The sequence below is a fragment of the Oncorhynchus mykiss genome, chromosome 4, assembly GCF_057628025.1.
Source record: "Oncorhynchus mykiss isolate SJ-2025 chromosome 4, ASM5762802v1, whole genome shotgun sequence".
Classification (NCBI taxonomy): Eukaryota; Metazoa; Chordata; class Actinopteri; order Salmoniformes; family Salmonidae; genus Oncorhynchus; species Oncorhynchus mykiss.
In genome coordinates this window covers 50,708,038-50,829,933 of record NC_143025.1, presented here as the reverse complement: position 1 = coordinate 50,829,933, position 121,896 = coordinate 50,708,038, and the positions used below count along the sequence as shown (strand labels likewise).

Sequence of the window (121,896 nt, the reverse complement as noted above, 5' to 3'; positions counted from 1 at the left end):
TAACGTAGCATTTAGCATTAGCATTCAGCTGGCAACATTTACACAAAAAAACAGAAAAGCATTCAAAAAAATCATTTACCTTTGAAGAACTTCAGATGTTTTCATTGAGGAGACTCTCAGATAGCAAATGTTCAGTTTTTCCTGAAAGATTATTTGTTTAGGACAAATCGCTCCGTTTTCTGCGTCACGTTTAGCTATGAAAAAACCCCTGTATCCAGGATTGTGTAAATCTATCAGCAAGCTCATTAGCATAACACAACGTTAACTATTTATGAAAATCGCAAATGAAATGAAATAAATATGCCATCTCTCAAGCTTAGCCTTTTGTAAACAACACTGTCATCTCAGATTTTCAAAATATGCTTCTCAACCATAGGAAAACAATCATTTGTGTAAAAGTAGCTAGCTAGAGTTAGCATTTCGCGTTAGCATTTAGCGTTAGCATTAGCGTTAGCATCCAGCACGCAACATTAACAAAAACATAAAAGCCTTCAAATAAAATCATTTACCTTTGAAGAACTTCTGATGTTTTCAATGAGGATACTCTCAGTTAGATAGCAGATGCTCAGTTTTTCCAAAAAGATTCCTTGTGTATTAGAAATAGCTCCGTTTTATACATCACATTTGGCTACCAAAAAAAATCCATAAATTCAGTCCTCAAAACGCAAACTTTTTTCCAAATTAACTCCATAATATCGACTGAAAACATGGCAAACGTTGTTTAGAATCAATCCTCAAGGTGTTTTTCACATATCTCTTCATTGATACATCGTTCTTGGAAACATGCTTTCTCTCCTGAATCCCAGGAGAAAATGACCGCACCTGAAGATTACGCACAAATTTAGACAAAGGACACCGGGCGGACCTCTGGAAAATGTAGTCTCTTATGGCCAATCTTCCAATGATATGCCTACAAATACGTCACAATGCTGCTAAGACCTTGGGCGAACGACAGAAAGTGTAGGCTCATTCCTTGCGCAATCACAGCCATATAAGGAGAGAATGGAAAACAGAGCTTCAGAAATTCTGCTAATTCCTGGGTGATGCATCATCTTGGTTTCGCCTGTAGAATGAGTTCTGGGGCACTTACAGACAAAATCTTTGCAGATTCTGAAACTTCAGAGTGTTTTCTTTCCAAAACTGTCAAGAATATGCATAGTCGAGCATCTTTTCGTGACAAAATATCGCGCTTAAAACGGGAACGTTTTTTATCCAAAAATGAAATAGCGCCCCTAGAGCTCTAACTGGTTTTAAGGGCTGTTTAGGTAACACTTCTTTGTAACCTGATAAAAATAAATAAAAGCAAGAACATCATCAGAAAAAGCTTGATGTTGGAATTTCCCCCCTAGTGAACCTTCTAACGTTGCTTGAATGAGTCAGATGTGTTGGTAGATTTTCTGTCAGACAGGAGAAAGGGATGAAATAGAGTGAAGCTCTCCAGACCGGACACTGTCTCCAATTAGAGAGAGAAAAGAGAGGGAGGCAGGGTGTGGTAGAAAGAGAGGGGGGGGTAGAGAGAGGAAGGGTAGAGAGAGAGAAAGCAAGATAGAGAGAGTTGGAGAGGTACTGGATGCTTTTCATATGTGGGTAAGCAAGAGTACTTGGTCCTTGGTGTCTGTGATTCATTGGAACGTTCATAGACTATCAAATGGAGCCATTCCACACTAAGCCAGCTTCCACTAGTCAGGCCAAGATCATTACAATATCCTTAATGTGAGTATGAGTTGATTGCGTGTGTGTGTATTAAGTGGGGGCATGGTGAGGACAGACGGACGGGTTGACGTTTTGGACAGATGCCTGTTCTCTCTTGCCAAAGTGAACTGGGACTGCAGGAGTTGGAACAGAGGGGGAATTTAGGAATCATTGAATAGGAACAGACAAAGGAGTAATAACACTCATCTAGAAGGGTTGTTTTTTAGTGAGAAAAAAACTATTTATTATTCTATGAAGGCCACAGCCAAAAGTGTGTATCTCTTCTGGCTTGACAAATGAGATCCATTAAAAGAAAAGTCCCCAAAATTAAGAGAGCGGAGGGAAAGAAACCATTTTTACTCAAACAATAAGACATTTGAATTTGAAAGGATGGTTCAAGTAGTAACCTTTTGAGGGCATGGCAGATTTACGCCCCCTTTGGAGAAATTGGGTACCCCTAGTAAACTGAAAAATTTTTTTATTAAAAATTGCTAATATATGCATATAATAATTATTATTGGATAGAAAACACTCTAAAGCTTCTAAAACCGTTGGAATTATGTCTGTAAGTATAGCAGAACTCACAGGGCATGCATTCTTCCAAACTAGTTTTTGTGGCCATGAAAGTTGGAGCAACTTTGACGTCATGCCCCCACCCTTCCCGACCACTTATGGATCTGGGGACACTTTCCATCTCTTCCACTAGATGTCCTCTTTCTTTGGAGCGTTCAATCGTTCAAATCGCGCGAGAATTGGCCCTATAGGAGTGGTTGGAGTAAGTGTCGCGATAAAAAAACCTGTGCGTCAGGGCGCGAATTGGTCACAGCCATTCCTTTGTTCCAGCACTCCTGGGAAGAGCAAACGATGCCCGGTTGAATTGAAGTTTGTTTTGCACGTCTAAAACATCATAAAGCTTGCTTCTGCACTTAGTTTGACGTGTTTAGTCGACATATAATGTGTAATTTTGAAGTTTTGATGCGCAACTTATCCGGACCGGAGGACGTTTTGGGTGCATTTCAGCTGATGTTATTAGCAGTAGCTAATACAAAGACGCAAGACTTGAAACCAAACGATGTATTGGGTAAGTATGAACCCTTCCAGAACATTCTGAACGAAGACCATCGAAGGTAAGGGAATATTCATGCTTAAATCTGTGTTTCTGTTGACTCCAACATTACGTGGAAATGTAGCTTGGAACTGAGCGCTGCCTCAGCATATGAAATAGTGTGCGATTTCTGTAACGTTAAAAATAAATCTAACACAGCGGTTGCATAAAGAAGCAGTGTATCTTTCTAACTATATGTAGAACATGTATATTTAGCCAAAGTTTATGATGTCTATTTACGTTATCTTGCCGAGCTACCTAGGTTTCCTGCGGGCATTTTTGAGTAATTTCTGAACATGAGTACACTGTAAATGGACATTTATGGATATATATGGCATATTATTGAAAAAAAAAAAATGTACTGTGTAACATGTCCTATCACTGTCATCTGATGAAGATTTTCAAAAGGTTAGTGAGCGATTTATTTTTTAATCCTGCTTTTATAATTTTATATTTTCTGGGACAAAATGGCTGCCGCTTGTCTTTTGTTTCGGTGGTGGTCTAATATAAATGTGTGGTGTGTTTTCGCCGTAAAACATTTTAAAAATCTGACATGCTGGGTAGATGAACAAGGTGTTTATCTTTCATTTGAGCTATTGGACTTAATAATGTGTGGAGGTTAAATATTTTTAAGAATATTTTTGCGTTCCATGCGCCACCATTTGAGCTGAACGGGGGGGAGGGTGTTCCTCCAGAGGAACTCCTGGCATCAACATCCTGCTCAAGGATGTTGCCAACATTACACTTTTTTTCTGAGCCCCTCTGTTTCAATTAAATACATTTCTATTTAAAGTGTAATTTCAATAATTCTGCAGATCTCCTGTCAGCCTTTGAGTGAAGAGATTTAGGTGACATTCGAGCGGTCAGGTTCTCTATATTTGGCAAGTGTGACAAATAAAAAATGGACTCTTTTTTTCCCTCAGCCTAGATAACAGCCCATTTCCAACTGTGATGTTTTTATCAATCATATATTCTCTCATAATGATTGCTGTTAAAGGGCGACTGAATCTAAAAAGTACCTTCTCTATTTGAAAACGGCCTATGTGACATCGATATGATTCAGAAACATTTATTCTACTGTCAAATTTGACTACAATAGTGTAAATATTATATTTTTGGTCAAAGTCATTCTTGTCTAAAACTGAGTTTTGGAAGTGAGTTCATCTGAATTTACATGAGAGGTTGGGATTGCAATTATGTCAACATACATGTCCCCCTTTTTCCATTAACACATGGTATTAATTTCACATGACGTGGAATACAGATATGTATCTGTTGGTCACAGATACATTAAAAAAGTTAGGGGCATGGATCAGAAAACCAGTCAGTATCTGGTGTGACCACCATTTGCCTCATGCAGCATGACACATCTCCTTCAAATAGAGTTGAACAGGCTGTTTATTATGGCCTGTGGAATGTTGTCCCACTCCTCTTCAATGGTTGTGTGAAGTTGCTGGATATTGACAGGAACTGGAACATGCTGTCGTATACATCGATCCAGAGCATCCCAAACATGCTCAATGAGTTGCATGTCTGGTGAGTATGCAGGACATGGAAGAACTGTTTCTGACAGTTTGTTCAGAAATTCTTTGGTTGTGGAAACCCACAGTTTCATCAGCTGTCCGGGTGGCTGGTCCCAGACGATCCCGCAGGTGAAGAAGCCGGATGTGGAGGTCCTGGGCTGGCGTGGTTACACGTGGTCTGCAGTTGTGAGGCCGGTTAGACGTACTGACAACTTCTCTAAAATGATGTTGTAGGCAGCTTAGGGTAGAGAAATTAACATTCAATTATCTGACAACAGCTCTGGTGGACATTCCTGCAGTCAGCATGCCAATTGCACCCTCCCTCAAAACTTGATACATCTGTGGCATTGTGTTGTGTGACAAAACTGCACATTTTATAGTGGCCTTTTATTGTCCCTAGCACAAGGTTCACCTGTGTAATGATCATGCTGTTTAATTAGTTTCTTGACTATGCCACACCTGTCAGGTGGATGGATTATATTGGCAAAGGATAAATGCTCACTAACAGGGATGTAAACAAATATGTGCACAACATTTGTTGTGTGATGGAACATTACTGGGATCTTTTATTTCAGCTAATGAAACATAGGACCAACACTTCACATGCTGTGTTTACATTTTTGTTCAGTGTATTATTTGATAATGCTAGCTAGACAGGCTAGCCATGATACTGTGAATCTTCTCCCTAATGTGTGATGTAATGTCAGAGGAATATTTGCTTTGCTAATGTTTGCAAGATAGCTACCTTGCTAACAACAGCTTCTTCAACTGCATGGTGGAGGGATCTCGATTGGCTATCATGCCAATCATGGCAACTGTAGCCTATTCATTGGCATTTCAGGTTAGATAGAATGTAGCCAGCTTGCTTTCAATAATGTTTCAACTCAAACTGGCTAGCTAAGATCACTGCTAGCTAACTATCATTCGATAGCTTTAGATAAACCAAAACAACATGCCAACAGCAAAATAAGGCTGAGCCAGTCCCGTTTGAGAGTAATGGAGGACACTTGAATCAGGTTGCTCAAGGTACTATCACTTGTCTCTCCTGGAATTCACCTATCATAACTACCATTAATAATTTGTTTCAAAGTGTATACCTTCACCAATTTGGCCACTTGGGTGGGACACCTGGGTGACTTCATGTTATGTAGCACACTCATTTTGGAAGTTATCATTCTGAAACTTTGCACAAGTACTGTTGCCCTCTTATATTTTTCACTGAAATTGTCCCCATCATCCTATATGAATGTTTGTTTTATCTTGTTCATTTTAATGATGATATAAAAATAGAAAACGTATGTTTTTTTTCATTGTTTTATCTAAACCAGATCTATTGTGTTATATTCTCCAACATTCAATTCACATTTACACAAACTTCAGAGTGTTTTCTTTCAAATGGTACCAAGAATATGCATATCCTTGGTTCTGTGCCTGAACTACAGGCCGTTAGATTTGGGTATGTCTTCAGGCGAAATTGCACAAAGTAGGGGGGAGCTCTCATAACATGGCTAACACTTTGAAGGTGGAAAATATTTTTTATTGTGAAACAACCAAGAAATAAGACAAAAAAAACGGAATACTTGAGCGTGCATAACTATTCACTCCCCCAAAGTCAATACTTTGTAAAGACGCAATTACAGCAATTACCCCAACTCTCTCTATAAGCTTGCCCATTCTTCAAAGCAAAACTGCTCCTTCAAGTTGGATGGGTTCCACTGGTGTACAGCAATATTTAAGTCATACCACAGATTGTCAATTGGATTGAGGTCTGGGCTTTGACTAGGCCATTCCAAGACATGTAAATGTTTCCCCTTAAACCACTCGAGTGTTGCTTTAGCAGTATGCTTAGGGTCATTGTCCTGCTGGAAGGTGAACCTCCGTCCCAGTCTCAAATCTCTGGAAGACTGAAACAGGTTTCCCTCAAGAATTTCCCTGTATTTAGCGCCATCCATCATTCCTTCAAATCTGACCAGTTTCCCAGTCCTTGCCGATGAAAAACATCCCCACAGCAAGATGCTGCCACCAACATGCTTCACTGTGTGGATGGTGCTCTCGGTGTAATGAGAGGTGTTGGTTTTGCACCAGACATAGCGTTTTCCTTGCTGGCCAAAAAGCTCAATTTTAGTCTCATCTGACCAGAGTACCTTCTTTTATATGTTTTGGGAGTCTCCCACATGCCTTTTGGCGTACACCAAACATGTTTGCTTATTTTGTTCTTTAAGCAATGGCTTTTTTCTGGTCACTCTTCCGTAAAGCCCAGCTCTGTGGAGTGTACGGCTTAAAGTGGTCCTATGAACAGACACTCCAATTTCCGCTGTGGAGCTTTGCGGCTCCTTCAGGGTTATCTTTGGTCTCTTTGTTGCCTCTCTGATTAATGCCCTCCTTGCCTGGTTCGTGAGTTTTGGTGGGCGGCCCTCTCTTGGCAGGTTTGTTGTGGTGCCATATTCCTTCCATTTTTTAATAACGGATTTAATGGTGCTCCGTGGGATATTCAAGTTTCAGATTTTTTTAATAACAAAACCCTGATCTGTACTTCTACACAACTTTGTCCCTGACCTGTTTGGAGAGCTTGATCTTCATGGTGCCGCTTGCTTGGTGGTGTTGCAGACTCTGGAGCCTTTCAGAACAGGTGTGACACTTAAATAAAGTCTACCTGTGTGTAATCTAACAAATTATTTAACTAATTACCTTCTGAAGGTAATTGGTTGCACCAGATCTTATTTAGGGCCTTTCGTAGCAAAGGGGGTGAATACATATTCATGCGGCAATTTTCCGGTTGTATTATAATTATTATTTTTTTACTTTTATTTTTTTTTCACTTTACCAATTTGGACCATTTTGTGTATGGCCATTACATGAAATATATATTATTATTTTTAATTACAGGTTGTAATTGCAAAAAAATAGGAAAAACACCAAAGGGTATGAATACTCTTGCAAGGCGCTCTACTATTGGAGAGCCCCTCTTTGTCTACACCCATTCAGCTTCGTTCAAACCCAGAAGGGCGGCTCTGGCAGCTCCTGACTGACGGGCGGCTCTGGCTGCTCAGGACAGACGGGCGACTCTGGCAGCTCAGGATAGACGGGCAACTCTGGCAGCTCAGGATAGACGGGCAACTCTGGCAGCTCAGGACAGACGGGAGACCCTGGCAGCTCAGGACAGACGGGAGACTCTGGCAGCTCAGGACAGACGGGAGACTTTTGCAGCTCTGGACAGACGGGGGAATCTGGCAGCTCAGGACAAACGGGAGACTCTGGCAGCTCAGGACAGACGGGAGACTCTGGCAGCTCACGGCAGACGGGAGCACCTGTAGGGAGGATACGGAGAGATAGCCTGGTGTGGGGGTCTGCCACCGGAGGGCTGGTGCGTGGAGGTGACACCGGATAGACCGGACAGTGAAGGCGCACTGGAGGTCTCGAGCACCGAGCCCGCCCAACCCTACCTGACTGAATGCTCCCCGTAGCCAGGCCAGTGCGGCGAGGTGGAATAGCCCGCACTGGGCTGTGCTGGCGAACCGGGGACACCTTGCGTAGGGCTGGTGCCATGTACCACGGCTCGAGGAGACGCACTGGAGACCAGATGTGCTGAGCCAGCTTCATGGCAGATCAAATATGCTCTGAAAGCAAACATGTTGACATGAGTACCCTGATATGGGGGAATTTGTGCCATTCTGAAAAAATTGTTAGATGTTCTGATGCCCACTCCAGCCCGGCCGAGGCGCTGCTATGTACCGCACCAGGCTATGCCTGCGCACCGGGGACACCGTGCGCCTCACGGCATAACACGATGCCTGCCCGGTCCCTCTCTCTCCACGGTAAGCGCGGGGAGTTGGCACAGGTCTCCTACCTGACTTCACCACACTCCCCGTGTGCCCCCTCCCAATACATTTTTGGGGCTGCCTCTCGTGCTTCCAACCGCGCTGCCGTGCTGCCTCCTCATACCACCGCCTCTCGGCTTTCGCTGCCTCCAGCTATGCCTTGGGGCGGCGATACTCTCCCAGCTGTACCCAGGGTCCCTTGCCATCCAGGATCTCCTCCCATGTCCAGGAGTCTGGAGATCGCTGCTGCTGCCCGTTACCACGCTGCTTGGTCCTTTGGTGGTGGGTGATTCTGTAACGATTGTCCTCTTCTTCTGACGAGGAGTAAGAGAGGTCGAACCAATGTGCAGCGTGATAGGTGTCCATTTTAATATATAAAACTGAACACTACAAAAATACAAAATAACAACGTGAATGAAAAAACAAATATCGAAACAGTCCCGTGTGGTACAAACACAGACACAGGAAAGTCACCCACAACTCAAAAGTGAAACCAGGCTACCTAAGTATGGTTTTCAATCAGGGACAACAAATGACAGCTGACTCTGATTGAGAACCATACCAGGCCAAACACAGAAATCCCAAATCATAGAAAAAGGAACATAGACAACCCACCCAACTCACGCCCTGACCATACTAAAACAAAGACATAACAAAAGAACTAAGGTCAGAACGTGACAAGAGAACAGCTCACTGAACATTACTCACCCTAGCGGAGCTGGTTAGGTTATGTTATCCAGAGCATTGGTGGCTGCAACTGTGCTGTAAGATTGTCTGTTACACATAATGTAATACATGTAACGTTAGCTAGTGAGCCAGACAGCTAGCTTGGTAAACAACGAACCATAATCACAACTCATTACTTTACTACGCTGTTTGTATCTGCAGGTAGCTAACCAACCAGGTTCAATGTTCTCTAGCTAGTTCAGTTTGAAGATGTTATCCGGAAGCTATCATACTGGAATTCCACTGATTTCCAAACTCAGTCCTCCAGAAAGTGGAGAACAACACTTATGCAGTTTTAATACACAATACATTTTAGGCAGGATTACATAGACATACTGACCAGCTCAAATAGACAGAGGCGGGCTATATGGCAGACCAATCCAAACTCATCTCTCGGCATGTCCAGCCCACTCATTATCTCAGCCAATCATGGCTAGCAGGAAGGTTGCTGCTTTTTCTTTGGTTAAACCAACTAGGCTTGTAATTTAACAATTTATTTGTATTTACAGATGGCATACAAGTTTGTTATTAAAGCACATGAAAGTTGACGTTTGAGAAGGCATTTCTGCCCAAAAAAATGCACTTTGATCATCCTCAAAAAAGTTTACGTTCAAATGGCTCCCCTGTGAATTAGTGACTTGCGACATATGCCTATTTTCCTGAAAGGGGTCACAAATGCATGCTGAAAGTCAGTAGTTAAATTGTTCTTTAAAAATGATCTTTGTATTTGTTCAAACACAATCCTCTCCATCAGTTTACTAAAAACAGGCAGCAAGCTGATTGGGCGGCTGTTAGAGCAAGCAAAGGGTGCTTCACTGTTTTTTGGAAGCAGAATTACATTAGCTCCCTCCCACACCTGTGGTGGAAACAAACACTCCTTTAGGCTTTGGTTAAAGATATAGCAAATAGGGTTGACAATACAGTCTGCTACCATTCTCAATTGTTTCCCATCAAGGTTGTCTTTACCTGGTGGCTGATCATTACTGATGGATAACAATATTTTTTCCACCTCTCCCACATTAACTTGACCAAATTCAAAACAGCAATCCTTCTCTTTCATTATCAGATCTTTATACAAAAATATGATGCTTCACTGTTCAACGTTGTCATTTCAATTATGAGTTTTTCCACTTTATTTGTGAAATGATTGCCAATATTGAAAGGGTATATTATCAATGATCCCTCAACTTTAATGAACGATGGAGATTAATTGGGTTTTCTAACCATTATATAATTTAAGGTACTCAAGTCTTCTTCCATTGTGTTTTATGTCATTTAGCTTTGTTTGGTAATATCATTTATTTTACTTCTTAAGTTTAGTCACAGCATTTCTCAATGTACAGTATGTCAACCAATCAGCTGAGCAGGCTGACTTTTTTCCACCTCCTTTGCATAATTTCTTTGAACCATACAATTTTTTCAGGCAGCTCTAGCAGTTCTTACAGTTAGTTTCTTAACACTTGGCATAAATAATGTTACAAAAATGTTTACATCTTCAACAAAATAATTCTGAGAACATTTTGCATGATCTTTTTTAAATTACTTGAATCAAATCAAATTTGATTTGTTACATGCGCCAAATACAACACGTGTAGATCGTATCGTGAAATGTTTACTTACAAGCCCTTAACCAACAATGCAGTTTTAAGAATATAGAGTTAAATTAAGTTTTAAAAAAAAGTAACACAATAAATAACAGTAATTGTTTTATTTACTTAACAAGTCAGTTAAGACCCTGGCAATGCTGAGCCAATTGTGCGCCGCCCTATGTGACTCCCAATCACAGCTGGATGTGATACAGCCTGGATTCGAACCAGGGACCACAGTAACACCTCTTGCACTGAGATGCAGTGCCTTAGACTGCTGCACTACTTGGAAGCCCAAATCAATCAATCAATCAATCAAAAGTATTTATAAAGCCCTTCCTACATCAGCTGATGTCACAAAGTGCTGTAAAGAAACCCAGCCTAAAACCCCAAACAGCAAGCAATGCAGGTGTAGAAGCATGGTGGCTAGGAAAAACTCCCTAGAAAGGCCAGAACCCAGGAATAAACCTAGAGAGGAACCAGGCTATGAGGGATGGCCAGTCCTCTTCTGGCTGTGCCGGGTGGAGATTATAACAGAACAAGGCAAAGATGTTCAAATGTTCATAGATGACCAGCAGGGTCAAATAATAATAATCACAGTGGTTGTCGAGGGTGCAACAGATCAGCACCTCAGGAGGAAATGTCAGTTGGCTTTTCATAGCCGATCATTCAGAGTATCTATACCGCTCCTGCTGTCTCTCGGGAGTTGAAAACAGCAGGTCTGGGACAGGTAGCATGTCCGGTGAACAGGTTCCATAGCCGCAGGCAGAACAGTTGAAACTGAAGCAGCAGCACAGCCAGGTGGACTGGGGATAGCAAGGAGTCATCACGCCAGGTAGTCCTGAGGCATGGTCCTAGGGCTCAGGTCCTCCGAGAGAGAGAAAGAAAAAAAGAAAGAAAGAAAGAGAGAAAGAGAGAGAATTAGAGGGAGCATACTTAAATTCACACAGGACACCAGATAAGACAGGAGAAACACTCCAGATATAACAGACTGACCCTAGCCCCCGATACATAAACTACTATGTCATAAATACTGGAGGCTGAGACATGAGGGGTCGGGAGACACTGTGGCCCCATCCTACGATACCCCCTGACAGGGCCAAACAGGCAGGATATAACCCCACCCACTTTGCCAGAGCACAGCCCCCACACCACTAGAGGGATATCTTCAACCACCAACTTACCATCCTGAGACAAGGCCGAGTATAGCCCACAAAGATCTCTGCCACGGCACAACCCAAGGGTGGCCGCCAACCCGGACAGGAAGATCACGTAAGTGACTCAACCCACTCAAGTGACGCACCCTTCCTAGGGACGGCATGGAAGAGCACCAGTAAGCCAGTGCCTCAGCCCCTGTAATAGGGTTAGAGGTAGAGAATCCCAGTGGAGAGAGGCGAACCAGCCAGGCAGAAACAGCAAGGGTGGTTCGTTGCTCCAGTGCCTTTGCGTTCACCTTCACACTCCTGGGCCAGACTACACTCAATCATAGGACCTACTGAAGAAATTAGTCTTCAATAAAGACTTAAAGGTTGAGACTGAGTCTGCGTCTCTCACATGGGTAGGCAGACCATTCCATAAAAATGGAGAAAACCTCCAGCCTGTTTGCTTAGAAATTCTAGGGACAGTAAGGAGGCCTGCGTCTTGTGAACATAGCGTACGTGTAGGTATGTACGCAGGACCAAATCGGAAAGATAGGTAGGAACAAGCCCATGCAATGCTTTGTAGGTTAGCGGTAAATTAATCTATATACTTTAAGCCAACCTTGGCTTCCTTGTTATTGCCACAATGTTACAGTCGACAGTTGGATATGTGGTCGTGCTCCGTAGTGTATCCCTCATGTGCGAAAGTGCATAATCAGCTTGTCATTATCTGGTGACTGCACATGTTTACCGTTCCAATGCGGCCCCAGACACCCTTGTTGACTCTTCCTCTCCCCACATGTTTTAGATATAAGAAAACAAACAACATCTAAATGTGATAACTCCCTCCTTAGATTTTCAAAATTTAGCAAGCTCCAAGAAAATTAAGGCTTTTGTAAAATTAAAAGATGACCCAAGACATCTCCTGTGTTATGTATCCAGCTATGGAGGACTTCCGAAGCAAAGCGCTGATTTTGTATGCATAGCACTAAATTAGCAGCATTGGTGTCACAATGGATTATTTAAAAAAATCTATATATCAATTGTGGGTCTGATTGAGCAATTGTAAATGTGTTCCTCAATAAGGCTTAGGAATTTGCATTAGCTGTGACTTAAAAAATATCTATCTTTAAGGAATAATAAACCTGTGGGTAACGAGAGAACTTTATTCATTATACAGAATGTCTTGGAGACCCAGGCAATGAAACCATTAAATGTCCCACCATTCCCACCATTCCCAGCACAGCGCCATGGCATCCCCCTGAAATTCCAATCTGGCCCTGTCCCTCCCTTGGTCTCACTTTCCCCTCAGTCAATCAGGCCTGCATCTAAGCCTCCCCACAATGACAACCACCACTGCTGCCTCCAACTCTGCTTCTGTTAGCGTTTCAGCCTCTCCTTTCTCCCCATTCTCTTCTTAATTATTGTTATGTTTAGTTAGCATTTTTGGCAGGCCAGTGGGGTTCTCGGTGACATTCGGGCAATGTCTGAAGCACTTGTCAAAACAGCGGTCAGGCAAGCCATGTGGGCCGGTTGGGGGCAAGCCAGGGAGAGTGCTGGTGGGCAAGGGAAAGCTGGCGTCCCAGGTAAGATCCTGACAGTTTCTGGTCCCCAGCCTTGGTCACCGCAACTAGGAACGACACACATAATTAGCAGAGCCTGGCCAGGCTAACGGCGCAATCTAAGGAGCCGAGACCCCCCTCTGAGTGGGCCAGATCTTTTTCCATATTTCTGCAGTAGTTGCGAAAGCCAGGCTACTGTCATCAGCCGACCACAAGTGTTAATTTTCAAAGCTTCCTCTGGCCTTTGATGCCAAGAAGATTTACAACTAATGTCACTCAAGAGCCAGAAGAATTTCAGAGAACTAACTGCTTTGGCATCCTTGCTGTGCGATGGAGGATCCTGGGACGAGCCCTTGAGATTGCCCCAGAGAAAGCTGAGACCATTGTGAAGGCCCTCACAGCCCTCAACAACTACCTATGCACAACAGACACAACAGTCATCAACATTGCACACCCACCCCACATTTGTTGACTACTCCGCACCCACTGTGGACCTGCGTCGTGGAACAGGTGGTACAAGAGGACACCGGCTTCTTAAAATACAATAAACATGTCAGTAGACAGTGCAACTAGAGTTGCTATAGACATGTGCAACAACCCCAAGGACTACTTCCTCACACCAGCTGGTCGGGTGTCTTTCCAGTAAATGTTGGAGTCTGGTTTAGAAAACATGTGCACTGTCATGACTCTCCTGACAGTGGATCAAAAGCCCCATCAGCTAGACAAATGTTTGAAGACCTCCTCTCTCCCACAGAAGAGGGGTAGGTGGGCTGTGCCGGTCTTGACACCTTAACACTGGGTTGTAAATTTAAGCAGGAGGGAACTTTCCCTCTCTGCCTTTCAGTATACACCAAAGGAATGCTTTGTCTACAGAGAGTGTGGCCCGCCTAAAAACTCTAACGTCAAAAGATTGAGCATTGGAACATTAATTTTAGACGTCCAAATGTTAAGAGGTCTAAAGGGGGGTCTAAAGAATAATCCTGTCACATTGTTTATTATTTTGTGATGTCAGTAGGGATGGTATATCAAGGTAACAGTAACTGTTAGCAATGTGATTTTAGCCTTCTCAATTATATTTTTTTAAATCTAAACTTGTGCCCAGTCAGTAGCCACGCCCCAGTGAGCTCATAGTTCATGCCAGCATGATGGAAGGCCCCCTTCGGCCAGAGTGCGCAAAAGGACTCGCTTTTAAGCACTCTGATATTTCAGATGCACCAGTGATTAACTCACTAAATAATTACACAAGTGGTCCTATAACTTTGACTCAAGACATGAGGTTGGAAGGAAGAAACCCCATCTTAGACTATCACTGGTGCATCTGAAGTATCTAGATTAACTCCAAGACCAGAGAAGTTCTACAACTAAGGAGGACATTGTGACCTCTGGTGGACAACCAGAGCCTTACATCGAGCCACTACCAATAGACCTATCGATTGGTTTCAACAGAGAGGCGACAGAGAAACACATCTACGCGTAAATATATTTTTCATTTCTAATCCGAATGAGCAGTGGTTAGGGTGCTAAGTATTCGTATTTCCGTGAGCGTAGTTTCCAAATGTATGTATGATAAGTTGACTCTCTTTGTCTCTCCCACTCTTTATCTTTCCCCACCCCCCTTTCCAGCTGTCAAATCAAGTCAGTCAACTAGTGACTTTTATTTCATGTAAGTGTGTATGGTATTCTGTGTTATTATTTAGTTAGTTAATAAATAAATGTTTAACCTCTCTAGGGTATGTGGGACACTAGCGTCCCATCTGGCCAACATCCTGTGAGATTGCAGGGCGCCAAATTTAAATACAGAAATGTTCATTATAAAAATTCAGAAAAAAATAATATTTTAAATAGGTTTAAAGATGAACTTCTGGTTAATCCAACCAGGGTGTCAGATTTCTAAAATGATTTCTGCGAAAGCATACCTAGCCCAGAACATACCTAGCCCAGAACATAGCCCAGGTGACAAATTATTACAAACAGTAACCAGCCAAGCAGAAGCGTTACAAAACTCAGAAATAGAGATAAAATTAATCCCTTACCTTTGAAGATCTTCGTATGGTGGCACTCAGAAGACATTCATTTACTCAATAAATGTTCCTTTTGTTCGATAAAGTGCCTTTATTTCCAAAAACCTCAGTTTTGTTAGCGCGTTTTCTTCAGTAATCCACAGGCTCAAACACAGTCAAAACAATCAGACAAAAAATCCAAATTGCATCCGGAAAGTTCATAGAAACATGTCAAACGATGTTAATATTCAACCCTCAGGTTGTTTTTAGCCTAAATGATCTATAATATTTCAACCGGACTATAAAGTTGTCAATATAAAAGGTAAACAAGAAATGCACTTTCTTGGGATTGCGCATGAAAAAGCTCTGCGACACAGTAGGGTCCCCTCATTCAGACTGGTCTTACCCCCTCATTTATAAGAATACAAGCCTGAAACCATTTCTAAAGACAGTTGACATCTAGTGGAAGGCATAGGAACTGCAAATTGAGTCCTAAGTCAATGGATACTGCATTGGCATTGAATAGAAAACTACAAAACCCCCCCAAAAAACTTCCTGAATGGATTTTTCTCAGGTTTTTGCCTGCCAAATCAGTTTTGTTATACTCACAGACAATATTTTAAGAGTGTTTTCTATCCAAATCTACCAGTTATATGCACATCATATCTTCTGGGCCCAAGTAGCAGGCCGTTTAATTTGGGAATGCTTTTCATCTAAAATTCCAAATGCTGCCCCCTACCCTAGAGAGGTTAACTTCTTATGGCTGTGATCCCGTTAACGGGATCAACATCCGGGGAAATTTCAGAGCGACAAACTAAAAATACAACGTCGTAATATTAAACATTCTTGAAACTTTAAGTGTCTTACATCCTTCAAAAGATTAGAATCTTGGTAATCAAACTGCATTTTCCGATTTACAATAGCTATTACAGAGAACAAATACCATGCTTTTGTTTGAGAAGAGCGATCAACAACAACAAACTTTTTCTGCCATGACAGTTTTGATACGTTCACATCTGAAGGTAAAATTATGACTTATGATCTTGCTCTTATTTCTCCTCCTGAGGGTCCCAGTGATCAAATGAAGTGCCGTTGTCTTTGATAAAATCCATTTTTATAGCCTAACACGAAACATTTTGTAAACCGCTTGTGTCGTGAATTCTCTATCAACTTTTGATGAAGCATTCGACATAATTACACACACTAAACAATCGTTTTCTAGTCATGGTTGGTTTCATTGCAATCCTCTTGATGTTTGTAACACAGCCATACTTGATTGTTCTTTGTGCGGGGCATAATGACCGAAAATAACTGATTTGAAGACAATGAGCAAGACCTCATTGCTCACCAATAATATTAGCGACATTTCGTTGATTGACTGCCCAATGACCACTGATCTTCTTGAAATCTAGCTTGGTAGATAGCCAATGAGCTGAGGTAAACGCCCGTATGTGATGGTTATTGGTTGGACCACCATCCCTTGTTCGTAAACGCACACGTAATGAACTTCATTCGCCATTGACCATCAGACTTGTTGCAGTCAGGCGCGTTACGCACAGCAGTATTTTGGAAGTGTTTTTTCAGCGATTTCATTGAAGACATCATGGCGAATAAATCAGGAAAAGCGAAGTCCAAGTCTAAGTATACAGATTTGCACCAGATTATAGAAGAAATTGATCGAGAAAGTGAGACAGATTTGCTGTTTGAAGAATCTTTGAGTGAGCGTATATGTATGTGTATGACCCATACCCTGTGTGTGTGTGTGTTGTTTGTTTGGGTGTGTGTGTGTGTGTGTGTGTGTGTGTGTATGTATGTGTATAAATATATTCCATGTCAGATATATATATTTTCCATTTTTTATAAAATGGAATGGAGTAGAACAGCAAACACACACATGGCCACTGCGCCTTCTGCTCCACCCCATTTCCATATGAAATAGCCATTGGGTGCTGTTATGGGGAGGGCAGGCCCACAACAATGGCCGGAGTTGAATGTCCCTCTGCTCTATGCAATACATATCTGTTTATTTTACGTGATGATAAAAGGCTCATACATAACAAATATATTTTTCAAGGTTTTCTTTCACAGTGATAGCGACTCCGACTGGGAGCCCCCGGTGCCAAGGTGCCCATCCCCCACTGAAGCGGGTTCATCCAGCCGGACCCCTGCTGTCTCCTGCTCCACACCTACCCCCGCCCGGCCATCTAGAGGTGTGAAGACACAAACAAAGAAGCAGAGGAAGGGAAGTGTGGAACCTGCTGGCAGAGAGGTAGAGGGGCAATGGCACTCTGTACTGGAGGAGGATGAGGAGCCACGTCCTGCAATATTCAGACCAAAAAGGCCACCAGGACCTCAGCTGGACATGACCTCGAAATACAGCCCCATGCAACTTTTTCAACTGTTTTTCACCCCGTCAGTTGTTGATTCCCTGGTGTGTAATACAAACAAGTATGGGGTTAGGAAGCAAGCAGGAAAGAAAGAGGCATGGAAGCCCATTTCCATGTCAGACCTTTTCTGTTACCTTTCACTGGTCATTTACATGGGGCTGGTGAAGTTAAAAACCCTAAAGGATTACTGGAAAACATCCCCACTCTATCAACTGCCTTTACCCCATACTGTCATGTCCTCTACAAGGTTTCTAAATATCTCACGGGCGCTTCACATCAGTGACCCAGAAGTTGATGAGGAGAATGACAGGAGAGGCACCACAAGGTTTGACAGGTTCTGCAAAGTCAAACCTCTCTACCCCAGCATGGCGGAGGCCTGCAAGACTCATTTTCAGCCCGCCCAGAACTTGTCCATAGATGAGCGGATGGTAGCCTCAAAGGCCAGAATTGGCCTAAAACAATACGTGCGTAACAAACCAACAAAATGGGGTTACACGCTGATTGTTTTGGCTGATTCTGTGTGTGCATACACATGCAATTTTTTGGGTTATGAGGGGGAAAGCAGTTTTCCAACAGGTAAGGGACTCAGTTATTGGATTTTCAACTGCTGGGGAAGGGCTACAAACTTTTTGTGGACAACTTTTACACAAGCCCTACCCTGTTTGCAGGCCTGAGGAAGATGTGGGAGGTGTGGGCTTGTGGCACCATTCGGACCAACAGAGTGGGCTTTCCGAAGACAAAGGTGAACAACATGCCTAAGCGGGCTGAGCGGGGTACCAAGCGATGGATCCATAAAGATGGCCTGCTGTTTGTGAAGTGGATGGATACCAGAGAGGTGGTGGATGTGCTCCACAAGTCCTTCAGTGGTGATCACGTTGTCAGGCGTGTGAAGGACGCTACTGGGACATGGACCACCAAAAATGTCCCCATTCCTGCAGCTATCAAGGACTACAACAAGGGCATGGGAGGTGTAGACCTATCAGACGCACTGATAGGGTACTACAATATTCTCCATAAGACAAAGAAATAGTACAAGACATTGTTTTAACATTTCATTGACATTGCTGTGGTGAATTCCTTCATCCTGCAGAAGGAAATGGCAAAGAGCTGTGGACAGCCACTCATCTCACAGCTAGCCTTCAGTGAGCTGCTCATCCGGGAGCTTGCTGGCTATAGCAGGAAGTCCACTGCATCACATTCTGCCCCCTCTACCTCTGCCCCTCTCTACCCCCTCTACTCCTGCCTCCAGTGGTGTTCATATGCCAAAATTCATAACTGCAGGCATGAATGTGCCACAGGGCCAAAAGGGCACAGCATGGAGGCGTCGTTGTGTTCTGTGTCGCATGAAGTCCCCCATCACCTGCACCACTTGTTCAGTTTGCCTCTGCTTTACAGCAGAAAGAGACTGCTATGGGACATGGCACCAGCAGTTAAATATTGTGTAGAGGACTGAGGGTCTTCCAAAGGGTCTACACCTGTTTTATTTATTTTTTTAAATTTAAATATTTTTTTCAACATTTTATAATTGTTTTTGTGTGTTAGAATTGCTTTTTGATATGTTGTATATAGTTATTTGCACTGTTGTATATAGTTACATATCATTTCACCAATTCGGCTAAATGTCATGTAGCTCACCCATTCCTGAAGTTATCAGTTTGAAACTTTGCATAACTACAGTTGCCCTCTTGTGTTATCCATCAAAATGATCTCCAGCATCCTATCTGACTGTATGGATATTCTAGTACATGTGAAAGATGATGCTACAACAATAAAAAAAATTGAAAACGTATGCTTTTTCTTTCTCTTTTCTTCTTGTACAAGATCTATTGTGTTATATTCTGCTACATTCAATTAACATTTCCACAAACTCAAATGACACCAAGAATATGCATATCATTGCCTCTGGGCCTGAGCTACAGGCAGTTAGATTAGGGTATGTCTTCAGGTGGAAATTGAGAAGATGGGATGCAGCCTTAAGAGGTGGGTGGACAAACAAAAACCCACAAATTCTGACAAACTCCAAGCATTGATTATGCAAGAATGGGCTGCCATCAGTCAGGATGTGGCCCAGAAGTTAATTGACAGCATGCCAGGGCAGATTGCAGAGGTCTTGAAAATGAAGGGTCAACACTACAAATATTGACTCTTTGGATCAACTTCATGTAATTGTCAATAAAAGCCTTTATCACTTATTAAATGTTTGTAATTAGACTTCAGTATTCCATAGTAACATCTGACAAAAACTATCTAAAGACACTGAAGCAGCAAACTTTGTGGAAATTAATATTTGTGTCATTCTCAAAACATTTGGCCAAGACTGTAGATGTCTTGAAGGTCTGTCCTTAGTGTCGGACAGTCATTCTGTTGTTACATGTAACAGAGCCATGCTAAACCCTGTAGTCTGTACTAGCCTTCAAAAAATATATGACAAACAAAAACAAACAAAAACATTTATGGTAGTCTTTATTGTGATTTGTAAATTGATAGGAACCAACGTTTCTCTCATTGTCAGAATACTTCCACTGTAGGCCTCTCTCAGACTAAAGACATTGGAAACACAATTTTTTTGTGGGGGATGCCACGTAAAAAAATATGTGACAAACAAAATCAACACAAGGATGAAAGTGCCTTTATTGTTATTTGTGCATTGTAAATAAGAAAAACAGAAAAATCCAAACAGCAAAACCAAAAAAAACAACATTTTCAAAAAGTGGTTAGCTTACAAGTTATTTTTTAGCAGGTATCCTACAATGACACGGTCATCACCCAGATGAAGATAACATATGTGTGCGCTGTCATTAATCTGGTCACTGTTATTTATTTCATCAACTAACTATGTTTAGTTGTTGCTCGATTAAATGAATCATGTAACAATTAACTCATTAGGAATTTGGGGCACCACGGGAAAAGTTGTTTTAACGAGTTACTATCTCCCAACCTAAACTCTAAAGATATGCAGATATCTCTAACATCAACAGTCAATTATTCATTATTACCTCATCAGTCTCATTCTGAATGTCGCATAATCTGTGGATCTGCAAGAACCCTAGCCCTTTTGAATATTCAGTTCTACAGAAATTGATTTAATAAAAAGTTAAGGATTGACAACAAATTCTCAATGGGATTAAGGTCTGGGGAGTTTCCTGGCCATGGACCCAAAATATCAATGTTTTGTTCCCTGAGGCACTTAGTTATGCCTTATGGTAAGGTGCTCCATCATGCTGGAAAAGGCATTGTTTGTCACCAAACTGTTCCTGGATGGTTGGGAGAAGTTGCTCTCGGAGGATGTGTTGGTACCATTCTTTATTCATGGCTGTGTTCTTAGGCAAAATTGTGAGTGAGCCCACTCCCTTGGCTGAGAAGCAACCCCACACATGAATGGTCTCAGGATGCTTTACTGTTGGCATGACACAGGACTGATGGTAGCGCTCACCTTGTCTTCACCGGACAAGCTTTTTTCCGGATGCCCCAAACAATCGGAAACGGGATTCATCAGAGAAAATGATTTTACCCCAGTCCTCAGCCATCCAAATCCTGTAACTTTTGAAGAATATCAGTCTGTCCCTGATGTTTTTCCTGGAGAAAAGTGGCTTCTTTGCTGCCCTTCACTCACACCTGCCTGGTGCCATTCCTGAGCAAGCTCTGTACTGTTGGTGCCCCGATTCCGCAGCTGAATCAACTTTAGGAGACTGTCCTGGGGCTTGCTGGATTTTCTTGGGTGCCCTGAAGCCTTCTTCACAACCATTGAACCGATCTCCTTGAAGTTCTTGATTATCCGATAAATGGTTGATTTAGGTGCAATCTTACTGGCAGCAATATCCTTGCCTGTGAATCCCTTTTTGTACAAAGCAATGATGACGGCACGTGTTTCCTTGCAGGTAACCATAATTGACAGAGAGAGAACAATAATTCCAAGCACCACCCTCCTTTTGAAGCTTCCAGTCGGTTTTTCGAACTCAATCAGCATGACAGAGTCATCTCTAGCCTTGTCCTCATCAACACTCACACCTGTGTTAACGAGAGAATCACTGATTTGATGTCAGCTGGTCCTTTTGTGGCAGGGCTGAAATGCAGTGGAAATGTTTTTTGGGGATTCAGTTCATTTGCATGGCAAAGAGGGACTTTGCTAAGAATTTCAATTAATCTGATCACTCTTCATAACTTTCTGGAGTATATGCAAATTGCCATCATACAAACTGAGGCAGCAGACTTTGGGAAATTAATATTTGTGTCATTCAAAACTTTTGGCCACGACTGTACATGTACAGCCTTGTATGATGTCTAAGTGGCCTTTAAACCTTTGAATGGGACCTTCCTGCTGTCGAACATGGGTGAGAATGTCTGACCAGCTGTAAACAAAAGCTTAATCTACGTGGCCATGAACAACCTCAGTTATGTGTAGTGGCCTTTGAACCATTTCAACGAAGACATTCCTGCTATGGTAAATGGGTGAGAATGGGTGTCTAGTTGTAGACAATTAGAACGCAGCTCATCTACATAGTCCATGCACAAAGGACGACAACTGACTGCTTCAGAGTACAGTAATATTTTCTACCACGAGTACAAAATGTACTTATTTAAATGAAAAAATCAAGCAATATAAAGCACAGGGTGCAAATAAGAACACCTTTGTGTCAACCAAAAGGTGTATTAAGAATATTGTGCAAAGGGGAAATAAGAGAAGGGGAAATAAGACAAAATCCACAAAGGCAAACCAATAAATTACCCACCACATTAACATAAATGAATGATAAAATAAGCCAATGCCCCCTCCCCAAAAAACATGCAAAATACCCCCGGTAAATTACCCACAAACATAACTTGTCAATAAGAGAAAAAACAAGCAATACAGAAAAACATGTTAAACACCAGCATCTGTACAAATGCCTTTAGTGCACAACTTACATTTGTGGGGAAACGTAGTTTTTGAGCGGGGGACGGGGGCTCTGTCAGGAGGAAGATGCGCCAGCCATGGTTCTATAGAGCCCCACAGTATAGATGTCATAATACCCATAAAACCTAGCGGTCAAAGAAGGAAATGGTTCCAATGGTTTTTCCAGCAATCAATTTCAGAAACACTTCAAATAAGGGCTGTGTTTCGTGTAGGCTTGCCCTGTCTTGGTGTTTTGATAACCATGTAAATCTCTCTCGGACAAGGTGACTTTTATCAATACATTCGCCTCTATTTACTCTAAATAAATAATGCTAATTATTATCAATGTAGACATCATGCAAGACTACAAATCTCTGCCAGCTCCTGCACGTTATCTTTAGCTGACACCTTTGCTAACACGTATTGTGTCAATCTAAAACTTGCACAAGAAAGTTCACAGAATTGTCCATTTAAATACATTTAGCCAATTTATTCATTACTACATTTAGCTAATATTAGTTAATCCAGATATTCTTATCTTTGCCTCGATTCGGGACGCTCATCCAGATCATCATGGCATTTGTGGTTCTTCATGACAGCCACATTAGCAGCTAATTAGCATTTCACTTTTGGGGGGTAAATACAGGTGAATATGTCGATAAAAGTCACCTTGTCCTAGAGAGATTTACATGGTTATCAAAACATCACGCCAGGGTAAACCTACATGAAACACAGCCCTTATTTTAAGAGTTTCTAAAATCCCCTATCGAAAAAATGAAAGGTAGAAAAACTATTGGAATCATTTCCCTGTTTGACCACTTGGTTTTATTGGTATTATGTTTCCTACTGTGGTGCTCTATTGTGTCGAAGAGGGCACTTGCAGGACTCTGTCGCCGTTGCTTTATTTCCTCCTTCTGCTGCATAATTTCTGCTTCCCAAGGACTCTCCGCTGTCTTCCTCTTCCGGCAACTGGAGCTGGATCAGGCAGAATGGACTGAGTTCATCATGCTCACTCAAAATAAATTATTTTATAAACATCTCAATCGAAATATCACACACACACACCATCGTGTCTGTTTTCAGAAGTTTGAGCTATCCATTATGATCTTTGTTTGCACCCCTTTGCATCCCAGTATCTCTACTTGCACATGCATCTTCTGCACATCTATCACTCCAGTGTTGAATTGCTATCTGGTAATCAATTCGCCACTACGGCCTATTTATTGCCTTACCTCCCTAAACGTACCCCATTTGCAAACATTGTAAATAGACTTTTCGATTGTGTTATTGACTCTACGTTTGTTTATTCCATGTGTAATTCTGTGTTGTTGTTTGTGTCTCACTGCTTTGCTTTATCTTGACCAGGCCGCATTTGTAAATGAGAACTTGTTCTTATCTGGCCTACCTGGTTAAATTAAGGTGAAATAAAACATTCAAAAAAACACAAATTTTGATCACACAGACATAGGACATTTCTTACTCACAATTTCTCCCACCCAGAAAAGAGCTGATTTCACATTTTCTAGGTCTGCTAATTATTAGCTCACATACACAAACACAAGTGTACATACCGTATATGGCATATTGGTTTCTGTCGGACAATGTTTTACATAAACATGAAGCCAACCCAGCTGTTGGACAATCGGCACGACACACACCGGCAGCAGAAGCCACACTACTGGTCTCAATGTATGGCACTCTTTTATGTCAGTTCTTGGAAATATTCAGGGAATGAAACAAATAAAATAATTGTACACATTATCATCAATAAGCTCTAAATTCAATTCTGAGAACATTAAGAAAACTTTCCCAGAAAACCACAAAAAATCTAGTAATGTTCAGAGAACGCAGTAAGAATGTTATTTAAAAACATACACATTCTGTTCTCAGCATAAGTGTGTTGGCCTCACCCACTCACCTGATCTTAACCTCTGCGCACGGAACCCTGGAGCGGGATGAAATTCCACACATGGTGATCGCTACATAAATAGTAATATTAAACAATCATGTAAATACAAGTGTCTCACATGTATCGAAAGCTAATCCAACTGCGTTGTCAGATTTAAAAAAGGATTTGCTGCGAAAGAATACGATGCGATTATCTGAGGATAGAGCCCCATAAAAAACAACTATTTCAACCAGCGCAGGCGTAACAAAATCACAAACTGCATTAAAATAAATAGTTTACATTTGACGATCATTGTTTTTGGTAAATGCGCAGATTCAGCTGTATATATATCAATCAGTATGGCGACTAAATCAGGGAAAGCTAAATCTAAGTCTAGATATACAGATGTACGCACAATTTTAGAATAAATTGATCGGGAAAGTGAGATTGTTGTAGGACGATTCATTTAGCGATTCCCAAGTGGAGGAATATTTTTTGAACGGAGAGGACATCGTTTTGGACTGGTAAATTCTTCTCATGCTAATGCCCTTGTTTGAAATTAATAATATAAAATATTATTTGTGATTTTTTTTAATTTTAGAAGCAATATATAAAAATGTAATGTAATGAAATGTGAGATGCGTGTGTCTGCCGCCCCACCCCAACCCACATGAAATAGCCTATTTGATGGCCAAAGCGAAATGGAGACAGTAGATACAGCTGGTCTGTTGTAATATAATAAAGACAGTAGATCTAGCTGGTCTGTCATAATATAATAGAGACAGTAGATCTAGCTGAAATGTCATAATATAAAAGAGACAGTAGATCTAGCAGGTCTATAATAATATATTCAACCTTATGTTCCCTGTACTCTCTCTCTATATATGTTCATTATACCTGTTGATACAGGGCTCATATGTGAAAATATTCTAACTGAACATTTTCTTTCACAGTGACACTGACTCCGAATGAGAGCCCCCAGTGCCAAGGTGTCCATCCCCCACTGAAGCTGGTTCATCCAGCTCCTGCCGCAATTGGTGTTCATCTGCCCAAATGTATTTCTGCAGGCATGGATGTGCCTCAAGGCCAAAAGGGCACAGCATGGAGGCGTCGCTGTGTTCTTTGCAAAATTAAGTCTCCCATCACCTGCGCTACATGCTTGGTGACCCTCTGGCATCAGCTTGGTGACCCTCACCTGGCATCAGCAGCACAACATTGTGTAGAGCTTTGGCAAAGTGGGTGGGGTTATATCCTTCCTGTTTGGCCCTGTCCGGGTGTCTCATCGGATGGGGCCACAATGTCTCCTGACTCCTCCTGTCTCAGCCTCCAGTATTTATGCTGCAGTAGTTTATGTGTTGGGGGGCTAGGGTCAGTTTGTTATATCTGGAGTACTTCTTCTGTCTTATCCGGTGTCCTGTGTGAATTTAAGTATGCTCTCTCTAATTCTCTCTTTCTCTCTCTCGAGGACCTGAGCCCTAGGACCATGCGTCAGGTCTACCTGGCATGATGACTCCTTGCTGTCCCCAGTCCTCCTGGCCTTGCTGCTGTTCCAGTTTCAACTGTTCTGCCTGCGGCAATGGAACCCTAAACTGTTCATATTTACTCTTGAGGTGCTGTCCTGTTGCATCCTCTTCAACTACTGTGATTATTATTATTTGACCCTGCTGGTCATCTATGAACATTTGAAAATCTCGGCCATGTTCTTTTATAATCTCCACCCGGCACAGCCAGAAGAGGACTGGCCACTGCTCATAGCCTGGTTCCTCTCTAGGTTTCTTTCTAGGTTTTGGCCTTTCTAGGGAGTTTTTTCTAGCCACCGTGCTTCTTCACCTGCATTGCTTGCTGTTTGGGGTTTTAGGCTGGGTTTCTGTACAGCACTTTGAGATATTAGCTGATGTACGAAGGGCCATATAAATACAGTTGATTTGATAGAGGACTGAGGGTCTTCCAAATATTGAAAGTGTGTAAATAGATACCCATGTTTATTTTGTAAATGTATATATATTTTTCTTCATATTTTTTTCTCCATTTTTTTTGGGGGGGGGGGGGGGGGGGGGGGTGTTAGAAATTCCATTTTGGCATTTTGTATATAGTTATTTGTTTCAAGATGTATACCTTCACCAATTTGGCCACTTGGGTACATTTGGGCTACTTGTGTGGGACACCTGGGTGACTTCATGATACATGTCATGTAGCACACTCATTTTGGAAGTTATCATTCTGAAACTTTGCACAAGTACTGTTGCCCTCATATTTTTCACTGAAATTGTCCCCATCATCCTATCTGAATGTTTGTTTTATCTTGTTCATTTTAAAGACGATGATACAACAATAAAAATAAAAAACGTATGTTTTCTTTCATTGTATTATCTAAACCAGATCTGTTGTGTTATATTCTCCGACATTCAATTCACATTTACACAAACTTCAGAGTGTTTTCTTTCAAATGGTACCAAGAATATGCATATCCTTGCTTCTGGGCCAGAGCTACAGGCAGTTAGATTTGGGTATGTATTCAGGCGGAAATTGAAAAAAAAGTAGGGGGGCAGCTCTAAGAGGTTGAGTGCTTGTTTTCTTTGAAATTGGGTCTGTTTGAATAGACTAAAATGAACAGTTTTGCATGGGTAGAAAAAACATGGCATGCTCCATCCTGGTGGCGCAGTAGATTAATTCCAACGATAGAGATCAGAATATCGATCACAGGTTTGAATCTCATTGATGTCGTGTCACAGCAAAACAAAATGGTGTTTGCTTGATTAATGCCTAATGAAATTAATTTCCATGTGTCCTATCTGTGCTAGGAGGGGGAAAAAAGTTAACCCAAAATAAGCTTGCGGTGTTATTGAAAGGGTTTTTGAAACATGCACTGAACGTTTTAAGAATTTTAAAAAAACTCCAAATTACCTTTACTTTCCATTCTCAGAGCGTTTATAAAACCTACCAGAAAAACTTTAAAGGAACCAGAGGAAAATGTTCTCAGAACCTCCCTGCAACCTAAAATGTACGTTCCCAGAACAGGCAACATTTTAATTTTAAAAAATTATCAATTTTACCGGTAGGGAAATGTATGGCTTTGTTCCCACAACCAATATGAAACCAAAAGTGTTTGTTCGATTCATGGCGTAAAAACAGGGGCATTTATGGTAGCTGTGCCAGGTGGGGCTCCCCGGACTGTAGTCGTAGGCCTGGAAGTCGGTCTCCCCCAGGAGAGCCCCATTACTCACCAGCTCTCCACACCATACTCACTCCATCGCCTACTTCTCCACCTCCATTAAACCCAACACATACCAGACCAGACTGGCTTCCCTGATTCTGGCAAAAACTGCTAAGTTGCTGCACTCTGCCGTCACCATTACTGGGTGATTCCACATTAGTGGGAGCGAAAAATATTTGGTATCTCAGATTGTTCTGGCAATTCTTACATAGGAACTTCACTGGGAGGAAGGATGTTTAACATGCTTTTTACATTTGTATCACAAAAATAATGGAAAATCGTGATGAAATTTGCAATTTTAGACCCTTTGTATGCCTCCTGTAAGACCCTATGACCTGTGAACCGTACATGATTCAGACAACATCTTGCTGTCATTCTGCTCCTTATAGTGTTCTCTCAAATATGGATTTTGTTTAGATTCTGAAATACACATTTTCACGTAATTTTAAAAAAAATAAAAAATATTAATATATTTTCTACCCTTTTTGATTTAGCTTATTTTTAAACAGCTCTGGGACCAGGCTATGCCTATATTATACTCACCAGCTCCAGGGCTGAGTCTGGAATCAATAATTCAAGGGAAAGGAGTGTCATGACTGTCCTGTGAGGATCAGAATGGGTCAGATCAGCTTGGCAAAAGCTAACAGTAACCAGGCCCTCTCTCTCGCCCACAGAGAGAGCTGCTGGATAGTTGACAATTCACACCCTGTCATAAATTACAGGAAAAGGAAACTTTCTCTCCCCCTCGAGTATTTAACCCAAGGAAAGTTCTTTGTTTCACAGAAGTCTACCCGTTGAAACTCATGCACGGTCAAACGTGAATAGTAGAACAATAATTCCCCACATAAGAATGTGGGGAATGGTCAGTGGGGAGCTATAGAACATTAATGTCATCTTGTTTTTCATTTTGTGTAGTCATTAACTTCTTGCGACGAGCAAACCCGTATCCGGGAGCGTAATCATTGCCTCAAACGCATTAGCAAAACGCAACAGACATAAATACCCCTAGAAACTTTTCCTATTCATGAAAATTGCATATGAAATGAAATAAATATATTCAAACACAAGCTTAGCCTTTTATTAACAACACTGTCATCTCAGATTTTCAAAATATGCGTTACAGCCAACGCTAGACAAGCATTTGTGTAAGTTTATCATGGCATAATTCTATGCTAGGCTCTGCTGGCAGCAGGCAACATTTTCACAAAAATAAGAAAAGCAACCAAATTAAATCATTTACCTTTGAAGAACTTCGGATGCTTTCACTCAGGAGACTCTCAGTTAGATAGCAAATGTTCCTTTTTTCCAAAAATATTATTTTTGTAGGCGAAAAAGCTCCCGTTTCTTCACCATGCTTGGCTGAGAAATCGACCGAAAAATGATACAACTATAACGGCAAACTTTTTTCAAAATTAGCTACATAATATCAACAGAAACACGGCAAACGTTGTTCAGGATCCATCCTCAAGGTGTTTTTAACAAATATATTCGATAATATATCTGTCGAGGCAGTTTCTCATAAGAAGCGATTGGAAAAATGGCTACCTCAGTATTTTACTCAAGGTTTTCTGCAGGAGACACCATGTGACCACATACCATATATGGTCCCTTACAGCCATTCTTCAAGGGAAATGCCTAAAAAGACGTCACAATGCTGTAGACACCTTGGGGAAAACATGGAAAATGTAAGCTTATTCGTAGCTCATTCACAGCCATATGAGGACTCATTGGCATGAGGCGGGTTCAAAAAATGCGGCACTTCCTGGTTGTTTTTTTATCTGGGTTTCGCCTGTAACATCAGTTCTGTTGCACTCACAGACAATATCTTTGCAGTTTTGGAAATGTCAGAGTGTCTTCTTTCCAAAGCTGTCAATTATATGCATAGTCGAGCATCTTTTCGTGACAAAATATCTTGTTTAAAACGGGAACGTTTTTCATCCAAAAATTAAAATAGCGCCCCCTAAATCCAACTGGTTACAAACTGTATGGATGAAATACTGTAACTTGGAAATTATATCCAATTTATCTGTCAAGTTTCCATCCAATACGTGCATATAATATGAAAAATGATTAAATTATTTTTGTTAAGATATGAATGTGATTTTAGGAGCTATAAGATAATATATATCCTATAAACTGTGCATAATTAAGAAGCCACACCCAAGTGAGATCAGAGAGCGTGTCATACTGACGGAACCATCCCCTTTAGCCAGAGGGAATAAAATTATTGCCACAGAGATTAATATTAGATCAGGAAACGTGAGGCGGTAGCAACATGTTTGAAGTGGTTAAAACTTTTAACCTCAACACGAGGTGAAAAAAAAGAATCCAAGATGGTGGCGCAGTCGGACGTGTATATCTGTCTTTGTCTTATCCTGTGTCTTATCCCTTGTAAATAGCTGGTCTTTTTTCATATACAGTGCCTTGCGAAAGTATTCGGCCCCCTTGAACTTTGCGACCTTTTGCCACATTTCAGGCTTCAAACATAAAGATATAAAACTGTATTTTTTGTGAAGAATCAACAACAAGTGGGACACAATCATGAAGTGGAACGACATTTATTGGATATTTCAAACTTTTTTAACAAATCAAAAACTGAAAAATTGGGCGTGCAAAATTATTCAGCCCCCTTAAGTTAATACTTTGTAGCGCCACCTTTTGCTGCGATTACAGCTGTAAGTCGCTTGGGGTATGTCTCTATCAGTTTTGCACATCGAGAGACTGACATTTTTTCCCATTCCTCCTTGCAAAACAGCTCGAGCTCAGTGAGGTTGGATGGAGAGCATTTGTGTACAGCAGTTTTCAGTTCTTTCCACAGATTCTCGATTGGATTCAGGTCTGGACTTTGACTTGGCCATTCTAACACCTGGATATGTTAATTTTTGAACCATTCCATTGTAGATTTTGCTTTATGTTTTGGATCATTGTCTTGTTGGAAGACAAATCTCCGTCCCAGTCTCAGGTCTTTTGCAGACTCCATCAGGTTTTCTTCCAGAATGGTCCTGTATTTGGCTCCATCCATCTTCCCATCAATTTTAACCATCTTCCCTGTCCCTGCTGAAGAAAAGCAGGCCCAAACCATGATGCTGCCACCACCATGTTTGACAGTGGGGATGGTGTGTTCAGGGTGATCGGCTGTGTTGCTTTTACGCCAAACATAACGTTTTGCATTGTTGCCAAAAAGTTCAATTTTGGTTTCATCTGACCAGAGCACCTTCTTCCACATGTTTGGTGTGTCTCCCAGGTGGCTTGTGGCAAACTTTAAACAACACTTTTTATGGATATTTTTAAGAAATGGCTTTCTTCTTGCCACTCTTCCATAAAGGCCAGATTTGTGCAATATACGACTGATTGTTGTCCTATGGACAGAGTCTTCCACCTCAGCTGTAGATCTCTGCAGTTCATCCAGAGTGATCATGGGCCTCTTGGCTGCATCTCTGATCAGTCTTCTCCTTGTATGAGCTGAAAGTTTAGAGGGACGGCCAGGTCTTGGTAGATTTGCAGTGGTCTGATACTCCTTCCATTTCAATATTATCGCTTGCACAGTGCTCCTTGGGATGTTTAAAGCTTGGGAAATCTTTTTGTATCCAAATCCGGCTTTAAACTTCTTCACAACAGTATCTCGGACCTGCCTGGTGTGTTCCTTGTTCTTCATGATGCTCTCTGCGCTTTTAACGGACCTCTGAGACTATCACAGTGCAGGTGTATTTATATGGAGACTTGATTACACACAAGTGGATTGTATTTATCATCATTAGTCATTTAGGTCAACATTGGATCATTCAGAGATCCTCACTGAACTTCTGGAGAGAGTTTGCTGCACTGAAAGTAAAGGGGCTTAATTTTGCACGCCCAATTTTTCAATTTTTGATTTGTTCAAAAAGTTTGAAATATTCAATAAATGTCGTTCCACTTCATGATTGTGTCCCACTTGTTGTTGATTCTTCACAAAAAAATACAGTTTTATATCTTTATGTTTGAAGCCTGAAATGTGGCAAAAGGTCGCAAAGTTCAAGGGGGCCGAATACTTTCGCAAGGCACTGTACATGGTTCGGTGCTACTCTAAACCCCCTTCATATGGTAGCGATTAGCTTAATCCATATGCAATAATTACTACTGTCAAAAATCTAGAATTGGGTAAAAACTCAGCACCCAGCACCTGCTTTACTAAGGGATTTTAATTTCTCAGGATCCTCACGACATTGTATGGAAGCCATGTGCTCTCCAAATTTGAATGGGCAAGGCACTGTACCTTATTCTCACTTCTATCTACAAACTAAATATACTTTCCTGCAACCCGCCTCACCCAATGTGGTACGGATCTGCTATTTTTATTCCTTATAGCTGAAACTTCCATCAAGAGCTAGCCTGGTAACTAGCTACTATTCTTTGTTAGCCACGGCTAGCGGTCCTCGCCTTATTTCCCACGGCATCAGCCAGCCTTAGCTCGGACAACACCTGCTTGTCTTACACACGGTGATATCAACCCAGAGCATATCGGACTGCTTCTCTCTACCATATGACCAGATTACTGCCGCTCTGGATCATTACACTGGATCATTACTCCTAGCTAGCTGCCAGAGTGGCTACTGTTAGCTAACACCTCTGTCCCAAAGCAAGCACCAGCTAGCCTTGAGATAGCCTCAAGCTAGGCCCATACACCAACTAATTCTAGGACTACAATACCTTCTTTGCCAAATAGCCTGGACCCTTTATTGTCGACACACAGCCCCGCCGATCCATCACGACTGGACTGCCGACGTGATCGCCTGATGTGGTCTCAACAGGCTATTGTGATACGATATAACCACAGAACCATCTACTAGCCCTGGCCCAGTAGCTTTTTCGGAATGCTGTGTCCCCTGCTCGCCCAGCGTAGTAGTGAATACTGTACAGCACCCTGACTCACCTATTGCTACTCTTTTGATCCTATGATCACTACGCTACACAGCTGATGCCCCCTGGACTATTTCAATATACGGTACCTCATTTTGTTTACATGTCGGACACAGCCTCGAACTCAGGTCCTGTAAGTATCTAACTGAACCGCTCTGCCCATTCATCGCCATTTACCCGTTGATGTCTTAGCTCTCCTGATCAAGACCCGTGTTTGTTTTTATGCCTCTCTCTAATGTCAATACGCCTTGTCTACTGCTGTCTTGGCTAGTTTTATTTGTTTTATTTCACTGTAGGGCCCACAGTCCCGCTAAAAAAAAGAAGCTCTTTATTCCAACCTCACACACATGCGGAGACCTCACATATGTTAATTGATGCCTCCAGACACGAAACCTCTCTCATCGACATGCAACGCATATTTGAAATCGGACACTTTGGTGGGATTAACAACAAGATTACCTTTAAAATTATATAAAACACCTATGTTTTAGGAATTGTAATTATGAAATTTCTGTGGTTTGAATTTGGCGCCCTCTATTTTCACTAGTAGTTGTCCTATCGATCCCGGTATTGGAACTGCAGCCATAATTAACAAGTCCAATGCAGCAAATGAAAGATAAACATCTTGTTAATCTACCCATCATATCCGATTTCAAAAATGCTTTACAGCGAAAGCACAACATATGATTATGTTAGGTCATTGTCAAGTCGAAAAAACAGCAATTTTTCCAGCCAAATATAGGAGTCACAAAAAGCAGAAATATAGATACAATTAATCACTAACCTTTAATGATCTTCATCAGATGACACTCATAGAACATCATGTTACACAATACATGTATGTTATGTTCGATAATGTGCATATTTATATCCAAAAATCTCAGTTTACATTGGCGCCTAACGCGCAGTAATGTTTTGATTCCAAAACATCTGGTGATTTTGCAAAAATACTCATAATAAACATTGATAAAAGATACAAGTGTTATTCATAGAATTAAAGATAGACCTTCTCCTTTATGCAACCGCTGTGTCAGTTTCAAAAAACCTTTACGGAAAAAGCATAATCTGAGAACGGCGTTCAGAACCCAAAACAGCCAGAAAACTTTGTTTCTATTGAACATGCCAAACTAATAAAGGCTATTTAATTAATTATATGAAGAGTGCCTTGGTCCCCTTTTCTTTTTGACAGCCAGAGGAATATCCGCCATTTTGGAGTCAACAGAAGTTAAAAACAACACCACAAATATTCCCTTACCTTTGATGATCTTCATCAGAAGGCACTCCCTGGAATCCCAGTTCGACAATAAATAACCGATTTGTTCCATAAAGTTCCAAAAGTTCATCATTTATGTCCAAATAGACACTTGTTGTTAGCGTGTTCACTTCCCGGTTGGATTTTTCTCAGGTTTTCGCCTGCCATATGAGTTCTGTTATACTCACAGACATCATTCAAACAGTTTTAGAAACTTCAGAGTGTTTTCTATCCCACACTAATAATAATATGCATATATTAGCATCTGGGACAGAGTAGGAGGCAGTTCACTCTGGGCACGCTATTCCTCCAAAAGTGAAAATGTGGCCCCCTATCCCAAAAAGGTTAACATCAGAAGCCTCCACCCTAAGTTAGTTTTTTTCACTGCCTTAGCACACTCCGCCAACCCTGATGTCTGAATCCTTGCTTAGGAAGGCCAGGTTTTCCATTCCCAACTATAAACATTTCTGCCGAAGGGGGTGGAGTTGCAATCTGCTGCAGAGACAGCCTGCAGAGTTCTGTCATGCTACCCAGGTCTGTGCTAAAACAGTTTGAGCTTCTACTTTTAAAAATCCACCATTCCAGAAACAAGTCTCTCACTGTTGCCGGTTGTTACAGATGCCCTTCAGCCCCCATCTGCACCCTGGACACCATATGTGAATGAATTGCCCTCCATTTATCTTCAGAGTTTGTACTGTTAGGTGACCTAAACTGGGATATGCTTAACACCCCGGCCGTCCAACAATCTAAACTAGAGACCCTCTATCTCACACAAATTATCATAGAACCAGGTACAATCCCAAATCTGTAAACTCGTGCACCCTCGTAGATATCATCCTGACCAACCTGCCCTCTAAACAAACCTATGCTTTCTTCAACCAGGATCTCAGCGATCACAGCCTCATTGCCTGCGTCCGCAATGGGTCCGCAGTCAAACAACCACCTCTCATCACTGTCAAACGCACCCTAAAACACTTCAGCGAGCAGGCCTTTCTAATCGACCTGGCCCGGGTATCCTGGAAAGATATTGACCTCATTCCATCAGTAGAGGATGCCTGGTTATTCTTTAAAAGTGCTTTCCTCACCATCTTAAATAAGCATGCCCCGTTCAAAAAATGTAGAAACAGCAACATATATTGCCCTTGGTTCACTCCAGACCTGACTGTCTTTGATCAGCACAAAAACATCCTCTTGCATACTGCATTAGCTTCAAATGGCATCCCCGATATGCAACTTTCAGGGAAGTGAGGAACAAATATACACAGGCAGTTAGGAAAGAAAAGGCTAGCTTTTTCAAACAGAAATTTGCCTCCTATAGCACAAACAAGTTCTTGGACACTGTTAAGTCCATGGAGAATAAGAGTACCTCCTCCCAGCTACCACTGCACTGAGGCTAGGAAACACTGTCACCACCGATAAATCTACGATAATCGAGAATTTCAATAAGCATTTTTCTACGGCTGGCCATGCTTTCCACCTGGCTACCCCTACCCCATTCAACAGATTTGCAACCCCCACAGCAACTTGCCTAAGCCTCCACAGCTTCTCCTTCACCCAAATCCGGATAGCTGATGTTCTGAACCGCTGCAAATCAGCTAGGCTAGACAATCTGGACCCTCTCTTTCTAATATTATCCACCGCAACTGTTGCAACCCTTATTACTAGCCTGTTCAACATCTCTTTTGTCTCGTCTGAGATTCCCAAAGATTGAAAAGCTGCCGAAGTCATCCCCCTCTTCAAAGGGGGAGACACTCTAGACCCAAACTGTTGCAGACTCATGTCTATCCTACCCTGCCTTTCTAAGGTCTTCGAAAGCCATTTTAACAAACAAATCACCAACCATTTTGAATCCCACTGTACCTTCTCCCTATGCAATCTGGTTTCCGAGCTGATCACGGGTGCACCTCAGCCACACTCAAGGTCCTAAACAATATCATAACCGCCATCGACAAAATACAAAACTATTCATCGACCTGGCCAAAGCTTTCGACTCTGTCAATCACCACATTCTTATCGGCAGACATAACAGCCTTGGATTCTCAAATGACTGCCTCACCTAGTTCACCAACTACTTCTCCGATAGAGTTTAGTATGTCAAATCATAGGGCCTGTTGTCCGGACCTCTGGCAGTCTCTATGGGGGTGCCACAAGATTAAATTCCCGGGCCGACTCTCTTCTCTGTATACATCAATGATGTCGCTCTTGCGGCTGGTGATTCTCTGATCCACCTCTATGCAGACGACACCATTCTGTATACTTCTGGCCCTTCTTTGGAGACTGTGTTAAATATTAACTAACCTCCAGACGAGCTTCAATGCCAAACAACTCTCGTTCCGTGGCCTCCAACTGCTCCCAAATGCAAGTAAAACTAAATACATGCTCTTCAACCGATTGCTACCCACACCTGCCCTACCTCCTAGCATCACTACTCTGGACAGTTCTGACTTAGAATATGTGGACAATTACAGATACTTAGGTGTCTGGTTAGATTGTAAACTCTCCTTCCAGACTCATATTAAGCATCTCTAATTCCAAATAAAATCTAGAATTGGCTTTCTATTTCGCAACAAAGCATCCTTCACTCATGCTGCCAACTAGTGGGGTGAGCGGGCAGGCACATGCACAGCCTGAGGAAGTCCAGCCAGAGACCCCACTAGTAGGTATTAGCCCAGGCTGTGTATGTGGAGGAGTTCGACTTGGAATAAGTAATGGAAATCATTAGGCACTGGGGGTGAGAGGACTCACTTGTGTGTGTTCACTGACCATTAGCTCCTCCTGATTATTACCACTGCCGCTTCAGAGTGTGTGGTGACCTGAGCTGCATATATAAAACATACACACAGACACAGACAGAAACAGAGACGGACAGACACACGCTCAAAAACACAGACACACATGCTGTATACACACACAGGCACATATGCCTGCGCGCACGCACACACACACACAAATGAATAGAATACTAAATACAAATCATAGATTTCATCCATTGCAGTAAAACATTGCAAGGCATTGTTAGAACACAGCAGGATAAACATAACCTATCTTAAAGGATAGTAAAAGTTTATATTTTGCAATACTGTGCCAAACACATTCACAACTGCTCATAAATCCCTTAAAAGTATATATGATTTTCCCTTCTCACCCCATTACACACTAACGACACATCTCCACAAAAATAAACTTGATCGACCGTGGACAGAAATAAAAGCAAAAAACCCTTCTCGATGCAGAGTTGTATTACAGTTACAGGAAGAGGTGGATGTTCAAGTTCCCCTGTTCAGTGTGTCAAGTGTTGCTCATAATTACAGGCTACACTAACGAGATCACCGCTGTCCACAGGTCTCCTTATAACCCTGCACTGGGGACCAGGCAGCATTACTTCCAGGTGGCTTCAGTGCCTTCAGAAAGTATTCAGACCCCTTGACTTTTTTCACATTTTGTTGTTACAAAGTGGGATTAAACTTAATGTCAAAGTAGAAGAAAAATGTACTTGTATATCTTGATTAGATAAGTATTCACCCCCTGAGAAAATGCATGTTAGAAACATGTTTGGCAGTGATTAGATTAGTCTTTTTGGTCAAGTCTCTAAGAGATTTGCACCCAGATTTGCACCTGGATTGTACAATGTTATTCTTTTAAAAAAATCTTCAAGCTCTGTCAAGTTTGTTGTTGATCATTGCTATAAAGTCAAAACTGTGACTTTCCACTCGGAACATTCAAAGTCATCTTGGTTATGCAACCCTAGTATAGATATGGCCTTTTGTTTTAGAGTATTGTCCTGCTGAATACCGCTCCCCCAGTGTCTGTTGGAAAGAATAATCGTTAGGATTTTGTTCTTAGCAGTATTCTGTTTCTTTTTATCATAAAAATACTCCCTAGTCCTTGCCAATGAGAAGCACACCCATAACATGATGCAGCCACCATCATTGAAAATATGAAGAATATCTGTAATGTGTTGTGTTGGATTTTCCCCAAACATAGTGCTTTGTATTCAGGGTAAAACATTAATTTCTTAGCAAATTTTTTTGCAGTAGTACTTACGTGCCTTATTGATGTTTTATTTTGTACAGGCATCCTTCTTTTCACTCTTCAATTTAGGTTAGTATTGTGGAGTAACTACAATGTTCTTGGCCCATCCTCAGTTCTAATATCACAACTATTTAAACCTCCTAAGGATCCAACCCTTTTTTCAATTTTTGCCTAAAATGACATACCCAAATCTAACTGCCTGCAGCTCAAGACCTGAAGCAAGGATATGCATATTATTGATACCATTTGAAAGGCACCACTTTTAAATTTGTGGAAATGTGAAATGAATGTAGGAAAATATAACACCTTAGATCTGGTAAAAGATAATACAAATTAAAAAACATGATTTGTTTTGTTTAGTTTTTTCATCTTTGAAATGCAAGAAAAATGCCATAGTGTATTATTCCAGCCCAGGCACAATTTATATTGTGGCCACTAGATGGAAGCAGTGTATGTGCAAAGTTTTAGACTGATCCAATGAACCATTGTAGATCTATTCAAAAGGTTGTATCAAGACTGCCCTAAAGTTCATAATTGTGCACTCTCCTCAAACAATAGCATGGCGTTCTTTCACTGTAATATCAACTGTAAATTGGACAGTACAGTTAGATTAGCAAGAATTTAAGCTTTCTGCCCATATAAGATGTGTCTATGTCCTAGGATTTTTTTTTACATTACCCTACATTAGTTCAACCGTCCTGTAACTGTTTTAAAATCACCATTGGCCTCATGGTGAAATCCCTGAGAAGTTTTCATCATTTCTGGCAACTTAGTTAAGAAGGATGCCTGTTTCTTTGCAGTCACTGGGTGTATTGATACACCACTCAAAGCCTAATTAATAACTTCACAATGCTCAAAGGGATATTTATGTGTCTGTTTATTTTTATTTCTTACCCATCTACCAATCGGTGCCCTTTTTTGCAAGGCATTGAAAAACCTCCCTGGTCTTTGTGGGTGAATCTGTGCTTGACATCACTACTCGATATAGGGATCTTGCAGATAATTGTATGTGAGGGGTACAGACAAATTTAAGTGTGCTCAAACATGTTGATTTAAAGGAACATTTACATGGGGGCTCTCCCCTTTTATGTCTCCCTTTTTCTCTTTATAATCAGAACCACATTTGCGATGTATATGTACAAGGAAAACTAAAGAGGGAGATTTACATGAAGAACATGAACTGAATAGTCCATTCAGTAGTCATTCAAAAATGATGTTAACCACTTTTATTGAACACAGAATGAGTCCATGCATCTTATTATGTGATTTGTTAAGCATATTTTTACTCCTGAACTTATTTAGACTTGCCATAACAAAGGGTTGAATACTTATTGGCTTGAGACATTTCAGCTTTTCATTTTTTCTTAATTTCAAATATGTTTAACAAACAAAATTCCACTTTGACATTATGTGGTATTGTTTGTAGATTAGTGACCCCAAATCTCAATTTAATCCATTTCAGATTCAGGGTGTAACACGACAAAATTTAGAAAAAGTTAAGACGTGTGAATACTTCTGAAGGCACTGAAAATGAATAACCAAAGCCATCGATCACGTGATAGCATTCATTCCTATGTGAAGAGTCAATAGCACATTGAAGACAAATTTAGGTTGGTTAAGATGGTTAAGATCTCATGGAAACATAACGTCATCTGAGCTACTCCAGGAAGTGAACTTGCAGGGTAGTTCAGTGCTGCCTTCACTCATTGCGTAAGTCAAGTTGTGAAGGTTGAACGGGGTATTGCAGGCTGCCATTGGCAACTGAATGATCCTTATAACTTCATCTGGATGCGATTTTCAAATAAATTGGTTCTAGGACATACATCTGGTGTATTCGAAGCAATTATTAGTACTAATATTGTCTTTGATTAAAAAAAGTATGCAAAGATTGACCACAGAGACTGCAATTTTTTCATTCACTATAATGGGGATCCTAATTTCTGCTAACAATGCCTGCAGTACTGCGGTCGGCCTTGAACTTCAGTGGCTTCAATGAGAGGGGGCAGTCGTTCTCCCCTCCTCCTCACGTGAGAGGGACAACAATTCTTGGGTTGTGTGCAGGGGTCTATGACTAGAAACCGTTGGTGCTCCCGAATGCTACTTCCACCCTCACTGCTCTACGGTGTGTTAATCAAACAGCGAATGTATTCTGTGATACAAGGCTGTGAAAGGAGATGCGTAGTGTCTGTTGAGAGAAAAGTGTTGACCTGGATTCGATGTTGTCAGGTAGTATTCAACTTTATATTTTGTTTGTTGTGCCGATGTCGACTAGCAAAACTTTATGGATACTTTTTACTATGGTCATTTTAATTATTATTATGATTGACTCAAGGTTTGAAAGCATGAGGCTTGAGGCTGAGGATGTCCTAAAATATACACCGTACTCCCAAGCACTGTTGATGATAACACTATTGTTCTATCTGTGTCTTCTTCCTTGTGTTTTCCTTGTAAGGTCAAAATGTGATAGCATACCACCTGTCCAAAGAAACACTCACATCAAAATAATTGTGTTTTTCTCATTTGGACAAAAAAAACAGGTAAGCATAACATCTTAATATGGAGATTGGAGTATTTCACCTTATTATTGTTATAACAAGTCAGAATTACTGGTGGTGAAGGAGGACCTAGGGGAAAAAGTCCATGCTGGAATGTCTGGCAGTGTGTGAAGCTGTCTGGCTGCCTGTTTGGCTGTGTGTTTAATGGATATTTACACATAAGAGCCCTGAAAAGGATGCCATACTTTAGCTGGAGAAAGCAACTTTCCTTAGCCCTGCAGCACGTACGTTCTGTCTTGCACTCGCACTCGCGTACACACACACACACAATGTCATATGGGACTGATAAAGCCCAAAGTGCTCCTTTATCATTTTCAGGTATTTTTTTTACACTGTTTATAGTTCTGTATGTCAAAATCTCAGCGAAAGTGTGCTCAAACATGTTGATTTAAAGGAACATTTACATGGGTGCTCTCCCGTTTTCTGTCTCCCTGTTTCTCTTTATAACCAGAACCACATTTGGGATGTATATGTACAGGGAAGACCAAAGAGGGAGATTTACATTAAGAACATGAACTGAATAGTCCATTGAGCTGGAAATGAGTCCCAAATGGCACCCTATTCCATTCAAAGTGCACTACTTTTGACCAGAGAAAAGGGTTCCATTTGGGATGCATTTTGGTCTCAAACCAGACTAATAACAGTAAGATATTGACAGGTCAGAAAGAGCAATGTTATTATACATATAGTGGGCTAAAGTCAAATAAACCATGGTGTGCCATAATCATTACATTATAATATGAATCATTACAATGTCAAAGTTATTTGGGACTCAATTGTCTATATTGCAATTGCTGATGCAGCGGTAAGTGTTGCTTTACATGAGGTTTTATCACGGTGTACATACTCAGAGTGCTGTACTGCTATGCATTTCTGCTGTTTCATGCGAATTTAATGTAGCTACTGCCCTGCCTCCAGTCCACTTACTGATATCTGAACAAGAGAGCCTCATCGAAATTGCAAAAAGTGGTTCTGTGAAAATGTAATATAATCAAAAGCCACTGCCAGATTTATGGATAGGGTTGTGCTCAAAGTTTCTTGCCCTTGGCATTTCTTGCTGTTAAGACACTGATGCCCTTTGCAACCACGTACCTATGTGTGAGTGGATTCGCACCCCTCACTAGCATGAAAACTAAATACAGGCACAGACTGTGTGTGGAAAATGATTTAAGACTGAGACTCTCTCCAATACAACCCAACATTGCAGAGTTCTGTGTATCCTTCAAGCATGCCCTTGATGAACAATAAAGGTTGTATATGTAAGATGGCTAAATAAAGAGCAAAATTATTGATTACTATTATTATATTGTTATTTGTGCCATGATCCTATAAGAGCTCTTTGTCACTTCCCACGAGCTGGGTTGTGACAAAAACTCACACTCATTCTTATGTTTAATAAATGTATCATATAGTGTGTGTGTGGCAGGCTTACAATGATGGCAAAAAAACAACATTTGAGAGTGTGCTGACCCTGGTGCTAGAGGGAGTACGCAGCTGGAGGTTGAATGTTTGAAGGTGTATGGAACTATAAAAAGTTTGGGAACCACTGCTCTACGTCATTAATTTGAGAGATACCAGAGTGACTCCACTGTTGGTATTCTCTGACAGTTTAAATCTGTTAACCATTTTATTAAAAAGAGGTCAAAGTTAAAACTGACATCTTTACCTGAATTTTCAAACTCTGCAACTCATTTACAAGAAACAATGAAAAACAAATAGGAACCAATAATGGAGGGAAGGTGTGTTTATTGCAGAGGGTAGTGACAGTAGGACTGGAGAAGTGTGTGTGTGTGTGTGTGTGTGTGTGTGTGTGTGTGCAGGGGACCGCAGAGGGAGAGGTTCCAGATGTGGAGTGGGCAACCTGCCTGTTGGGACCCACAGGAACCTTCCCCTGACAGCGGAGATTAATCAAAGCCCAAGGAATCTCTCCCCACGCAACACGAGAGAGGGGTAGAGGGGGGAGGAGGGGAAGAGCGATAGAGGGTGAGAGAGAAAGGGGAGAGAGTAAGAGGGGGTTAGGGTGAGAGAAATAGAGAGTGTATAGGATAGAGAAACACTCAAATCACTCTTTAAAAAGGGCCTTGTAATTAGCTTTCTTACCTAATAAAGCCTATAGTTGACAAAACAAGACATTTACATTCAATATTGTTCAGATACTCAAATAGCCTAAAGCGTTGCATTAGCATACAAATTAGCAACTAACAACACACAGGTGGATTGTATTTATCATCATTAGTCATTTAGGTAAACATTGGATCATTCAGAGATCCTCACTGAACTTCTGGAGAGAGTTTGCTGCACTGAAAGTAAAGGGGCTGAATAATTTTGCACTCCCAATTTTTCAGTTTTTGATTTGTTAAAAAAGTTTGAAATATCCAATAAATGTCGTTCCACTTCATGATTGTGTCCCACTTGTTGTTGATTCTTCACAAAAAATACAGTTTTATATCTTTATGTTTGAAGCCTGAAATGTGGCAAAAGGTCGCAAAGTTCAAGGGGGCCGAATACTTTCGCAAGGCACTGTATATTTAAAAAAATATATGTACAACCTGCATGACATGAGCCGTCCTCGATCTCTCTCTCAGCTTGGACAGAAAGTTGAGCGTAAAATCAATCTGCCAAATAATAGTCAGTCCACCCTCAAAACACTAGCTTACCCTGAATTGTTTAATTATGCATTATAGTATATTATTTACTGTATAGCTACAGTATATACAGTATTTAGCTGCTTTTTAACTGCTATTCACAGTGGGGCAAAAAAGTATTTAGTCAACCACCAATTGTGCAAGTTCTCCCACTTAAAAAGATGAGAGAGGCCTGTAATTTTCATCATCGGTACACTTCAATTATGAAAGACAAAATGAAAAAAGAAAATCCAGAAAATCATATTGTAGGATTTTTAATGAATTTATTTGCAAATTATGGTGGAAAATAAGTATTTGGTCAATAACAAAAGTTTATCTCAATACTTTGTTATTTACCCTTTGTTGGCAATGACAGAGGTCAAATGTTTTCTGTAAGTCTTCACAAGGTTTTCACACACTGTTGCTGGTATTTTGGCCCATTCCTCCATGCAGATCTCCTCTAGAGCAGTGATGTTTTGGGGCTGTTGCTGGGCAACACGGACTTTCAACTCCCTCCAAAGATTTTCTATGGGGTTGAGATCTGGAGACTGGCTAGGCCACTCCAGGACCTTGAAATGCTTTTTACGAAGCCACTCCTTCGTTGCCCCGGCGGTGTGTTTGGGATCATTGTCATGCTGAAAGACCAAGCCACGTTTCATCTTCAATGCCCTTGCTGATGGAAGGACGTTTTTACTCAAAATCTCACGATACATGGCCCCATTCATTCATTCCTTTACACGGAACAGTCGTCCTGGTCCCTTTGCAGAAAAACAGCCCCAAAGCATGATGTTTCCACCCCCATGCTCCACAGTAGGTATGGTGTTCTTTGGATGCAACTCATCATTCTTTGTCCTCCAAACACGACGAGTTGAGTTTTTACCAAAAAGTTATATTTTGGAATCATCTGACCATATGACATTCTCCTAATCTTCTTCTGGATCGTCCAAATGCTCTCTAGCAAACTTCATGTACTGGACATGTACTGGTTTAAGCAGAGGGCACTGCAGGATTTGAGTCCCTGGCGGCGTAGTGTTACTGATGGTAGGCTTTGTTACTTTGGTCCCAGCTCTCTGCAGGTCATTCACTAGGTGTGGTTCTGGGATTTTTGCTCACCGTTCTTGTGATCATTTTGACCCCACGGGGTGAGATCTTTTGTGGAGCCCCAGATCGAGGGAGATTATCAGTGGTCTTGTATGTCTTCCATTTTCTAATAATTGCTCCCACAGTTGATTTCTTCAAACCAGCCTGGTGGGGCAAATAAAACCACTAGGGGGCAAAATATTGGCCACCAGTTGGAAATCCCTGCTTTAATGCATTCAACATTGGAGTTGTAAGCACAGAACAAAAGCAAAAGACTGCTATAAAATGTAAACTCGGCAAAAAAAGAAACGTCCTCTCACTGTCAACTGCGTTTATTTTCATTAAACTTAACATGTGTAAATATTTGTATGAACATAACAAGATTCAACAACTGAGACATAAACCCAACAAGTTCCACAGACATGTGACTAACAGAAATGGAAAAATGTGTCCCTGAACAAAGGGGGGAGGGGGGGGGGTCAAAATCAAAGTAACAGTCAGTATCTGGTGTGGCCACAAGCTGCATTAAGTACTGCAGTGCATCTCCTCCTCATGGACTGCACCAGATTTGCCAGTTCTTGTTGTGAGATTCTTCCCCACTCTTCCACCAAGGCTCCTGCAAGTTCCATGACATTTCTGGGGGGAATGGCCCTAGACGTCACCCTCCAATCCAACAGGTCCCAGACTTGCTCAATGAGATTGAGATCCGGGCTCTTTGCTGGCCATGGCAAAACACTGACATTCCTGTCTTGCAGGAAATCATGCACAGAACGAGCAGTAAGGCTTGTGGCATTGTCATGCTGGAGGTTCATGTCAGGATGAGCCTTCAGGAAGGGTACCACATGAGGGAAGAGGATGTCTTCCCTGTAACACACAGCGTTGAGATTGCCTGCAATGACAGCAAGCTCAGTCCGATGATGATGTGACACATCGCCCCAGACCATGACGAACCCTCCACCTCCAAACGATCCCGCTCCAGAGTACAGGCCTTGGTGTGACACTCATTCCTTCGACAATAAACGCGAATCTGACCATCTCCCCTGGTGAGACAGAACCGCGACTTGTCAGTGAAGAACACTTTTTGCCAGTCAGGTCTGGTAGCGACGGTGGGTTTGTGCCCATAGGCGACATTGTTGCCGGTGATGTCTGGTGAGGACCTGCCTTACAACAAGCCTACAAGCCCTCAGTCCAGCCTCTCTCAGCCTATTGTAGACAGTCTGAGCACTGATGGAGGGATTGTGCATTCCTGGTGTAACTCGGGCAGTTGTTGGCATCCTGTATCTGTCCCGCAGGTGTGATGTTCGGATGTACCGATCCTGTTCAGGTGTTGTTACAGGTGGTCTGCCACTGTGAGGACGATCAGCTGTCTGTCCTGCCTCCCTGTAGCGCTGTCTTAGGCATCTCACAGTATGGACATGGCAATTAATTGCCCTGGCCACATCTGCAGTCCTCATTCCTCCTTGCAGCATGCCTAAGGCACGTTCACGCAGATGAGCAGGGACAAAAATATGAAAAACATGGAACATGGATTGAATTACGCAACCTTTGGAACCAGTGGGAGATGCTTACTTGAAGGTAACAGCACTCAATGTTGCCCTTATTGGCCGGTTTTCACATCTCCCTATGTCCTCAGACAATGATGGACGTTGAATACTGACTTATATCACGGGTGAACTGCCTGACATGGAGTGCCTTCATTTTGAAATGGTAAAAACAGACATATATATGAAAATAATCTCAAATAAAAGGTGACATTCTGTACTGTTGCCTCATATGAAAAATGTCTTCTCAAATCCAAAATGCTGGAGTATAGAACCCCCCAAAATAAGAAAAGCTTCACCGTCCTAATACATATGGAGGGGAGTGTACATATAGGGAGCTTTGTACATACATATAAGATACAGTATGTTGGACTAATGATGACTGCTAATGATCCTGCATTTTCAGAAAAATATGACTGATGCGTTTATTTTGTACTTTGTGTTTTGTTCTTCCAGAACATGGACTACTTAAATCAGACTCAGAACCTGGCACTTCCTCACCTCTCTCAACCCTGAGCACTCCTAGCACTCCGAGCAACTTAAGGATGTTACCTGTATCCCCACTCCCCAGTAGACCCCAGGGGAAACAGAGGAGACCTTGGATAACCTGAAGACACAGATGGTGCAAGAGTAGCAGCAGCGTAAAATAGGGGTTGGGGGGCACACAATGTAAATAGTCCGGGTAACAATTTGGTTACCTGATCAGGAGTCTTATGGCTTGGGGGTAGTAGAGAGAACAGTCTATGACTCGGGTGGCTGGGGTCTTTGACAATTTTTAGGGCCTTCCTCTGACACCGCCTGGTGTAGAGGTCCTGGATGGCCGGCAGCTTTGCCCCAGTGATGTATTGGGCCGTACGCACTACCCTCTGAAGTGCCTTGCGGTCAGAGGCTGAGCAATTGCCGTACCAGGTAGTGATGCAACCGGTCAGGATGCTCTCGATGTTGCAGCTATAGAACCTTTTGAGGATCTCAGGACCCATGCCAAATTTTTTTAGTTTCCTGAGGGGGAATAGGCTTTGTCGTGCCCTCTTCACAACTGTCTTGGTGTGTTTGGACCAATCTAGTTTGTTGTTGATGTGAACACCAAGGAACTGGAAGCTCTCAACCTGCTCCCTGTCGATGAGAATGGGGACGTGCTCAGTGTTCCTTTTCCTGTAGTCCACAATCATCTCCTTAGTCTTGGTTACGTTGAGGGATAGGTTGTTATTCTGGCACCACCCGGCCATGTCTCTGACCTCCTCCCTGTAGGCTGTCTCATTGTTGTCGTTGATCAGGCCTACCACTGTTGTGTCGTCAGCAAACTTAAGGATGGTGTTGGAGTCGTGCCTGGCCATGCAGTCGTGGTGAGTACAGGAGGGGACTGAGAACGCACCCCTGGGGATCTCCAGTGTTGAGGATCAGCGTGGCAGATGTGTTGCTACCTACCCTCACCACCTGGGGGCGGCCTGTCAGGAAGTCCCGGATCCAGTTGCAGAGGGAGGTGTTTATAGTCCCAGGTTCCTTAGCTTGGTGATGAGCTTTTGTACTATGGTGTTGAACGCTGAGCTGTAGTCAATGAACAGCATTCTCACATAGGTGTTCCTTTTGTCCAGGTAGGAAAGGGCAGTGTGGAGTGCAATAGAGATTGCATCATCTGTGGATCTGTTTGGGCAGTATGCAAATTGGAGTGTGTCTAGGGTTTCTGGGAAAATGGTGTTGATGTGAGCCATTACCAGCCTTTCAAAACAATTCATGGCTACGGACGTGAGAGCTACGGGTCTGTAGTCATTTAGGCAGGTTGCCTTTGTGTTCTTGGGCACAGGGACTATGGTGGTCTGCTTGAAGCATGTTGGTTTTACAGACTCAATCAAGGACATGTTGAAAATGTCAGTGAAGACACCTGCCAGTTGGTCAGCACATGCACGGAGCACACGTCCTGATAATCCATCTGGCCCCGCACCCTTGTGTATGTTTAAAGGTCTTACTGACGTCGGCTACGGAGAGCGTGATCACACGGTCGTCCGGAACAGCTGATGCTCTCATGCATGCCTCAGTGTTGGTTTCCTCGAAGTGAGCATAGAAGTGATTTAGCTCATCTGGCAGGCTCGTGTCACTGGGCAGCTCGCGGCTGTGCTCCCCTTTGTTGAAGAAATCTTTGTCTAATCCGAGGTGAGTGATCACTGTCCTGATATCCAGATGCTCTTTTATTCCATAAGATACAGTTGCAGAAATATTATGTACAAAATCATTTGCAAATATCGCGAAAAGAAACACATAATAGCAAGATTGGTTAGGAGACCGTAAAACGACGGCCATCTCCTCCACCGCCATTTGGTCAACCAGGTAGGCTAGTTGAGAACAAGTTCACATTTACAACTTCGACCTGGCCAAGATATAGCAAAGCAGTTCGATACATACAACAACACAGAGTTACACATGGAATAAACAAACATACAGTCAACAATAAAGTAGAAAAAGTCTATATACAGTGTGTGCAAATTAGGTAAAATAAGGGAGGTAAGGCAATAAACAGGCCATGGTGGTGAAGTAATTACAATATACCAATTAAACACTGGAGTGATAGATGTGAAAGCAAGAAGCAAGATAAATAAATTAATACAGTATGGGGATGAGGTAGTTGGATGGGCTATTTACAGGTGCAGTGATCTGTGAGCAGCTCTGACAGCTGGTGCTTATAGCTAGTGAGGGAGATACAGTATGAGTCTCCAGCTTCAGTGATTTTTGAAGTTCGTTCCAGTCATTGGCAGCAGAGAACTGGAAGGGAATGAGGCCAAAGGAGGAATTGGCTTTGGGGGTGACCAGTGAGATATGCCTGCTGGAGCGTGTGCTACGAGTGGGTGCTGCTATGGTGACTAGTGAGCTGAGATAAGGCTGGGCTTTACCTAGCAAAGAGTTGTAGATAACCTGGAGCCAGTGGGTTTGGCAATGAGTACGAAGTGAGGGCCAGCCAACGAGAGTGTACAGGTCGCAGTGGTTGGTAGTGTGTGGGGCTTCGGTGATAAAACGTATGACACTGTGATAGACTGCATCCAATATGTTGAGTAGAGTGTTGGAGGCTATTTTGTAAATAACATCGCCGATGTCGAGGATCGGTAGGATGGTCAGTTTTACGAGTTTATGTTTGGCAGCGTGAGTGAAGGATGCTTTGTTGCGAATACTACAGCGGCGCAACCTGAATGGCAGCAGCATACCACCCTGCATTCCACTGCTGGCTTGCTTCTGAAACTAAGCAGGGTTGTTCTTGGTCAGTTCCTAGATGGGAGACCAAATGCTGCTGGAAGTGGTGTTGGAGGGCCAGTAGGAGGCACTCTTTCCTCTGGTCTAAAGAAATATCCCAATGCCCCTGGGCAGTGATTGGGGACACTGCCCTGTGTAGGGAGCAGTCTTTCGGATGGGACGTTAAACGGGTGTCCTGACTCTCTGAGGTCATTAAAGATCCCATTGCACTTACCGTAAGAGTAGGGGTGTTAACCCCGGTCTCCTGGCTAAATTCCCAATCTGTCCCTCAAACCATCACGGTCACCAAATAATCCCCAGTATACAATTTGCTCATTAATCCCCCTCCTCTCCCCTGTAACTATTCCCCAGCTCGTTGTTGCAAATGAGAATGTGTTCTCAGTCAACTTACCTGGTAAAATGAAGGATAAATAAATGGAAGCCCTCCAACCCCTATATCAGATGTCAAGGAAGGGTGGCCATTTATGTTCTCACAGAGGGGCCTGTACACCCACTTCGATTTCATAACCAACTTCCCCAAGTCAACAAAACCAACCGAGGGGTTGAAGAAGTCTTGTCTGCCTTTCCAGAAAACGAGGACAATAACCATGTGCATCATGTTTGTCATTCTGATAGTAAAACCAAACACACACACACACAACACGTATAGCATTCAGTTGTAATATATTTTATTGTATTATTTTCCAGCCTTCTGCCACAGCTGCCGATATCCAGAGATCTGTTGCCTTACCCAGCACCCCTCTGTTGGTGTGCTTTTATCAGTTGTTACAGTCCTTACATGGGAATATAAAGGAAGGCAGGTAGTGATGGGGCCACATACCAATTTTGTGAATGGGATGGCTGCACTCTTCGCAAGCTACTACAACTTCAATCTGTGGTATCTGGAGGAGGCCTAACTCATTTACATCTAGTTTACACAAGCAGCCCAATTCAAAATATATTTCCACTAATTGGTGGAAGTCAGATCAGATCCGCTCTTCTGTGAATTATTGGCCAAAAGATCAGAATTAGTCTGCCTGTGTAAACGCCTTATAGAGCTGTAGGCAGCACGCTGGGCCTCCTATTCACTCAATTGCAGAATTTGGGTTTTAGTACTGTGTAGTCAGAAGTATGCTGGATTTGTGCAGCAGTGTACCCTGGGTGGAGTGTGTTGATATATCATGTAGGATTTTGATTTAATTGGTTTTAGGAATTATGGTTGTAGCTCCACCTTGCTCTCTGATAGGCCAGACATACATGAATTGCACCTACCCAGGCCTCTTACACCTACTCAACCTCTACCTAGAGGTTGTTTCTGACACCGCCTCTGACGAAGGCACATGCACACAGCACACATAGTTTCTAGTATCAATGCCATAGAAAGGAGAATATTGCTTACAGCTATTCAATTTTTCTCACTCTCTCCCTCTGTCTCTCTCTCCCTCTTTCTCTGTTTTATTGCTTTTAGAGGCCTGATGAGCATCAAATCTCAGATGGGCTCCAAGGCAGCTTCTGGGTAGGTGGTGGGCAGAAAGTTTGAAAAAGTTGTGGAGAAAAAATATGCCACTAATACTCCACATGTCCTAACCCTTTTGAAGAAGACGATAGAATGTGAACCGATGGGAATGTAACACGGAACAGTTTAAGGAGCTGTCAGGAACAGTTTTCTGCACCTCAAATGTTTTACCACTACAGTTCCTGTTCCTGGTTTGATGATAGATGAGTTGCCGAGTTGTAATGTTTCAACCCCTTGATAGGTTGCATAGGCAGGGTTGTTCAAAAAATAATTTACTGGTAATCCTGTAAATTCACAACTTGTTTTGTTGATCTGCACATTTTTATTTATGTTGAGCCAGACCAGTGTTTTCTCAATCTTTCTTTGTATCACGGACGGGAAGCTAGTCTTTGCCCATCCAGGGACCGCTTATATTTAGCTAACCATTTCAGCGTCATCCCAGGGACAAATAGTGCATAGAGTAGAGATGAGTAGTGTGGTTATTAAGCTAATATTAGTGTACCCTTACAGGGGATGTCAATGAATGATATGTCAACATGTAGCCTGGGTCTCAATACTGCAGTGTTGAGAAGATTTCTCTGACTACAATTTGTTTACAGAATGTTTTGAAGTGTGTCAAAAATCTGCATTAGTACTTCAATGCACATACACTCACACACATTCTCAGGAATTACAGATCAAGTTAATACACCTTTGTTGCACGTTTATAATGGGTATTCTATTTCTTTTTCAGTTTAGCACTGTCTCAATCTGTTTTGAATGGACTTGTATGCCCTACTGGCATCATTGTTTACAGTCTGCTAAAGGTTTACTTCAGAGATCCATATGAAAAAAATATTTTTTTACATTATGGTAAATAAATGTGTTTGGTTAAGTTTGGCTTTAGGTTTATTTTCACAGAACAGAAGATTCAGTGGAGAAATACATATAGAAATCTAAATACTGCATGTGAATAAAAAACAGCAAAATAGTTTAGCATCTTCAATTCTCTTTTTGATTGCAGACCTTTTCTTTCTTTCCATTCATGTTAACTGTCTCAATGTAACACATGTAGCTTACTGTAGTTACTGTAATAATTCCATTGTAAAATTACAATATTCTATTGTCAACAGAGTAGCTGGAAAATATAACTAGTTGTTTTTACTGTAGTATTAATCCAGTGAAATGACAGTAATCTGTAACTATGGCATAAGGGGACGACAAGCAGATAAGAGGCAATCTGCAACTGAGTTGCAGTGAGTGTAGTAAATATAATACATTTCAAGTGTTAACTGTATTAATTATCCTGTGAATTTACAGTACTGAGTTGCAGTAAAAATACAGTAACTTTTCACTGTAATCAGAAAAAAGCAACAGTGTTATTTTAGAGCAGTTATGCAGATAACACAGTAAATTGTTGTATTATGAGTATGGTAAGAGTACTGTAGAAAATGTACAGTACATTTACTGCAACCAGTTCTCAGTAATTTCCTGTAAAATTACAGAAATTATTTTAGTGTTATCCCAGGTTTGGTCCAGGTCTTGTCTATGTCTATATCCTTTCATGGAGGAGGTCTCCTCCTCTCTTCCAACTTTGATATATTGTTCGCTGCCCAGAGGATGAATTTGAGTCTTGCCAGTAGCGATTTTAGCATGTAAATCTTGGTGGGGAAAACAATTGTATTTTTATTTTAGATTCACGCCAGCAAAGCCACTACACAACACAGCACAACACACCACTGAACAATACATAAATTGCACTATAACGGTGACAAACGGTGCACACAAAGTGTTAGGGCCTACAAAAGTCCCAACACCTTACCACTGCTGCTGCACCTGGCAGTAAAGACAGTTCACACAGCCTCATTTACTACTTAAAAAAAACTACTGATATGGCTGACTTGCAAATGTGGTTTCTACTGACAATTGAGATGCACAAGCTATGGCATAAGGGGACGACAAGCAGATAAGAGGCAATCTGTAATTTAAATTAAGCCATTAATGAGAGAGCTAGGATGCACGTAGTCAATATAATTTATATGTTCAGCACTTTTAAAAAATACAGCAACAGAATTCAGAACATGGGCCGTTCTTACAGTATTCTCCATGTCACACCCTGATCTGTTTCACCTTTCCTTGTGCTTGTCTCCACCTCCCTCCAGGTGTCGCCCATCGTCCTATTATCCCCTGTGTATTTATCCCTGGGTTCTCTGTCTGTTTGTTGCCAGTTTGTCTTGTTCGTTCAAGCTTAGCAGCGTTTTTCCTATCGTTTCCGAACCTCTCTTTGCTAGTCCTCCCGGGTTTTGACCTTTGCTTGTCCTGACCCTGTACCCGCCCGCCTGACCTCTCTGCCTGACCCTGAGCCTGCCTGCCGTCCTGTACCTTTGCCTTACCCTGGATTTTCAACCCCTGCCTGGCTTGACCTGTCTTTGCCTGCCCCTGTTGTTACAATTAGCAGTGTTACTTCGACAGTCTGCATCTGGGTCGTACCTTGATTGCTGATACCCTGTACACCAAGTATAAAAAAGGAGGCATATAAGCAGACAACAAAATCACTTGCAATATTCAATGATTACATTGCTCTAAAACAGGCTATAGGCTACATGTGCACCACCAAGTTAGAACAGTAGGCTAAATTATGAGGGGAAGGGACCAAATTATTAGGGTGAGGCACATGGGCTACTAACAGCTTTCGACACAGCATACACTTAGTTTTACTTTCTTAGCACATATACATAGCTCCATGGCATATTACATAATTTATGCAGCAGCATACAAGACATTTTTGTACTCGCCTTGGCTTGTGATGTGCTAACTTAATTAAACATGAAGGTGGCGCGGCTTCCATCGTGGGAAAATTTTGTCATCAAACGTTGTCATCAAAGTCTGGCATTCTCTGGATTTATGACAACTGGAAACTCGGAAAAAACAAGGTTGAATCATGATCTTCAGCTCAGAGCTCTAGATCTTCAGGTCAGAGCTCTAGAAAGAGGCCCGAGTTCCCGACTTGCAATTCTGAGTTGGATGACCGTTGAAAGCACATGTTCCTAGTCGGAGTTCATTTTTTTTCCCAGAGTTCCCAGTTGAGTTTTCCAAGTTCCCACTGAAGTCTGAGATTTCCCAGTTCTGAGTTTTCAGTTGGTTTTTAGTGCGGCATAAATCAGGCTCTTACAGACTCTCTACTCTTGGAATAAAGACCCCACATCCACTCCACTGAATAGCAGGCTAGTGATTGCTTTGCAATGCTTGCAGTCAGCCACTGATTCCTTCCAAACCACTCATTGTTGAAATTGCGATTTCAACTTGTTGTGTAATGTTTATGTCCAATGGCCGATGAGCACCGATACATTTTATCTATAATTTCTCTTCATTATTTCTCTTCATATGACAAGGAAAGGATGAAAGGATTTGCCAGTACATGGTCGACTTGAATCATGAAGATAACTGCTAGCTTGCGAGCTAAGATTTTGAAAGTATGATGTTGACATGATCAGTCCAATCAAAGGTACTGTAGCTATAATGTGATTTGATGTCAAAACAGGCTCTGCCCCACCTGCCCTGAATGACGGGTCACCACTGAGTCTTGTTGAGGTGCCCCGTAGAAAGAAACTAGTATCAATGCCATAGTGGGAGAGGGAATGAGTCGAGCATGCAGTCATTCTAGCACTCAGTCCTATTTACAGTACAATTGCCCATAACAATGTATGATTTTCTAAAATATCTGCATGATTATAAATCAGTGAGTATCCCCTACTCAATCAGTGTCTAAAAACAATTATGACATCTAATGAAGGCCTATGGGTTCGAAGCTATCCTTGCTTGTGGAACAGCTTGTCAGGACCAATCGAAATTGGTTTTCGGCTTTTCAAGGAAGAAGAATACAGACTTTGTTATAATCTCGGGGGGCTTGGCGCAATTTAAAACAGACTATATTGCTTTCCTCGTCAAGAACATCATTGGAGAGGGTTCAGTTAGGTTAATGGAATTTTGCTAACTCTGCCTTTAATAAATTCAAAGGCCTTAATTCACACTTCAGCGCACTCTTTAGAAGCAGATCCACATTATCTGATGGGACGTCACATCCTGATGTTTATCAATTAATTGGTCTCTGCTCCTCGGTGCCATTGTGGGCCTGTGTTTTTTTATTTATTATGAATGATGTTTGGCTCCAGGGCTCCGTACTGTAGATAGCAAGGTGGTCATTACTTACAGGCATTCATCTGGCTGCCTCCTGTGACATCACTGTGCTTACTACACGTCTCTGCCCATCTGAAGGGATGATGTTGTCATGTCACACTCCGCGGTGAAGTTTCCCCTATAGGTAAAGATCTAGGATCAGCTCTCCCTCCTCCAATCCTAATCATACTGGGGAAAATGCTAAACTGATCCAAGAGCAGCGTCTAGGGGAAACTTCACCCTACTCCAATTTGTCAGTCAGCAAATTACAAAGAAAGTAAAAAACATTATATATATATATAATATGTTTTACTTTCTTTGTACTATATATATATAACAAAAGTTTGGGTCCATGATTCATGAGCTGAAATAAAACATCCTGGAAATGTTCAATATGCACAAAAAGCGTACTTCTCTCAAACGTTTTTTCACAAATTTGTTTATATCCCTTTTAGTGAGCATTTCACCTTTACCAAGATAATCAATCCACATGACAGGTGTGGCACATCAAGAAGCAGATTAAGCATGATCATTACACAGGTACACCTTGTGCTGGGTACAATAAAAGACCATTCTAAAATGTGCAGTTTTGTCACACAACCCAATGCCACAGATGTGTCAAGTTTTCAATGAGTGTGCAGTTGCCATGTTGACTGCAGGAATGTCCACCAGAGCTGTTGCCATGGAATTTATTGTTAATTTCTATACCATAAGCCATTTTAGAAAATGTGTCAGTACATCCAACCGGCCTCACAACTGCAGACCACATGTAGTCATGGCAGCCCAGGACCTCCATATCCGGCTTCTTCACCTGTAGGATCGTCTGAGACCAGCCACCCGGATAAAACTGTGGGTTTGCACGAACAAAGAATTTTGGCACAAACTGTGAGAAACCATCTCAGGGAAGCTCATCTGCATGCTCGTCGTACTCACCAGGGTCTTGACCTGACTGCAGTTCGGCGTCGTAACCGACTTCAGTGGGCAAATGCTCACCTTCGATGGCCGCTGGCACGCTGGAGAAGTGCGCTCTTCACAGATGAATCCCGGTTTCAACTGTACCAGGCAGAAATGTGGGCAAGCGGTTTGCTGATGTCAACGTTGTGAACACAAACCATGGTGGTGGTGGGGTAATGGTATGGGCAGTCATAAGCTGCAGACAACGAACACAATTGCATTTTACTGATGGCAATTGGAATGCATAGAGATACCGTGATGAGATCCTGAGGCCCATTGTCGTGCCATTCATCCGCTGCCATCACCTCATGTTTCAGCATGATAATGCATAGCCCCATGTTACAAAGATACTGTATGTACAAAATTCCTGGCAGCTGAAAATGTTCCAATTCTTCCATGGCCTGAATACTTATCAGACATGTCACCCATTGAGTATGTTTGAGATGCTCTGGATTGATGTGTACGACAGCGTGTTCCAGTTCTTGGCAATATCCAGCAACTTCACACATCCATTGAAGAGGAATGGGACAACATTCCACAGGCCATAATCAACAGCCTGATCAACTCTATGCAAAGGATACAGTATGTGTCATGCTGCATGAGGCAAATGGTGGTCACACCAGACACTGACTGGTTTTCTGATCCACGCTCCTACTTTTTTTTTAAAGGTATTAGATTAATTTCTGTATTCCCAGTCATATGATTTCCATAGGTTAGTGCCTAATGAATTCATTTCAAATGACTGATTTCCTTATATGAACTGTAACTCAGTAAAATCTTTGAATTGTTGCATTTTGCGTTAAAATGTTTGTTCAGTGTAGTGTATAGAACATTCCATTTCAAGTAAAATCTCATTTATAAAAAAATCTCAAATGGATTAAAAGCTATTAGGTCATCGTCACAGCCATGTATATTCCTCCTCAAGCTGATACCACAACAGCTCTCAAGGAACTACACTGGACTTTGTGCAAACTGGAAACTGCATATCCTGAGGGCGCATTTATTGTGGCTGGGGACTTTAATAAAGCAAATCTGAAGAAAATGCTAGGTAAGTTTTATCAAATCAAATCAAATTGTATTGGTCACATACACATATTTAGCATATCAAGAGATTGCTTGCAGTACTCGCGCTTCAAAAAAACTCTCAACCATTGTTACTTCCCCTTCGCGGGATGGCTACAAGGCCCTCCCCCGCCCTCCCTTCAGCAAAGCAGAAACTCAAACAGGATGTACCCGTGCTAAAGTCTATTCAAAGCTAATCTGACCAATCACAATCAATGCTTCAAGATTATTTTGTTCATGCGGACTGGGATATGTTCTTGGTTGCCTCTGAGAATAACATTGACGTATCCACGGACACGGTGACTGAGTTCATCACGAAGTGTTTCCGTGATGTTGATCCCACTGTGACTATTAAAACCTATACAAACCAAGAACGGTGGATAGATGGCAGCATTCGCACAAAACTGAAAGTGCGAACCACCGCATTTAACAAAAGCAAGGTGACTGGGAATATTGTGACTGGGAATCAGTTATGCCCTCCGTAAGGCAATCAAACAGGCAAAACGTCAGTATAAAGACAAAGTGGAGTCGCAATCCAATGGCTTTGTCTATAGACTCTGATACAAATGTTGCGCAGCAAAAGGTCAAAAACATTGCAATAGTCAATTCCACTCTAACTGCAATTAGTCGATCTGTCTTCACCATGGACACAAATGACACATCAGACCATTATGAACAACCACTCCAATTTGTGAGGAATATGACCACAAAACACAACTTTAAAAGCCCGTACCTGGAAACAGTCCTGGGGGACTTAACCTGACAATTACACTCATCTCTCAAACTTTTTGATCTCAAAAGGGCTTTGAACCCAGCTAAATGTTGGTTAAAAACAGAACGATGAGACACTAAACATTGAGGGTTCACTCAGACTATCTTGCCTCACATTGAGACTCATGAAACTACACTTCCCAGACGTATTGCTTGTTTACCCTGTGTATGTCACCAGCCTCAAATCTGAATCCCTGCTTCTCGGAGCAGATTTGATGGATCATTTGATCCCACTAATGGATTGGAAAATCAACCAAGTATGGTCACAGGTAAGCATGCCGTCTCCAATGACCACACTGTCTTCTCCTAACGCTGACTGTGACAGTCATCCACAAGACCTTTCTACACCTCTTGGTGCAGAATCTGACTCAAGCAGATATTATGATATCTTGTCATATTCAATCAGTAAACCTGATTGACTACTCTTTTAATCATTTCGTGCCTGCAGTCTCTGTGATTGAGAAACTTCCCTCCTCCTTGGAGTCATGCGATACTGTAGCTGAGATTAACTTCTCTTGTCCTTTGGACACTTCCGCAAGCACTATCGCCGTCTCAGGAATAAAAGCATCAACAGGCGGAGTGGACTCGGCGTCAGTCCCACCACTGACCCATTGACTCCCACTGATGAAACACTGTGCGATATCACAGCAACGCTGAATAGCATAGCGCCACAGTCAAATAATATTACTAGAAAATATTCATATTCATGAAATCACAAGTGCAATATTGCAAAACACAGCTTCGCCTTTTGTTAATCCACCTGTCATCTCAGATTTTGAAATTATGCTTTACAGCGAAAGCAATACACGAGTTTGTGTAAGTTTATCGATCGCTCAACAAAACAATAAGTACACTTAGCATCACGAAAATCAGAAAAGCAATCAAATCATTCGTTTACCTTTGATGATCTTCGGATGTTTTCACTCACGAGACTCCCAGTTAGACAACAAATGTTCCTTTTGTTCCATAAAGATATTTTTTATATCCAAATACCGCCGTTAGTTTGGTGCGTTATGCCCAGGAATCCACCGGAAAGAGCGGTCATGACAAAGCAGACAAAAATTCCAAATTACATCCATAATGTCCACAGAAACATGTCAGACGTTTTTTATAATCAATCCTCAGGGTGTTTTTCAAATATATATTCGATAATATATCAACTGGGACAGTTGGCTTTTCACTAGGAGCCGCCTTTCTCTTTTGCGCACAACTCACTCTGAGAGCCCCCACCTATCCACTTACGCAATGTGGTCGTTCACGCTCATTCTTCAAAATAAAAGCCTGAAACTATGTCTGAAGACTGTTGACACCTTGAGGAAGCAATAGGAAAAGGAATCCAGTTGATATCCCTTTAAATGGAGCAAAGGGAGGCTATGGAACATGGAGTTTTCAAAATAAAATTTTGCTTGCAATATCAGCTCTGTTATACTCACAGACAATATTTTGACAGTTTTGGAAACTTTAGAGTGTTTTCTATCCAATACTAATAATACTATGCATATATTAGCAACTGAGAGGAGCTGGCCGTTTACAATGGCACCTTTTCATCCAAGCTACTCAATACTGCCCCTGCAGCCATATGAAGTTAATAAGCCTTTTGGTACCTCTTACCGTGCGGTATCAGAGAGAACACCCTATGACTAGGGTGGTTGGAGTCTTTGACCATTTTTTGGACTTTCCTCTGACACCGCCTGGTATAGAGGTCCTGGGTGGCAGGAAGCTTGGCCCCATTCAAATGCAAGATGAGGTTTGTGCTTAAGTTTAGCCAACATCTGTCATGTCAAAATGTTTTTTTTTCACCAATGATAGAGGCATGGGGCAGCCCAGGCTACTGCAATTGAAAGTAGTTTCACATAACACAGATACCACATGTCAAAATGCTCCACGAGAGTCCAAACATTTTCCACTGTGACCGTAAATGGTCCATACAATTCTGAGCAGGCACTCCATCAGACAGCACTGTCAATCTAGCACGCTCGTAAAGTATGGTGCACGAGATAAAGTTCAGGCATGTAATTACAAAGTCCAAGGTTACAAATTGTAACTTAAAGAATAGTCAATAACAACATGGTACCTGTTTGCATGTCACCTGTAAGGACTGGATGACATGGACAACAAGCATAAGACACAAAAGGTACGTTTTGTGGTTGAGACATATTCACTACCCTATAAGTATGATATATTTTTTCTGTTAAATAACAACGTTCCAAGTAAGTTCTATACGGGCCGCCCCCAGGTGGTAAGGATAGGTAACAACACATCCACCATGCTGATCCTCAACACAAGGGACCCTCAGGGTTGCGTGCTAAGTCGCCTCCTGTACTCCCTGTTCTCTCATGATTGCAACACCATCATTAAGTTTGCCGATGACATAACAGTGGTAGGCCTAATCACTGACAGTGACGAGACAGCCTATAGGGAGGAGGTCAGAGACCTGGCCATGTGGTGCCAGGACAACAACCTCTCCCTCAACGTGATCAAGACAAAGGAGATGATTGTGGACTATAGGAAAAAGAAGACTTAGCATGCCCCCATTCTCATCGACAGGGCTGTAGTGGAGCAGGTTGAGAGCATCAAGTTCCTTGGTGTCCACATCACCAACAAACTAACAAACTAACAAGCACACCAAGACAGTTGTGAATAGGGCACAACAAAATTATTCCCCCCCAGGAGACTGAAAATATTTGACATGGGTCCTCAGATCCTCAAAAGGTTCTACAGCTGCATGATCAAGAGCATCACTGCCTGGAATGGCAACTGCTCGGCCTCCTACCGCAAGGCACTACTTAGGGTAGTGTGTACAACCCAGTATATCACTGGGGCAAAGCTTCCTGTCATCCAGGACCTCTACACCAGGCAAGCGGTACGCAGCACCAAGTCTAGGTCCAAGAGGCTTCTAAACAGCTTCAACCCCCAAGCCATAAGACTCCTGAACATCTAATCAAATGGCTACCCAGACTATTTGCATTGCCCCCCTTTTACACCGCTGCTACTCTCTGTTGTTGTCATCAATGCATAGTCTCTTTAATAACTCTACTTACATGTACATATTACCTCAACTTACCGGTGGCCCGGTACCCCCCTCTGTACAGTCTCACTATTGTTATTTTACTACTGCTCTTTGCATGTTACTTTTATTTCACATCCTTACTCTTATTTTTTTAGTTGCATTGTTGGTTAGGGGCTCGTAAGTAAGCATTTCACTGTACACCTGTTGTATTTGGCACATGTGACTAATACAATTTGATATGATATATAAGTATATAGATGATGCTGTTAATAACAGTCGAAATAGCCTGGAATACTTATTACATAACTTGCTCATAAGTTCCAAATAATTATTTCTACATAACAACCAGGGAAATATATCACATTTACTATAATTTTGGCACACTATGTAGTTATTTGGCAACTATATACTAACTATGAAAGGGTTATCATATTTTTACCATCTTAGTTCCCTGTCATTTCTGGTTATTTCCCTGTCATTACCATGTTATTTCAGCATTGCAAACTAAACTACCACCCCCCATTCTCCACCCTTGATCAAAGAATCTGAAATTTTATATTTCTTGGTATTATTGTTCATATTTATCCGAGGACCTCACCTTTCAAGGTGGCATAGTATGGCTACATAGTGCCCAAAGCTACAGATAGTATGTGTTGTATTAGGGCATTTTGTTTCCTTGTTATACATTTATAAATCTACTGTATTTCCGTGCAATATCATGTCAACGCATGCACCATTTAATATAATTCATTACATTTCACTTTGTTTACCATAAACAGGGTCATTTGGAGAGTTAATCCATGAAACCATGGACAACATATGTTCTCATGTGTGCAGTGGTGTGTGTGTATCAGTGTGCTTGTATACATTTTTATTTTGTGTAAGAAGTTAAATACTTTTGTGTCAACATAGGAATATTTCACACATGGCTGCATGTGTATAATAATACAACAAACAGCCGATAGTGATTCCAGGAAATCAGTGGCTCACTGAACAGTTTGATAATCGTCAGAGTACCTGGAAAATGTTTATTTCTTATTTGTTACTTTATTATAGACTTATAATAATATATGCCATTTATTATAAACGTGTAATAATATATGCCATTTAGCAAACTCCTTTTATCCAAAACGACTTAGTCATGCATGCATTCTGCAGGGCTGCTAAAATCCTAACCAGATGGCTTTTCCTTCTCTCTGTTCCTCATGCATGACAAAAAAAAAGCCATTTGGCTGCAGAAAAGCACAAGATTATTGTAATTACATAGAAGAGCTCTTCCCTCCAAACTACATGCATTACATTTGTGACCCTCAAAATGAGAGCGCTCCCATCTAGTAGCAACTGATACTAACAGTCTAACCCTCTTAGTTCAATGAGATCATGCCTGCATATTAGCATGAAGTTTGCTTTTCATTTCACTTGATGGCACAATTTGTCCTGGAAAATAGGTGAAGGCACTGACAGATGTTTCTAATCGATTAAATTGACCTTTAATGGCTTAATCCTGAAATGCAGCTGGCGTGCCAAGACCTGTCTGTCTGTGTTGTGATGACGGTGAAACAGTAGTGATGAGGTCACTGTGTAGTATTAGCCTTGATTGAAAAATAAAGCTAAAAAAAGTGCATCATTAGCATAACTTAATTTTGGAGTCATGTGAACGTATACATGGCTTAAACTCTCTGCTTCTGACCCTCACCTACCCAAGTTTCAGTCTACCCAGGGGACCTAGGGGATTGTCCTTTTAGCCCAGCAATCTGACATCTTTGAGACCTCAAAAGCCAGGGCCACAAAGTTTAAAAAGTCAAGGTCCTGGGAAGTGGAGACGTGTGTCAAAGTCCTGGCAGCGACCATATCCATGGGTTCCACATGGAACGGGGTCCCCCAGCAGACAGAGGGAGGGGTCAGGGATGAGGCGTCTGGGATTAGTTTGGCAAAACTTATTTTGTTGTCTGTGTTTACACGCCTAACAGGCTGGGAGCCTGGTGACCTCTTACCCCGCCACGGGGGCCACCGAGACAGACCGTACAAATCTAACTTTTGAATTGAACTGATGGGGAAGTGTTTTTAAAACGCCTATTGACTGGGTAGATGGCTTATTCAACTACTGTAGGTACATGTGTAATGTTAAACCTGTCGTTGTTTCAGTGCTGGCAAGTCTATTGAAAACAGTAACAAAGGATCATGTAACATTCACAAATAATCGAGTTGTAAGTCTATATTGCTAAACTTTGCAGATACATGTTTAAACCACTCTTAAAAGGGTTCAGATTCAAATCTACTGTATATTGGAGGAGTATTTTTCACTCATTTGACTGGTAAGATGAAGAATACTTTAGGAGATTCACATGCATGCTTACTCATTTCCAAACTCCAAAATGCTTGCCTCATTTGTACCTCTAAGGTTGATTAAAATAACATTATTTCCAAACTATTCCATCTTGACTCCCATACTTTTCTCCTCAGATAAATACCTTGCCAATGGAAAGAGAGAGGAATGATAGAGAGAATGAGATAATGTAACCAAATACAGGCATAATGATAAGAGCATTGCTTAGTGAATTAGGAGTAAAGGAACAGGTTTACTGCTATAGCTATAGCCACTGATTAGTCACAGAGGATGGATATTCTTATCTACTCACCTATCAACCTCTCTTCCTTCCTCTTTTTTTCTCTCCCCCTCTTTCTCCCTCCCTTTTAAGCAGTAGACAGCTTGACTTTTTATTGCTTCCCATCTCTGTTTTTATTGATTCTGTCCCTTTTCTCTCCCATCTCTCCATACTTTCACAAGCAATCTCTCTCTCTCTCTACAGGGCTTGGGTTACAGGGTAACTGGAGCTGTGTTACTGTGCGGTGCTCTTGAACCCACCAGAGGACTCCAGCTACTTGTCATGGTTTCCATCAGGTCTGTGCAGAGCTGGCAAGAGGTGTGTGTGAGAAAGAGAGAGGGAGTGTATGTGTGCTAGTGTGCTAAGGGGACTGGGGGTGTAGGCCCACTCCGGATGGAAGTGATTCCCTTACTCTAAGACTTTATAATGCACTCTCCTCCCCTTACTGTGTTTCTCAGCCTCCTTAATATTGTTCCATCAAAGTTGTCCTCTCGATTGTTACTTGCTATTTGCTAATCATACTGAGTTATGTTTCATACAGATAGGCACCTACTATATATTATTGATTTCACATTTATTTTGTATATTTATCTTTTAATATATGAGATGTAATGGTCTCTGTAATATACGTCAGCATTACATGAAATTGTGCTGAAGGTCTGTGTTCAGGTATACCATTGTATGCAATTAATGCTAATGCTATTGTAAAATGAATCTCATTCCAGACTGCCCTCAAGCTTTTACTGTTTATATAATTCAATGGATGTTGATGCTTGTAAGTCACCTCCAATAAAAGTTGAGTCTGTAAAAAAACAATAACCAAATTAGCACTCCATCCATTCCATAAGGAGCAGGGAACTGTATGGTCTAAGGTGTGGGGCATTCTTCATGTGAGAAAGGAGCTACTTTCTCAGCCATTGTTTACTGAAGGATTTACCAGAGAGAAGGGGACGGAGGGGGTTTATCTGCTAATTTGCAGGCTGTGGCCTCTGGGGAGTACACCTGGCCCAAGATCCAAGCTTTAGCCCCATACGTATGCCTCTACTACTCCCTTTCTGTACCTTCACACTAATCAAAATTGACTGGGATACCAGGAGCACAACACCAAGCCACCATAAAACAACATCCACCCCTCCCGCCACCATCCTCCACTCTGAGTCACAAGACGTTGCTGAGGGCAGTGGCCAAGCGATTATCAATCAAGAATCCTCCACTTTGTTGAAAGCATTCCACATGGATGCTAGCCCATGTTGAATCCAATGCTTCCCACAGATGTGTCAAGTTGGCTGGAGGACCGTTTTAGAGACACACAGGAACTGTTGAGTGTGAAAAACTCAGCAGTGTGGCAGGTTTTGACACAAATCTGTGCGCCTGGCACCTACTACCATACCCCGTTCAACGGGCACTTAAATATTTTGTCTTGCCCATTCAACCTCTGAATGGCACACACACAATCCATGTCTCAATTGTCTCAAGGCTTAAAAATAATTATTTAACCTCTCTCCTCCCCTTCATCTAAACAGATTGAAGTAGATTTAACAGGTGATATCAATAAGGGATCATAGCTTTCACCTGGATTCACCTGGTCAGTCTATGTCATGGAAAGAGTAGGTGTTCTTAATGTTTTGTATACTCAGTGTATGGACACAGGAGGAGTGACCTTCCATTGTGTTGAGCAAACCTGCCCCTCCGGAGGACAGAAGGGGAAAATCCTCCAAGCGCCGATATATCATTGAGCAGCTTTGATGCCTGTTCCTTTATGTTACAGTGGCAATCTGTGAAGTCAGGAGATCAAAACAACAATAACTGGTGATCTTACAGTTCTCTATAGACCAGTGAAAAGTTGAGAATTCAGTGTCAGCTAAGTTCCCTGATGCATTGTCCATGAACATACTCCCATATTTCACATATGACAGTTGAGTTATGATCAAGTGATGTCATAACTGAGATAGGCTCAGATTCCAGAGGTCATTGACAAGGTTCAGACTTAGAGATGTGGTTGATTGTAGTAGGTTTTTGAGGGTTTCAAAATTCCAGTAACTTTCCCAAATTCCCAGGTTTTCCAGAAATCCTGGATGATACCGGATTTATTGAGTATTGCCTCCCAATGCCGGGAATCTTCCAACAAGGATTTCAGGAGAATGTGAAAATTTTAGGAAAACTACTGGAATTTTGCAGCCCTAGTGCCTTCAGAAAGTATTCACACCCCTTTACTTTTCACACATTTTGCTGTGATCAGGGAGTTTTTTCAATGTCTCGCAAAAAAGGGACCGATTAGTAGATTTGTAAAAAATAAAAATAAAAAGTAGACTCTGAATATCTCTTTGAACATGGTGAAGTTATTAATTACACTTTGGATGGTGTATAAATACACCTAGTCACTACAAAGATACAGGTGTCTTTCTAACTCATTTGCTGGAGAGGAAGGAGCTGTTCAGAAATTTCACAGTGAGATCAATGGTGATTTTAAAACAGTTACAGAGTTTAATAGTTGTGATATGAGAAAACTAAGGATGGATCAACAACACAGTAGTTACTCCACAATATTAGCCTAATTGACAGAGTTAAAAGAAGGAAGCCTGTACAGCAACAACAACAACAACAACACATTATCCAAAACATGCATCCTGTTTGCAACCAGGCACTTAAGTAATATTACAAAAAATGTGGCAAATAACTTTTTTTTGTGTGAATACAAAGCGTTATGTTTGGGGCATATGCAACACATCACTGAGTACCACTCTTCATATTTTCAAGCATGGTGGTGGCTGTACATGTTATAGGTATTTGCTACTATTCCTGGGGTCTGGCATAAATAAGGCAGTTCTATAATTTTAAAAACATTACAATACATTCATTACAGAAGTCACAGCACACTAGTATGTGCCCTCAGGCCCATACTCCACAACCACATATCTACAATGCAAAATCCATGTGTATGTGTGTATAGTGCACATGTTATCATGTGTGTGTACAGTATGCATGTGACTGTGCCTATGTTTGTGTTACTTCACAGTCCCAGTACTTCCCAGTACTTCACAGTACTTCACAGAATTTCACAGAACTTCACAGTTCTGAGCCAACTGCAATTTTCCCAAGTCCCTCTTTGTGGCACCTGACCACACTACTGAACAGTAGTCCAGGTGCTACAAAACCAAGGCCTGTAGGACCTTTATTGTTTATAGTGTTGTAAAGAAGGCAGAGCAGCACTTTATTATGGACAGACTTCTCCCCATCTTAGCTACTGTTGTATCAATATGTTTTGAACATGACAGTTTTACAATCCAGGGTTACTCCAAACAGTTTAGTCACCTCAATTTGCTCAATTTCCACCTTATTCATTATGAGATGTTGTTGAGGTTAAGGGTATAGTGAATGATTTGTCCCAAATACAATGCTTTTAGTTTTGGATATATTCATGACTAATTTATTCCTTGCTAACCCATCCGAAACTAACTGTTTGTAAAGTGTTGCAGTCATTTTAGTCACTGTAGTAGCTGACGTGTATAGTGTTGAGTCATCCGCATACAGAGACGCATTGCTCAAAGCCAGTGGCATATCCTTAGTAAAGATTGAAGAAAGCAAGGGGCCTAAACAGCTACCCTAGGGAATTCCTGCTTCTACCTGGATTATGTTTGAGAGCTTCCATTAAAGAGCACCCTCTGTGTTCTGTTAGACAAGTAACTCTTTATCCACATTATAGCAGGGGGTGTAAAACCATAATACATACATACATACATGTTTTCCAGCAGCAGACTATGATCAATATTGTCAAAAACTGCATTGAAGTCTAACAAGACAACCCCACAATCATTGTTTCATCAATTTCTCTCAGCCAATCATCAGTCTTATGTGTAAGTTGTAAGTGCTGTGCTTGTTGATTGTCCACATAAGCATGCTGAAAGTCTGTTGTCAATTTGTTTACTGTGAAATAACATTGTATTTGGTCAAACACATTTTTTTCCAGAAGTTTACTAAGGGTCGGTAACAGGCTGATTGGTCAGCTATTTGAGCCAGTGAAGGGGGATTTACTATTCTTGAGTAGCGCAATGACTTTAGCTTAAATTGAAGATGTGGCAAATAGGAGTGGCAATATCTTCCGGTATTATCCTCAGTAATTTTCCATCCAGATTGTCAGACCCTGGTGGCTTGTCATTGTTTATAGTCAACAATAATTTTTTCACCTCTTCCACACTGACTTTACGGAGTTCAAAAGTACAATTCTTGTCTTTCATAATTTGGTCAGATATACTTGGGTGTATAGTGTCAGCATTTGCTGCTGGTATGTCATCCCTAAGTTTGTTTATCTTGCCAATGAAAAAGTCATTAAAGTAGGGTTCAGATTCAAATCTATTGTATATCAGTGGGTTTTGTGATAAATGAGCCATCTGATTCAACGAATGATGAAGCCGATTTGGCTTCTATCCCCAGAATGTAATTTAAGGTGCTCCAAAGCTTTTTACTGTCATTCTTTATATACTTTATCTTTGTTTCATAGTATAGTTTATTTTTTATTTATATTTAGCTCAGTCACATGATTACTAAATTTGCTGTAAGTTTGCAAATCAGTTGGGCTGCCAGACTTATTTGCCGTACCTTTGGACTCAACACTCTCAACCATACACTTTTTCAATTCCTCATAAATCCAAGGGGATTTAACAGTTTTTAATGGGTGCGTGCTTATTAGTAACTGGAATAAGCAATTTCATAAACGTGTCAAGTGCAACGCCTGGTTGCTCCTCATTACAGAAATGTACAGCAAATATTCTTTACATTTTCAACATATGAATCACAACAAAACGTATTATTATTATACCCTATATTAGGCCCAGCCTTTGGAACTCTGGTTTTCCTAGATATGGCTATTATATTGTGATCACTACATCCTAAAGATTTGGATACTGCTTTAAAGCAAATTTCTGCAGCAATAGTATAGATGTGATCAATACATCTTGATGATTTCATTCCTGTGCTATTTGTAAATACCCTGTTAGGTTGACTGACAACCTTAACCAGGTTGCAGTCACTGGTTACAGTTTGAAGTTTGTTCTTGAGTGGGCAGCTTGATGAGAGCCCGTCAATACTTAAATCACCCAGAAAATATACTTCTCTGTTGATTTCACATACATTATCAAGCATTTCACACATATTATCCAGATACTGACTGTTAGCACTTGGTGGTCTATAGCAGCTTCCCACAAGAATGGCCATTACTTAAGATTTGTAGTTTTTCTGAACCTTTATTTTACAAGGCAAGTCAGTTAAGAACAAATTCTTATTTACAATGATGGCCTACCAAAAGGCAAAAGGCCTCCTGCGGGGACGGGAACCTGGGATTAAAAATACAAATAAAATAGAATATGAATATAGGACAAAACACACATCACAACAAGAGAGACAACACAACACTACATAAAGAGAGACCTGAAAACAACAAAATAGCAAGGCAGCAACACATGACAACACAGCATGGTAGCGACACAACATAACAACAACATGGTAGCAACACAACATGGTAGCACCACAAAACATGGTACAAACATTATTGGTCACAGACAACAGCACAAAAGGCAAGAAGGTAGAGACAACAATACATCACACATAGCAGCCACAACTGTCAGTAAGAGTGTCCTTGATTGAGTCTTTGAATGAAGAGATTGAGATAAAACCTCCTTTAGGTGAGGGAGATGAAGCTGTAGCCAAATTACTTTAATAGTATTTAACATTATATCTTCTCTAAGCTTTACAGGAATGTGGTTCTTTACGTTTCTGTCTTTTCGGTAAATGTTATAACCATGTATTGCTACCACTGTATCATCAAATGTATTATCTAAGTGAGTTTCAGAGATAGTCAGAATATGAATGTCATCTATTTCAAGCAAGTTATTGACTTCATGTACCTTGTTTCTCAGGCTGCATATATTAACATGCAATGTTTTTAGCACTTTTCTTGGTTGCTTGGTTGTTTTTAATGCTTTACTCTGAAGCTTATCAGTATACTTGATAGTCCAGGGTGAGCTGAACAAAGTGGTCTTCCTACTAAGGCACACCACCTCAGTGGTAACTGTAACTCTGGTTCATAGGCTTATGATAACTGCATCCAATAGCTGTAGGATTAACAAAGGTATTCAAGAAAATTAGGGGGACATACACTAAGTTGCATACATTTTGTCTGCCAACGACCCTAGGATAATGTACATTTAATGCAGCATTATGATGAGTCATTTTCATTTTAGCTGAGCTGGTCTTGGGTCATTGATAAGTAATTTATTCCAGGAGCCAAGAATTTGGATGGCTCCGACACTCTTGTAGAATATCTTCTATTTCCAAAAGATGTAAAAGTTATCCATAAAAGTGACTCCAGCAGAGCTACAATAATATTTTAGCCAGATGTGTACGGCCAGTAACCTGCTGAATATTTCACACCCGCGGCCAAACGATGGTATTGGACCTGAAATTATTGGCCGTTTTAATAATAAAATAAATTCTTTGAAATCAATTTTCAGATGTTCTGAGCTTGCCCTCCCAAATGGAATGCTAGCTTGGCATCTGTCGTAAAACAGTCAGAATCAGCCTTGTGATGTCCTGTTCTCGTGCACCTGGGTAGCACAGGGTTTTTCCCTTGGGAACCGAGATGTTTCTCACCATAGAGCTGCCTATGATGCTTGTCATCGACAAGTCCTCAACTGGCAGCTTCATTAAATAGTACCCGCAAAACACCAGTCTCAACGTCAAGAGTGAAGAGGCCACTCCAGGATGCTGGCCTTCTAGGCAGAGTTCTTCTGTCCAGTGTCTGTGTTCTTTTGCCCATCTTAATCTTTTCTTTTTATTGGCCAGTCTGAGATATGGCTTTTTCTTTTCAAATCAGAGCATCCCGAAGTCACCTCTTCACTGTTGACATTGAGGCTGGTGTTTTGCAGGTACTATTTAATAAAGCTGCCAGTTGAGGACTTGTGAGGCAAGAATAGACTGACAAGTTTCAGAAGAAAGTCTTTGTTTCTGGCCATTTTGAGCCTGTAAATCGAACCCATAAATTCTGTTGCTCCATATACACAACTAGCCTAAAGAAGGCCAGTTTAATTGCTTCTTTAAAAAGTTCTACAGGCTAGGGTCCTATTTTCAGAATTTCAGGCCTAACTGACATGCCCAAAGTAAACTGCCTGTTACTCAGGCCCAGAAGCCAGGATATGCATGTCATTGGTATCATTGGGTAGAAAACATTTTGAAATTGTAGAAATGTTAAAAAAAATGTATGAGACTATAACACAATTGATCTGGTAGGAGAAAATTCAAAGAAAAACCAACCTGGATTTTTGTTTAGGTCCCTGGCTCTTATAATGGAAAGCTATGGGTCCTATGCAATTCCATCTCCCAGATTGAAATTCCTATGGCTTCCACTAGATGTCAACAGTCTTTGATCAAGGTTTCAGGCTTGTTTTTTCTTCCAAAACAAGGAAGAATTTTTAGTTTAGGTACAAAGAGTCACAGCGGAAAATCAGTCTGTGGGAGCGAGGAAGAGGACGCCTACTTGCTAATTTTCTATTGAACATACTTCTTTCCATATGAAATATTATAGTTTATTTACATTTTAGGGTACCTGAGGATTAAATAGAAATGTAGTTTGACTTGTTTGAAATGAGTTTAGCGGTAGCTTTTTGGATTCCTTTGTCTGCACATCGAACGAGTGGATTACTGAAATCGATGGCGCCAACTAAATTGATTTTTTTGGGATATAAAGAAGGATTTTATCCAACAAAACGACCATTCACATTGTAGCTGGGACCCTTGGAATTGCAATCAGAGGCCGATTTTCAAAAAGTAAGTGTTATTTTATCGCTATGTGATTTTATGAAGCCTGTGCTGGTTGAAAAATATTTTGATGTGGGGCGCCGTCCTCAAACAATCGCATGGCATGCTTTTGCTGTAAAGCCTATTGTAAATCGGACAATGCAGTTAGATTAACAAGAATTAAAGCTTTTAATAGATAATTATTTTAACTTCTCTGTGTGAATGTCAAATAAGCTTGGGATGCCAGGTTACAGAGGTTGTAGACAAAACAAAAGTTGTTCACTCCCACCTTCCCACCCACCTCTAGACCATACCAAGGCCTTAGCTGACTGCAATAGGGGATCATTAATATATGAGAGCAATATCATGCTTATGGTCTCACACCCAGTGGACACAAAGTCAACATGGAACATAACACCTTCACTGGCCTGAACCACTGAGACGGAGATGGGGGGCATAGCATGTCTTCTTCCATCACAGGATGAAGGAGGGAAAAACAAATAAGAGAGAGAAAAATGAGGATAGACCACAGCAAACATTACTGGGCCGGGAGGGGAATAATAGTTTTAGCTGGCTGTTTATTTGAACATGGCGCAGTAGAGGGAGAGGGCACAGGAGGACTAAGGTTTGGGAGTAATGAAGTCAAGCTGGAATAAAATACCCTCTACCGGCTCTGGTCACCATGCTGCAGTAAGGCCACCACAAACTGGGATCGGATGCCATGTTTAAGTAAATAACACATTCTCTGCCCAGAGAGAGTTTAACTTTCAGAGAGCATTAAGCGTTTGGGGGTTTTGACTGAATCTGTAGTTTTCCAAATCCAGAGTTGCTTGAAAAGACAATTGAGCTGCTAATTCATTGTATGGTGGATAACACTTTCCTTTAGCAACAATGGAGTTTGTAGCCTACAATTTAGCTCTCTTTCAATTGAGTCCATCTGATATTAAGGGACACTAGCGTCCCTCTCACATTTTGTTTACCGACATTCTGTCTCTCAGGAGGACAACCCAGAACAGCTTTTCTGGCCATGTATCCTCAAATATAACGTGGCACAATACACATCATTAACATTTCCACTTAGGCTAACCTTTCACCTACACCACCACGCCAACAAACAACCTCTACATCCTAATAACTCCAAGTAATTCAACGCTTACGTAAACCCCCCCCCCCCCATCTGTACTCCTCAGTTTCCCCTTCAACCGACACTTGGCCTTGTCAGAGCTAACATGTGCTTCCCTCAAAACTTGTCTCACATTTTGATCAAGGGGTAAAAACGTGATTTATGAGACGTTAAGGGCTCCATTGTGAACTTTAAGTGGAAATGTGTTGTATTTGCTTAATGAATAGAGTTAGTGGAGATCAAAGAGGAGAATTATGACGGGGCGAAGGGGATAGGCTGAGAGATTCGGGCTTGTCTTGCCTAATTGCTGTCTGGCCAGGGAAAAATCTAATCAAGTCAAGTTTTGAAGAGTTCACGCTTGGTTTCAGACGTGGTCGGAGGAGGTTTTGTTTCATACATTCTTAATCAGGCAAAAGACAGATGAATGCACTTTTGCACCTGAGTTTAATTTGTACATTTCTGTTCACTTTGAAGGTTCATCGTTTTCCAATTACTCTAGAGTACCGTTGGAACAGGCTGTAAGACATATCCATGTTCAAACGGTTGCTTATTTTCAGATGTGATAGGTGTAGTTTTGCAGCGTAAATTAAGTCTAAGCAAAAATGTCTTATATTAACCATAATCAGGTTTATATCGCTCATGTTTAACCATTCACAGTTACAGTGCCTTGCGAAAGTATTCGGCCCCCTTGAACTTTGTGACCTTTTGCCACATTTCAGGCTTCAAACATAAAGATATAAAACTGTATTTTTTTGTGAAGAATCAACAACAAGTGGGACACAATCATGAAGTGGAACGACATTTATTGGATATTTCAAACTTTTTTAACAAATCAAAAACTGAAAAATTGGGTGTGCAACATTATTCAGCCCCCTTAAGTTAATACTTTGTAGCGCCACCTTTTTCTGCGATTACAGCTGTAAGTCGCTTGGGGTATGTCACTATCAGTTTTGCACATCAAGAGACTGAAATTTTTTCCCATTCCTCCTTGCAAAACAGCTCGAGCTCCGTGAGGTTGGATGGAGAGCATTTGTGAACAGCTGTTTTCAGTTCTTTCCACAGATTCTCGATTGGATTCAGGTCTGGACTTTGACTTGGCCATTCTAACACCTGGATATGTTTATTTTTGAACTATTCCATTGTAGATTTTGCTTTATGTTTTGGATCATTGTCTTGTTGGAAGACAAATCTCCGTCCCAGTCTCAGGTCTTTTGCAGACTCCATCAGGTTTTCTTCCAGAATGGTCCTGTATTTGGCTCCATCCATCTTCCCATCAATTTTAACCATCTTCCCTGTCCCTGCTGAAGAAAAGCAGGCCCAAACCATGATGCTGCCACCACCATGTTTGACAGTGGGGATGGTGTGTTCAGCTGTGTTGCTTTTACGCCAAACATAACATTTTACATTGTTGCCAAAAAGTTCAATTTTGGTTTCATCTGACCAGAGCACCTTCTTCCACATGTTTGGTGTGTCTCCCAGGTGGCTTGTGGCAAACTTTAAACAACACTTTTTATGGATATCTTTAAGAAATGGCTTTCTTCTTGCCACTCTTCCATAAAGGTCATATTTGTGCAATATACGACTGATTGTTGTCCTATGGACAGAGTCTCCCACCTCAGCTGTAGATCTCTGCAGTTCATCCAGAGTGATCATGGGCCTCTTGGCTACATCTCTGATCAGTCTTCTCCTTGTATGAACTGAAAGTTTAGAGGGACGGCCAGATCTTGGTAGATTTGCAGTGGTCTGATACTCCTTCCATTTCAATATTATCGCTTGCACAGTGCTCCTTGGGATGTTTAAAGCTTGGGATTTTTTTTTGTATCCAAATCCGGCTTTAAACTTCTTCACAACAGTATCTCGGACCTGCCTGGTGTGTTCCTTGTTCTTCATGATGCTCTCTGCGCTTTTAACGGACCTCTGAGACTATCACAGTGCAGGTGCATTTATACGGAGACTTGATTACACACAGGTGGATTGTATTTATCATCATTAGTCATTTAGGTCAACATTGGATCATTCAGAGATCCTCACTGAACTTCTGGAGAGAGTTTGCTGCACTGAAAGTAAAGGGGCTGAATAATTTTGCACGCCCAATTTTTCAGTTTTTGATTTGTTAAAAAAGTTTGAAATATCCAATAAATGTCGTTCCACTTCATGATTGTGTCCCACTTGTTGTTGATTCTTCACAAAAAAATACAGTTTTATATCTTTATGTTTGAAGCCTGAAATGTGGCAAAAGGTCGCAAAGTTCAAGGGGGCCGAATACTTTCGCAAGGCACTGTACATTCCCGAAACAGACAGAACAAATAGTCATGGGATCACTACAAAACGCAGACGTTTTGGGGACCTCTGCATAACCCAAACAGATAAGAGGTCAAATACCTAACGATAATGTACACTAGAAGCCCAATGCATATGATTGAACAGTGAAATAAGACACTTCAGTTTTCTATTTATAAAACTATATTTCGATTTTGATTAGTTCCAAGATCATAGGTCTCTGTCCTGGCACCCCTATATTAGAACAAGCTTCATCCTAACATCAGGACATGAGTCCTGGCCCATCTTCCAAATCCCCCTTTGGATGGTGGACCATTCTTGATACACACAGAAGACGGTTGAACGTGAAAAACCCAGCTGCGTTGCAGTTCTTGACACAAACCGGTGCGCCTGGCACCTACTGGACATATACTGCATGTTAATGTATGGCCCAGCTCTTCCTCTCCTTATCTGGACATATATTGCATGTTGAAACAGTAGCTGGCTCACCTGAAGAAAGAACGTGTTACGCAATTTACAATATTTTCAAGCACATGAAAACTATGAGATTTAGGCATCCGACTTAAGTGTGTGTTAGAGGGGAAAGAGTTCTCATCCCCCTAGCTGTTGTGAGTTTTGGGTCTTGGTAAAGTGTTTTAGTGTTTGCAAAAAGCAAAAAAGCTAACACGGGTTTAGTACAAATGGAAGACTTGTTGCGCCAAATCAACGCTGCAGGAATTGTGTATACTTTGCCCTGTTTCGGGATGAATTCGAACACCCTGATTTTCAGTGCGACAATTTCTTGCTCATGGAGGGCTACAGAGAAGAAGTATCTATGCTGGAAAACCAAGACCTGCGATTTTCTCATTTTCCTCCATCTTTGAGTCTCATGTTGTGCTGAAATCTCAAAGTAATCTGACTTCTATTGAAACTCCGTATGATTTTAAATGCGGAAATAGTTTGACATTTTTACATCTTAATATTTGTAGTTTATTACCTAAAATGGATCATGTCAAGATCTGGGCCTCTCAGGCTACCCTTATATTTTTATTGTTTTTGAGACATGGTTAAATGATAAAACCCTGGACGCTGATATTTCTATCAATGGTTACAATGTGTTTAGGGCGGATAGGAAAGGCAAAGGTGGAGGTGTTGCTCTTTACACAAGGAATAGTCTTCCTGTGTCTCTGTTTGTGCAATTTCCACCTGAAGACATACCCAAATCTAACAGCCTGTAGCTCAGGCACAGAATCAAGGATATGCATATTCTTGGTACCATTTGAAAGAAAACAATCTAAAGTTTGTGGAAATGTGAATTGAATGTAGGAGAATATAACACAATGGATCTGGTTTAGGTGTCCCACACAAGTAGCCCAAATGTACCCAAGCGGCCAAATTGGTGAAGGTATACATTTTGAAACAAATAACTATATACAAAATACCAAAATGGTACTCTAACACACCCCCCCCCCAAAAAAATTGAGGAAACAAAATGAAGAAATAAAATGGGGAAAATAATAATTATTGATAAAAAAATATATGACAAAAAAAAATATATACATTTACAAAATAACATGGGTAACTATTTACACACTTTCAATATTTGGAAGACCCTCAGTCCTCTATCAAATCAAATAAATTTATATGGCCCCAGCCTAAAACTCCAAACAGCAAGCAATGCAGGTGTAGAAGCACGGTGGCTAGGAAAAACTCCCTAGAAAGGCAAAAACCTAGGAAGAAACCTAGAGAGGAACCAGGCTATGAGGGGTGGCAAGTCGTCTTTTGGCTGTGCCGGGTGGAGATCACAGTGGTTGTAGATTGTGCAACAGGACAGCACCTCAAGAGTAAAAATGAACAGTTTAGGGTTCCATAGCCGCAGGCAGAACAGTTGAAAGTGGAACAGTGGCAATGCCAGGTGGACTGGGGACAGCAAGGAGTCATCATGCCAGGTAGTCCTGACGCATGGTCCTAGGGCTCAGGTCCTCCGAGAGAGAGAAAGAGAGAATTAGAGGGAGCATACTTAAATTCACACAGGACACCGGATAAGACTCCCATTCGGAGTCAGTGTCACTGTAAAATAAAATGTTCAGTTAGAATAGTTTCACATATCAACAGGTATAACAGGTATAATAAACAGATATATATAGAGAGAGTACAGGGAACATAAGGTTGAATACATTATTATGACCTGCTAGAATCTGTCTTTTTTATGTTGTGACATTTCAGCTAGATCTACTGTCTCTATTACATTATGACAGACCAGCTAGATCTACTGTCTATGTTATATTACAACAGACCAGCTGTATCTACTGTCTCCATTTCACTTTGGCCATTGTTGTGTGCGCCTGCCCTCACCTCAACAGCCTCAAATAGGCTATTTCATGTGGGTTGGGGTGGGGCGGTAGACACACGCATCTCACATTTCATGACATTACATGTTTATATATTGCTTCTAAAATTTACAAAAAAATCACAAATAATATTTTATATTATTAATTTCAAAAAAGGGCATTACCATCATAAGAACTTACCAGTCCAAAACAATGTCTTCTCCCGTTCAAAAAATATTCCTCCACAATCGCTAAATAAATCCTCCTACAACAATCCCTGTCTCACCTTCCCAATCAATTTATTCTACAATTGTGTGTAGATCTGTATATCTAGACTTAGATTTAGCTTTCCCTGACTTAGTCGCCATAATGATTGATATATAAAACAGCTGAATCTGCACGTTTACCAAACAATGCAATGCGTAATATATGTTTCTCCTTCCGGTATGAAACTTCAATAGCGAATTACTCACTTTACGCTGGAGTTTACTACATGGGTTGGTCTTGCAACACATAAACATGGCCTATTACCGTTTAGCTCAGCTCATTGGCTATCTACCCAGCTAGATTTCAAGACGATCAGTGGTCATTGGGTTAAAAGACCTGTCAATCAACGAAACAGCGGGCAAATCATTGGTGCTCAATGATTTCATTACTAGTCTTCAAATCAGTTTCTTTCAGTCAATACGTCCCGGGAAATGGCCCATCACGTTCGATTGTGTTACAAACAAACCAGTTGATTGCAGTGAAACCAAACATGACTGGAAAAGTCACGTTCTGTGTGGGTTATTTACCTGGAATGTGACGGAATTCATGACACAAGCGGTTCACAAAATGTTTCGTGTTAGGTTATAAAAACGGATTTGATCAAACAAAAGACCATTCATTGTGTAACAATGAGCATTGGAATTGCAAACAGATGAAGATCGTCAAAGGTAAACTATTTATTTTAATGCAGTTTGTGAATATGTTACGCCTGTGCTGGTTAAAATTTTATGGGGCTCTATGCTCAGATAATCGCATCGTATTCTTTCACAGTAAATCCTTTTTTAAATCTGACAACGCAGTTTGATTAGCAAGATTCTAGGCTTTCGATACATGTGAGACACTTGTATTTTCATGAATGTTTAATATTACTATTTATGTAGCGATCACCGTGTGTTGTGGAATTTCAGCCCGCTAGCAGGTTCCGTGCACAGAGGGGGTACACATGTTGAACACTAACCACGCTGCATTTAGGTCCTCTTCTCCTTCAATGGAAGAAAACCGTTACAGAACCACCCACCAACAAAGGACCAAGCGGCATGGTAACAGGCAGCAGCAGGAGAGGCAGCAGCAGCAGCAGCAGCAGCAGGAGAGGCAGCACTATCTAGAGACATTGACTTGGGGGGAGATCCTAGACGGGAAAGGACCCTGGGCACAGCCAGGAGAATATCGCCACCCAAAGAAGAGCTGGAGGCAGCGAAGGCGGAGAGGCGCTGGTATGAGGAGACAGCACGGCGGCGCGGATGGAAGCCCGAGAGTCAGCCCCAAAAATGTCTGGGGGGGGGCACACAGAGAGTGTGGCGAAGCCAGGTAGGAGACCTGCACCAACTTCCTGTGCTTACCGGAGGGCGAGAGAGATCAGGCAGGCACTGTGTTATGCTGTGGAGCGCACGGTGTCCTCAGTGCGGGTGCATAGACCGGTGCGGTACATACCAGCTCCTCGTATCGGCCGGGCTAGAGTGGGCATCGAGCCAGGTGCCATGTAGCCGGCTCTTCGCATCTGATCTCAAGTGCGTCTCCTTGGGCCGGCGTACATGGCACCAGCCTTACGCATGGTGTCCCCGGTTCGCCTACACAGCCCAGTGCGGGCTATTCCACCTTGCCGCATTGGCAGGCGACCGGGAGCATTCAACCAGCTAAGGTTGGGCAGGCTCGGTGCTCAAGAGCTCCAGTGCGCCTGCACGGTCCGGTCTATCCAGTGCCACCTCCACGCACCAACCCTCCGGTGGCAGCCCCCCGCACCAGGCTGTCTCTCCGTCTCAGCCCTGCAGGTGCTCCCGCCTGTCCAACGCTGCCAGAGTCTCCCATCTGTCCAGAGCTGCCAGAGTCTCCCGTCTGTCCAGAGCTGCTAGAGTCTCCCGTCTGTCCAAAGCTGCTAGAATCTCCCGTCTGTCCAGAGCTGCTAGAGTCTCCCGCCTGTCCTGAGCTGCTAGAGTCTCCCGCCTGTCCAGAGCTGCTAGAGTCTCCCGCCTGTCCAGAGGTGCTAGAGTCTCCCGCCTGTCCAGAGCTGCTAGTCTCCCGCCTGTCCAGAGCTGCTAGAGTCTCCCGCCTGTCCAGATCCGCTAGTTTAGCACCCAACCTAACTTGTTAGCTACTTCCAGAGATCTAAGTAAGAGAGAACAGCTCACTGAACATTACCCGCCCTAGCAGAGCTGGTTAGGCTGTTATGTTATCCAGAGCAGTGGTGACTGCAACTGTACTGTCAGATTGTCGATTTGTCAATTCAGAGTGTTTCGCGTTCAGAGTGCAGAGCGGACAGCGGACGCTCTGGCCGATGAGTTTAGTAATGTTTATTGACACTGGCCATATTCAACGGGTGTTGAGCATTCATAAATTCTACGCTCTCTGTCATACTCAAACGAGAGTTCTCTCAAATCGGAGTAGATGGCCAGACTGAATTTACGAACGCATGTAGTTAGCTAGCTAGCTAGGTAAACAATGAACCATAATCACAATTTATGATGCTACTATTCTGCATGTATCTGCAGGTAGCTAGCCAACCAGGTTCAATGTTAGCTAGCTAACATTAGCTATATAGCTAGGTAAACAATGAACTATAATCACAACTCATGACATTACTACCCTTCATGAATCTGCAGGTAGCTAACCAACCAGGTTATAGCTAAGCAAAGAGTTCTATGATACAAATAATAAGGTCATACACGTAAGGTTAGCTAGCGAGCCAGCTAACATGAGCTATCTTGCTCGGGAAACAATGGATCATAATCACAACTCATGACGTTACTACCCTGCATGAATCTGCAGGTAGCTAACCATCCAGGTTCAATGTTAGCTAGCTAACATTAGGCTATAGCTACCCAACTAAAAGGCTCTTTTTGTCAATTAGAAACATGTAATATCTGATAATGTATATAGCCAGAGTATCTTACCCATATACATCATTCATGGTTGGACGCATCTCCTGTCAGATGCCATGGCTGCCCATAGTTTAAAGATGTAGTCCGGAAACTATCATACTCAAATTCCACTGATTTCAAAATGCAGTCTTCCAGAAAGAAGAGAGCAACACTTAAGCAGTTTTAATACACAATACATTGCCCCTTTTTGGGATAGGCGGCAGCATTTTCTCTTTTGGATGAATAGCGTGCCCAGAGTGAAATGCCTCCTACTCTGTCGCAGATGCTAATATCTGCATATCATTATTAGTATTGGATAGAAAACACTCAAGTTTATAAAACTGTTTTAATGATGTCTGTGAGTATAACAGAACTCATATGGCAGGCGAAAACCTTTGTAGTTTGTAGTTTTTCAAAGCTTGGCCTACCGAATACACATTGAGATATGGATGAGGTTGCACTTCCTACGGCTTCCACTAGATGTCAACCGTCTTTTGAAACTTGAATGATGATTCTACTATAAAGGAGGGGCTTATGAGACCTCTTTGAGTCAGTGGCCTGGCAGAGAGCCTTGGTCTCATGACGCGCGCTCCCGACAGAGTTACCTCGCGTTCCAGTGCTTTTTCTGAAGACAAAGGAATTTAAATATTATTGATGTTTTATGTTAAAAACATCCTAACGATTGATTCCATACATCGTTTGACATGTTTCTAAAAGACTGTAACGGAACTTTTCGAGTTTTTGTCTGGATGAAATGCTCGCGCCTCATGAAGATGGATTACTGGGCTGAACACACTAACAAAAAGTGACTATTTGGACATAAATGATGAAACTTTATGGAAGAAATCAGTCATTTATTGTGAACTGGGATTCCTGGGGGTGCATTCTGATGAAGATCATCAACGCTAAGTGAATATTTATGGTGTTGTTTCTAACTTTGTTGATTCCAAAATGGCGGACATTCCTCTGGCTGTTTTGGTCTCTGAGCGCCGTTCTCAGATTATGATTTTTCATTGAAGTTATTTTGAAATCTGACACAGCGGTTGCATTAAGGAGAAGTTTATCTTTAATTCTGTGAATAACACTAGTGTCTTTCATCAATGTTTATTATGAGTATTTCTGCAAAATCACCGGTTATTTTGGAATCAAAACATTACTGCACGTAACGCGCCAACGTAATTTTTTAAAAATATAAATATGGACATTATCGAACAAAACATACATGTATTGTGTAACATGATGTCCTATGAGTGTCATCTGATGAAGATCATCAAAGGTTAGTGATTCATTTTATCTATATTTCTGTTTTTTGTGACTCCTATCTTTGGCTTTAAAAATGGCTGTGTGTTTTTTCGACTTGGTGGTGATCTAACATAATCATATGTTGTGCTTTCGCTGTAAAGCATTTTTGAAATCGGACATGATGGGTAGATTAACACGATGCTTATCTTTCATTTACTGTATTGGACTTGTTAATGTGTGAAAGTTACATATTTCAAAAATATATTTTTGAATTTCGCGCAGTTCTTTTTCGGCGGAATGTTGTCGAGGGGTTCCTGTGCTAGAAAAGTTAATAAAAAGCTGTGTTAGACAAGATTACCTAGACGTACAGACCAGCTCAAATAGACAGAAGCGTGCTATATGGCAGACCAATCCAAACTTATTTCTCTGCATGCCCAGCCCACTCATTATCTTAGCTAATCATGGCTAGTGGGAAGGTTGCTGGCTTTTTCCACTGTTAAACCAAGTAGGCTCTTAATTTAACAATTGTATTTGTATTTACAGATGGCATACAAGTTTGTTATTAATGCACATGAATGTACAAGTGTTCCAGAAGAAATTTCTGCCAAAAAACGTGTTATGAAAAAAAAGTTACCTGAAACGAGTCACGTATATACTTCCATACATTTTTTCAACTGGTGCCAGGGGACCTTCAAATGAGTTTTGTGAGGCCTGTGGGCGTCCTACAGCAAAACAACTGACATGTACTTGTTCGTGAATGTCTCTTTCCACAGAAGGATCATATAAGTGTGTAGCCCAAACTGTTCGGACGCTACAGACAGAAATGGGCAGATTGGCTGTACCGACTTCAGACGAGTCCCACGACAATTTTGAGTCTCACCTGTTTAGAGGGGTCATAATAATTGTAAAGGCCAAACCGTTCAGAATGATTTTGTGAGAAGACCAATTTTTGGGATGTTTCATGACCAACATCGCTTTAGCTCTGTCACCTTTTACCGCAGATGCGGAAGTGCAGATGTGGTGGATTGCAAAAAAATGGATTATCTCTAGCTTAAACTGATTTCCGTAGGGGTGCAGACATCAACTCTAGACAACATTCATCACAAAGAAATTACGACATCATATGAAACACAGAGGAAAAACGTTTGAGATGAACGTTGAGGAGGATGCCCTCCACGTTCTGTGTCTCACACCCGTCTCCCCACTCGTTTCTGCAGATCATTAGCGAATCCTGCGCCGGGTCTTTGATGTCTGAGAGGTCTGATGTGTCAGTCATAGCCATGCTAATCCACAGGACTGCCCACAACCACATGTTCCTCAAAAACATCTGTCCATGGCTCAGCAACTGCCGCGGGCTACAGCTGTTCAGCTCTTCAGACTGTTACAGACTGCTCCTCAGAGCTCTGGAGGATGATGAGGTCTAGGGTACCTCTTGAAGTAGCCTTCTGGTGCTTTTTGGAGCTTTTTCAAGGCACTGTGGGCACTGTGTGCCATAAAACATTTTTGCTGGTGAATAAGTATTCCTGTCCTCTTGTCTGCTGCTGCAACTGCTTCTTGGTTGCACCCTCCCCACCTCACGGGCAAAACATTTTAGTGGCCCCCCTCTTGATAGTGTAGAGGAAACATTTACATTTTAAAGTGAATTTTATGCAATTCTATTCATTTGTCATGGGGCAGAGAGACAAAATCAAAGTGGGACCTGGGCAACAAGTTTAGTTTAGATAGCTGGCTAGACTAATTTACCAATCTAAAAATGATTAGCTGACATGGCTAATTGAGTGGCTGTCAGTGACTGACGTAACAACAGAAAAATTGCTGATGTACAACCACATTTCACACTTGCACATTATGTATTCTACTATTCTAATTCTCAACAGTAAGTTGAGACCTCGACTGAGTTTTTTAAAAATTAAGTGGGCCCTAAGTGAGCGCTGAGTCCCTAAGCGATCGCTTATGTCACTTATGCTTGGAGCCAGCCCTGTCTGTGTTCCAGGGGCCTGTTGCCCTTACATAAATGAAATATATTGATAATATATTTTACATTATGTACTTTAAAGCTCTCAATTTATAAAACAATATTTACAGTGTATTAATATTATTAGAATATTATAGTGGCACCGCCAACTCATCTGAAACTAATCTATGCTTCTATCCCAGCTTCTCTCATTCATTCCATCCTCCTCTATCAATTACGTCTTCAGCAACATGTGGGTGCCTTTTCACTGCTAATGTGTACTGACACATACTGATAATTCAGTTTAATACTGTCTTTGAGTTATTTGAAGGAGTCTGAGGAGGATATGCAGTGCTATACTTTGTTCATAGAGGATAGTTGATATGAGGGAATAGTTCAAATAAATTATAACTTCAGCCGAGATATGCCCTATTCCCTTCAACAGAAGCCCTCGTAGACTGTTTTACCAACCTCTCCGTGCCCTAAGCACTGCAAGTCTCCCATAGAAAGAGTTGTATATCTAAGGCCAACTACTAGTACATATCAGAGCCACTACTTGCTGGGTTTCAGGGGGAGATTCAGATGCCCCAATATCACGATTCAGAATATGATCCAGATGCAGACACGGGAGGCGGATAGTAAAGTTCTCAGATAATTTATTATAAACACGGGGCAGGCAAAGGGCAGGTCGAGGACAGGCAGAGGTTTGTGATCAGGTACAGTACGACAGGCAGGCTCGGAGTCAGGGTAGGCAGAATGGTCAGAACCGGGAAAAAATAGGAAACAGAACTTGAGAAACAGGAAGACGGGAAAGCACGCTTGTAAGACCTGACAAGACAAACTGGCAACAGACAAATGGAGAACACAGGCATAAATACACAGGGGATAATGGGCGACACATGGAGGGGGGTGGAGACAAGCACAAAGACAGGTGAAACAGATCAGGGTGTGACACAATGATGACCACATTTATAAAATGACAATCAGGGTAATTTCAACACACTCCTTCACAGAAACTCAGAGAGTATTATAATTTCTCAGTCTCTTTGAGCAGAGAGATAATGGAGAAACCATGCTAGTATTCAGCTCAGGTGAGACATAGTCGGTAGTCATGTAATTGAAGTTGTAATAAATACTGCTGGGCCTCCTCAACTCCATCCTTTATGAGTCCTCTCAGAGTCCGCTGCTCCTCAGAACCAAAATGCAGGACATCTGCTGTCACTTGAACAGACCCCATGAGCTGCCATTAATGATGAACAAACCCACCTTCGGAGGCAAGGGACTGGTGGTATGAGAAGTGAGAGACATGTCTCTATCTGATTCCGATTCCTCCCTTATAGGTTTCATACTTTCCATCAAGGGAGGAATGTTTTGCATTCTATTCCCTTTCATGCTAGCTGCTAACACTGTGGTTGGAGACTCAATATGTGCGTGTGTGTGTGTGTGTTTGAGAGAGAGAGAGAGAGAGAGAGAGAAGCATTATTAACCCCACTGAAAGCGGACCTAGGGCTAAACTGAATTATTGAACAAAGACAGTATGTATTTGTCTTGCAGAGATTAATCCAAAAAGCTGTTTGATAATGCTGCATTTGCACAAATAACAAATGTAGTCCAGACATCCCTGCATAACTGATCTCACGACAACAGGACATCAAGTATCATACAGCGACTTTTATGGTGATATCGGAACCTCATGAAAACTCCATGCATCCGAAAAAGCAATGTAAAACAAATTGCAAAGGGTGATGCAACCCTTTACTTCAACAAAATCAAGGGATTGTGGACTTGGTGAACCAGCTTGGAGTTCAGTTTCAATAGCCTCTTGCAAGGAGCTGGATGTCCAATCCTGGGAAAGTCAGCAGCCATGCAGTCTGTTTTCTGCAGGCGAATGAAGATCACTCGACAGTGTAAGAGTAGATGAGCATGAGCGAGAGACGTGCTGCTCCAGGTGTTGACTGCTCCCTGGCACATTTACAATGGAGAGCAAATACACAACAGTACATGCACGAATGCACACGAGCACACACACACATTCTGGCACATAATGTGTTAGCCTGCCAACTATTCACTTGGAAATCCATGAAATAGAAATTCATGTTTTGTGCAGTGCCAGGATTGTAACTCTATATTATACAACTGTCCATATCCGCTATGATTTGAGTAATAATGATGGGTTGAATCAAAGCATAGACATTATTCAACATACTACATTTGAAGTCAGCCTCTGATCTCAGACCAGTCAACTGTTGTGAGCCAATTCCAACAACTGGCCTCAGCTCTATTGTGCGTTCCCTCACAGCTCTCCAACCGTAATGGAGTCCTAGAGCGCTCCTGGTTCTGGCCCCAACCATAATTCTAGCTGGATATCAATTAAGTTCAAACTCTACCATTGGGCCTTGTCTCTTATAGCCTTAGCGCTGACAATAATGCAGTGGTGTAAAAGTACTGAGTAAGACAAAATACTTTAGTAGTTTTTAGGGTGCTGTACTTTACTATTTATATTTTTGACAACTTTTACTTCACTACATTCTTAAAGAAAATGATGTTATTTTTACACCATACATTTTCCCTGACACCCAAAAGTACTCATTACATTTGGAATGCTTAGCAGGACAGGAAAATTGTCCAATTCACACATTTATCAAGAGAAGTAGTCATCACTACTGCCTCTGATCTGATGGACTCACTAAACAAAAACAAGACAATGGTGGTGTCTGGTTTGCTTAAAATAAGGAATTTTAATATGATTCATACTTTTACTTTTGGCTCTTAAGTATATTTTAGCAATTACATATATTTAAAATCAAATATGTTTAGACTTTTTCTCAAGTAGTATTTTACTGGGTGACTTTCACTTTTACTTGAGTAATTTTCTATTGAGGTATCTTTAATTTTACTCAAGTATAACAACATTTTTTATGTTAACTGTTGGTTCAAAGTCTGATCCCAAGACTTGAACCTTAGCTCCAACTCAACTCTTTGTACAGTAAAGTTATAGCCTGAGCTCTTGTACTCATAAATGCTGTACCATAGCCATAGCAAAGTCACAGTTTTAGATTTCCTCAACCCCTAAAATTAGGGTTGGTTCCCACCCAACTCCCTATCTAACCTTACATAAGAGTTGGGTAAGTCATGCCAAAAGATTAGTTGAGACATCCCTTGTTTCTAGGAAACCATATACAAATCAATGATTTCAACAAATATTTAGGAAGAGGTAATCATTTCATGAAGTATGTGAAGGAAGATACCACATGAAAAAAGTGGTAAGCAAAAAAACAATTTTCAAAAAATAAAATGAATTTATTATGTTATAAGTTTCATGATGCTTGTATCTAAACCAAAGTAGATATTTTTAAGACTGTTTTATACATACAATGGGGGAGGGGGGGGGGGATCTATATGCTACAATACCAGGCCCTAAACCTAGCTTGAACGTGCATCCTTGTAGCTGTGTGGGTTAATATAGTCAAAATGGTTGCTTTGAGGTTCATTGTGCCATTTGGTCAGGGGCAAGTTGAGACAGTGGCTCAACATACTCCATACAAATGGTGATTACATTTGATCAGTTTTATAAATTAAATGCATAGCATTTTTGCAATGTGTCATGCATATGAACTCAAGATGTGCATTTGTATTGTTACAGAGCAGACACCATCATGACCCGTGTATGCAAACGTAAAACAAGCAGGGTTCTTGAAGCTTGAGATTCTTGAAAGAGCAGCCAAGAAAGTGGGAGAAGGGAAGAAGTCCATTCGAGCATCAGCAAGGGATGAGCAAATTGACTGAATAACACTGAAGTGGTACATTGACAAAGAAAATAAACAAACATGTACCTTTGCGAAAGAGAGGTTGTAATTGAGTTTCAGAGGCACACAAGGTCCTGTCTGATGGCATGGAGTCTGAGCTTGACAAAGAAAGGTTGTAATCGAGTTTCAGAGGCACACAAGTTCTTGTCTGATGGCATGGAGTCTGAGCTTGCCATACACATCAAGAATCTTGAGGACCAGTTTCATGGTAGCCTCAAAGGCAGATAACTTGCTTACGAATTGGCACATTGAAACAGCATCCACAGTTGAAGGGTAAAATTTACATACACCATAGCCAAAAACATTTCAACTCCGTTTTTCACAATTCCTGACATTTAATCCAAGTAAAAATGCCCTGTCTTAGGCCAGTTTGGATCACCACTTTATTTTAAGAATGTGAAATGTCAGAATAATACCAGAAGCTTCCCACAATAAGTTGGGTGCATTTTGGCTCATTCCTGCTGACAGAGTTGGTGTAACTGAGTCAGGTTTCTAGGCCTCCTTGCTCGCACACACTTTTTCAGTTCTGCCAACAAAATTGTCCATTGGATTGAGGTCAGGGCTTTGTGATGGCCACTCCAAAACCTTGACTTTGTTGTCCTTAAGCCATTTTGCCACAACTTTGGAAGAATGCTTGGGGTCATTGTTCATTTGGAAGACCCATTTGTGACCAAGCTTTAACTTCCTTAATGATGTCTTGAGATGTTGCTTCAATATATTCACATACTTTTCCTCCCTCCCAAAAGTCATCTATTTTGTGAAGTGCACCAGTCCCTCCTGCAGCAAAGCACCCCCATAAGATGATGCTGCCACCCCCATGCTTCATGCATGGGATGGTGTTCTTCGGCTTGCAAGCCTCCCTCTTTTACCTCCAAACATAACGATGGTCAATTTGGCCAAATAGTTATATTTTTGTTTCATCAGACCAGAGGACATTTCTCCAAAAGGTACGATCTTTGTCCCCATATGCAGTTTTAAACTGTAGTCTGGCTTTTTTATGGCGGTTTTGGAGCAGTGGCTTCTTCCTTGCTGAGCGGCCTTTCAGGTTATGTTGATATAGGACTCGTTTTACTGTGGATATAGATACTTTTGTACCTGTTTCCTCCAGCATCTTCACAAGGTCTTTTGCTGTTGTTCTGGGATTGATTTGCACTTTTCGCACCAAAGTACATTCATCTCTAGGAGACAGATGGCGTCTCCTTCCTGAGCAGTATGAATGCTATATGGTCCCATGGTATCTGGAATTGTGATACAGTGAAATATAAGTGAAATATTATGTCTGTAAAAAAGTGTTGGAAAAATGACTTGTGTCATGCACAAAGTAGATGTCCTAACCGACTTGCCAAAACTAATGTTTGTTCACAAGAAATGTGTGGAGTGGTTGTAAAATTAGTTTTAATGACTCCAACCTTAGGCTATGTAAACTTCCGACTTCAACTGTATATCTGAATGTAGATATACATTTAAGATATATAGTATATCACACCCCCATTCCATTAATTAAACTCAACTTCAATTTTCTAGGACTTAATTGGTTCGAGTCATTCAAGAAACGTCAACATCTATCATGGCGGACACCAGAAGCCACATCCTTGGCAAGGGCTACTGCCTTCAATAAACACAATGTGGGAGAGTTATTTAATAATCTGGCAAAAAATCTAATTATATTTGTCACATGCTTCATAAATAACAGGTGTAGACTAACAGTGAAATGTTACTTAAGACCTTTCCCAATTAAGCAGAGAGAAAAATAGAGAAGTAATAGAAAATAATAACACAAGGAATAAATACACAATATGTAGAAAACTTGGCAAAATGCAAAGGGTAAGTACTGAGTCAATGTGCAGGGGTACGAGATAATTTAGGTAGATTGGTGCATCGGTACGGCTTGAACTTGCAGCAGCAGAGGGAATAGTCTGTCTTGGGTGTCTGGAGTCTTTGGCAATTTTTAGGGCCTTTGTCTGACACGGCATGGAAGAGAGGTCTTGGATGGCAGGGAGCTCAGCCACAGTGAATTTGAAGCTATCGACCTGCTACACTACAGCACCGTCGATGTGAATGAGGGCAAATCAGCCCTCCATTCCCTGTAGTCCACGATCATCTCCTTTGTCTTTCTGACGTTAGGGAAGAGGTTGTTGTCCTGGCACCACACAGGTCACTGACATCCTCCCTGTAGGCTGTCTCATCATCGTCGGTGATCAGTCGTGCGCAGCCACCCAGTCATTTTGGACTAAGCAGGCACCCCTAAGGGAAGGAGGTGTTCAGTCACAGGATCATGAGCTTAGTGATCTTGAAGGGGACAATGGTGTTGATGTGCGCCATGACCAGCCTTACAAAGCATTTCATGGCTACATATGTGAGTGCTACAGGGCGATAATCATTTAGACAGGTTACCTTGGCGTTCTTGGGCACAGGGACAATGGTGGTCTGCATGTAACATGTAGGTATTACAGACTGGGCCAGAGAGAGGTTGAAAATGTCAGTGAAGACACCCGCCAGCTTGTCAGCACATGCTCTGAGTACGTGTCCTGGTAATCTGACTGGTCCTGCGGCCTTTGAATGTTAACCAGTTTCATAGGTCACATAAGCTACGGAGAGCGAGATCACACAGTCATCCGGAAAAGCTGGAGTTCTCATGAATGGTTCATTGTTGCTTGCCTTGAAGCAAGCATAGGAAGAATTTAGCTTGTCTGGCAGGCTTGCGTGATTGGGAAGCTCAAGGCTGGGTTTCCCTTCTTAATCTGTGATAGTTTGCCAGCCATGCCACATCCAAAAAGTGTCACAGGTGACATAGTCGGATTCGATCTTAGTCCTGTATTGATGTTTTGGCAGTTGGATGGGTCGCCGGAGGTCATAGTGGGATTTCACATAAGCGTCCGGAATAGTGTCCCGCTCCTTGGAAGCGGCAGCTCTAGCTTTTAGCTCAGTGTGGATGAGGCCTGTACAGTGGTTGCTCAACTAAATGTTTTGAGATTATGCTGCATGATTTAGAGGTAATTTGTGGTTTTGAACAGTACCCTGCATCACCACTTCATTGCTCCCTTTGGGCTATTAGCAGGGCAATAGGCTCTTGCCAACACCTCTCTGCATTTTGATACTTTTGCAAGGCAATTAATCAACATTAAACACTTGTTGGATGGGACCTCCCAAGGATGGGACCTCCCAAGTGGTGCAGCGGTCAAAGCCACTGCATTAGAGTGCAAACTGCATTGCTACAGATGCTGGTTCAATACACTACGCAACCGGGAGACCCATGAGGCGAAGGTGGGCTTTTGGTATCTCTCCCTTTAAAAACAGAAATAAAATATTCTAAATAACATACTGGCTTTATTCACAAAATAGTAAGAATGTCTCACCCCATGTTCAAGAATGGCATTTAACTCGCTCATTTTAGGTTATTTGAAAGTGAAATAATCTCCAAAATATCGTAATTTTTTAAACAAAGCTATTATTATTCTTAATTAATTTTGAATATATATAAAATCCCCTTCGATATTCTCACAGATCAGATTTGCCCTAATGAAAAATTCCCCTTAGATATTAATTTAGAATCATCCAATCCTCTAAATCTAAATATTTTTAGACAGTCACGTCACTGAACAGTTTTATTCTCCGATATACTGTAGGCGACATGCGTCTCAGTAGTGTTGAGTAATGTGCTGTTAAAAGTGGTACAGGTCTTATTTATTTAAAAAGTATATTGAAGGTAGAAGCAATTGGATTTGAAGTCATAGCCTACCTGCTGTGGTCAACTATTTCATCGTTTCGCGCTGCTCTGAGACAAGTATGGAGACTGGTCTTGATAAATCAATTAGATGTTTATTTTCACTGAATCTCCATTTGGGTATTGGTTAGACTTCAACTGGGGTGTCGAAATGTTATGCTCTTAGTACTGTAGCCTACTCCCAAACGTCACATTGTACAGCGCCATATTTTCCTAATGGAAACCCTGAGGGTTTTGTTTTTTGCTTTTCTTGGAATAGAAACACTACAATATTAATCAAATTAAGGTACATTTCTTAAAAGAAATCCCACATACTAAGTTTTTACAAAAAAAGTTTTTAAATTCTCTAGCACAGCCAATATTGAAGGCCATCAAATGCTTCTCAACGATGCCCTCTGGTGGTCAAACTAGCTAGTGCTAGCATTAATGGTAACAATGGCTGACAATTAAATAACGTGCCATAGAATTCTGCGGCAGCCCGGAAAGTGTGCTGCAGTATGATGCAACTTTTACAGGAAGAACCACTGTACGATCAATGTAGTGACGATGTCATCAATGCATCTATTAATGAAGCAAGTGAATGATGTGGTAAATGCCTAAATGTTATTGGATGAATCCTGGAAAATGCTCCAGTATGTGCTAGTGAAACAGTCATTTAGGTTAACATCCGCATCATCATAACACTGGTACTTCCTGTTTTAGCTTCTGGTTGTAATCAGCAATTAGGAGGATATAATTATGGTCAGATGTGCCAAATGGAGGGCAAGGGAGAGCTTTGCATGTGTTTCTTTGTGTGGAGTTATGGTGATCTAGAGTTTTCTGCCTCTAGTTGCACAGGTGACATACTTGTAAAAATAAGGTGAGACGGATTTCAGTTTCCCTGCACTAAAATCACCGGCCACTAGGAGTGCTGTCTGGATGTGGATATTTTTGTTGTTGCTTATGGCCCTAAACAGCTCGTTGAGTGTGGTCTTAGTACCAGCATCAGCTTGTGGAGGTAAATAGACAGCAACAAAAAATATAGATAAACTCTCTTGGTAAATAGTATGATCTGCAGTTTATTATGAGGTATTCTAACTCAGGCGAGAAAAACCTTGAGACTTCCCTTACATTAGAGATCGCACACCATCTATTGTTAACAAAGAGACACATAACTCCCCCTAACCTTACCTGAAGATGCAGTTCAGTCTTGATGATGCATAAAAAAAACAGCTAGATGGACATTATCTATGTTGTTGTTCAGCCACGATTCCAAGAAACATAGGATATTACATTTCTTCAACTCCTGTTAATAGGACATTCGCGAACGGACCCTGTCCAGTTTGTTATCTATTGATTGTACATTCGCAAATAGAACGGAAGGCACAGGCTGTTTATTTTACTCGCTGGCATAGTCTCGTCAGGGAGCCCGCTCGTTTGCCTCTCTTGAGCTTCTCCTCTTTTCGAGTCCCAGGGAATAATGTCTTGTCTGGAATGAGCAGTACATCCACAGCTGCCAACTCATTGAAGTAGAAGTATTCATCCAAATCGAGGTTAGTGATCATTGCTCTGATGCTCAGAAGCTGTTTTCGGTCATAGAAAATTCTGGCAAAAATATTGTAAAAAAAATGATTTTACAAGGCTAAGCCAACAGATCTAGGTCTACTGATTGAATTAATAATCAATATGTGTCTTTACATGACAACATACACCTTGTGAGAATGACAACTGTCACGCCCTGATCTGGTTCACCTGTCATTGTGATTGCCTCCACGCCCTCCAGGTGTCGCTTATTTTCCCTGGTGTATTTATCCATGTGTTTCCTGTCTCTCTGTGCCAGTTTGTCTTGTATGTTTCCAAGTCAACCAGCGGTTTTCCCGTTCTCCTGCTTTCTGCATTCTCTTTTTCTAGTCCTCCTGGTTTTTTACCTTTACCTGTTTCTGGACTCTGTACCCGCCTGCCTGACCATTCTGCCTGCCTTGACCTTGAGCCTGTCTGTCACTTTGTACCTCCTGGACTCTGATCTGGTTTTGACCTTTTTGCCTGTCCACAACCATTCTCTTGCCTACCCCTTTGGATTAATAAACATTGTAAGACTCCAACCATCTGCCTCCTGTGTCTGCATTTGGATCTCGTCTTGTGTCTTGATAGACAACATTGTCAAGGTAACTCTAAACTCATGAGCTCATAGAATTATCTCTGTGAAAACCGAAAGTTTCTCCAGGATAAAATGAAACAAATTGAGAAATGAATCAGTACTGATAAGCCAGTATTTTCCTTTTAAAGATGAGGTGGAAAAAAAGAAAGCATGACGGCAGCTTATTATCAGCATATTGTGAGGATTTTTCAGAAAGATAGCATCACAACATATGATGCCTATGTCAATAAATTGCAGTCAATGGGAAAAGATGAGCATCACAGTGTTTTATGCATTCAATGTGAAAAGATGAGCATCACCGGATTGATGTCTAAGTGAAGGGGGAGATTATCCTCACACTATTGATGCCTAGAGAACAGGTTTACGGACATAATGTCTAAATCAATAAATTGCATTCAATGCGAAAAGATAAGCATCACAGGGTTAATGCCTAAGTCAATACATTGCATTCAATGCAAAAAGATGAGTATCACAGGGTTGATGGCTAAGTGAATACATTTTATTCAATGGGGGAGATTAACCTTACAATATTGATGCCTAGAAAACGGCATCACAGACATAATGCGTAAGTCAACACATTGCATTCAATGTGAAAAGAGTAGCATCACAGGGTTTGATGCTTAAGTGGAAACATTGCATTCAATGGGGGGAAGATTAGCATCATAGAGAATGCCTAGAGAAATGCATCACGGACATGATGCAAAAGTGAATACATTGTATTGGACGATTAGCATCACAATATGGATGCCTAGAGAAATGTTTCACGGACATGACACCCTCCTCTCTCTCCCTTCCCTCCCTACTTTCTTTCCCCCCTCCCTCTTTCACCTTCTCCTTCTCTCTCCCTCTCCCCCTTTTCTCTCGCTCCCTCCCCCCTCCATTCTCTCTCCCTCCTTCTTTCCCTCCTTCGGACCACTTCCGTATTGAGCGCTTGTGTGCTTGTAATCAGGAATTAAGAAGATGGAGTTATGGTCAGATTTGCCAAAAGGAGGGTGAGCGAGAGCTTTGTATTTGTCTCTGTGTGTAGAAGTAAAGGTGATCTAGAGATTTTTTTCTCCAGTAGTTGCACAGGAGACATGCATGTAGAAATTATGTAAAATGTATTTCAGTTTCCCTGCATTAAAAATCCCCTTAATATTAGAGATTGATCACCAAATGTTGTTGACAACGATACACCCCCCCCCCTCCCCTCAGTTTACCGGATGCAGCTGTTCTGTCCTGCCGATGTACAGAAAACCAGCTAGATTAATTTTTTCCATGTCCTTGTTCAGCCACGACTAGGTGAAACATAGGATATTACAGGTCTTCAGAACACATTGAAGAACTCATAAACGGAATTCCAATTCATCCCAAAGGTGTTCGATGGGGTTGAGGTCAGGGCTCTGTGCAGACCAGTCAACTTCTTCCACACCGATCTCAACAAACCATTTCTGAATGGACCTCGCTTTGTGCACAGGGGGCATTGTCAAGTTGAAAGAGGAAAGGGCCTTCCCCAAACTGTTGCCACAAAGTTGGAAGCACAGAATCCTGTAGAATGTGATTGTATGCTATAGCGTTAAGATTTCCCTTCACTGGAACTAATGGGACTAGCCTGATCCATGAAAAACAGCCCAGAACATTATTCCTCCTCCACCAAAATGTACAATTGGCACTATGCATTGGGGCAGGTAGCATTCTCCTGGCTTTCGCCAAACCCAGATTCATCCATCACTCCAGAGAACGTGTTTCCACTGCTTAAGTGTCCAATGGCGGGGAACTTTACACCACTCCAGCCAACGCTTGGCATTGCGCATTGAGATCTTAGGCTTCTTGTGCTGATGTTGCTTCCAGAGGCAGTTTGGAACTCGGAAGTGAGTGTTGCAACCGAGGACAGACATTTTTACGCGTTACGCGCTTCAGCACTCAGGCTGTCCCCTTCTTTGAGCTTGTGTGGCCTACAAATTTGGCGGCTGAGCCAATGTTGCTCCTAGACATTTTCACTTAGATAACTGCACCTACAGTTCACTGGGGTAGCTCAAGCAGGGCAGAAATTTGACGAGCCACGGTGAAAGTTACTGAGCTCTTCCGTAAGGCCATTCTACTGTCAATGTTTGTCTATGGAGATTGCATGGCTGTGTGCTCGATTTTATACACATGTCAGCAACGGGTACGGCTGACATCCACTAATTTGAAGGGGTGTCCACATACTGTTCTATATATAGTGTAATTTCGTTCATATGAAACATTATGTACCAAAAAAGTTAGGATCAGCGCAAAGAAACACACAAAATGGACATGAAGCTAGAGTAAGGGTTAGGGTTGAACTGGTAGTGGACATGAAGCTAGGGTTAGGGCCTCAATCCTAGACACAACCCTTAACCTAAATCCAATTAACAATGAATGAATTTGTCCCTCCCCCCACTACATGGCAGAAAGGTAGGCCTCACTTGAAGCCTGATCTAGAGTTAATGTGCTTTTGAATGACATCGGCAGAACGATTTGGGCTAGAAACCAAATTCACGTATGGGATCATTCAACAGACGCTCCCAATGAACTCAAGCCTACACCTGACCAGCTATATCAACTTTTTTTTGCCTTGAATGCAATGTATTGATTTATGCATCTGTCTGTGTAGGTGGGAGGGTCGAGGGAGAGAGCAAGAGTGATGAGAGGAGGGGGGGAAGAAGGAGGGAGTGAGATTAGAGGAGGGAGAGTGAGAAGGGGGAGAGTCAGGGAGGTGGATTGAGTGGGAAAGGGTGAAGGAGGGAGAGAAAGAGTGATGAGAGGAGGGGGGAGAGAGAATAGAGGAGGGAGAGTGATTAGGGGGAGAGTCAGGAGAGATGGGAGAGAGTGGGAAAGGGTGAAGGAGGGAGGGGGAGTGAGAGGGGGGAGGGGAGAGAATGGAGGGGGGAGGGAAAGAGAGAGAAGGTGGATAGTGAGGAGGAGAGGGTGATGGAGGGAGGTGGGAGAGAGAGTAGGGGGAATGGAAAGAGGAGGGCGAGAGAATGGAGGGGGAGGGAAAGAGAGAGAAGGTGGAAAGTGAGGAGGGGGAAGGAAGGGGAGAAGGTGACAGAGGGAGGTGGGAGAGAGAGGAGAGAGGTGAGAGAGTGATGAGAGGAGGGGGGGACAGAAGGAGGGAGAGAGAATAGAGGAGGGAGAGTGAGAAGGGGGAGAGTCAGCGAGGGGGAGAGAGTGGGAGATGGTGAGAGAGGAGGAAGGGGAGAGAGAGTTAACAGACAGACAGAGGTAGGGGAGAGATAGATGAGAGGAGGTGGAGGAAGGGAAAGAAGGAGGGAGAGAGAATACTGGGGGGAGAAGAGAGAGAAGAGAGAGAGTGGGGAGGGGAGAGAGTCAACAGACAGAGGTTGGAGAGAGAGGAGGGAGAGAGAGAGATAAGATGAGGGGGAAGGGAAAGAAGGAGGGAGGGAGAGAGAGAGAATGGAGGGGGAGAGAAATGGAGAGAAGGGGGAGAGTGAGGGAGGGGGAAAGAGGGGGAGAGGGTGACAGAGGGAGGTGGGAGAGAGAGGAGGGAGGGGAGAGAGTGATGAGGAGGGGGAAGGAGGGAGAGAGAATAGAAGAGGGAGAGTGAGAAGGGGGAGAGGGTGCAAGAGGAGGAAGGGAAGAAAGAGTTAGACAGACAGAGGTAGGAGAGAGAAGAGGGAGAGAGATGAGAGGAGGGGGAGGAAGGGAAAGAAGGAGGGAGAGAGAATGGAGGGGGAGAGCGTGACGGATGGAGGTAGGAGAGAGAGGAGGGAGGGGGAGAGAGAAAGTGGGTTATAGGACGGAGAAATAAAGTGATAGAAGGGAGGGCGAGAGAGAGGGGGTGAAGCGGTGAAAGAAGGGGGAGTGAGAGAGAAGGGAGGGAGCGAGATAAAGGATTAGAGGAGAGAGAGAGAGAGAGAGAGAGAGAGAGAGATGTCTGTCTAAATTTAAAAAAAGGTTAATCCCACAATTTCGCCAAGTTTCAATGTAAAGCCTTATTTGTTGATTTTACAAAGTCATTTTTATTTCATGTGATTAGTGATTAGTCATTTATGTCTGTATCTCATTTTAAGGTCAAAAGTGTTACGTGAACTGAACTCGCTTCAATGTGGTGATACTATTCCTTTTAAAATATTTATTTCAAAACAACACTGAACTGATCTAATAGTAAATCATACTGTAAAAGCAGGTGAGCTGGTTCTACTCCTTTTGGCCATTTTCTGGTGTTTTGTGGTGGAAAACTGAGCTGGTCGAGCATAACACGTCAACACTGTTAGCCGTAGATAGACAGGCCAGACATTTTTTAACAATGACATTTTTTTGTGAAGCTTGCACACAACAAGATTCCATATGCCCTGTGACAAGGGGATTGATGGCTGATTTAAGATGAGCCAACCCCGACAACCCTATTACAGTCAACTCTGTTACTTTATTTGGCACCTAATAGGCACTTAGTCTTTTATTATTTTTTAAAGGTCCAATGTATCCGTTTTATAAAAGTACCTGCGTAATTACGCTTCCAACACACACGGGTGCATCGCTATATCACATTTGACATTGTCTGTAGCTTGAGTTCATTTGCACACAAAAAAATCATACAATGATGGAAAGACCTATGTGTTGTCTTGTTAATGCAGACACAAACGAGCTCCAACTTCTTAATCATAGCCTCAATTTTGTCCCGCACATTGAATATAGTTGCGGAGAGTCCCTGTAATCCTAGATTCAGAACATTCAGGCGAGAAAAAATATCACCCATATTGGCCAGTCGAGTGAGAAACTCGTCGTCATGCAAGCAGTCAGACAAGGCAAAATTATGGTCAGTAAAGAAAATGTAAGCTTGTCTCTCAATTTAAAAAAAACTTGTCAATACTTTGCCCCTTGATAACCAGCACACTTCTTTCTGTATGTTGTAAAAGTGTTGTATGGTCGCAGCCCATATCATTGCATAATGCAGAATTTAGATGAGAATTCTGGGGCCTTGCTTTCACTGTACAGTAGTGTCCAAAGCATCTTTCAAGCCATCAGGCATTTCCCTTAGCAGCAAGGGCCTCTTGGTGGAAGCTGCAGTGTACCCAAGTGACGTCGGGAGCAACTGCTTGCATGCGTGATACCATTCCACTGTCATGGTTCATAGCTCGGTTCAGAGGTATCTTCGATCATCCACCGAAGGGCAGAGAAGGGGGTATGCGCCCACTCCAACTACAGTAGGATGACGAGACCACTGCCGAGTACACGCTCACTTTCCGGACAGTAGCAACATCCAGCGAATAGAATGAGCCAGTGGAGTGGTACGCTATTCCGAAGAGGACTGCGCGAGGAGGTCCAAATGGAACAGGCATGTCATGACTTCAACCTCTCCTTGGACGCACTCATCGTGATGGGCATCCATTTGGATAGACTACTTCGGGAGCATTGGTACCCACGTTTCTCCTCAGTGAACCTTCTGTATCAGAGCCTGAATCTATGGAGGTCACAAGCCTCCCTGCGGTGGAATGACACAGACTGAGACAGCTGGGGATCTGTCTCTATTGTGGTCAAGTGGGGCACCAGCTTCAGCAGTGGTACATCCCAACTCGGGATCCACGAGACCAGAGGGACGGTCACGTGATCTTCCACCTCCGGGGGCAGGTGTGAGTATCCCATCTTCATAATCTTCTGCCAAACCCTGGCTGTCCCTCATGTAATATTCCTACATCGATTCCGGTGCCACGGGGAACTTTATTGACCAGACCCTTGCCTCCACTCTGAACATTCCGTCATACCCGCTCTCCTCTCCGTTTCCAGTTCAAGCCCTTGGTAATCGGCCACTAGGATCCAGAATATCACCACACCACTCACCCTCACCATGGAGTCCATTCACCAGGAAAACATTCCCTTCTTCATCATTAGTGCACCAGTTCACAAGATCATCCTCAGGCTCCCATGGCTCTAACGCCATAACCCCACCATCTCATGGTCGAGGATGAGAATCACGGAGTGTTCACCCGATTGCCAGTTTTCCTGTTCCCTCTCGAGTCGTAGACCCTCTGTTCTGTGATGTAGATTTGGACATTCACCAGGCTCTGGAGAGGGAACCTGCACCCACTACCTGTACTCCGGAGTAAATATACGTTCCCATGAGGATAAGGGAGCGGCTGTTGACCTGGGCACACACAGCTGTCGCTGCTAGACATCCTGCCACCACTACTATTCAATCTCTCTGCAAAAAGTATTGGTGGCCCACCTTTGCGCAGGATGTTATTTGCTAGGTCAACTCCTGTTCTGTGTGTGCCAAAACTAAGTCTCCCCGGCACACCCAACAGGGAAACTCCTTCCCCTTCCCGTGTCTCTGCGTCCGTGGTCTCATCTATCCATTGATTTTGTCACTGATCTCCCCGCCTTTGATGCGTTCACCACCATTTTGGTGGTTGTGGATAGATCTCCAAATCCTGTTCATTTTATCCCTCTCTCTGGTCTACCTACTGCTCTCCAGTTCTCTGTCACAGTTCCAGCAGGTCTTCCGGCACATCATCTCCAACCATGGACCCACATCACGGGTATGGAGAGCCTTCATGGAGAATCTCGGGGTCACAGGAAGCCTCACTTCTGGGTTTAGGCCTCAGTCCAACGGGCAGGTAGAGAGGATGAACCAGCAGCTAGGGTGGTTACTGAGGAGCCACTGTCAGGACCGGCAGGGGGAGTGGGACTGGTTCCTTCTCTGGGCAGAGTACACCCAGAATTCGTTACGTCTCTCCTCTACCAGGCTGACTCCCTTCCAGTGAGTTCTGGGTTATTAGCCGGCACTGACTCTGTGAACCCCAGGTCAGACTGAAGCTCCTGCAGTGGATGAGTGGTTCAGGTGAGCAAAATAATTGTGGACTGATGCCCACGTGAGACTCCAGCGCCCGGTCCACCGTCAGAAAGAGCAGGGGGATCGCCACCGCAGGGAGGCTCCTGTGTTCCATCCTGGTGATCGAGTCTGGCTCTCCACTAGTAACCTCCCACTGTGTCTGCCCTGCTGAGCCAGATTTAGCCTGCGCTCACCTTCTACCGGGACAATATCCCCTCAACGGCGGCATAGAACCCAGATCTGTGAAGGCTGCTAGTTATGTTATTAGGGTGCACACTTGGTCAGTTTATGGACGTGAACGTGAGTGACTTTTATTTGCCCTATTTGGGCTGTCCATGCACCGCATATAGATGACTGACTACCTCGGGATGGAACTGTCTACCATGCCATGGTATATAAAGTAATCATTATGGTGTAATGTAACTAAGCCTTTCATTTATAGAACTGAGTTTATTTAATCATTAATTAATAATTTGCTCCTTTAGTTGGGCTTCAAGGTAGGCAAAGGGGTACATTTCTAGGCTATTTCCCATTTACTTTTGGCCCGCAATATGTATTTGTGTTTTATTCTATGCTGTTTGTGTTCTGGCACGTGTATACGAGTGCAATAGAGATAGTGCTTAGGACAACTTAAAAGATTAGGTTATTAGTTTTAGTTCTATGTTACTTCCACTTCATTCAACATAGGTTTCACGTACAGTATACTCACTCTCCGGCACTCTAGGTCACCAGGCTGCTATTATTACACACACATGTCATGATCGTTACATACACCAGCACCTCATCTGACTCTAGACTTCATCACGTCAGGTTCACAAGACTCGGTTGGCCGGTCAAGCGTCTGCTGCCGAGTCTACCGGATGCCTCAGGATGCCTCAGCTTGCTCGTCAGGCTTCCATGCCTTAGCTGGCTCGTCAGGTTCACAAGACTCGGTAGGCTCGGCAGGCTCCCATGCCTCAGCCGGCTCGTCAAGTTCCCGCACCTCTGTCGGCTCGTTAGGTTCCCGCGCCTCTGCCGGCTCGTCAGATTCCCGCGCCTCTGCCGGCTCGACAGGTTCCCACGCATCAGCAGCGGCGACCGGTCCGCTCCTGGTCACCGGGATCATTCCTTTGGTCGGGGTCCTGAGGCTGGAGCCACGCGTCAGGGAGGTGGTACAGTCACATATATTCCCTCTCTGGCACTCTAGGTCACCAGGCTGCTCATTTTTACGCACACCTTTCACCATTGTTACGGGCACCAGCGCCTAATCAGACTCAACTGGACTTCATCACCTTCCTGATTACCTTCCCTATATCTGTCACTCCCTTTGGTTCCTTCCCCCAGGAGTTTTTGTTTCTGTTTCTATTTCTTGTCTGTATGCTGCTCATGTTTCTGGTTTTGTTCATGTTCATTAAGTTATTAAATACACTCCCTGAACTTACTTCCTGACTCTCAACACCTCCGTTACAAAATGTATTCTTAAAAACCCTTAGTGGGCTCCCTGTTAGTAACGTGACAGAAAACAGGGTAGGTACTGTTTAATTTGGGGACTCGGCAGTGGGGTTTTTCTATATTGTATTATATTTTATTTTAGTTTAGGGTTAAACAAACGTCTTATTAATTGTTTTGTTTTTTTGTGATGCACTAATCAGTCTGGGTTAAGTTATCCTTTAATACTACTGTAACATAAACAGATATTTTAAAGCAGTCTCCTGGAATGTTCGGGACAGTGGACATGTGGTCAAGAGGAAGAAAACATTCTTAAAAAAGGAAAGGGTTTCAAATGCTATGCAACAGGAGACCCATTGATCTTCAACAGAACATGCTAAGCTGAAAAGGGACTGGGTGGGCCAGGTGTACTTTTCTTTTCTACATTCTAGAATAATAGTGAACACATCAAAACTATGAAATAACACATATGGAATCATGTAGCAACCAAAAAAGTGTGAACCAAATCTAAATATATTTTATATTTTAGATTCTTCAAAGTAGTCACCCTTTGCCTTGATGACAGCTTTGCACACTCTTGGAATTCTCTCAACCTACTTCACGTGAAATGCTTTTCCAACAGTCTTGAAGGAGTTCCCACATATGCTGAGCATTTGTTGGCTGCTTTTCCTTCAGTCTGCAGTCCAACTCATCCCAAACCATCTCAATTTGTTTGAGGTCGGGTGATTGTGGAGGACAAGTCATCTCCTTATTGGTCAAATAGCCCATTACAAAGCATGGAGGTGTGTTGGGTCATTGTCTTGTTGAAAAATGAATGAATGTCCCAATAAGTGCAAACCACATGGGATGGCGTATCGCTGCAGAATGCTGTGGCAGGCATGCTGGTTAAGTGTGCCTTGAATTCCAAATAAATCACAGACAGCGTCACCAGTAAAGCACTCCCACACTATCACACCTCCTCCTCCATGCTTCACGGTGGGAACCACACATGCTGAGATCATCCTTTCACCTACTCTGCGTCTCACAAAGACACGCTGGTTGGAACCAAAAATCTCCAATTTGGATTTCAAAGCAGACCAAAGGGCAGTCTTAAGTCCATTGCTCTTGTTTCTTGGAGAAGTAAGAAGTCTCTTCTTATTATTGGTGTCCATTAGCATTGGTTTCTTTGCAGCAATTTGACCATGAAGGCCTGATTCATGCAGGTTCTTCTGAACAGTTGATGTTGAGACGTATCTGTTACTTGAACTCTGTGAAGCATTTATTTGGGCTGCATTTTCTGAGGCTGGTAACTTTAATGAACTTATCCTCTGCAGCAGAGGTAACTCTGGGTCTTCCTTTCCTGTGGCGGTCCTCATGAGAGCCAGTTTCATCATAGCGCTTGATGGTTTTTCCGGCTGCACTTGAAGAAACTTTCAAAGTTCTTCAAATGTTCAATATTGACTGATCTTCATGTCTTAACCTCTCTGGGATATGTAGGATGCTAGCGTCCCACCTGGCCAAAAGCCAGTGAAAATAAATTACTATAAAAATCGAACTTTCATTAAATCACACATGTAAGATACCAAATTAAAGCTACACTTGCTGTAAATCCAGCCAACATGTCAGATTTCAAAAAGGCTTTTCGGCGAAAGCAAACAATGCAATTATCTGAGGATAGCACCTCCGTGAACAAAGAGAGAAAAGCATATTTCAACCCTGCAGCCGCGACACAAAACACAGAAATAAAAATATAATTCATGCCTTACCTTTGACAAGCTTCTTTTCTTGGCACGCCAATATGTCCCATAAACATCACAAATGGTCCTTTTGTTCGATTAATTCCATCGATATATATCCAAAATTACAATTTATTTGGTGCATTTGATCCAGAAAAAAACGGTTCCAACTTGCACAATGTGACTACAAAATATCTCAAAAGTTACCTGTAAACTGCCAATACATTTCAAACTACTTTTGTAATACAACTTTAGGTATTTTTTTACATAAATAATCGATAAAATTGAAGACGGGATGATCTGTGTTCAATACAGGAGGGAAACAAACTGTAGTTAGCTTTCTGGTCATGCGCTTCTATCTAACAGTACCCTTGAAGTGACCCTCATTCTGAACAGGGCTACTTCTTCATTACACAAAGGAAAAACCTCAACCAATTTCTAAAGACTGTTGACATCCAGTGGAAGCGAAAGGAACTGCAAGAAGGTCCCTTAGAAATCTGGATTCCCAATGAAAAACATTGAAAAGAGTGACCTAAAAAAAAATCTGAATGGTTTGTCCTTGGGATTTCGCCTACTAAATAAGTTATTTTATACTCACAGACATGATTCAAACAGTTTTAGAAACTTCAGAGCGTGTTCTATCCGAATCTACTAATAATATGCACATATTATCTTCTGGGGATGAGTAGCAGGCAGCTGAATCTGGGCATGCATTTCATGCGGACGTGAAAATACTGCCCCCTGTCACTAAGAAGTTTTAAGTAATGATGGACTGTCATTTCTCTTTGATTATTTGAGCTGTTCTTGCCATTATATGGACTTGGTCTTTTACCAAATAGAGCTGTCGTCTGTATACCACCCCTACCTTGTCACTGATTGGCTCAAACGCAATTCCACAAATGTACTTTTAAGAAGGCACACCTGTTAATTTAAATGCATTCCAGGTGACTACCTCATGAAGCTGTTTGAGAGAATGCCAAGAGTGTGCAACGCTGTCGTTACTTTGGAGAATCTAAAATATTAAATATATTTTGATTTATTTAACACTTTTTTTGGTTACTACATTATTAGTACATGTGTAGTTACTATATGTGTAATTTCCTAGTTTTGATTTCTTTACTATTATTCTACAATGTAGAAAAACCCTTGAATTAGTAAGTGTGTCCCCCCAAAAAATCTGGTACTGTTTAACCTATCCTATGATGCGTTGAGACATGTTTGGGAGAGAGACATTGGACATGCAGAAGCCAGTCTTATTGCAATGATATTCATTTACACATCCAGAAGATCTTGGGTAGAAAATGAGCTTTTTAACCTAATTTATATTTTCTCTGCTTTAATTGTAACGTTGTGTTTGACCCAGACTCTGAATGTCTGTTCAATACCCTTGTTTACTTAGCGCAACAAAAAATGTTTTCTTTGACAGAACGTTAACATTTTGTGAAATCAAACTTTTCTCGACCAAGTTACACTTCTCAAAAGGCACCGAATTGGTGGATAGACCCACTTATACTGTTCTGATAAATGAGATGTCATTATGACAGGAATATATACCAGTAGTCAGTTTTGAATCACATGATGTCAGTTAGTAAAATATATATTTGATTAGGGCAGAGATCACGCAAAGAACAAGCTTTACATCATTTTGTTGGGTTGTGAAATGCTATTACCACTGTCTACAGATCAAATAAATGCTGGATTTTCCCTCACAGGTTGAGATATTGATCCTTGTTTTAAACCTTGTCCAAGAGTTCTTGGAGACAACCTTGTGATTTGTCTACTCATTTTCTAGACAACTTTTTTTGTTTTGATAATATTTTTCTCTTTGGTCATCAAAGATGTTTTCTTTATTCTGTTTTACAGTGTGGTATTTGCTCCCGAGTAGTGCAGCAGAATAAGGCACTGCATCTCAGTGCTGGAGTTGTCACTACAGACTCTAGTTCGATCCCTGGCTGTATCATAACTGGCCGTGATCGGGAGTCCCACAGGGCGGCGCACAACTGGCCCAGCGTTGTCTGGTTTAGGGGAGGGTTTGGCTGGGGTAGGCAGTCATTGTAAATAAGAATTTGTTCGACTTGCATAGTTAAATTAAATAAATTATTCTGAGGCCTGAAAATTATTCTGAGGAACCCGGAGAATCCATGCATAGAGACAACTCCTTTGAAATGTTTGCTTTGGTCGTGCCCTTTAAGGGAGTGCTCACATAAATAACGCACACATCTCATCAATGCATCAAGACACAAGATACCCAGGTCATGAGCTAATAACCCTAATTTTGTATTCTGGTCCTCCAGATTTTAACTGATTTTTTCTCTTAAAAGGCCATAACAGTGATTGCGAGTTATGTAGTCCAGGTCTCGGGGATGACACCTAGCCTTTCGTTATTTTTACAGCTGTCGGTTTGATTTTCAACCATTGGTCTGTTCAGTAACACAGCTGTCATACGCAAAGGCCGGTGGAGTTTGTCAAACCTTTATTGGGTGAGATAGTCTTGGGTTTTATACCTGGAGGCCTCAGGCCTCAATATACGGCACCTGAGTTCAAGCTATGACCTTTGACCCTCTTGAAAACCACCCTACATTATTGTTCTGGAAGCAAGGAGTCAAGGGTTTTATGTTTGTTTCTCAGAAATGGTCATCATTTAAAAAAAAAAAAAAAAGTTACGAGTTTTAAAGGTTGTGGGACAAACACATTCTGGTAGTGTTTTAGCCATATTGAACGAGTGACCTGCATGGCTTGTTGTGTGGCTTACTAGACTAGAGCATATGAAAGTAGCACAATATCTGTAGCAATCTGACAAAATATACACCTCAAAGCCATATTCAAAGTAAAACTGATAATAATTACATTAAAGAACGTACATTTTCCAAATGATAAACAATCTGCATCATCAACTGCTCAAATGTAGTGATCATGTTAGACACACATCTACATTTCCCTAACCCAGTATTTGGATTCTCAGTGAATGGACTCTAAGTTTATCTACTTGTGTTGTGTGGCTACTATTGCATGAGGCCTGCCTTTGTTTGACCTACTTCAATTCTCTTCAGCCAGAGAGAGAAAATCTATTTGCCCGACAAATCACTCAGTCTGTTGGTAGACTTGATTTAATCCCCCATGATGCAGTTGAGTTTGAAAATCCACAGATGCGTCTGATACAGCAGTGTTGATCAAATTAACTGAGAGAGGAATGTCAGGGTGTCTGTGAGAAAGAGAAAATACTCTCAGCTGAAGTCAAATCAGTCTATCCCCTGTTCTCTCTCCTCCTGCCTCCATTTCCATCACCTCTGTAGGGCGTTTTAGGGGCACTGTCGGCACTCTGCAAACACTGCGTGGCAAAGCATGCCCACACCTCACAGATGTGCGCACATGTTGCTTCCCTATCCTCTCCCTGACCACCTCCTTCCCAGAGTCACTTGGTTAGCGGATTTTAAGACATGGCCAACGAGCCCGGCATGCGAAAGACAAAATCAAATATTGTTTTGTTTATTTGAATTCTTGTTTCTTTCTTTCTCACTCCTCTTTCCTTCTTTTCAGTGAAGTGCTTCCTTTAGCCGGCGCTGTGGGACACCACTTTAGGCTCTGCCGATCGTTTCTCTCCCTGAAAAAAGTAGTGGTGTGTGGGTATTAATTGGACATCAGATATCCTGTGGTCCTCGGAGTGTCTCCATGGGTTGTCTGTAGGATGGAAACAGGCAGGAGGATGGAAGGGCTTAGTTCGGCCTAGTAGCCCATAAGAAAATCAGCCCCGGGATGAGGTCATCCCTGACCTTTAGACAAATCAAACACAGGATCAGCCAATTAACCCCATCTACATAGACACATGTTCTCACAGACATGTGTCTCATAGACATAGATAAACACATCCACACACAGACAAACACACACACACACACACACACACACACACACACACACACACACACACACACACACACACACAGGTGGTTTATTGTGTACCATGATGTAAAGCTCCTAAGAAGTGATGAGGGGGTCTAAATGTGGGGGGCTCCTACAATAAACATAAAGTGACCAATTGAATGGGTAAAAACAATGTTCAACTAAAGAAATGGTTGATCTACTTTTCCTATATGGCTCAAAAGCCATATTCAATGTACAGAGGTTCATGGTACTCTTTTTTTCAATGAACGATTGGAAATGAGAACCCCTCACTTAAACAAATGTTTTAACAAGGCAAGTCAGTTATGAACAAATTCTTATTTTCAATGACGGACTAAGAACAGTGGGTTAACTACCTTGCTCAGGGGCAGAATGACAGATTTGTACCTTGTCAGCTCAGGGACTCAAACTTGCAACCTTTCATTTACTTGCCCAACAATCCAACCACTAGGCTACCCTGCCGCCAAAAGGAACAGGTTACATACTAGGCTACACACACACAAAAGGAACAAAACATTTCATAAAACTGAAAGGTAACTGAAAGAATGAAACAAAAAACTGGAGGAATCCACATGTTCAGTCTGTGATTTGTCACAGTGATTCCTCACTTTGTAATAACGTCTGAAACACGGCCGAAATCCCTGGGCTAGCCTTCAAAGTAAGGCTTCTTTCCATGTAAAACATCTTCAGGAAACATCGAAACGCCCTGGACCTGATCATCATAGATACTATGTTCTTTCATAACCGCACAACACGAGGACTGTCATTTGAAAAGTTACAGTGCCTTGCGAAAGTATTCGGCCCCCTTGAACTTTGCGACCTTTTGCCACATTTCAGGCTTCAAACATAAAGATAGAAAACTGTATTTTTTTGTGAAGAATCAACAACAAGTGGGACACAATCATGAAGTGGAACAACATTTATTGGATATTTCAAACTTTTTTAACAAATCAAAAACTGAAAAATTGGGCGTGCAAAATTATTCAGCCCCCTTAAGTTAATACTTTGTAGCGCCACCTTTTGCTGCGATTACAGCTGTAAGTCGCTTGGGGTATGTCTCTATCAGTTTTTCACATAGAGAGACTGAATTTTTTTCCCATTCCTCCTTGCAAAACAGCTCGAGCTCAGTGAGGTTGGATGGAGAGCATTTGTGAACAGCAGTTTTCAGTTCTTTCCACAGATTCTCGATTGGATTCAGGTCTGGACTTTGACTTGGCCATTCTAACACCTGGATATGTTTATTTTGAACCCTTCCATTGTAGATTTTGCTTTATGTTTTGGATCATTGTCTTGTTGGAAGACAAATCTCCGTCCCAGTCTCAGGTCTTTTGCAGACTCCATCAGGTTTTCTTCCAGAATGGTCCTGTATTTGGCTCCATCCATCTTCCCATCAATTTTAACCATCTTCCCTGTCCCTGCTGAAGAAAAGCAGGCCCAAACCATGATGCTGCCACCACCATGTTTGACAGTGGGGATGGTGTGTTCAGCTGTGTTGCTTTTACGCCAAACATAACGTTTTGCATTGTTGCCAAAAAGTTCAATTTTGGTTTCATCTGACCAGAGCACCTTCTTCCACATGTTTGGTGTGTCTCCCAGGTGGCTTGTGGCAAACTTTAAACAACACTTTTTATGCATATCTTTAAGAAATGGCTTTCTTCTTGCCACTCTTCCATCAAGGCCAGATTTGTGCAATATACGACTGATTGTTGTCCTATGGACAGAGTCTCCCACCTCAGCTGTAGATCTCTGCAGTTCATCCAGAGTGATCATGGGCCTCTTGGCTGCATCTCTGATCAGTCTTCTCCTTGTATGAGCTGAAAGTTTAGAGGGACGGCCAGGTCTTGGTAGATTTGCAGTGGTCTGATACTACTTCCATTTCAATATTATCTCTTGCACAGTGCTCCTTGGGATGTTTAAAGCTTGGGAAATCTTTTTGTATCCAAATCCGGCTTTAAACTTCTTCACAACAGTATCTCGGACCTGCCTGGTGTGTTCCTTGTTCTTCATGATGCTCTCTGCGCTATTAACGGACCTCTGAGACTATCACAGTGCAGGTGCATTTATACGGAGACTTGATTACACACAGGTGGATTGTATTTATCATCATTAGTCATTTAGGTCAACATTGGATCATTCAGAGATCCTCACTGGACTTCTGGAGAGAGTTTGCTGCACTGAAAGTAAAGGGGCTGAATAATTTTGCACGCCCAATTTTTCAGTTTTTGATTTGTTAAAAAAGTTTGAAATATCCAATAAATGTTGTTCCACTTCATGATTGTGTCCCACTTGTTGTTGATTCTTCACAAAAAAATACAGTTTTCTATCTTTATGTTTGAAGCCTGAAATGTGGCAAAAGGTCGCAAAGTTCAAGGGGGCCGAATACTTTCGCAAGGCACTGTACATGGTTCGGTGCTACTCTAAACCCCCTTCATATGGTAGCGATTAGCTTAATCCATATGCAATAATTACTACTGTCAAAAATATAGAATTGGGTAAAAACTCAGCACCCAGCACCTGCTTTACTAAGGGATTTTAATTTCTCAGGATCCTCACGACATTGTATGGAAGCCATGTGCTCTCCAAATTTGAATGGGCTCCAACCTTCCAAACAAAAGGAAATGGTCATGCATAACAAAGCTTTGCCTGTTCTGTTGCTCTTCTATCAGCACCTTCCCTTACAATCAAAGTGAACAAAAACCAGCCAATGCTTTTTTTGAGATTACCGGCTGTTGTCGGGCAGGATGGGGAAGGGGGGAGGTCATAAAATGGAGACTCCTCAGGAATGGTGATTATGGGCCACTCAATTGAAACCAGCCTGGCGAAACCAGATCTGAGTCCGTGAGAAGCATTATGGGTAGTTAAAAAAAAATTGAAAACCTATGCACATTAAAATGTAGATGAATCTGGGGTCCATAAAGTGAAAAATATCCCTTTGAACTTTAGGCATTAGGTTGGGAGATGGAGAAAAGAGAAAAAGGCAGAATTAGTATTTTCCAAGTAAATTTAGAAGTTGCTTCAAACGTTTTGGTTGAAACATCATATTTCAAAATTGCTAATACAAGTGCCTATCCCTAGGATTGAACACGCGACCCTCAGAGCCGGAGCACCTGTCCAATTTCTAAATTGTAAAAACGAGAGCCTATCACTAGGAGCCAGAGTTCATGGATTACACCAACCCACAACCCCTGTCTACAACACCCTAGCAAAACCCAAGCCTAGCCCTAGTGGCGACGTCCTGTATTTATGCACACAACTCCCTCATGAGTTTTAGGCATATTAGAAAAACAGAAACAATTCTATGGTTTAGTTAAGGCATTCATTCCGATTGGGTTAAGTTAATACGGTTTGGGATACAGAAACAACTCTAGGGTGAATTTCAGGCACTCATTCCGATTGGTTAACAATACAGGCATTAAAACAGATTGCTCAAATTAAGGATTAAGGTTTGGGATAGGGTTAAAGAAAAAAGCAACTCCAAGTTCAGCCATTAACTAAGACCCACCTTGTTAACTCACTGTGGATGGATGGCAAAGTTGTGTAAGCAGTGTGTTTCTGCTCCATAGACCACAGTTTCAATCCCAGCTCTGGGCATTGAGGTCTTTATTTTTGGCCCTAGTGGATGGTTTTAAAGGTGTCTTCTGACATCCTGGGGACTTGCAAAAACGTCAGATTTCGTCTTGAATCTGGAGTGATTTCTCTGTGGTAAGATGTGAGCAATGTGAAAAACGAAGCGCTGTTAATCACATCAATCTACAAAGTGTCAAGGGGCTGACATTAAAATATGGGCGGATGACAACCAGGGACTATTAAGGGGGAAATAGTAACAAGGACCCCCCTCTGTGCCTTCCATTCCCCCTGACCAATTGCCTCCCAGGTGCCTCACTCTCCCGGCTTTCTTTATTAAATTAAAGGCCAATATTTATACCCAGGTGCCAAAGCAACAGCTTTAGTCAAATTTGGAATCATTTATCCAGTCAGAGTGAGTGAAAGCGTGGGGTTTGACTGACCCAGAGCAGTGGGGAAGTACAGTGCCTTGCGAAAGTATTCGGCCCCCTTGAACTTTGCGACCTTTTGCCACATTTCAGGCTTCAAACATAAAGATAGAAAACTGTATTTTTTTGTGAAGAATCAACAACAAGTGGAACACAATCATGAAGTGGAACGACATTTATTGGATATTTCAAACTTTTTTAACAAATCAAAAACTGAAAAATTGGGTGTGCAAAATTATTCAGCCCCTTTACTTTCAGTGCAGCAAACTCTCTCCAGAAGTCCAGTGAGGATCTCTGAATGATCCAATGTTGACCTAAATGACTAATGATGATAAATACAATCCACCTGTGTGTAATCAAGTCTCCGTATAAATGCACCTGCACTGTGATAGTCTCAGAGGTCCGTTAATAGCGCAGAGAGCATCATGAAGAACAAGGAACACACCAGGCAGGTCCGAGATACTGTTGTGAAGAAGTTTAAAGCCGGATTTGGATACAAAACGATTTCCCAAGCTTTAAACATCCCAAGGAGCACTGTGCAAGAGATAATATTGAAATGGAAGGAGTATCAGACCACTGCAAATCTACCAAGACCTGGCCGTCCCTCTAAACTTTCAGCTCATACAAGGAGAAGACTGATCAGAGATGCAGCCAAGAGGCCCATGATCACTCTGGATGAACTGCAGAGATCTACAGCTGAGGTGGGAGACTCTGTCAATAGGACAACAATCAGTCGTATATTGCACAAATCTGGCCTTGATGGAAGTGTGGCAAGAAGAAAGCCATTTCTTAAAGATATCCATAAAAAGTGTCGTTTAAAGTTTGCCACAAGCCACCTGGGAGACACACCAAACATGTGGAAGAAGATGCTCTGGTCAGATGAAACCAAAATTGAACTTTTTGGCAACAATGCAAAACGTTATGTTTGGCGTAAAAGCAACACAGCTGAACACACCATCCCCACTGTCAAACATGGTGGTGGCAGCATCATGGTTTGGGCCTGCTTTTCTTCAGCAGGGACAGGGAAGATGGTTAAAATTGATGGGAAGATGGATGGAGCCAAATACAGGACCATTCTGGAAGAAAACCTGATGGAGTCTGCCGAATACTTTCGCAAGGCACACACGGCTGCCTTCCGACTGGGGATCCTGGATCTTTAATTCAGCACCAAATCGCATTATCCGGCCCAGCCAACAATGTGGCGCAGGTAACCAATTCCCCTGACTACTACTAGATGGCTGTGGGTTGGGATTATTGGAGGCTGCTATAGGGGGGAGTGGGTTGTGGAACAGACTGCAGGATATGCTTTGACAGGGAATCTTGATTGTGACGTTTAGCGGCCCCGTTATGGCTCCACAGTCTCCTCTCAAACAGATTCGGCCCTATGCTTTGTCCCTCTGCCCGTATTTCTGTAGTGCTTCTCACCAGATGTATATTCACACACACACACGTCTGAGCTCTCATGACAGTGATTTTTGAGGATACCGAAGCTTTCCAAGGAGCTGAATAGCACTGCAAAGTGCAATGCTAATTTTATGAAATTGTGTGGGATTTTGATTGTATAAGTGTTTGAATGCAGTCCATTCTAGGTAAATATAATTCCTCGTCTGCCATTAGGAGGGCACAGGACATGGAAAACATTGCATCAAATCAAATCAAATGTAATTGGTCACATACACATGGTTAGCAGATGTTAAGCGAAATGCTTGTGATTCTAGTTTCGACAGTGCAGTAATATCTAACAAGTAATCTAACAATTTCACAACAATTACCTTATACACACAAGTGTAATGGGAAGAATAAGAATACTGTGGGGCAAACAAGTATTTAGTCAGCCACCAATCGTGCAAGTTCTCCCACTTAAAAAGATGAGAGAGGCCTGAAATTTACAATTCTGGTACAATTCTGTCTGGGTCTGTTCATTTATGAACATTTGAACATCTTGGCCATGTTCTGTTATAATCTCCACCCGGCACAGCCAGAAGAGGACTGGCCATCCCACATATGCTCTCTCTAATTCTCTCTTTCTTTCTCTCTCTCGGAGGACCTGAGCCCTAGGACCATGCCCCAGGACTACCTGACATGATGACTCCTTGCTGTCCCCAGTCCACCTGGCCGTGCTGCTGCTCCAGTTTCAACTGTTCTGCCTTATTATTATTATTGGACCATGCTGGTCATTTATGAACATTTGAACATCTTGGCCATGTTCTGTTATAATCTCCACCCGGCACAGCCAGAAGAGGAATGGCCACCCCACATAGCCTGGGTCCTCTATAGGTTTCTTCCTAGGTTTTGGCCTTTCTAGGGAGCTTTTTCTAGTCACCGTGCTTCTACACCTGCATTGCTTGCTGTTTGGTGTTTTAGGCTGGGTTTCTGTACAGCACTTTGAGATATCAGCTGATGTACTAAGGGCTATATAAATTTGATTTGATTTTGATTTGATGATTTGACAATGACCCTAAGCCCACAGCCAAGACAATGCAGGATTGGCTTTTGGGACAAGTCTCTGAATGTCCTTGAGTGATCCAGCCAGAGCCCAGACTTAAATCCGATCTAATATCTATGGAGAAGAATGGGAGAAACTCCCCAAATACTGATGTGCCAAGCTTGTAGCATCATACCCAAGAAGACGCAAGGCTGTAATCGCTGCCAGGTGCTTCAACAAAGTACCGAGTAAAGGGTCTGAATACTTAAAGTAAATGTGATATTTCTAAGAAACTGTTTTTGCTTTGTCATTATGGGGTAATGTGTGTAGATTGATGATGGAACAAAACTATTGAATTCCTTTTAGAATAAGGCTGTAACACAACAAAATGTGGAAAAAGTCAAGGGGTCTGAATACTTTCCTCTCTCTCCTGTCTTTAAAGCAATTAATGTGTTAACTGTTCAACAAATTATTTTTCTCTCTTTGAGTCAAGAGAGAGAAAGACAACCACAATAGATCCATAGACAATGCAATCGCCATCACGTTGCACATTGCCCTATCCCGTCTGGCAAGAAGAATACCTATGTAAGAATGCTATTCATTGACTACAGCTCAGCATTCAACACCATTGTACCCCTCAAGCTGAAGCTCAAGGCCCTGTGTCTGAACCCCGCCCTGTGCAACTGGGTCCTGGACTTCCTGACGGGCTGCCCCCAGGTGGTGAAGTTAGGAAACAGCACCTCCACTTCACTGATCCTCCACACTGGGGCCCTACAGGGGTGTGTGCTCAGCCCTCTCCTGTACTCCTTGTTCACCCATGACTGTGTGGCAACGTACACCTTCAACTAAATCATCAATTTTGCAGGTAACACAACAGTAGTAGGCCTGATTACCAACATTGACGAGACAGCCTACAGGGAACAGGTGAAGGCTCTCGGAGTGTGGTGTCAGGAAATCAACCTCTCACCCAACGTCAACAAAAGAAAGGACATGATCGTGGACTTCAGGAAACAGCAGAGGAAGCACCCCCTTATCTAAATCGACAGGACCGCAGCGGCATACACATTACTGACAAACTGAAATGGTCCACCCACACAGACAGCGTGGTGAAGAAGGCGCAACAGCACAACAGCGCCTCTTCAACCTCAGCAGGCTAAATAAATTTGGCTTAGCACCTAAAACCCTAACAATTTTACAGCTGCACAATTGAGAGAATCCTGTCGGGCTGTATCACCGCCTGGTACGGCAACTGCACTGTCCGCAACCGCAGGGCTCTCCAGAGGGTGGTGCGGTCTGCCCAACGCATCATGGTGCGGTCTGCCCAACGCATCACTGGGGGCAAACTACCTGCCCTCCTGGACACCTACAGCACCCAAGGCCAAAAAGATCATCAAGGACAACAACCACCCGAGCCACTGCCTGTTCACCACATACAAGCTGGGACTGAGAGACAGCTTCTATCTCAAGGCAATCAGACAGTTAAATAGCCATCACTAGCACATTAGAGGCTGCTGCCTATATACATAGAATTGAAATTACTGGCCACTAGTCACTTTTCTTTACCTTTATTTAACAAGGCAAGTCAGTTAAAAAAAAAATCTTATTTTCGGCCTAGGAACAGTGGGTTAACTGCCTGTTCAGGGGCAGAATGACAGATTTGTACCTTGTAAACTTGGGGATTTGAACTTGCAACCTTCCAGTTACTAGTCCAACGCTCTAACCAATAGGCTACCCTGCCACCCCCTTTAATAATGTTTACATATTTTGCATATGAACATGCTGTATTCTATTATACTGTATCTTAGTTTATGCCTCTCTGACATTGCTCATCCATATATTTGTATTTTCTTAATTCCGTTCCTTTACTTAGTGCTGGTGTGTATAGGGTGTAAGTTGTGAAATTGGTAGATATTAATTGTTAGATATTACTGCACTGTCGGAGCTAGAAACACTTTCTGCTACACCCACAATAACATCTGCTAAACATGTGTATGTGACCAAAATAATTAGATTTTATTAGATTTTGAACTACTCACCACCTGTTATGCACTGCAATGCTAGCTATCTGTAGCTTATGCTTTCAGTCCTAGATTAATTCTCTCATCCTTTGATTAGGTGGACAACATGTCAGGCTGCAAAAATGTTGGTACCCTACAGAGTGCTGTTGATGCTACTGTAGACCTTCATTGCAAAACAGTGTGTTTTAATCAATTATTTGGTGACGTGAATATGTTTAGTATAGTTTTATCTAAAAAGGAAAACTTTTGAAATATATATATATATTTTTTTTTTATGAAATTCACTAAGGAGGATGGTCTTCCCCTTCCTCCTCTGAGGAGCCTGCACTGCTGTATATGGATATGATCTATCATACATACATACAGTACATACATACATACAGTGCCTTGCGAAAGTATTCGGCCCCCTTGAACTTTGCGACCTTTTGCCACATTTCAGGCTTCAAACATAAAGATATAAAACTGTATTTTTTTGTGAAGAATCAACAACAAGTGGGACACAATCATGAAGTGGAACGACATTTATTGGATATTTCAAACTTTTTTAACAAATCAAAAACTGAAAAATTGGGCGTGCAAAATTATTCAGCCCCTTTACTTTCAGTGCAGCAAACTCTTTCCAGAAGTTCAGTGAGGATCTCTGAATGATCCAATGTTGACCTAAATGACTAATGATGATAAAAACAGTCCACCTGTGTGTAATCAAGTCTCCGTATAAATGCACCTGCACTGTGATAGTCTCAGAGGTCCGTTAAAAGCGCAGAGAGCATCATGAAGAACAAGGAACACACCAGGCAGGTCCGAGATACTGTTGTGAAGAAGTTTAAAGACGGATTTGGATACAAAAAGATTTCCCAAGCTTTAAACATCCCAAGGAGCACTGTGCAAGCGATAATATTGAAATGGAAGGAGTATCAGACCACTGTAAATCTACCAAGACCTGGCCGTCCCTCTAAACTTTCAGCTCATACAAGGAGAAGACTGATCAGAGATGCAGCCAAGAGGCCCATGATCACTCTGGATGAACTGCAGAGATCTACAGCTGAGGTGGGAGACTCTGTTCATAGGACAACAATGAGTTGTATATTGCACAAATGTGGCCTTTATGGAAGAGTGGCAAGAAGAAAGCCATTTCTTAAAGATATCCATAAAAAGTGTTGTTTAAAGTTTGCCACAAGCCACCTGGGAGACACACCAAACATGTGGAAGAAGGTGCTCTGGTCAGATGAAACCAAAATTGAACTTTTTGGCAACAATGCAAAACGTTATGTATGGCATAAAAGCAACACAGCTGAACACACCATCCCCACTGTCAAACATGGTGGTGGCAGCATCATGGTTTGGGCCTGCTTTTCTTCAGCAGGGACAGGGAAGATGGTTAAAATTGATGGGAAGATGGATGGAGCCAAATACAGGACCATTCTGGAAGAATGACCTGAGACTGGGACGGAGATTTGTCTTCCAACAAGACAATGATCCAAAACATAAAGCAAAATCTACAATGGAATGGTTCAAAAATAAACATATCCAGGTGTTAGAATGGCCAAGTCAAAGTCCAGACCTGAATCCAATCGAGAATCTGTGGAAAGAACTGAAAACTGCTGTTCACAAATGCTCTCCATCCAACCTCACTGAGCTCGAGCTGTTTTGCAAGGAGGAATGGGAAACAATTTCAGTCTCTCGATGTGCAAAACTGATAGAGACATACCCCAAGCGACTTACGGCTGTAAATGCAGCAAAAGGTGGCGCTACAAAGTATTAACTTAAGGGGGCTGAATAATTTTGCACGCCCAATTTTTCAGTTTTTGATTTGTTAAAAAAGTTTGAAATATCCAATAAATGTCGTTCCACTTCATGATTGTGTCCCACTTGTTGTTGATTCTTCACAAAAAAAATACAGTTTTATATCTTTATGTTTGAAGCCTGAAATGTGGCAAAGGTCGCAAAGTTCAAGGGGGCCGAATACTTTCGCAAGGCACTGTACATACATACGGAGGTATCCAACATCAAGAAACTGCATGTCTCCACATAATAACTCACGAATAACAAGACGTTTGAATGAAAGGCACTTCTATTCAAAAAATACCGCACTGGTAAAAACAGGAGGAATATCTACTTTGCAAATACTGCTGGAACACACAGTTTCTAGGCATTCTGGTTCTCGAGAGACACAATGTAAATCAGCAGTTTGGGCATCCCCCAACTCTAGTGCTGGTGCCTATAGGGACAACACAGCAACCGCTATCAGACTGTAGGAACTAAACCTAAACATGACCCTAGATAGTGTTGGGACCTCCTCTCCTCGTCTTCCCTTCTTCCTCCCTGCTGAGAGAGGGAGTGCATACTGTAGCTTATTTTACTATTTACCCTGGACATTCTTTCAGGGGGTGAACGAGCAGAGAGACCCGAAACGTACAATAAAACACCTGTCAAACACTTGGTGTTCCTGAGGTAACGGCTAACTGCTGATGATAGACTGCGGATAGTTTTTTTTTTTTACATTCAATTCCTTTCTGCCTCTGGCAGAACATCCGACGAGCTTCTCCTTCACGTCTCTATGGATTAAAATGATTTTTTTTTATCTGTTTCCTTCTCCATTGTTCAACTGTCGGCCGAACTTTCAATCTTGTCCAATGAATGAAAATGGAAATGTTTAGTTTCTATTTTCTTAGGCCTAGATTCGATCAGATCAATCGTTATCTGTTATCTGTTTCCAGCCTTGTTGTAAAATCAGTGGGTCTCGCGTTGGTTGAAGTGTTTGGGCCATAGGTGCTGACAAAGTGACAAAAGAGGGTGGTTAGAAACCTGCTATTCAGTAGAATTCCAACTGACTTCATGGAATTCTGTCAACAGGAATGCAGGTGTGAGTGAAGCAGCTCTGTGAGTTTAAGGATTAGGGGAAGTCAAACAAAACGACACCTTTGATGGAGAATGCTAACTGTTGATCGGTTTGTCTCATGCTTTCATTGATGCTAAACAACGTTATATGCATATGTTTGCTGGGGAGCCAAATAGTTGGGGAGCCAAGTCAAGTACCAAAATCTGTGTCGGGCCTGTAGACAATGATGAGTTACAGAACAACTGAGTGCGTAAAACCATGCTATGTATGGTTCTCCTCCATAACTCCTCAACTGCTTCTTAACCATCCTTCACTCTCGATTCAATCTCCTTGGGGCACACACACAATCCATTAGGATACATCACACTTTTCTTCATGCCTGTCATAACCATAGTACATTGCATTGTTACATGTTTCGCTGTTTGGCCTCAATTTGAAAGGAGATGCCGTTCCTGGCTCCATCTTTTCAACAAACTATTGCTGGTAATTGGCCATTACTCTGGAGCAGAGAGAGACGTGGTGTCCAGAGGGCAACTGCTTATCTGGAAACAATCAGGGAGTTTGGCAGGCTGGCAGACACAGCAGGCTTGCAGACCCTGGTCCCCTTCACTGTAGAATGCTGCCTGGTACTTTTCTGTTGCTGGAGGAGGAAGACTAGCAAGCCCTCTCTGTGGAGAAAACATGTTAGCCCTCATACCATGCAGAAAAATGGTGGACCCTCTCAAGCTATTGTTTACCAAGAAGTAGGCTTCATCAATGAAGGACCACTGTCTCAGTTTTAAAACAGCATTCCAATGTTAACTGCTAGCACGTACCATTAGCTACTGAAATGCTCTTTGTTCAAATGCATTCTACATTTTTGCCTTCAGAACAACCTCAAGTCGTCGGTGCACGGACTCTGTTTTAATATCATCATTGGCCTCATGGTGAAATCCCTGAGCGGTTTCCTTCCTCTCCGGAAACTGAGTTAGGAAGGACACCTATATCTTTGTAGTGACTGGGTGTACTGATACGCCATCCAAAGTGTAATGAAGAACTTCATCATATTCAAATGGATGTTCAATGTCTGCTTTTTTAAATTTTCCCTGTCTACCAATAGGTGCCCTTCTTTACGAGGCATTTGAAAACCTCCTGGTCTTTGTGGTTGAATCTGTGTTTGATATCCATTTTAAAATCAGGCTGTAACACAACAGGGATGTGACTAATTTCTGAATGCATTGTATGTTATGATGGTTAGTATTGGGTGCAACTAAAGTACTTCAAATAGATGTGGTGCTGAAAAGAGCACTGTTTTAATGGAATATTTAGTCAACAATGGGATGTGCTGCCCTGTGAAGCCGGGTTAGATGGCCTTTAACAAGTGGCTATGAAATTACCAGGGACATGCAAGGTATGCCGTGCAGCCTCCCCTTATCTCGCCAGACCCAAACATTACACGAGAAGAAAAATAACAACTGACACGTCTACGTCTGGCATAGACTGGCAACTGGATCAAGATGTGAAGAGCATATCATTACCGTTTGATTGGCTGATATCAAAACAACGAGGCACATTCCAGTGCTTCCCCTTTTCACTCCTACAGGTCTGCCTAAAAAAACATAAAAGTTGTCATCACTTGTCTCCTATTTCTGTAGGCGTTGTTCTCTGAGGGACTGCATGGTGTAGATCTGTGAAGGCACAGGTAGATTACCTTATGGGTAATGAGCTGATATGGCAAGAGGTAATGAAGTGTACAGTTTAGATAAAGTGTAGATGCATTGGGGGTAGCAGTCAGAGAAAGAGCGTGCCCTAGACATGCTTCGGACACCAAGGTAGACTAGTGGTTAGAGCGTAGGACTAGTAACTTAAAGGTTGCAAGTTCAAATCCCTGAGCTGACAAGGTACAAATATGTTGTTCTGCTCCTGAACAGGCAGTTAACCCACTGCTCCTAGGCCATCATTGAAAATAAGAATTTGTTCTTAACTGACTTAAAGTTAAATAAAGGTTAAAAAAAAAAAGGCTATCAATTAAACCACATCACTGTACAGCAATCTTTCTGATTCAAGTTCAGGAATCTTAAAGCAAAGCATGAATAACTAAATACACTGTCATCTCTTCCACTTCCCTTTCACCCTTGAAAGGTGGGTCTCTCAGTTTGAGCTCTTGTGGCTTTCAGAATCTTTCAGAGTCTTCACTGACCACCCTGCCCCCTTTATTCTCGCCCCTTCTGACATCCTGGAACCGACCACCATTGATGGTTCTTTGACTGTTTTGTAACATTGCTCACTTCACTGTGTACTTGAAGATGTTTGGTTATGTATATTTCCATCCATTCCGTTTCCCTCCCTTATTTTCCAGCTAGAAAAAGCCAGGGGGTGCAGAAATACCAGGCTAGCCATCGTGTTTCAAGGCCGGTGTTGAGTTGCAGATTGCGGGGGGAACATCGTTGTGGTGGACGGGCGAGAAATGAAATCCACTGTGACACCACAGAGGAAGGTGGTGGGGCTCCAAAAACAAGCCCCTGGACTTGTTAGAATTAGAAGACTGGTGTCACATTTTGATCCACTGTAAATGATGAGAAGCACCCTCCTCTTGAAAGAAGCCCACACACAGGGAGCAAAGAACAGAAGGAAAGTTGATCCATCCAGTTTTTCCTATTTTGTTGTATTACAACCAGTAATCTAAATATATTTTTATTTGGATTTCATGTGATTGACATACACAGAATAGTCCAAATTGATGAAGTGAAATGAAAAAAATAACAGAAAAGTGGTGCATGCAAAGCATTCACCCCCTTTGCTATGAAGCCCCTAAATAAGATCTGGTGCAACCAATTACCTTCAGAAGTCACATCATTATTTAAAAAAAGTCCATGTGTGCAATCTAAGAGTCACATGATCTCAGGATATATACACCTGTTCTGAAAGGCCCCAGAGTCAGCAACACCACCAAGCAAGGGGCACCACAGAGCAAGTGGCACTATGAAGACCAAGGAGCTCTCCAAACAGGTCAGAGACAACGTTGTGGAGAAGTACAGATCAGGTTGGGTTATAAAAAATATGTGAAACTTTGAACATCCCAATGAGCACCATTAAATTCATTATAAAAAAATGGAAAGAATATGGCACCACAAGAAACCTGCCAAGAGAGGGCCGCCCACTAAAACTCACGGACCAGGCAAGGAGGGCATTAATCAGAGGGGCAACAAAGAGACCAAATAAATCTCTGATTGAGCTGCGAAGCTCCACAGCGGAGATTAGAGTATCTGTCCATAGGACCACTTTAAGGCGTACACTCCACAGAGCTGGGCTTTACAGAAGAGTGGCCAGAGAAAAACATTGCTTAAAGAAAATAAATAAGCAAACATGTTTGGAGTTTGACAAAAGGCATGTGGGAGACTCCCCAAATATATGGAAAAAGGTACTCTGGTCAGATGAGACAAAAATTTAGCTTTATGGCCATCAAGGAAAACCCAAAACTTCTCATCACCCCGAGAATACCATCACCACAGTGAAGCATGGTGGTGGCAGTATCATGCTGTGGGGATGTTTTTCATCGGCAGGGACTGGGTAGATGGTCAGATTTGAAGGAAAGATGAATTGTGCAAAATATAGGGAAAATATTGACGGGAACCTGTTGCAGTATTCCAGAGATTTGAGCCTGGGACGGAGGTTCACCTTCCAGCAGGACAATGACTCTAAGAATACTGCTAAAGCAACACTCGAGTGGTTTGAGGGGAAACATTTCAATGTCTTGGAATGGCCTAGTCAAAGCCCATGCCAAAATCCAAATGAGAATCTGTGGTATGACTTAAAGATTGCTGTACACCAGCGGAACCCATCCATCTTGGAGGAACTGGAGCAGTTTTGCCTTGAAAAATGTGCCAAGCTTATAGAGACATACCCCAAAAGACTTGCAGCTGTAATTGCTGCAAAATTTGGCTCTACAAAGTATTGGCATTGGGGGGGTGAATAGTTATGCACGCTCAAGTTTTCTGTTTTTTTGTCTTGTTTGTTTCACAATAAAAATATTTTGCATCTTCAAAGTGGTAGGCAGGTTGTGTAAATCAAATGATACAACCCCCCCCAAAAAAAATATATTTTATTTCCAGGTTGTCAGGCAAAATAATAATAATAATGAATAATGCTAAGGGGGTGATGAATACTTTCACAAGTCACTGTACATGTAGGACTTTCATAAACTCACCGAAAAATGAAACGTCCCGTTTTCAGGACCCTGTCTTTCAAAGATAATTTGTAAAAATCCCTAAAACTTCATAGATCTTCATTTTAAAGGGATTAAACACTATTTCCCATGCTTGTTCAATGAACCTTAAACAATTAATGAACGTGCACCTGTGGAATGGTCGTTAAGACACTAACAACTTACAAACGGTAGGCAATTAAGGTCAGTTATGAAAACTTAGGACACTAAAGAGGCGTTTCTACTGACTCTGAAAAACACCAAAAGAAAGATGCCTAGTGTCGTTGCTCATCTGCGTGAACGTGCTGTAGGCATGCTACAAGGAGGCATGAGGA

The 121,896-nt window shown here is 42.0% G+C and overlaps 1 long non-coding RNA gene across 1 annotated transcript; it reads left to right on the top strand.

Annotated features, from left to right (window-relative positions):
• Positions 1-2,188: 2,188 nt before the first annotated feature.
• Positions 2,189-63,607, top strand: LOC149984048 (uncharacterized). The gene is made up of 2 exons (XR_016495317.1): positions 2,189-2,773; positions 62,988-63,607. It is a non-coding gene; the product is annotated as an uncharacterized LOC149984048 (long non-coding RNA).
• The last annotated feature ends 58,289 nt before the right edge of the window (positions 63,608-121,896 follow it).